The sequence below is a fragment of the Anomaloglossus baeobatrachus genome, chromosome 6 (genome assembly GCF_048569485.1).
Source record: "Anomaloglossus baeobatrachus isolate aAnoBae1 chromosome 6, aAnoBae1.hap1, whole genome shotgun sequence".
NCBI lineage: Eukaryota > Metazoa > Chordata > Amphibia > Anura > Aromobatidae > Anomaloglossus > Anomaloglossus baeobatrachus.
In genome coordinates this window covers 8,585,322-8,729,500 of record NC_134358.1, presented here as the reverse complement: position 1 = coordinate 8,729,500, position 144,179 = coordinate 8,585,322, and the positions used below count along the sequence as shown (strand labels likewise).

General features: G+C 50.5%; 1 protein-coding gene and 1 long non-coding RNA gene across 2 annotated transcripts in view; both read left to right on the top strand.

The window, feature by feature from the left end:
• The window catches only part of LOC142316926 (uncharacterized), a 215,223-nt gene extending 182,154 nt beyond the window's left edge, over nt 1-33,069 (top strand). The window contains exons 2-3 of the long non-coding RNA XR_012754640.1: nt 32,020-32,138; nt 32,943-33,069. This is a non-coding gene — a long non-coding RNA (uncharacterized LOC142316926). The remainder of the gene's footprint in view (nt 1-32,019; nt 32,139-32,942) is intronic.
• A 9,794-nt stretch (nt 33,070-42,863) lies between these two features.
• LOC142243775 (uncharacterized) lies at nt 42,864-112,577 on the top strand. The gene is made up of 3 exons (XM_075315974.1): nt 42,864-42,905; nt 69,177-69,288; nt 110,470-112,577. Exons 1-3 carry the CDS (start codon nt 42,864-42,866, stop codon nt 112,011-112,013), a joined length of 1,698 nt encoding a protein of 565 aa, XP_075172089.1. The 3' UTR covers nt 112,014-112,577.
• Nucleotides 112,578-144,179: the final 31,602 nt, after the last annotated feature.

Here is a 144,179-nt window from a genome sequence, read left to right as displayed (position 1 = left end):
TGACCAAAAACGGAATGAAAGTTGGAAATAAAATCGTAAATGAATCCTGCTGAATTCCATCTGTCCAGTTTTCTGGACCTTCAGTAACAAAGAAACTTTAGACAAAGACATCTATCACAGAGACTACACCCAGTGTTAGGCTGTGTGCCCACGTGTGCGTATTGCATGCAGTTACGCTGCGTTCTGCACCGCAGCGTAACTGCATGCGTCCTGAGTCCCCAGCACAATCTATGAAGATTGTGCATAATCCATGTGGACGTTGTGTTTTAGAAAGCAGCGATTTGCATGGTGCCAAATCGCTGCGTTCTAAAAAGCAACATGTCACTTCTTTTCTGCGCTTTGGATGCAGTCCCCGCTCTGTCTATGGGAGGGGCTGTATCCAGAGCGCATGAAATCGGCTTTTCAGTACGCAGTGTTTCTGCAGCGATTTGATGAGCACATGTGCTGTTCAAAACGCTGCAGAAATTTCTGCAGGGACAACGCAACGTGGGCACATAGCCTTAAGGGCCATTTACACGCTGCGACATCGCTAACGATATATCATCAGGGTCACGGTGTTTGTGACGCACATCCGGCATGCATCGTTAGCCACGTCGCAGCGTGTAACACGTATGAGCGACCTTAAACAATCGCAAAAGAGGCAAAAATCGTTGGTATGTGAGACATCGTTCACTTACCAAAAATCGTTGTCTCTTCAGAAGCAAGGTTTTTTGTCGTACCTGCGGCAGCACACATCGCTATGTGTGACACTGCAGGAACGAGCAACAACCTCGTACCTGCGGCCGGCCGCAATGAGGAAGGCGGGATGTTCGTCCCGCTCATCTCCGCTTCTATTGGACGGCTGCCGTGTGACGTCGCACGTACCACCCCCTTAGAAAGGAGGCGGATCGCCGGCCAGAGCGACGTCGCAGGGAAGGTAAGTAGTGTGACGGGTGTTAGCAATGTTGTGCGCCACGGGCAGCGATTTGCCCGTGACGCACAACCGACGGGGGTGGGTACGCTCACTAGCGATATCGGTACCGATATCGCAGTGTGTAAAGTGCCCTTTACTGCTTTTATGATTAACACTTATAAAGCTAATACAAAACTATCTAAATTATTTATATATTTAGATATATAAATTGCTTAAATAATAAAAATATATAAATTGCTTAACAAAAACAACAAAAGGTATAACATTTTTACCATAACATGCCTAATACAATGTAGTGCCTGTACATTATGCCCAGTTTGTACTTCTAGAGACATACAGACCATACATTAAGCGGGTTGTTACTTAATGAAACCTGTCACCACTTTTTTGCTCTATAAGCTGCGGCAACAACAACTGGGCTCTTATATAGAGCATTCTAACATGCTGTATATAAGAGCCCAGGCCGCTGTGAGAACATAAAAAAACACTTTATAATACTTACCTAATGGCCGCGCGGTTGGCCACATGGGCGTCTCCGTTCTCCGATGCCGCCTCTTTCGGCCATCTTGTGAAGCCGCGGTGCAAGACGCATCCGACGTCATCCACACTCGCCGGCATTCAGGTCCTGAGCAGGGCAGATCAAAGTATTGTAGTGCGCCTGCGCAGGACCGGCGAGTGTGTATGACTTAGATGCATCATGCACACAGGCTTCAGAAAGAGGACAAAGATGGCAGAAAGAGGATGCGCCGGCACCAGAGAACGGAGACGCCCATATGGCCAACCGCGCGACCCTTAGGTAATAGTGATGTGTCAGTCGCGAACGATCCAACACAAAGATCCGGCTCCCTGCTGTGAACAACAGGAGCCGGATCACCAGTGTGAGCCACTAAAATATCTAAACGGCTCTTTTCGCCGTCAAAACCCTGCCCAATTGCGGCTAAACTCCGCCTACTCAGCAATCTAATTGGCCACTTGTAAGTGGGCAGGGTTACTATAATCTTAAATGTGTTCACCTGGGGTGAACACATTTAATAAGGAGCCGAGAACGAGCTGAAAGATCCAGCTCTTTTTAGCGAACGGAGCCATAGGAACCGGATCACCAAAAAGAGTCAGACTGCCCATCACTATTAGGTAAGTATTCTAAAGTGTTTTTTTATGTTCTCACAACGGCCTGGGCTCTTATGTGCAGCATGTTAGAACGCTGTATATAAGAGCCCACTGTTGGTGGCCACAGCTTATACGCCAAAAAAGTGGTGATAGGTTCCCTTTCAAGAATGGCAAATGTGGATGTTAACTGTGGTTTAGGCACATTGTGGTACTCAAAAGGGAGGGGGCATTTGGATTTGTGAGCTTAGATTTTGCTGCATTTTTTTTGGGGCGGGGGGGGGGGGGGTAGGGGTGGACATAACACCTTTCTAGAGCCTTTATGGTAACATGGAAACCCCCTATATTTCCATTAATAGATTATTATTAAAGCGCCATTTAGTCCATGGAGCTTTACATGTGAATGGGGTGCACATAGTACGGACAAGTACGATAATCATAAACAAAATGTTGAGGATAAAGAATTGAGTATCCAAAAATACTTAATTCAGCCATTTCATAGACTCCGTTATATAGTTCAGTAGATGTGAACTAACACACATATTTGTGAATGCTTTTGTTTCTTACTAACATGTATATATGTATATTGTATATTCAGTGTATTTTCCTTAAACTCAGTGTATACTAGGATATATATATATGTATAGCTTGAAGATGGCCACCATTTCCTGTTCTCCACGCAAGACAGATCGACAAAGAAATTCCTGGATCCTAGACTGACCAATCAACGGAGAATATGGAGATCTCTCTACGTCATGAAGCCCTGACTTACGATACTTGATTGGACTAAAACTTTTGTTCACACCCCCTTACTGTTTGGTCTAGAGTTTCTTTCAAACAATAAAGAACACACTTGGTTAAGAGCCAGTCATGGAGATAGACATAACTGACTTTGCTGTGCAGTTATTCATTCTCGTGTGCACACATGACATTTTAATTAGAAGCAGCAGCCGGATATCAAGAGATCCTTTGAGTCTCATCATCATCGTCATTCTGACCTTGACAACTGGCGACCACGAAGGGACTACCGAGAAGGGTGAGTCAGAGCTTCCATTTTCCGGACGTCTGGGGGCTACTCCACAAGTATCCAGGTGTCGCTTGATAGGATTGATCACCCTTCATTTCGCAGGTAACCATCATATACATTGTGTGTGCTGTTTTACCTGTGGATCGAGAGACACCTGGCGAAAGTGGGTGGTCACTAGTCCGGAGAATGGTAGTGCACCGGAGACCTAACGGTGTGACTGTCACCCGCCGGTGGGCTAGAAGGACCCAGCTCCCATAGGGGCTAGGGGTAGGTTGTAAAGTATCCGGCTGTCTGTAATTAGAAATGGGGTGTTTTCTTGAGTAGCTGTTTTTATTTGTATATAGGTGTATAGTTAATCAGGCTTGTGGTTTCTCTGTTTGGTTCTCGGAGAGTTAACTGTCTGTTATTGTTCACGGAGGGAGAGAAAATGGAGGCTAAGGAGCTGTTGTCTTTGTTCTGTGTCTGCAGCCTCTTAGACAAAGAAAGCAGGGGGGGGGGTCTGTTAGAGCCCAGGGATATCCATGACAGTCTTTCTATTGAGAACAAAGAATGCGAGGGGGGAGCAGAAGCAGCTACATCTTTACATTCTTACACTCAGAGGAAGCAAAAAGGTGGGGGCCATATGTCCACCAGCTGCTTGAGACAGAGCGGAGATCATATTACACAGCTCGGTCTCTGCTGCCTTTTAGCTGACAAACAAGGGGGGTGGAGGAGTGAACAGGCAGAGACAAAACAGCGCAGCTCTTTGGAGCGAGGAGAGAGGAGGGGTCAGTGGGCTGCAGCCTTTGTATCGTAAAGCAAGCAGAGTTGTAATGATTTGAAAGAAAAACAAGTGTTATTTTAGTTTGGATTAGAGAGAAATTAACGGGTTCATGCATTTTTCAGTTTTTTTAACTTGTTTGTTTTTGAACAGAAGTATGAGAACTAGCGATTCCCCTGTGTTGCGGACACAGCCACTGTTTGTTAGATATTAAACATCAGATATTAAATATTGAATATTAAATATTAAATATTGAATATTGAATGTTGGATAAATAATAGACGAGGCGGGAAGGGTTCTGTTAACTTAAAGTGGATTTAGCGTATTCCTCTGCGTTTTAAACGTGAGCCACTGTTATGAGGGGGTAGGTCTTCATAACGAGGCAGGAAAGGAACTCACTTTAGTTGAGGTAAGGGTGCTGGAGTTAGCGGATTCTCATGCGTATTAGACGCGAGTCACTGTCAGCGTGTTACAAACGCGGACGAGACGAGAAAGGACTCCATTGGAACGGCCGATCCAATTAAGCACTGTATACTCTGTTCAAAAGATAAATATGTTGTTTTTAGTAGGAGCTGAGAACGCTGTCGCCCTAGTTACAAAAAACGGAAAAAATATAAAAGATTGCAAAAAGTTGTGTAATATCGTTGGACTACCACTAGATGGCAGGCTGCAACCCATGTATTGAAGTTCAGATTAATCTGTAGTGAGTTTATAATGAAGAACAAAGACCTCATTCACTGTCTGTTGCTGTTTGTAGAATCACTAAATGTGTTTCTCTAGCGGTGCCTCATTGTTCTGCTCTAGAAGTCATTATATCTGGTGCTAATCAAATCTCTCCTTTGTATGCTGGAATGCAAATTTACAGGCACTAAAGTATCCCTGGTTTACTACGTAGTTCCAGCCACTCCCAGTACACCCAGGGAGTCACAACATGGATGCTGCACCCGGAAGTCAGGTGCCTGGAACTTCCTGTGGCAGCCGTCTTGCTACACCCACTGATGGCAGTACACCTCATAAGCCACACCCCTCGCAATGGCTCTTTGTTCAAAGCTCTCCACCCATCCCCGGTGGGAGGTGTTCTCTGGTATATATGACTAACACATTTGAATAAGTATAAATTGTATATTTGTTTACTCAGTTATCCCATAAATGCAAGTCAAAGATAAGTAAGTGAAATTTTTACAGAAATGATGTGGAAATAGATCTGTTCACATAAAATTAATTGGTATTTTAAAAGTCCTGCAGCATTATATCATAAAATAAAATAGAGGAAGGTAAATATATATATATCTTTGTACTATGTTAGTTAATTTAAAACAAAAATCGTAAACGACTTACCCCTACTGATGTCAAAATGTATCAAATCCATTTGTAAAAAAGGAATTAGGAAAAATGTATAATGCATTCAATGTACATATGGGTAATGAATGTGTTCACTGCTACGTCTTTGTTATAACAAAGGATGAGTTTTTTTCTTCTTCCTGTCTCGCTTTTAAGAGACAGGGATGGAATGTGTCTTGATGGAATGTGTCTCTCTCCAATAGTAATGTAAGTTTGGTTTAACCCTTAGAGTTCAGGGTTTCCCATTTTTAGTTTGCTGTTTATACCTGAATAGGGAATATTAAATTTTATGGGATGTGCGATATAATTTGTGTTGTTTTGTGTTTAATGGCGATTTATTTGAACAATATATTTTTATTTTGTGACTCTATCACCTTTTCTGTTTTTACGATTATTTCTAAACAATTTATATATTTTTGCAGGTTAGTCGCCTAGTCACAGCTGTCATTTAATCATGTCTCAGTTGTTTCTACTATGAAAGGTTTTTCTTTTCTTTATGGATACAGTGTTGTTTATTGTAAAGTTTTGAAATTTCCCAGTAATGTATATTGTTGTGAGATGTACGTTATTTTCAGTGTTTGTTCATTTTAGTATGTGGCTAATTTATTACCTGCTGTTTTATCTTTTCTTTTAGGGAATACCAGTATACAAAATGCTGAATTTTGCCATATTGGTAAATAAACAATTAAACAAGGGGGGAATAAGGTATTAATTATATTCTCCAGTTTCTTGGAGGGCGCAGCAGGTATATTAGATAGGTTTTGAAGCTGACCTTTTTTCCCATAAGTTATGTTTATTAGATTACTATGAGGTATATCTGTTAACTGAAATAGGAAAGTCTTGTCTTATATGTTTATTTGTTTATTTATTTGTTTGTTTATTTATTAAGTATTTCCAGTCATGTGAGGTATAGATGACCACTAACTGTATTATGATCAGAGATGAAGTTATAAGAATGATCTAATGCATATTTTTTTAGTTTTTGTTTTTATAGATGAAACCAGATGGTGGTCGATTCTGCACTGGATATGCTGCTGTTTACACCACATGAGGTAGTCTAAATTCGACCACTCCCTCCAATCCTATTGATACAGGAGACAGTGATGCATTAAATGCCTCTCTTGATGGGTGGAACAGGAGTGGGTAAGAGTCTTTAGAGGTGTATGATGTAGGTTGTAGATTTTTTCCTGTTGTCAAATGAATTAGGTATGCCGAAAAGAAAGTCTAGATCTGAGCTGATGGATTCGGATGAAGATCCTTGCACAGGTGCAGCTGACCAAGAAGCAGTGAACGGGCCTAGAGTTGAGAGTCTTTCACCAATACCGACCATGCCTTGGTGACATTGGTCACGTCAGTGACTTCTGTTACTCCTTGTGTTCTTAAATCCCTACAAGAACAAGCGATACAACAAGGAATGGAGTGTGACATGCAGGGAGCCAGCTGACTGAGGAAGGTCTGTGGATAAAGGGTGGTAAGCTTTCTCTGTCATGAGAGCTCTTCTTAATGATGGCCCAGGTAACATCTGTGAAAGACAATTGTCAGTGTGTGCTTTGGTGACACCGGGTTCAGTACCCAGGTGGGCAGACTCACCCAGTCTTGTGAGACAAGTGCCTAGAACGAAGTGAGAAAAAACTGTAAAGAGTCCGTAGAAACACCCTGCACCTGCTCTACCCATTCTTAGAGACTGCAAACTGATTATAGATGTATATCATGAGCACGTTGTATGCAAGTCTGTGCGTGTTGTGTAAATTTCTTTCCAGGTTTGGTCAGAGGTATTCCAGTGCAGAAAACAACATTATTGTTGAGAAGCACATGAAGGTGATCTTAAATCAGAGCTATTAGCATATGGTCTCCAGTCAGGAGACTGATTAATCCTAAAGGACAAGCGAGAAAGAGCTATGAGTCAACACTAGAGGAGCTGATCCAACCACAGAAACATCTATGGATCCACACCTCGCATTGTAGAAGGGTTAATCAACCAGAGCTGCACTGAGCGTTCTGCTCATACTTATCCTTTCCAGAAAACCCTGTACAGTCTTAGACCAGCATTGCCAGAACAGTTAGAAGAGAGGACTTAGAGAACCTTGAGACATGGGAAAGTCCAACTACAAAGGGTGAGGACTCGCCTAGGAGTCCTTGGTCTCAAACCGGTGAAGAAAACCCCTTTCCCCTTTCCGCCCATGTTTCAACGTTCAGTTAGGCAGGTTTTTCAACAGATCTTCCTACCTCTCTTCCTAAGGGAACACAGTACCCTTAGAATTTAGAAATGGCAGAAGTAAGTCTTTAGGGGGGACTGTTGAGGATAAAGAATTGAGTATCCAAAAATACTTAATTCAGCCATTTCATAGACTCAGTTATATAGTTCAGTAGATGTGAACTAACACACATATTTGTGAATGCTTTTGTTTCTTACTAACATGTATATATGTATATTGTATATTCAGTGTATTTTCCTTAAACTCAGTGTATACTAGGATATATATATATGTATAGCTTGAAGATGGCCACCATTTCCTGTTCTCCACCCAAGACAGATCGACAAAGAAATTCCTGGATCCTAGACTGACCAATCAACGGAGAATATGGAGATCTCTCTACGTCATGAAGCCCTGACTTACGATACTTGATTGGACTAAAACTTTTGTTCACACCCCCTTACTGTTTGGTCTAGAGTTTCTTTCAAACAATAAAGAACACACTTGGTTAAGAGCCAGTCATGGAGATAGACATAACTGACTTTGCTGTGCAGTTATTCATTCTCGTGTGCACACATGACATTTTAATTAGAAGCAGCAGCCGGATATCAAGAGATCCTTTGAGTCTCATCATCATCGTCATTCTGACCTTGACAAAAACAAGGCACAGACTGGTAGAGGAGGAGAGAGGTCCCTGCCCGCGAGGGATCACAGTCTACATGGGATAGGCGAGGATACAGTAGGTAAGGGTGGAGCTGGTCTTAAGGCACTATAGCGGACTGATGGTTTCAGCAGGTTGTAGGCTTGTCAGAAGAGTTGGGTCTTCAGGTTCCCTTGAAGCTTGTCGGGGTAGGTGAGAGTCTGATATGATGTGGCAGAGCATTCCAGAGTATGGGGGAGGCACAGGAGAAACCTTGCATGCGGTGGTTGGAAGACATGAGAGGGGAGCAGAGAAGGAGATCTTGTGAGTATCGAAGATTACATGCAGGTAAGTACCGGGAGACTAGGTCACAGATGTAAAGAAACAGATTGTGGATAGCTTTGAACTGGAGTCGTTGGGCAATGGAAAGCCAGTGAACGGATTGGCAGAGAGGAGATGTTGCAGAGTAGCGGGGGGACAGGTGGATTAGTCGGACAGCATAATTTAGAATAGATTGTAGAGGTGCAAGTGTTAGAAAGGGAGGCCACAGAGCAGGAGGTTGCAATGGTTCAGGCAGGAGAAAAGAGCATGGCCTAGGGTTATTGCAGCTTCTTGAAAGTGAAGAGGGCTTGTATGTGTGGCTTGAACAAGAGAGCAGAGTCTAGAGTTAAGGGTGCTTTACACACTGCGACATCGCTAGCCATCTCGTTAGCGATGGGACACACCAGATTGCAGATGCGATCTGCCAAGATCGCACATGTGACCGGCGCTATGAAAACGACCTATGTGTGATCTTGGCAGATCGCATTCTGTGATCTGGCGTGTCACATCGCTAAAGAGATCGCTAGCGATGTCGCAGCGTGTAAAGCCCCCTTTACTCCCAGGCAGTGAGCACGTGGGACTAGGGAGAGTGAGATCTCTTTCTCTATGCTAGTAGATGCAGGGACAGTTAAGCAAGAATCGCTATTATGCGCCCAGGGCTGCCCGTGGTCCTCATTCTAAACTGTACCTGACAAGTTCTCTTTAACATGTGACATGGAGGAGGAGGTTTTTGCCGATGGAGAATTAGTTGGAATATTTAATAAAGTTTCAAAAATCAGTGCAGAAGCCATCAATCATCTGTGGGGGAAGGGGAAGGGTCAATATACAGGGATCAGGGTGGTAGAACAGGGGAAATGGCGCAGGGTCTGGGGCCACATATTGGTGCAACCACAGGAGGGCAGAAGAGGTCAGAGGCCACATCCAGCTCCAGAGCAGCTGGAGCCGCACATTGCGAGGAGACAATGGACTAACAAAGAGTCGTGTATTACACAGACGCCCCATACTATGTCCACCAGTATCTGAGCCAGGAAACCATGCTACTGGTGACTGACGCCATATTAACAGGGTGCGCGGTACCTCACTGCTGCACGGACATCGTGTGCAGCTCCATTTACTCCCCACACGCTGAATTGCGCTGATTTTTTTAGTCACGAGATAATAAAGGACATAAATGGGATGAAGAAAAACAAGAAATAACAGTCACCCCCGGCATCTGCTGACTAAACCGAGAAACAGCGCCACCACAGCTCCCGACTCTGCTGACTACACTGAGAGGCAGCTCCTCTACAGCTCCCGGCTCTGCTGACTACACTGAGAGGCGGCTCCTATACAGCTCCCGGCTCTGCTGACTACACTGAGAGGCGGCTCCTCTACAGCTCCCGCCCCTGCTGAATACACCGAGAGGCAGCTCCTCTACAGCTCCCGGCTCTGCTGACTACACTGAGAGGCGGCTCCTCTACAGCTCCCGGCTCTGCTGACTACACCGAGAGGCGGCTCCTCGACAGCTCCCGGCTCTGCTGACTACACCGAGAGGCGGCTTGACTACAGCTCCCGACTCTGCTGACTACACTGAGAGGCAGCTCCACTACAGCTCCCGGCTCTGCTGACTACACCAAGAGGCGGCTTCACTACAGCTCCCGGCTATGCTGACTATACTGAGAGGCGGCTCCTCTACAGCTCCCGGCTCTGCTGACTACACTGAGAGGCAGCTCCACTACAGCTCTCGGCTCTGCTGACTACACTGAGAGGCAGCTCCTCTACAGCTCCCGGCTCTGCTGACTACACTGAGAGGCAGCTCCACTACAGCTCTCGGCTCTGCTGACTACACTGAGAGGCAGCTCCTCTACAGCTCCCGGCCCTGCTGACTACACTGAGAGGCAGCTCCACTACAGCTCCCGGCTCTGCTGACTACACTGAGAGGCAGCTCCACTACAGCTCCCGGCTCTGCTGACTACACTGAGAGGCGGCTCCTCTACAGCTCCACGCTCTGCTGACTACACTGAGAGGCAGCTCCTCTACAGCTCCCGCCTCTGCTGACTACACTGAGAGGCAGCTCCTGGCTCTGCTGACTACACTGAGAGGCAGCTCCTGGCTCTGCTGACTACACTGAGAGGCAGCTCCACTACAGCTCCCGGCCCTGCTGACTACACTGAGAGGCTGCTCCTCTACAGCTCCCGGCTCTGCTGACTACACTGAGAGGCAGCTCCTCTACAGCTCCCGGCTCTGCTGACTACACTGAGAGGCAGCTCCTCTACAGCTCCCGGCTCTGCTGACTACACTGAGAGGCAGCTCCTCTACAGCTCCCGGCCCTGCTGACTACACTGAGAGGCGGCTCCTCTACAGCTCCACGCTCTGCTGACTACACTGAGAGGCGGCTCCTCTACAGCTCCCGCCTCTGCTGACTACACTGAGAGGCAGCTCCTGGCTCTGCTGACTACACTGAGAGGCAGCTCCTGGCTCTGCTGACTACACTGAGAGGCAGCTCCACTACAGCTCCCGGCCCTGCTGACTACACTGAGAGGCTGCTCCTCTACAGCTCCCGGCTCTGCTGACTACACTGAGAGGCAGCTCCTCTACAGCTCCCGGCGCTGCTGACTACACTGAGAGGCAGCTCCTCTACAGCTCCCGACTCTGCTGACTACACTGAGAGGCAGCTCCTCTACAGCTCCCGGCTCTGCTGATTACACTGAGAGGCTGCTCCTCTACAGCTCCCGGCTCTGCTGATTACACTGAGAGGCTGCTCCTCTACAGCTCCCGGCTCTGCTGACTACACTGAGAGGCAGATCCTCTACAGCTCCCGGCTCTGCTGATTACACTGAGAGGCTGCTCCTCTACAGCTCCCGGCTCTGCTGACTACACTGAGAGGCGGCTCCTCTACAGCTCCCGGCTCTGCTGACTACACTGAGAGGCGGCTCCTCTACAGCTCCCGCCTCTGCTGACTACACTGAGAGGCGGCTCCTCTACAGCTCCCGGCTCTGCTGACTACACTGAGAGGCGGCTCCACTACAGCTCCCGACTCTGCTGACTACACTGAGAGGCAGCTCCTCTACAGCTCCCGACTCTGCTGACTACACTGAGAGGCGGCTCCTCTACAGCTCCCTGCTCTGCTGACTACACTGAGAGGCGGCTCCTCTACAGCTCCCGGCTCTGCTGACTACACTGAGAGGCGGCTCCTCTACAGCTCCCGGCTCTGCTGACTACACTGAGAGGCGGCTCCTCTACAGCATCCTGCTCTGCTGACTACACTGAGAGGCGGCTCCTCTACAGCTCCCGACTCTGCTGACTACACTGAGAGGCAGCTCCTCTACAGCTCCCGGCTCTGCTGACTACACTGAGAGGCGGCTCCTATACAGCTCCCGGCTCTGCTGACTACACTGAGAGGCGGCTCCTCTACAGCTCCCGCCCCTGCTGAATACACCGAGAGGCAGCTCCTCTACAGCTCCCGGCTCTGCTGACTACACTGAGAGGCGGCTCCTCTACAGCTCCCGGCTCTGCTGACTACACCGAGAGGCGGCTCCTCGACAGCTCCCGGCTCTGCTGACTACACCGAGAGGCGGCTTGACTACAGCTCCCGACTCTGCTGACTACACTGAGAGGCAGCTCCACTACAGCTCCCGGCTCTGCTGACTACACCAAGAGGCGGCTTCACTACAGCTCCCGGCTATGCTGACTATACTGAGAGGCGGCTCCTCTACAGCTCCCGGCTCTGCTGACTACACTGAGAGGCAGCTCCACTACAGCTCTCGGCTCTGCTGACTACACTGAGAGGCAGCTCCTCTACAGCTCCCGGCTCTGCTGACTACACTGAGAGGCAGCTCCACTACAGCTCTCGGCTCTGCTTACTACACTGAGAGGCGGCTCCTCTACAGCTCCCGGCTCTGCTGACTACACTGAGAGGCAGCTCCACTACAGCTCCCGGCTCTGCTGACTACACTGAGAGGCGGCTCCTCTACAGCTCCACGCTCTGCTGACTACACTGAGAGGCAGCTCCTCTACAGCTCCCGCCTCTGCTGACTACACTGAGAGGCAGCTCCTGGCTCTGCTGACTACACTGAGAGGCAGCTCCTGGCTCTGCTGACTACACTGAGAGGCAGCTCCACTACAGCTCCCGGCCCTGCTGACTACACTGAGAGGCTGCTCCTCTACAGCTCCCGGCTCTGCTGACTACACTGAGAGGCAGCTCCTCTACAGCTCCCGGCTCTGCTGACTACACTGAGAGGCGGCTCCTCTACAGCTCCACGCTCTGCTGACTACACTGAGAGGCGGCTCCTCTACAGCTCCCGCCTCTGCTGACTACACTGAGAGGCAGCTCCTGGCTCTGCTGACTACACTGAGAGGCAGCTCCTGGCTCTGCTGACTACACTGAGAGGCAGCTCCACTACAGCTCCCGGCCCTGCTGACTACACTGAGAGGCTGCTCCTCTACAGCTCCCGGCCCTGCTGACTACACTGAGAGGCTGCTCCTCTACAGCTCCCGGCTCTGCTGATTACACTGAGAGGCTGCTCCTCTACAGCTCCCGGCTCTGCTGACTACACTGAGAGGCAGCACCTCTACAGCTCCCGCCTCTGCTGACTACACTGAGGCTGCTCCTCTACAACTCCCGGCTCTGCTGACTACACTGAGAGGCGGCTCCTCTACAGCTCCCGGCTCTGCTGACTACACTGAGAGGCAGATCCTCTACAGCTCCCGGCTCTGCTGACTACACTGAGAGGCAGCTCCTCTACAGCTCCCGGCTCTGCTGACTACACTGAGAGGCTGCTCCTCTACAGCTCCCGGCTCTGCTGACTACACTGAGAGGCGGCTCCTCTACAGCTCCCGGCTCTGCTGACTACACTGAGAGGCGGCTCCACTACAGCTCCCGACTCTGCTGACTACACTGAGAGGCAGCTCCTCTACAGCTCCCGACTCTGCTGACTACACTGAGAGGCGGCTCCTCTACAGCTCCCTGCTCTGCTGACTACACTGAGAGGCGGCTCCTCTACAGCTCCCGGCTCTGCTGACTACACTGAGAGGCGGCTCCTCTACAGCTCCCGGCTCTGCTGACTACACTGAGAGGCGGCTCCTCTACAGCATCCTGCTCTGCTGACTACACTGAGAGGCGGCTCCTCTACAGCTCCCGACTCTGCTGACTACACTGAGAGGCAGCTCCTCTACAGCTCCCGGCTCTGCTGACTACACTGAGAGGCGGCTCCTCTACAGCTCCCGGCTCTGCTGACTACACTGAGAGGCGGCTCCTCTACAGCTCCCGGCTCTGCTGACTACACTGAGAGGCGGCTCCTCTACAGCTCCCGGCTCTGCTGACTACACTGAGAGGCGGCTCCTCTACAGCTCCCGGCTCTGCTGACTACACTGAGAGGCGGCTCCTCTACAGCTCCCGGCTCTGCTGACTACACTGAGAGGCAGCTCCTGGCTCTGCTGACTACACTGAGAGGCGGCTCCTCTACAGCTCCCGACTCTGCTGACTACACTGAGAGGTGGCTCCTCTACAGCTCCCGGCTCTGCTGACTACACTGAGAGGCGGCTCCTCTACAGCTCCCGGCTCTGCTGACTACACTGAGAGGCAGCTCCTGGCTCTGCTGACTACACTGAGAGGCAGCTCCACTACAGCTCCCGGCCCTGCTGACTACACTGAGAGGCGGCTCCTCTACAGCTCCCGGCTCTGCTGACTACACTGAGAGGCAGCTCCTGGCTCTGCTGACTACACTGAGAGGCGGCTCCACTACAGCTCCCGGCTCTGCTGACTACACTGAGAGGCAGCTCCTCTACAGCTCCCGGCTCTGCTGACTACACTGAGAGGCGGCTCCACTACAGCTCCCGGCTCTGCTGACTACACTGAGAGGCGGCTCCTCTACAGCTCCCGGCTCTGCTGACTACACTGAGAGGCGGCTCCTCTACAGCTCCCGGCTCTGCTGACTACACTGAGAGGCGGCTCCTCTACAGCTCCCGGCTCTGCTGACTACACTGAGAGGCAGCTCCACTACAGCTCCCGGCCCTGCTGACTACACTGAGAGGCGGCTCCTCTACAGCTCCCGGCTCTGCTGACTACACTGAGAGGCGGCTCCACTACAGCTCCCGGCTCTGCTGACTACACTGAGAGGCAGCTCCACTACAGCTCCCGGCCCTGCTGACTACACTGAGAGGCGGCTCCTCTACAGCTCCCGGCTCTGCTGACTACACTGAGAGGCAGCTCCTGGCTCTGCTGACTACACTGAGAGGCGGCTCCACTACAGCTCCCGGCTCTGCTGACTACACTGAGAGGCAGCTCCTCTACAGCTCCCGGCTCTGCTGACTACACTGAGAGGCAGCTCCTGGCTCTGCTGACTACACTGAGAGGCGGCTCCACTACAGCTCCCGACTCTGCTGACTACACTGAGAGGCAGCTCCTGGCTCTGCTGACTACACTGAGAGGCAGCTCCTGGCTCTGCTGACTACACTGAGAGGCAGCTCCACTACAGCTCCCGGCTCTGCTGACTACACTGAAAGGCAGCTCCCGGCCCTGCTGACTACACTGAGAGGCAGTTCCTGGCTCTGCTGACTACACTGAGAGGCGGCTCCTCTACAGCTCCCGGCTCTGCTGACTACACTGAGGCGGCTCCTCTACAGCTCCCGGCTCTGCTGACTACACTGAGAGGCGGCTCCTCTACAGCTCCCGGCTCTGCTGACTACACTGAGAGGCAGCTCCTCTACAGCTCCCGACTCTGCTGACTACACTGAGAGGCGGCTCCTCTACAGCTCCCGGCTCTGCTGACTACACCGAGAGGCGGCTCCACTACAGCTCCCGGCTCTGCTGACTACACTGAGAGGCAGCTCCTGGCTCTGCTGACTACACTGAGAGGCAGTTCCTCTATAGCTCCCGGCTCTGCTGACTACACTGAGAGGCGGCTCCTCTACAGCTCCCTGCTCTGCTGACTACACTGAGAGGCGGCTCCTCTACAGCTCCCTGCTCTGCTGACTACACTGAGAGGCGGCTCCTCTACAGCTCCCTGCTCTGCTGACTACACTGAGAGGCGGCTCCTCTACAGCTCCCGACTCTGCTGACTACACTGAGAGGTGGCTCCTCTACAGCTCCCGGCTCTGCTGACTACACTGAGAGGCGGCTCCTCTACAGCTCCCGGCTCTGCTGACTACACTGAGAGGCGGCTCCTCTACAGCTCCCGGCTCTGCTGACTACACTGAGAGGCAGCTCCACTACAGCTCCCGGCCCTGCTGACTACACTGAGAGGCGGCTCCTCTACAGCTCCCGGCTCTGCTGACTACACTGAGAGGCAGCTCCTGGCTCTGCTGACTACACTGAGAGGCGGCTCCTCTACAGCTCCCGGCTCTGCTGACTACACCGAGAGGCGGCTCCACTACAGCTCCCGGCTCTGCTGACTACACTGAGAGGCAGCTCCACTACAGCTCCCGGCTCTGCTGACTACACTGAGAGGCGGCTCCACTACAGCTCCCGGCCCTGCTGACTACACTGAGAGGCGGCTCCTCTACAGCTCCCGGCTCTGCTGACTACACTGAGAGGCAGCTCCTGGCTCTGCTGACTACACTGAGAGGCGGCTCCACTACAGCTCCCGGCTCTGCTGACTACACTGAGAGGCAGCTCCCGGCTCTGCTGACTACACTGAGAGGCGGCTCCACTACAGCTCCCGGCTCTGCTGACTACACTGAGAGGCAGCTCCACTACAGCTCCCGGCCCTGCTGACTACACTGAGAGGCGGCTCCTCTACAGCTCCCGGCTCTGCTGACTACACTGAGAGGCAGCTCCTGGCTCTGCTGACTACACTGAGAGGCGGCTCCACTACAGCTCCCGGCTCTGCTGACTACACTGAGAGGCAGCTCCTCTACAGCTCCCGGCTCTGCTGACTACACTGAGAGGCAGCTCCTGGCTCTGCTGACTACACTGAGAGGCGGCTCCACTACAGCTCCCGGCTCTGCTGACTACACTGAGAGGCAGCTCCTGGCTCTGCTGACTACACTGAGAGGCAGCTCCTGGCTCTGCTGACTACACTGAGAGGCAGCTCCTGGCTCTGCTGACTACACTGAGAGGCAGCTCCACTACAGCTCCCGGCCCTGCTGACTACACTGAAAGGCAGCTCCCGGCCCTGCTGACTACACTGAGAGGCGGCTCCTCTACAGCTCCCGGCTCTGCTGACTACACTGAGAGGCGGCTCCTCTACAGCTCCTGGCTCTGCTGACTACACTGAGGCGGCTCCTCTACAGCTCCCGGCTCTGCTGACTACACTGAGAGGCGGCTCCTCTACAGCTCCCGGCTCTGCTGACTACACTGAGAGGCAGCTCCTCTACAGCTCCCGACTCTGCTGACTACACTGAGAGGCGGCTCCTCTACAGCTCCCGACTCTGCTGACTACACTGAGAGGCAGCTCCTCTACAGCTCCCGGCTCTGCTGACTACACTGAGAGGCGGCTCCACTACAGCTCCCGGCTCTGCTGACTACACTGAGAGGCAGCTCCTCTACAGCTCCCGGCTCTGCTGACTACACTGAGAGGCAGCTCCTCTACAGCTCCCGGCTCTGCTGACTACACTGAGAGGCAGCTCCTCTACAGCTCCCGACTCTGCTGACTACACTGAGAGGCAGCTCCTCTACAGCTCCCGGCTCTGCTGACTACACTGAGAGGCGGCTCCACTACAGCTCCCGGCTCTGCTGACTACACTGAGAGGCAGCTCCTCTACAGCTCCCGGCTCTGCTGACTACACTGAGAGGCAGCTCCTCTACAGCTCCCGGCTCTGCTGACTACACTGAGAGGCAGCTCCTCTACAGCTCCCGGCTCTGCTGACTACACTGAGAGGCAGCTCCTCTACAGCTCCCGGCTCTGCTGACTACACTGAGAGGCAGCTCCTCTACAGCTCCCGACTCTGCTGACTACACTGAGAGGCGGCTCCTCTACAGCTCCCGGCTCTGCTGACTACACTGAGAGGCGGCTCCACTACAGCTCCCGGCTCTGCTGACTAAACTGAGAGGCAGCTCCTCTACAGCTCCCGGCTCTGCTGACTAAACTGAGAGGCAGCTCCCCTACAGCTCCCAGCTCTGCTGACTACACTGAGAGGCGGCTCCTCTACAGCTCCCGGCTCTGCTGACTACAATGAGAGGCGGCTCCTCTACAGCTCCCGGCTCTGCTGACTACAATGAGAGGCGGCTCCTCTACAGCTCCCGGCTCTGCTGACTACACTGAGAGGCAGCTCCTCTACAGCTCCCGGCTCTGCTGACTACACTGAGAGGCAGCTCCTCTACAGCTCCCGGCTCTGCTGACTACACTGAGAGGCAGCTCCTCTACAGCTCCCGGCTCTGCTGACTACACTGAGAGGCAGCTCCTCTACAGCTCCCGGCTCTGCTGACTACACTGAGAGGCAGCTCCTCTACAGCTCCCGGCTCTGCTGACTACACTGAGAGGCAGCTCCTCTACAGCTCCCGGCTCTGCTGACTACACTGAGAGGCAGCTCCTCTACAGCTCCCGACTCTGCTGACTACACTGAGAGGCGGCTCCACTACAGCTCCCGGCTCTGCTGACTACACCGAGAGGCGGCTCCACTACAGCTCCCGGCTCTGCTGACTACACTGAGAGGCGGCTCCTCTACAGCTCCCGGCTCTGCTGACTACACTGAGAGGCGGCTCCTCTACAGCTCCCGGCTCTGCTGACTACACTGAGAGGCGGCTCCTCTACAGCTCCCAGCTCTGCTGACTACACTGAGAGGCGGCTCCTCTACAGCTCCCGGCTCTGCTGACTACACTGAGAGGCAGCTCCACTACAGCTCCCGGCTCTGCTGACTACACTGAGAGGCAGCTCCACTACAGCTCCCGGCTCTGCTGACTACACTGAGAGGCAGCTCCTCTACAGCTCCCGGCTCTGCTGACTACACTGAGAGGCAGCTCCACTACAGCTCCCGGCTCTGCTGACTACACTGAGAGGCGGCTCCTCTACAGCTCCCGGCTCTGCTGACTACACTGAGAGGCAGCTCCTCTACAGCTCCCGGCTCTGCTGACTACACTGAGAGGCGGCTCCTCTACAGCTCCCGGCTCTGCTGACTACACTGAGAGGCGGCTCCTCTACAGCTCCCGGCTCTGCTGACTACACTGAGAGGCAGCTCCACTACAGCTCCCGGCTCTGCTGACTACACTGAGAGGCGGCTCCTCTACAGCTCCCGGCTCTGCTGACTACACTGAGAGGCAGCTCCTCTACAGCTCCCGGCTCTGCTGACTACACTGAGAGGCGGCTCCTCTACAGCTCCCGGCTCTGCTGACTACACTGAGAGGCGGCTCCTCTACAGCTCCCGGCTCTGCTGACTACACTGAGAGGCGGCTCCACTACAGCTCCCGGCTCTGCTGACTACACTGAGAGGCGGCTCCTCTACAGCTCCCGGCTCTGCTGACTACACTGAGAGGCGGCTCCTCTACAGCTCCCGGCTCTGCTGACTACACTGAGAGGCGGCTCCACTACAGCTCCCGGCTCTGCTGACTACACTGAGAGGCAGCATCTCTACAGCTCTCGGCTCCGCTGACTACACTGAGAGGCGGCTCCACTACAGCTCCCGCCTCTGCTGACTACACTGAGAGGAAGCTCCTCTACAGCTCCCGGCTCTGCTGACTACACTGAGAGGCAGCTCCTCTACAGCTCCCGGCTCTGCTGACTACACTGAGAGGCGGCTCCACTACAGCTCCCGGCTCTGCTGACTACACTGAGAGGCAGCTCCTCTACAGCTCCCGGCTCTGCTGACTACACTGAGAGGCGGCTCCACTACAGCTCCCGGCTCTGCTGACTACACTGAGAGGCGGCTCCTCTACAGCTCCCGGCTCTGCTGACTACACTGAGAGGCGGCTCCACTACAGCTCCCGGCTCTGCTGACTACACTGAGAGGCGGCTCCACTACAGCTCCCGGCTCTGCTGACTACACTGAGAGGCAGCTCCTCTACAGCTCCCGGCTCTGCTGACTACACTGAGAGGCGGCTCCTCTACAGCTCCCGACTCTGCTGACTACACTGAGAGGCAGATCCTCTACAGCTCCCGGCTCTGCTGACTACACTGAGAGGCGGCTCCTCTACAGCTCCCGGCTCTGCTGACTACACTGAGAGGCAGCTCCTCTACAGCTCCCGGCTCTGCTGACTACACTGAGAGGCAGCTCCTCTACAGCTCCCGGCTCTGCTGACTACACTGAGAGGCGGCTCCTCTACAGCTCCCGGCTCTGCTGACTACACTGAGAGGCAGCTCCTCTACAGCTCCCGGCTCTGCTGACTACACTGAGAGGCGGCTCCTCTACAGCTCCCGGCTCTGCTGACTACACTGAGAGGCAGCTCCTCTACAGCTCCCGGCTCTGCTGACTACACTGAGAGGCAGCTCCTCTACAGCTCCCGGCTCTGCTGACTACACTGAGAGGCGGCTCCTCTACAGCTCCCGGCTCTGCTGACTACACTGAGAGGCAGCTCCTCTACAGCTCCCGGCTCTGCTGACTACACTGAGAGGCGGCTCCTCTACAGCTCCCGGCTCTGCTGACTACACTGAGAGGCGGCTCCTCTACAGCTCCCGGCTCTGCTGACTACACTGAGAGGCGGCTCCTCTACAGCTCCCGGCTCTGCTGACTACACTGAGAGGCGGCTCCTCTACAGCTCCCGGCTCTGCTGACTACACTGAGAGGCAGCTCCTCTACAGCTCCCGGCTCTGCTGACTACACTGAGATCCCCCGGCTCTCCACAGCTGCGTCCTCTCCTCAGGACGACTTCCTCAATCGCGCGTGTGTCGCCAGGGGTTAAGGGGATACCCAGAACCGGGCCAAGGGGTCGCTTCTGGAAAGGGGATCACGGTGTCGTGACCCGGTCTGTGCTCCCTGGTTCCACAATAAAAAGGGGGGTTGTGTTCGTGACGCCACCCGTGGAATGTGATCAGAGATGACCACCGCTGCTGCAGAACCTCCGGGGTGATGGAAGGCAGCTTGAGATGGGACGGCTCCCCACGGGTAGAGCCTTTTCCCCGGGGCAGTGTGTTAGTAGTCTATGGGGGAAGTGCAGGACACGAGCACAATAAACAGGCAGACTCACGGTTTTGCAGTTTCTTTGTCCTTTACTGATGATGGTATCCAGCAGAGTACTGTCCACGGAGTCTGTGAGGGGTTCAGGGCTTCTCCCACCCAGCCGGGCCGTTTTGGCTTCCTTGCCTGCACTGTGTGTCTGTGGCCCTGCTGATGTGTGAACTATGCAGCCGGCTCTGCTTCTGCTCTGCTCCTAGGTACCGACCTGACAGGCAACTCGAGTCCTTACTAGTATGTTCCTGAACTCTGCGTTTGTTGCTTGTGTCTGTGGTACAGATAGAGAATGTGGAATCCTCACTTCTCTGGTGTTCACTGTGCAGTATGTAACCTGCAGTCTCGGATCCAGCGTCCGTTCTGTGTGCTCCACTGGGATGAACTCAGCAATGCTCTGCCTCCCAGGAATGTTCCTCTGTGTACTCTGTCTCCTTCCCTCAGACCCTCAGCTAGGCCTGGAATTGGTCAGTGGATCCTGAGGTGAGCTAAAGCCAGCTTCCAACCTGCAGATCCTTTCTCCTCAGTGCTCTGCACTGAACTTCCAAAACGAAACTACTTCTGACCATTTCCTCCCCCCCAGCAGAATGTACAGGGAAGCAGCTTGGTCTCCCCCTTCTGGCCAGGAGGTCTTGGTGTTGTGTGTGGGGAGTTAACCCTTTGTGTTGTTACTGTGGCAACCCTGGGGTGCCACATTCCCCCTTAGTGAAGAACAGTACTCCGGGACTGTGAAACAAACAAACAAGTTATGAACAACAAGTGTATATATAAATACAGAGTCTCAAAAGGAAAAAATACAAAAACCTTAAAGCTCAAAAAGAGTCCAAAATGTTCAAAAATATATAAGTGTTCATACAGTATAGTCTCTGTAGGTACTGGGCTTTTGGTCTTAACGTTGCAATTAAATAAACATTTCAATCAACAAACACTTCTTAAAGGTGTCTCTACTCTGGTCATAAGTGCAGTAGGCCTCACGGCCCTCGGGCCACCATCAAGTTGTAACTCTCCGTGCTGCCACCTTACACCACTCTTCTCTCACCTTTTCTGTACACTAAACTGTTACGTTTTTTCATATAAACATTATAACATATGTACATTTTATATGCAATTTCACATTAGTCTTTATATCTTGCTGGTATCTGACCCTGAGTACTACGCTGTGACCTGCGTACTGCTGGTGTACTGGGTGTACTTAGCATAATGGTGTGGGTGGAAGTGTACCTATTTGGTGTTTCTTGTACTTGTGAGGATAGGGGACTGACTGTAGGACTGGCAAGCTCACTGGGACCAGGAATCTGTTCTTCCTCTACGGTTTCGACTTCCAGTTCTTCTTGTCTTGAGACTTCTTGTGGTACGAGTTCTGATGCTGGTTCCGCCACTTGAGGGAAGGCGATCATTGGGACTACTACTGCTCCATAGTAATTTGGCCATGTTTTTGGGAAATCTCCTAAGACTGTATGGAACACGTCTTCTTCCTTCTTGACAGGTTGTACCTGTATGGGTAAGGTGACTTCTGGTGTCTTCAGGGTTTCAGGACACGGTTTGAGTTGATCTCTTGAAACGACAGCTGATGTCCTTCCTTCATCCTTACTGATGAGACACACTTTGGGATTATCCATACTGGATGGTAAGACTGTATATGGGGTGGTTTCCCACTGATTATCCAATTTGTTTGTGCGCCGTTTCCTCTTGAGAACTTGGTCACCAGGTTGCAATGGGGTTGCTAGAGCATGCTGGTTGAAGGTTCTCTCCTGTCTTCCCCTAGCTTGTTGGAGACTTTTCTCTACGCACTTTTGTACTTGGCGATACTGCTGCTGACGTAGGGTATCCCAATTGGATTCTTGAACTTCTGCATCTGGCTTCAGAATTCCCATATCTAGATCAATTGGCAGTTTACCGGGCCTTGCACGCATGAGGTAAGCGGGGGTGCAGTTTGTAGAACTCACCGGGACATGATTGTACAAGTCCACTAGGTCTGGCAATTTCTCTGGCCATTGATTTCTTTCTGACTCTGGTAAGGTCTTCAACAGGTCAATCACAATATGGTTCATCTTCTCGCATAAGCCATTTGTTTGGGGATGGTATGCTGTTGTGCGGATCTTTTTACAGCCATACATGTTGCAGAATTCTTGGAAGATCTGTGATTCGAAAGCTGGACCTTGATCTGCAAGGACTTGTTCTGGGTAACCATGGGGTCTGCAAAAGTACGTCTGGAATGCTTTAGCTGCCGTTCTAGCTGTAAGGTCTTTCACGGGTACCACCACTAAGAAGCGTGAGTAATGGTCCACGATGGTTAAGGCATAGACATAGCCGGACCGGCTTGGTGACAACTTGACGTGGTCTAATGCGACTAGCTCGAGTGGTTGCTTGGTTACTATGGACTGGAGTGGAGCTCTCTGGTTCTGTTGATCCTTTCTTCTGAGGTTGCACGGTCCGCATTTTCTACACCAATCTTCAATTGATTTTCTCATGCCAACCCAGTAGAATCTTTCTCTTAAGAGCACTTCCAACTTTTTCCAACCAAAATGACCAGCACCGTCGTGGTAAGCTTCCAGAACCATCTTGACGTCTCTCTTGGGCACGATGATCTGCCAGACCAACTCATGTGTTTTGGGATTGGTGTGCCTTCTACAGAGCTTCCCTTGGTACAGGAACAATTTACCTCTCTCTTTCCAGAGATGTTGTGTCTCAGCTGGGGCATTCTGATTAGGGTATGCACCTTGTTGTGTAAGCAGTTCTTTCACTAGCTTCACAGCTGGATCGCTGTCTTGTGTGTCAGCCCATCCGTGGTGTGCCAATGGGTTGAGAGTTGCCTGCTGTTGTTTTTGGTAGACACTCGGTTGATACTGTCCCACCTTAGGACGGTGAAAGGCCGGCAGCTCAATTTCTTCCAGTCCCTCCGGTTCCTCTTCTACGTTCCCCGAGTGTGGCATCCGGGATAAGGCATCTGCATTCCCATTCTTGTGGCCTGCCCTGTACTTGATGACAAAGTTGTAGTTTGACAGTCGGGCTATCCATCGCTGTTCCAGCGCACCTAATTTTGCAGAGTCCAGGTGGGTCAACGGATTGTTGTCAGTGAAGATGGTAAATTCTGCAGCTGCCAGGTAGTGTTTGAAACGCTCTGTTACAGCCCAAACTACTGCCAGTAGTTCTAACTTGAAGGAGCTGTAATTCTCTGGGTTTCTTTCTGTAGGCCGGAGCTTCCTGCTTGCAAAAGCAATAACTTTCTCCTTGCCTTCCTGCTTTTGAGACAATACGGCTCCCAGTCCTACGTTGCTGGCATCCGTGTACAAAATGAAGGGTTGATGGTAATCTGGATATGCCAGGATCTCTTCTCCTGTCAGTGCCCACTTCAACTTCTTAAAGGACTCTTCTCTCTCATCACTCCACTGGAAAGGAGGATTTTGGGCTGCAGACTTCTTTGACTGTCCTACCAGGATGTCTTGTAGGGGAGCTGCTAGCTTCGTGAACCCTTTTATAAATCTTCTATAGTAGCCTACCAGTCCCAGGAATTGCCTCACCTCTTTCACGCTGGTGGGTCTCGGCCAATCTCTTATCACGGTAACTTTTTCAGGATCTGGTGCTACCCCTTCTGAGCTCACGACATGTCCCAGGTACTGTACCCTTGGCTTTAGAAGGTGACACTTGGATGGCTTGATTTTCATGCCGTATCCGGATAAGGCTTCAAACACTTCTGCCAGGTCTTGTAGATGCTGTTCATAGGTCTTGGAGTAGACTATGACGTCATCCAGGTACAAGAGGACAGTTTCGAAGTTCTTATGTCCTAGGCAGCACTCCATCAGTCGCTGGAAGGTACCAGGCGCGTTGCAGAGTCCAAACGGCATACAATTGAACTCACAGAGGCCCATCGGTGTGGTGAACGCTGTCTTCTCCTTATCAGCCTCTGCCACAGGAACTTGCCAATACCCACTAGTCAGATCTAGGGTGGAAAAGTAAGTAGCGGATTTTAATGCAGCCAATGACTCTTCTATCCTAGGTAATGGGTATGCATCCTTGTGTGTAATGCGATTGATCCGTCTGTAGTCTACACACATCCTCATGGTCCCATCTTTTTTCTTAACTAGCACTAGTGGGGCTGCCCAGGGGCTACAACTGTCTCTTATTACTCCTGCTTCTTTCATTTCTTTGAGCATGTCTTTGGCGCATTGGTAGTGAGCCGGTGGTACTGGTCTATACCTCTCCTTTATGGGTGGATGGTTACCTGTGGGTATAGTGTGCTCTACCCCTTTGATCTGCCCAAAGTCTAATGGGTGTTTGCTGAATATTTGTTCATATTCTTTCACTACCCTGTATACTCCATGCTTTTGATGGGAGGGTGTAGAATCGGTACCTACATGTAGCTTTTGGCACCAATCCTCCAGCTTTCCCTCTGAGCCATTGTCTTCCGCCTGACTTGACGGCTTCAAGGGCTCAACGGTGGTGATGGCGTTGTTATCAACCGTATATAGCTTAGCCATGGTAGCATACTTTGGTAGGGTGACCTCATCTTCCCCACAATTTAGAAGGCGTATTGGCACTCTTCCCCTGTGTACCTCAACTATTCCTCTGGCCGTCAGTACAGTGGGCCTACTGTCTGAGTACACGGGTTCTACCAGGGCCTGATAGTCTCGCCCTCTGATGCCTATTGCGGCTCTACACCAGACCAGCATTTCTGTTTTGGGAGGAATTACAATAGGTATTGGGTCACTTACCCTTGCACTGCCAATTTCACCTCCTGACATTTCTACCTGCTGCTTCAGCATCAAGGCTTTAATTTCCTTCTGCAGGAGTCTCTGTTGCCCAGGTTTGGCAGTCTCGACGATCTGCTGCAAGACAGTAATTACCTCTGCAAAACAATTTTCAATTACATTCATTCCTAGCAGCATAGTTGGTTCACGTTCTCGTCGGTCAACATCAACAATGATAATACCCTGATTCTGCAATTCTACTCTCCCAATCTTAATGGTCATTTCTCTGAAACCAACCTGTGGTACTAATTCACCATTGCTAGCCCATATATTCAATGCAACATTAGATGGACCACTGCTAACGTCTGAATCAGCCCAGTACCTCTTATAAAGGACATGCGGAATTGATGTTATTTGGGAACCAGTGTCCAGCAAGGCGTTGAGCGGAATGCCATCCAGCACTATGGGGATGACTGGACGTCCCCCCACATACTTGTCGTGCCAGGGTGAAGGACCTTGAGAGTTCATTCCTGAGGAGCGGCCCGCCTCCCCAGGGGATCCCCATTTAAAGCACATTCACGGGCAAAGTGACCTGGCTCATTGCAACGGCGGCAAATGGGCTGTCCATCCGGCTGGTAGCGGTCGCTGGGTCGTCCTCTCGTCGCTTGGTATCTCCTAGGCCTCATCCATGGGACATCCTCCTTGCTGGTCGCCAGCTCAATCTTGGGTGCAGACTTGGATCCACGCAGCTCCTGGACGATTCTAGCCATGGAAGCAACAGTGTCTGTAAGGGCTTCAAGCTTTTGATGGAGAGCCTCATTAGTGATCGGCTCCAGGTGGTTAGCAGCAGCCGCTGACATGGCCGATGTCACCGGCACTACTGGCTGCTGGGGTGCCACTGTAAGGTGTTGAACAGAGTCTATATCCTGCGGCTCCTCCACCTGCTGGAGGCGGATGGCTCTATCCTTTAGCTGGGCAAATGTTAGTCCTGGATCCTGGATCACCATCATGCTCAGTTGTCCCCGGTGGGAAGGGGATGAGAGTCCATCCAGGAATTGGTCTATCAGCAGCTTATCTGCTCCAGGGGCTAAGGCAGGTTCTGCTACTTTAAGTGCTCTGAGCGCCTCCTGCAAGTTTAAGGCAAAGTCTCTTGCGCTCTCTCTAGGTTTTTGCTTGCATCCAAAGAACCTCATTTTAGCCCGGCTGCCAGCAGTGGATTCAAAAGCTGCTTTTAGTCCAGCTATTATATGCTCTACAGTGTCCTTTGCATCGTCCAGCCAGGATGTAGCCTCCCGCTGGGCATTGCCAGTTAACTGTCCCATAAGCATACCAACACGCTGAGCTTCTGTCAGGGGGTACATGCTGTAGTAGATTTTTAGCTTTCCGATAAAGTCATTAAGTGTGTTGGGCGCACCTGAGTACTGCGGCAGCCACACTGCACCCGGGGTGTACGGCATCAGGAACGGCATGATAGGTGCCGCTGCACCGCCGGGTACAACAGCGTCTCCCTGCTGCGACATCTTTGCGCCCCCTTAGTTAATTTCACCAGTCTTCTTGACAGCAAGCCTGGGGCACTTTTCTGTGTTTTCGTTCGGGTCGCAGCACCGAGCGCACCTCCTCTGCAAGCGGTAGGCGGAGTCTTACTTTAGGCGCGCTGTTTTCCCGCGCGTAGCAGGTAATGGCGCGATTAAAGATGGCGCCTGGAAAATTTTACCAATGATGTTTTTGAATTTTTCCAGGTATCTTTGCGAAGTTTAAAGTCCGTTCTTTGTTGCAACAATTCACAGTGCAAGTCTTTTATGCGATGCAATAAGTCTTTACAGGCACACGTCACCCGGGTTGCAGCCGGGTCCAGTCCGCATCCTGTTCGTGACGCCAAAGTTGTGTCGCCAGGGGTTAAGGGGATACCCAGAACCGGGCCAAGGGGTCGCTTCTGGAAAGGGGATCACGGTGTCGTGACCCGGTCTGTGCTCCCTGGTTCCACAATAAAAAGGGGGGTTGTGTTCGTGACGCCACCCGTGGAATGTGATCAGAGATGACCACCGCTGCTGCAGAACCTCCGGGGTGATGGAAGGCAGCTTGAGATGGGACGGCTCCCCACGGGTAGAGCCTTTTCCCCGGGGCAGTGTGTTAGTAGTCTATGGGGGAAGTGCAGGACACGAGCACAATAAACAGGCAGACTCACGGTTTTGCAGTTTCTTTGTCCTTTACTGATGATGGTATCCAGCAGAGTACTGTCCACGGAGTCTGTGAGGGGTTCAGGGCTTCTCCCACCCAGCCGGGCCGTTTTGGCTTCCTTGCCTGCACTGTGTGTCTGTGGCCCTGCTGATGTGTGAACTATGCAGCCGGCTCTGCTTCTGCTCTGCTCCTAGGTACCGACCTGACAGGCAACTCGAGTCCTTACTAGTATGTTCCTGAACTCTGCGTTTGTTGCTTGTGTCTGTGGTACAGATAGAGAATGTGGAATCCTCACTTCTCTGGTGTTCACTGTGCAGTATGTAACCTGCAGTCTCGGATCCAGCGTCCGTTCTGTGTGCTCCACTGGGATGAACTCAGCAATGCTCTGCCTCCCAGGAATGTTCCTCTGTGTACTCTGTCTCCTTCCCTCAGACCCTCAGCTAGGCCTGGAATTGGTCAGTGGATCCTGAGGTGAGCTAAAGCCAGCTTCCAACCTGCAGATCCTTTCTCCTCAGTGCTCTGCACTGAACTTCCAAAACGAAACTACTTCTGACCATTTCCTCCCCCCCAGCAGAATGTACAGGGAAGCAGCTTGGTCTCCCCCTTCTGGCCAGGAGGTCTTGGTGTTGTGTGTGGGGAGTTAACCCTTTGTGTTGTTACTGTGGCAACCCTGGGGTGCCACACGCGCTCATTCCTCCTTATATACCAGACGTCACTGATAGCCCCGCCCCCTAACAACGTGTAATGTATGAGAGCATGACAACAGGTCGTTCACTCGGCGCTAATCCCTCCCACTACGCAGCTCCGCCCACTTACGTGACTGACCACATGGTACAAACACGCTCCTTTAGTAAACTCCGCCCCTTATGTCTGGTCACCTGTCTATGACGTCACCACAGGTCCTTCACTGTGTCACGTTACAAGGTGCAGATAAGACCGGAAATCTCCATAGAAAAGCGGTAATGGCGGCGGAATAGTGGTGGAGGGCACTGGTGATACATGGGGGCTGTGGGGTTAGTGGTGTGGGGGGGCACTGGGGATACATGGGGGGCTGTGGGGTGTTAGTGGTGTGGGGGGGCACTGGGGATACATGGGGGGCTGTGGGGTTAGTGGTGTGGGGGGCACTGGGGATACATGGGGGGCTGTGGGGTGTTAGTGGTGTGGAGGGCACTGGAGATACATGGGGGGCTGTGGGGTGTTAGTGGTGTGGAGGGCACTGGAGATACATGGGGGGGCTGTGGGGTGTTAGTGGTGTGAGGGGCACTGGGGATACATGGGGGGGGCTGTGGGGTGTTAGTGGTGTGGGGGGCACTGGGGATACATGGGGGGGGCTGTGGGGTGTTAGTGGTGTGGGGGGCACTGGGCATACATGGGGGGCTGTGGGGTGTTAGTGGTGTGGAGGGCACTGGAGATACATGGGGGGCTGTGGGGTGTTAGTGGTGTGGGGGGGCACTGGGGATACATGGGGGGGGGCTGTGGGGTGTTAGTGGTGTAGGGGGCACTGGGGATACATGGGGGGGGGCTGTGGGGTGTTAGTGGTGTGGGGGGCACTGGGGATACAGGGGGGCTGTGGGGTGTTAGTGGTGTGGGAGGCACTGGGGATACATGGGGGGGGGCTGTGGGGTGTTAGTGGTGTGGGGGGCACTGGGGATACATGGGGGGGGGGCTGTAGGGTGTTAGTGGTGTGGGGGGCACTGGGGATACATGGGGGGGGCTGTGGGGTGTTAGTGGTTTGGGGGGCACTGGGGATACATGGGGGGGGGCTGTGGGGGGTTAGTGGTGTGGAGGGCACTGGGGATACATGGGGGGGGGCTGTGGGGTGTTAGTGGTGTGGGGGGCACTGGGGATACATGGGGGGGGGCTGTGGGGTGTTAGTGGTGTGGGGGGCACTGGGGATACAGGGGGGCTGTGGGGTGTTAGTGGTGTGGGGGGCACTGGGGATACATGGGGGGCTGTGGGGTGTTAGTGGTGTGGGGGCACTGGGGATACATGGGGGGGGCTGTGGGGTGTTAGTGGTGTGGGGGGCACTGGGGATACATGGGGGGGGGGGCTGTGGGGTGTTAGTGGTGTGGGGGTGTAAAAACATTAATATTAATACATCTAGTTATCAAATATTTTATAGTAGGACATATATGTTCACAGTTCTGTTTATGTTGGAGATCATAGTTTATTGATAAAGTTCTTATAAGGAATAAATATTAAAATACCCATATTGAATATACATAAGTGCTGACATGGAAGGATATATATATATCATTTGGAAGCTTCTAGAGATTACACCATGTGACATGCGTCCAGCAGTAATTTCCCTATATGGTTTGAACAGTTGTCATATAACACACGATGGAGGGGGCTACTCCTGCTCCTGCACGTCGTCAGAACGCTTCCAGGCTGCAAGATGAACACATGCTGAGAGGCTACGGTATATCCCCTGCCTTGCCATTCAGAATCCAAGGAGAGATGGATGAAGATTTCCCATTGATCAGTATGGACTAACTGAACTCTTTTCCGTAAGCTAATGAAGTATATTATTTTTCCTTTCTGTAACTGAACCCTGGCAACCATTTTTAAATAGATAAAATACATTTATTTTTTACATTTTTGAAGTTCTTTCTTTCATGCGCTGTTACGTATTTGAAGAAAAATATATTTAAGAGTATATTTTTAACATGGGGGCACTGGGGATACATGGGGGGGGGGCTGTGGGGTTTTGGTGGTGTGGGGGGGCTGTGGGGTGTTGGTGGTGTGGGGGGGACACTGGGGATACATGGGGGGGTGTTAGTGGTGTGGGGGGCACTGGGGATACATGGGGGGCTGTGGGTGTTAGTAGTGTGGGAGGCACTGGATACATGGGGGGTACTGGGGATACATGGGGGCTGTGGGGTGTTAGTGGTGTGAGGAGCACTGGAGATACATGGGGGGGCTGTGGGGTGTTAGTGGTGTGGGGGGCACTGGAGATACATGGGGGGGACTGTGGGGTGTTAGTGGTGTGGGGGGCACTGGAGATACATGGGGGGGATGTGGGGTATTAGTGGTGTGGGGGGCACTGGGGATACATGGGGGGCTGTGGGGGTGTTAGTGGTGTGAGGAGCACTGGAGATACAATGGGGGGACTGTGGGGTGTTAGTGGTGTGGGGGGCACTGGAGATACATGGGGGGATGTGGGGTATTAGTGGTGTGGGGGGCACTGGAGATACATGGGGGGCTGTGGGGTGTTAGTGGTGTGGGGGGGCACTGGGGATCCATGGGGGGCTGTGGGGTGTTAGTGATGTGGGGGGCACTGGGAATACATGGGGGGCTGTGGGGTGTTAATGGTGTGGGGGGCATTGCAGATACATGGGGGCTGTGGGGGGCACTGGGGGATACATGGGGGGCTGTGGGATGTTAGTGGTGTGGGGGGCACTGGGGATACATGGGGGCTGTGGGGTGTTAGTGGTGTGGGAGGGCACTGGAGATACATGGGGGGCTGTGGGCTATTAGTGGTGTGGGGGGCACTGGGGATACATAGGGGGCTGTGGGGTCTTAAGTGGTGTGGGGGGCACTGGGGATACATGGGGGGGCTGTGGGATGTTAGTGGTGTGGAGGGCACTGGAGATACATGTGTGGCTATGGGGTGTTGGTGGTGTGGGGGGCACTGGAGATACATGGTGGGGTGTTAGTGGTGTGGAGAGCACTGGGGATGTGGGGTGTTAGTGGTGTTGGGGGCACTGGGGATACATGGGGGGCTGTGGGGTGTTAGTGGTGTGGAGGGCACTGGGGATGTGGGGGGCTGTGGGGGGCACTGGGGATACATGGGGGGCTGTAGGTTGTTAGTGGTGTGGAGGGCACTGGAGATACATGGGGGGCTGTGGGGTGTTAGTTGTGTGGAGAGCACTGAGGATACATGGGGGGCTGTGGGGTGTTAGTGGTGTGGGGGGCACTGGAGATACATGGGGGGGCTGTGGGGTGTTAGTGGTGTGGGGGACACTGGAGATACATGGGGCTGTGGGGTGTTAGTGGTGTGGGGGGCACTGGGGATACATGGGGGGCTGTGGGGTGTTAGTGGTGTGGGGGGCACTGGGGATACATGGGGGCTGTGGGGTGTTAGTGGTGTGGGGGGGCACTGGGGATACATGGGGGGGCTGTGGGGTGTTAGTGGTGTGGGGGGCACTGGGGATACGTGGGGGCTGTGGGGTGTTAGTGGTGTGGAGACACTGGGGATACATGGGGGGCTGTGGGGTGTTAGTGGTGTGGGGGGCACTGGGGATACATAGGGGGCTGTGGGGTGTTAGTGGTGTGGGGGGCACTGGGGATACATGGGGGGCTGTGGGGTGTTGGTGGTGTGGGGGGCTGTGGGGTGTTAGTGGTGTGGGGGGCACTGGGGATACATGGGGGGCTGTGGGGTGTTAGTGGTGTGGAGGCACTGGGGATACATGGGGGGGGCTGTGGGGTGTTAGTGGTGTGGAGGGCACTGGGGATTCATGGGGGGCTGTGGGGTGTTAGTGGTGTGGGGGGCACTGGGGATACATAGGGGGCTGTGGGGTGTTAGTGGTGTGGGGGGCACTGGGGATACATGGGGGGCTGTGGGGTGTTGGTGGTGTGGGGGGCTGTGGGGTGTTAGTGGTGTGGGGGGCACTGGGGATACATGGGGGGCTGTGGGGTGTTAGTGGTGTGGAGGCACTGGGGATACATGGGGGGGGCTGTGGGGTGTTCTATCTTTTGAGTTGTCCCCTTCTTCCTTTCCCCTTCCTTCTTCGCTTTTCTTTTCTCTCCCCCAGCTCTGAAATGCTGGGACATTATACAGGCCCGGCACTGGAGGATTCTGGGTAATGACGCTATCGTTGTGTGTTGTCAGGTTCCTGTAAGGTGTCAGGACGTCGCCATCTATTTCTCTGGAGTGGGAGTATCTGGAAGGACGGGAGGATCTGTATGAGGAGGAGATGATGGAGAGCGCCCCGTGTCCTTCATCGCAGGGTGAGAGGAGACTTGTATACAGGGACCGCGCTCGGGGCCGACGTCTCGTTATACGTTATTTATGGTGGAATTCGTTTGATCACACAGACATAATTCTCCAGGCGTTTCTGGGGGGCCCGGACGTCTCCAGGCGTTTCTGGGGGGCCCGGACGTCTCCAGGCGTTTCTGGGGGGCCCGGACATCTCCAGTCGTTTCTGGGGGGCCCGGACGTCTCCAGTCGTTTCTGGGGGGCCCGGACGTCTCCAGGCGTTTCTGGGGGGCCCGGACGTCTCCAGGCGTTTCTGGGGGGCCCGGACGTCTCCTTTAGTGGCAGATTATCCGGACATACAGGATAATCTGCCGTTTTCGTCCGGTTTGGATCTTTCTTAGGTTTCGGCCGTTATCTTACACCGGAGTCGCCGGTTTGTGCAGTGACATCTTTTAGTCGTTTTCCACAATGTGTCGGTCGATGTTCCTCGCGGGGGCAGTGGAGGAATCGGGCCTTTATCAGGTTGTTCTCCGCTGCCCCCAATGCAGATAACGCTGCCGGATTATCAGGATATGGAACAGGTAATATATTTAATGGTTGAAGATCAATGTCAATGTGAATCTTTTTATCACAAAACTAAGTAATGAGGGATCATTGGTCTCCTGATATGTGACGCCCTGTACAGTAATGGACGTTCTGAGGCCATCGTCAGATCTTCAGGGCGGGTGTGACTATATGAGGCTGGAGATAGCCCTGGATCAGGAGGTGATGAGACGCGTGTGATACATAGACAGGTCTCCAGCCGCTAAGGTTCTGTCACTATATGTCTCCCACAGATGGAGAAAGAAACCCCCCAGAGAGATGTCCCCGTCCTCTATCCCCAGGACCGTCCAGAGGAGAAGCACAGCGTCCCGGAGAATCACCAGGACCGTCCAGAGGAGAAGCACAGCGTCCCGGAGAATCACCAGGACCGTCCAGAGGAGAAGCACAGCGTCCCGGAGAATCCCCAGGACCGTCCAGAGGAGAAGCACAGCGTCCCGGAGAATCCCCAGGACCGTCCAGAGGAGAAGCACAGCGTCCCGGAGAATCCCCAGGACCGTCCAGAGGAGAAGCACAGCGTCCCGGAGAATCACCAGCACCGTCCAGAGGAGAAGCACAGCGTCCCGGAGAATCCCCAGGACCGTCCAGAGGAGAAGCACAGCGTCCCGGAGAATCACCAGCACCGTCCAGAGGAGAAGCACAGCGTCCCGGAGAATCACCAGGACCGTCCAGAGGAGAAGCACAGCGTCCCGGAGAATCACCAGCACCGTCCAGAGGAGAAGCACAGCGTCCCGGAGAATCACCAGGACCGTCCAGAGGAGAAGCACAGCGTCCCGGAGAATCCCCAGGACCGTCCAGAGGAGAAGCACAGCGTCCCGGAGAATCACCAGGACCGTCCAGAGGAGAAGCACAGCGTCCCGGAGAATCCCCAGGACCGTCCAGAGGAGAAGCACAGCGTCCCGGAGAATCACCAGGACCGTCCAGAGGAGAAGCACAGCGTCCCGGAGAATCACCAGGTAGATGGCGCTGAGCTCTACATAATGTGTGTACGGGGGGTTCTGGGGTCATACAGGTCGTCCTATATTATTGGGGGTTTCCAGCACATAAGGGGCTACACTGGGAAAGACGATGGATTAGACGCCTGGAGTTCAGTTTTATGCTTTAGTATGAAAGGAGCAAAATAACACAAAGAAAACAGACAGCAACATAAAGCGAGGAAAGTGCTAAAAGAAAAAGAGGGAAGAAGAGACTTATCTTATCATGTATCAGTAGAAATAATTAGTGATGAGCGATCTCTACAGTGCTCGATACTTGTAACTAGTAATGAGCGGCATTACAGTGCTCGATACTTGTAACTAGTAATGAGCGGGCACTACAGTGCTCGATACTTGTATCTAGTAATGAGCGGGCATTATAGTGCTCGATACTTGTAACTAGTAATGAGCGGGCACTACAGTGCTCGATACTTGTATCTAGTAATGAGCGGGCATTACAGTGCTCGATACTTGTATCTAGTAATGAGCGGGCATTACAGTGCTCGATACTTGTATCTAGTAATGAGCGGGCATTACAGTGCTCGATACTTGTATCTAGTAATGAGCGGGCATTACAGTGCTCGATACTTGTAACTAGTAATGAGCGGCATTACAGTGCTCGATACTTGTAACTAGTAATGAGCGGGCACTACAGTGCTCGATACTTGTATCTAGTAATGAGCGGGCATTACAGTGCTCGATACTTGTATCTAGTAATGAGCGGGCATTACAGTGCTCAATACTTGTATCTAGTAATGAGTGGGCATTACAGTGCTCGATACTTGTAACTAGTAATGAGCGGGCATTACAGTGCTCGATACTTGTAACTAGTAATGAGCGGGCATTACAGTGCTCGATACTTGTAACTAGTAATGAGCGGGCATTACAGTGCTCGATACTTGTATCTAGTAATGAGCGGGCATTACAGTGCTCGATACTTGTATCTAGTAATGAGTGGGCATTACAGTGCTCGGTACTTGTAACTAGTAATGAGCGGGCATTACAGTGCTCGATACTTGTAACTAGTAATGAGCGGGCATTACAGTGCTCGATACTTGTATCTAGTAATGAGCGGGCATTACAGTGCTCGATACTTGTAAGTAGTAATGAGCGGGCATTACAGTGCTCGATACTTGTAACTAGTAATGAGTGGGCATTACAGTGCTCGATACTTGTAACTAGTAATGAGCGGGCATTACAGTGCTCGATACTTGTAAGTAGTAATGAGCGGGCATTACAGTGCTCGATACTTGTAACTAGTAATGAGTGGGCATTACAGTGCTCGATACTTGTAACTAGTAATGAGTGGGCATTACAGTGCTCGATACTTGTAACTAGTAATGAGCAGGTGTGAAGCCCCACAGGTGTTGTGTCGGTGCATTACCTTCAGGGACTCCACTCAGCTGGATCTGTCACAGGTAGGAGATCTTCTTCTTGTCGTGACGCCACTCTCAGTATTGCGGCCAGTAGGGACCGCCACTGCAGGTTGAGGGACGCCTGGGGCTGATGGTGAGTGCAGTTAGTTGGAATAGCCTCCTGAGAGTGAGGCAAGCCCCAGGGCCCTGTGTAGGTGCGTAGTACCACAAGGCGCAGAATAACTCCACACAGGCAGAATGTCTTTCAGGGTTTTTACTCACTTCAGGTGGCAGGGTGAGTAACCCGGGCGTAGCTGGGATGAACCAGGTGGGAACCAGGTATCCTTCAGGCTGACTTCTGATGGTGACTACCAACTCGCCTTCCTTAGCCCTTGGTGGTTTGGGGTAACCCCGACTTTTAGTCCCTATGGGGGTCACCCAGGGAAGTTGCTGAAGCCTCACTCCCCTTCGTTTGCCGTGTGCTTGTTGCCTGGGCCAGATCACTCCAGCTTCTTGCCTCCTGTGAACTGTGGGCCCTAACTGTGGCTACGTGGCTGCGGCTTTTAGTTGTTGTGGTGTGGGCTTTGAGGGCCCCACACCGGCAGGTTTAGCAAGGAAAGTTGGATCTATCCCCGCTCCGGGATCTGCCGCCCGTTTGGGCCTGGTTCTCCCTAGCAGTCTCCTTACTTCCCACTCTGTGCTCTCTCTCTAGCTGGAGATGGGTTTCGGGTAGCACTCCTAGGTGACCGTTCTCCCCCGTCGGTAGCCATTGTGCGGACGCTGTCAGACTACAGCAGCCCAGGGGAAGGGGTCAGCTCTCCTCGGAGCTCCCTGGACTCTGCTCTGAACCGGCTCACATCTGGGACCTTCACTGCTGCTCCTGTCTGAGCTTCACTTTCCTGCTCCTCACTCCTCCACACTCTGCTGCAGACTGTTTACTCCTCCTCCTCTTTTCCCTTTTGTGCCTGCCTACGCCACCTAGCAACCAGACTCTCTTACCACACCCCTTGACAGGAGATGGAGGCTTTTGGCCCCCTCCACTATTCCAGTGGAGGTGAAGGCTTTTCCCCCTCCTGGGATCCCCAGGGGTCCTCTCATAGGTACATGTGTGAGACCTGATCACTATGCGCCTGTGTAGTCACACCTCGGTCAGCCTTCTGGATTACCTGTATTGCACTGTCCCCAGCATGGGTGCAGTACTCAGTGGTGCCTGACCAGGTCAGGGGCGCCACACAGGCATTACAGTGCTCGATACTTGTAACTAGTAATGAGCGGGCATTACAGTGCTCGATACTTGTATCTAGTAATGAGCGGGCATTACAGTGCTCGATACTTGTAACTAGTAATGAGTGGGCATTACAGTGCTCGATACTTGTAACTAGTAATGAGCGGGCATTACAGTGCTCGATACTTGTAACTAGTAATGAGTGGGCATTACAGTGCTCGATACTTGTAACTAGTAATGAGCGGGCATTACCGTGCTCGATACTTGTATCTAGTAATGAGTGGGCATTACAGTGCTCGATACTTGTAACTAGTAATGAGCGGGCATTACAGTGCTCGATACTTGTATCTAGTAATGAGCGGGCATTACAGTGCTCGATACTTGTAACTAGTAATGAGCGGGCATTACAGTGCTCGATACTTGTAACTAGTAATGAGCGGGCATTACAGTGCTCGATACTTGTAACTAGTAATGAGCAGGCATTACAGTGCTCGATACTTGTAATTAGTAATGAGCGGGCACTACAGTGCTCGATACTTGTAACTAGTAATGAGCGGGCATTACAGTGCTCGATACTTGTAACTAGTAATGAGCGGGCATTACAGTGCTCGATACTTGTAGCTACTAATGAGCGGGCATTACAGTGCTCGATACTTGTAACTAGTAATGAGCGGGCATTACAGTGCTCGATACTTGTATCTAGTAATGAGCGGGCATTACAGTGCTCGATACTTGTATCTAGTAATGAGCGGGCATTACAGTGCTCGATACTTGTATCTAGTAATGAGCGGGCATTACAGTGCTCGATACTTGTAACTAGTAATGAGCGGGCATTATAGTGCTCGATACTTGTAACTAGTAATGAGCGGGCATTACAGTGCTCGATACTTGTAACTAGTAATGAGCGGGCATTACAGTGCTCGATACTTGTATCTAGTAATGAGCGGGCATTACAGTGCTCGATACTTGTAACTAGTAATGAGCGGGCATTATAGTGCTCGATACTTGTAACTAGTAATGAGCGGGCATTACAGTGCTCGATACTTGTATCTAGTAATGAGCGGGCATTACAGTGCTCGATACTTGTATCTAGTAATGAGCGGGCATTACAGTGCTCGATACTTGTATCTAGTAATGAGCGGGCATTACAGTGCTCGATACTTGTATCTAGTAATGAGCGGGCATTACAGTGCTCGATACTTGTATCTAGTAATGAGCGGGCATTACAGTGCTCGATACTTGTATCTAGTAATGAGCGGGCATTACAGTGCTCGATACTTGTAGCTAGTAATGAGCGGGCACTACAGTGCTCGATACTTGTATCTATTAATGAGCGGGCATTACAGTGCTCGATACTTGTATCTAGTAATGAGCGGGCATTACAGTGCTCGATACTTGTAACTAGTAATGAGCGGGCATTACAGTGCTCGATACTTGTAACTAGTAATGAGCGGGCATTACAGTGCTCGATACTTGTATCTAGTAATGAGCGGGCATTACAGTGCTCGATACTTGTATCTAGTGATGAGCGATCTCTACAGTGCTCGATACTTGTAACTAGTAATGAGCGGGCACTACAGTGCTCGATACTTGTATCTAGTAATGAGCGGGCATTACAGTGCTCGATACTTGTAACTAGTAATGAGCGGGCATTACAGTGCTCGATACTTGTAACTAGTAATGAGCGGGCATTACAGTGCTCGATACTTGTAACTAGTAATGAGCGGGCATTACAGTGCTCGATACTTGTATCTAGTAATGAGCGGGCATTACAGTGCTCGATACTTGTAACTAGTAATGAGCGGGCATTATAGTGCTCGATACTTGTAACTAGTAATGAGTGGGCATTACAGTGATCGATACTTGTAACTAGTAATGAGCGGGCATTACAGTGCTCGATACTTGTAACTAGTAATGAGCGGGCATTACAGTGCTCGATACTTGTAACTAGTAATGAGCGGGCATTACAGTGCTCGATACTTGTATCTAGTAATGAGCGGGCATTACAGTGCTCGATACTTGTAACTAGTAATGAGCGGGCATTACAGTGCTCGATACTTGTATCTAGTAATGAGCGGGCATTACAGTGCTCGATACTTGTAGCTAGTAATGAGCGGGCACTACAGTGCTCGATACTTGTATCTATTAATGAGCGGGCATTACAGTGCTCGATACTTGTATCTAGTAATGAGCGGGCATTACAGTGCTCGATACTTGTAACTAGTAATGAGCGGGCATTACAGTGCTCGATACTTGTAACTAGTAATGAGCGGGCATTACAGTGCTCGATACTTGTATCTAGTAATGAGCGGGCATTACAGTGCTCGATACTTGTATCTAGTGATGAGCGATCTCTACAGTGCTCGATACTTGTAACTAGTAATGAGCGGGCACTACAGTGCTCGATACTTGTATCTAGTAATGAGCGGGCATTACAGTGCTCGATACTTGTAACTAGTAATGAGCGGGCATTACAGTGCTCGATACTTGTAACTAGTAATGAGCGGGCATTACTGTGCTCGATACTTGTAACTAGTAATGAGCGGGCACTACAGTGCTCGATACTTGTATCTAGTAATGAGCGGGCATTACAGTGCTCGATACTTGTATCTAGTAATGAGCGGGCATTACAGTGCTCGATACTTGTAAGTAGTAATGAGCGGGCATTACAGTGCTCGATACTTGTAACTAGTAATGAGTGGGCATTACAGTGCTCGATACTTGTAACTAGTAATGAGCGGGCATTACAGTGCTCGATACTTGTAACTAGTAATGAGCGGGCATTACAGTGCTCGATACTTGTAACTAGTAATGAGCGGGCATTACAGTGCTCGATACTTGTAACTAGTAATGAGCAGGCATTACAGTGCTCGATACTTGTAATTAGTAATGAGCGGGCACTACAGTGCTCGATACTTGTAACTAGTAATGAGCGGGCATTACAGTGCTCGATACTTGTAACTAGTAATGAGCGGGCATTACAGTGCTCGATACTTGTATCTAGTAATGAGCGGGCATTACAGTGCTCGATACTTGTAACTAGTAATGAGCGGGCATTATAGTGCTCGATACTTGTAACTAGTAATGAGCGGGCATTACAGTGCTCGATACTTGTAACTAGTAATGAGCGGGCATTACAGTGCTCGATACTTGTATCTAGTAATGAGCGGGCATTACAGTGCTCGATACTTGTAACTAGTAATGAGCGGGCATTACAGTGCTCGATACTTGTATCTAGTAATGAGCGGGCATTACAGTGCTCGATACTTGTAACTAGTAATGAGCGGGCATTATAGTGCTCGATACTTGTAACTAGTAATGAGCGGGCATTACAGTGCTCGATACTTGTATCTAGTAATGAGCGGGCATTACAGTGCTCGATACTTGTATCTAGTAATGAGCGGGCATTACAGTGCTCGATACTTGTATCTAGTAATGAGCGGGCATTACAGTGCTCGATACTTGTATCTAGTAATGAGCGGGCATTACAGTGCTCGATACTTGTAACTAGTAATGAGCGGGCATTATAGTGCTCGATACTTGTAACTAGTAATGAGCGGGCATTACAGTGCTCGATACTTGTAACTAGTAATGAGCGGGCATTACAGTGCTCGATACTTGTAACTAGTAATGAGCGGGCATTACAGTGCTCGATACTTGTATCTAGTAATGAGCGGGCATTACAGTGCTCGATACTTGTAACTAGTAATGAGCGGGCATTATAGTGCTCGATACTTGTAACTAGTAATGAGTGGGCATTACAGTGCTCGATACTTGTAACTAGTAATGAGCGGGCATTACAGTGCTCGATACTTGTAACTAGTAATGAGCGGGCATTACAGTGCTCGATACTTGTAACTAGTAATGAGCGGGCATTACAGTGCTCGATACTTGTATCTAGTAATGAGCGGGCATTACAGTGCTCGATACTTGTAACTAGTAATGAGCGGGCATTACAGTGCTCGATACTTGTATCTAGTAATGAGCGGGCATTACAGTGCTCGATACTTGTAGCTAGTAATGAGCGGGCACTACAGTGCTCGATACTTGTATCTATTAATGAGCGGGCATTACAGTGCTCGATACTTGTATCTAGTAATGAGCGGGCATTACAGTGCTCGATACTTGTAACTAGTAATGAGCGGGCATTACAGTGCTCGATACTTGTAGCTAGTAATGAGCGGGCATTACAGTGCTCGATACTTGTAACTAGTAATGAGCGGGCATTACAGTGCTCGATACTTGTATCTAGTAATGAGCGGGCATTACAGTGCTCGATACTTGTAACTAGTAATGAGCGGGCATTACAGTGCTCGATACTTGTAACTAGTAATGAGCGGGCATTACAGTGCTCGATACTTGTAACTAGTAATGAGCGGGCATTACAGTGCTCGATACTTGTAACTAGTAATGAGCGGGCATTACAGTGCTCGATACTTGTATCTAGTAATGAGCGGGCATTACAGTGCTCGATACTTGTAACTAGTAATGAGCGGGCATTACAGTGCTCGATACTTGTAACTAGTAATGAGCGGGCATTACTGTGCTCGATACTTGTATCTAGTAATGAGCGGGCATTACAGTGCTCGATACTTGTAACTAGTAATGAGCGGGCATTACAGTGCTCGATACTTGTAACTAGTAATGAGCGGGCATTACCGTGCTCGATACTTGTATCTAGTAATGAGTGGGCATTACAGTGCTCGATACTTGTATCTAGTAATGAGCGGGCATTACAGTGCTCGATACTTGTATCTAGTAATGAGCGGGCATTACAGTGCTCGATACTTGTAACTAGTAATGAGCGGGCATTATAGTGCTCGATACTTGTAACTAGTAATGAGCGGGCATTACAGTGCTCGATACTTGTAACTAGTAATGAGCGGGCATTACAGTGCTCGATACTTGTATCTAGTAATGAGCGGGCATTACAGTGCTCGATACTTGTAACTAGTAATGAGCGGGCATTATAGTGCTCGATACTTGTAACTAGTAATGAGCGGGCATTACAGTGCTCGATACTTGTAACTAGTAATGAGCGGGCATTACAGTGCTCGATACTTGTATCTAGTACTGAGCGGGCATTACAGTGCTCGATACTTGTAACTAGTAATGAGCGGGGCATTATAGTGCTCGATACTTGTATCTAGTAATGAGTGGGCATTACAGTGCTCGATACTTGTATCTAGTAATGAGCGGGCATTACAGTGCTCGATACTTGTAACTAGTAATGAGTGGGCATTACAGTGCTCGATACTTGTAACTAGTAATGAGCGGGCATTACCGTGCTCGATACTTGTAACTAGTAATGAGCGGGCATTACAGTGCTCGATACTTGTATCTAGTAATGAGCGGGCATTACAGTGCTCGATACTTGTATCTAGTAATGAGCGGGCATTACAGTGCTCGATACTTGTAACTAGTAAGGAGCGGGCACTACAGTGCTCGATACTTGTAACTAGTAATGAGCGGGCATTACAGTGCTCGATACTTGTAACTAGTAATGAGCGGGCATTACAGTGCTCGATACTTGTATCTAGTAATGAGCGGGCATTACAGTGCTCGATACTTGTAACTAGTAATGAGCGGGCATTACAGTGCTCGATACTTGTAACTAGTAATGAGCGGGCATTACAGTGCTCGATACTTGTAACTAGTAATGAGCGGGCATTACAGTGCTCGATACTTGTAACTAGTAATGAGCGGGCATTACAGTGCTCGATACTTGTATCTAGTAATGAGCGGGCATTACAGTGCTCGATACTTGTAACTAGTAATGAGCGGGCATTACAGTGCTCGATACTTGTAACTAGTAACGAGCGGGCATTACAGTGCTCGATACTTGTATCTTGTAATGAGCGGGCATTACAGTGCTCGATACTTGTAACTAGTAATGAGCGGGCATTACAGTGCTCGATACTTGTAACTAGTAATGAGCGGGCATTACAGTGCTCGATACTTGTAACTAGTAATGAGCGGGCATTACAGTGCTCGATACTTGTAACTAGTAATGAGCGGGCATTACAGTGCTCGATACTTGTAACTAGTAATGAGCGGGCATTACAGTGCTCGATACTTGTAACTAGTAATGAGCGGGCATTACAGTGCTCGATACTTGTAACTAGTAATGAGCGGGCATTACAGTGCTCGATACTTGTAACTAGTAATGAGCGGGCATTACAGTGCTCGATACTTGTAACTAGTAATGAGCGGGCATTACAGTGCTCGATACTTGTAACTAGTAATGAGCGGGCATTACAGTGCTCGGTACTTGTATCTAGTAATGAGCGGGCATTACAGTGCTCGGTACTTGTAACTAGTAATGAGCGGGCATTACAGTGCTCGGTACTTGTAACTAGTAATGAGCGGGCATTACAGTGCTCGATACTTGTAACTAGTAATGAGCGGGCATTACAGTGCTCGATACTTGTAACTAGTAATGAGCGGGCATTACAGTGCTCGGTACTTGTATCTAGTAATGAGCGGGCATTACAGTGCTCGATACTTGTAACTAGTAATGAGCGGGCATTATAGTGCTCGATAGCTGTAACTAGTAATGAGCGGGCACTACAGTGCTCGGGTGCTCTGTAGTTGTGACTAATGATGAGCGAGTTTGAAAACTCCGATTCGCGATACTCGTACCGAGTACTATCTAATAGTCGCATATGTATTCCGAATAGTGTGTGCAATGCAAGACAATGGTGAATACTCGCAAAGTAACGAGTATTCCAAATGTCGCGCTATTCGTGCGAGTAGCGAATAGTACGGTATTCGGGTTACTCGTTACTTTGAGAGTATTTCCCATTGACTTGCATTTCACACACTATTCGGAATGCATAAGTGACTATTAAATAGTACTGTGGAGACACGGGGGTCAGTGGGTGCTCCCCTGTGGAGACACGGGGGTCAGTGGGTGCTCCCCTGTGGAGACACGGGGGTCAGTGGGTGCTCCCCTGTGGAGACACGGGGGTCAGCGGGTGCTCCCCTGTGGAGACACGGGGATCAGTGGGTGCTCTCCTGTGGAGATACGGGGTTCAGTGGGTGCTCTCCTGTGGAGACACGGGGGTCAGCGGGTGCTCTCCTGTGGAGACACGGGGATCAGTGGGTGCTCTCCTGTGGAGACACGGGGGTCATTGGGTGCTCTCCTGTGGAGATACGGGGTTCAGTGGGTGCTCTCCTGTGGAGACACGGGGGGTCAGCGGGTGCTCTCCTGTGGAGACACGGGGATCAGTGGGTGCTCTCCTGTGGAGACACGGGGATCAGTGGGTGCTCTCCTGTGGAGATACGGGGGTCAGTGGGTGCTCTCCTGTGGAGATACGGGGGTCAGCGGGTACTCTCCTGTGGAGACACGGGGATCAGCGGGTGCTCTTCTGTGGAGACACGGGGGTCAGCGGGTGCTCTTCTGTGGAGACACGGGGGTCAGCGGGTGCTCTCCTGTGGAGACACGGGGGTCAGCGGGTGCTCTCCTGTGGAGACACGGGGGTCAGCGGGTGCTCTCCTGTGGAGACACGGGGGTCAGCGGGTGCTCTCGTCCGCTAAAACCCGCCACCTTTAGAAAGACATCGTGGCTCGGGGCTCATCCCACCTAAACGCCGGCCTCCTTAACCGTGGGGTAACACTACTCAGACAACACAGGGTGAGGGAACCACAATAATTAGACTTTATTGGATCCCCAAACAATTAACGGCACATAACACATAACCAGCAAAACACACAAATGTAACAGGCAACAGAGTCTCACCCTTCCGCTGCTCACCAGGGATTATAATGTCCGTGCCTCAGAGGTTCCAGGGCTATTTACTCCAATCCAGCAGCACCCCGCTTTTGGCGGGCACCCACCGAGACTGGAATAACGCCAGATGTAGGAAGCTGGCTGAGATCTGCAAAGTCTGTAACAGGTGACTGAACTGTCCCAACCTGAGTGTCCTCCTTAGGTAGTCTTGGTATGATGTTACAATCCTGGCAGCCGGAGTCGAAATCCCTAGGCTGTGGATATGGTCTCCAACCGGAAATGGAGCCCCTAGATTGAAGCCATAAGATATCCTGATCCTCTAGTCAGCTCCTAAAAGCTTAGACTGGATCCATCAGCATCCATCAACAACCCCCTGGTGGCTTAAAGAAATCCCTTTTATAGCTACAGCCTTCCACTTGGATACACTGCGTCCTCATCGATTGGTTGGACAAGATCGCCTCTCCCATTGGATGAATCTCAAGCTGCATGGACAATGTTCATCCAAATGATGTCTACAGAAAGACTGAGGGTATACAGGTAGTCTGGAAGTCACCGACTATACAATGGCTACTAAGTTAATCACATTAGCAATACACAACTACAATACAATGATTACTGGAAGGGTCTGGAGAAACAATAGCTAAGCAAACATGACCTAGCACACATAAGAACAATAGTCTGGCTGAATGTTAAGAAATTTTAACCTATGAGAGGCATTGGGTGTCCATGTCGTCACAAGTACTCGTCACGTGTATCTCGAATCAGAGTTTTTTGAAACTCGCTCATCATTAATTGTCACAAGTGATGAGCGGCACTACCATGCTCGGGTGCTCAGTACTGGTAACTAGTGATGAGCGGGCACTACCATGCTCGGGTGCTCTGTACTGGTAACTAGTGATGAGCAAGCACTACCATGCTCGGGTGCTGAGTACTGGTAACTAGTGATGAGCGGGCACTACCATGCTCGGGTGCTCTGTACTGGTAACTAGTGATGAGCAAGCACTACCATGCTCGGGTGCTGAGTACTGGTAACTAGTGATGAGCGGGCACTGCCATGCTCGGGTGCTCTGTACTGGTAACTAGTGATGAGCGAGCACTACCATGCTCGGGTGCTCAGTACTGGTAACTAGTGATGAGCGGGCACTACCATGCTCGGGTGCTCAGTACTGGTAACTAGTGATGAGCGAGCACTACCATGCTCAGGTGCTCAGTACTGGTAACTAGTGATGAGCGGGCACTACCATGCTCGGGTGCTCAGTACTGGTAACTAGTGATGAGTGGGCACTACTGTTACACCTCGTGGCTCTCCTGTGGCAAGGAATGAGACAGTCTCCTTGCCTGCCACGAGCACTCCTGCTCAGCAGCGCCGAAGGTCTGCCAGACTGCGCAGCGTGCAGGAGAAACCTCCTCAGAGAGGCAGCACAAGGGTGACACCTAGTGGTACTCCTGTTGCAAGAAATGAGGCGGTCTCCCATTCCTTGCCTGCCGCAGCTCCTCCTGCTCAGCAGCCTCGAAGGTCTGTGAGGTTGCGCAATGTGCAGAGGTTTGCTGCTCAGGGAAGCAGTGAGACTCCCGTTATCTCTACACATTGTGAGACCGAGGATCCCGCCTCTATTTCCCAGAGGCAGGAGGGTGAGCATGTGCTATGCTTGGTGGATCCTGATTCGCCCACTGACGTCACACGGCTTGATGACAAGGCTGGTGACGTGGTGAATCCTGACTGGCCAGGCTGGGATGTCGTGGATCCTGATTGGGTCAAGTCCGTCATCTCCGCCTCGCGCCCGCCCTTGGCTGGAGCTACACCTCCTTAAAAGCTCCTCCTGCCATCATGGCGGCGCGCGACCGTCCTTCTATGTTTGGATGTCTGGCAGCGTGCTGCCACGCCACTGCTCAGGCATTATCTTCCTCTGTGGGCTTGGCCCTTGCTGCTTAGGCAGCACCTGGTTTGCAGGCCGTGTCCCTGCCTTGCTGCTCCGGCAGTAGCTCCTTCTACAGGCCGTGTTCCTGTCCCAGGTGAGCTCCTCGAGTCTCCACTGGACTCACCTGGTTATTGAAAGCACACGTGCGTGGGCACCTCTGTGCTACCCTCGTGCCATATTCTCGTGACTTCCACTGGCACACGTGCGTGGGCACCTCTGTGCTTCCCCGTGCAACAGGTACATCGAGCCGTGTGATCCCTGCCATACAACCCACACGGGTTAGGGCAGACCGGTGTACATAGATCGTCTGTGACATTCCAGACGATCGCTAGCAGCAACCCGCTCACTCTTCACCCACCATAGCAGCGGTCCCTTACACCGCACAGTGGACCTTGACCGGCGGAAGCTGTCCATTCCCCATCTTGGCACGCTTCCCCGGGTCCCCCTCGTAACATTACGGTCGCGCCAAAGGTCTGGCTATGGCTGAAGAGCAGCAGCAGTTGCTGCGTTATGTGCAGCAGTTGGAATCACGTTTGGCAGCAGTGGAGCAGTCTTCCTCCGACAAGACTGCTCTGACAACAGTCGCCACCCAGGCGGCTACCCAGGCTCTGCTATTGGGCGGAAGGTCTCCTCGCCTTGCGCTTCCAGAGCGCTTTAGCGGGGACAGCTCCGAGTGCCGTGGGTTTATAAACCAAGTTACCACCTACTTAGAGCTGACCGCGACTCTTTACGCTACCGAGAAGGCGAAGGTAGCCTTCGTCCAGTCCCTGCTCACAGGGAGAGCGCTGAAGTGGTCTACGCCGTTGTGGGAGCGCGGAGATCGGGTGGTGACTAACTTAGCATCTTATCTTGGGGCCATGAGAATGGTGTTCCTCGGGCCTCAAGTCACCCACGACTCCGCGCTGCGCCTCCTACGACTTCGGCAAGGGTCCGCTTCAGTCGGGGACTTTGCCGTACACTTTAGGACACTTGCCGCAGAGCTGGACTGGCCCGATAAGGTCCTTGTCCCTGTGTTCTGGGAGGGCCTGGCAGGGTTCGTCAAAGACGCACTGGCCACGCGTGAGGTGCCTGTGTGGCGCCCCTGAGGCTTCCGCCGCCACAGGTCATTGCACCCCATCAGCGGTGTGATGCCCCATTCTGGGAGAGGAAGAGAGTGAACTCCGGTCCCCTGGTAAATCCACACTACACCCATTGCTGGGGACACACAGGACCAGGGAAAGTGGCAGGCAACCCTCCCATGCTGCATGCTGAGAGGGGCTGTAAGACCCATCCCTGCTCCCATAGGGTGGTAGCTTAGCAACTGGGGAGGTGGGAGGAGCCACCAGAGAGCAGATAGAGAAAGGAAGGTCAAGTTAGTTTCAGTTTACCTCAGGGAGTGAGAGAAGCAGCATGTAGTTGGAGGAGAAGAACGCGAGAAAGGAGGGAGGAGGAGGCCTGCTGGAGGCAGGCAAGGAAGAGAAAGAAAAGAAAGAAAGAAGGTAAGAAAGCTCCAAGTCAGCCAGGAGCAGAGGAACTGAAGGAGACGCTTCCTGGTGAAGACCCTGGGACCCAGAGGTCCAGGTGACACCACGTAGGAGACAGAAGGGGTCGCAGGGCCGCGGGTAGTCCTGACAGTTACTACGAGCAGTCCTAGGGGTACCAAGGACGCAGGGCCCTAGAACTGCCACGGGGGTGCAGGCTGCGGTGGCCTGGTCCACATTGACATCGGTGGAGGGATCCAGCTGCGACAGGGGACGGTCCCTAGAGACTGGAGGAGTGCAAAGACAATCTCCAAACAGTAAAAACCGAGGCCCAGGGACGTTGTAAGCTCCCAGGGCCAGAACCCATAGCAGACCTTCAGAAAAGGGGTAATCAGCCGACAGGTGACCCCCCAGCCTGGAGGCTGTAGTGGAGGCCAAGCCAGGTCCATCTTAACTAAGGCAAGGCTAGCGAAGACAGCAGAGAAGGAGACGCTAAGAGAAGGGTACCGGATTTCACGCTCTGAATCACCCAGAAGGCGGAGGTCCCTGACAGAGGTTCCAGCAGTCCAAGGGTCCTGCTACCCTGACAAGAACTGTGAGTAAAGAACTGGAACTGCTCCTTTGAAGTTGCCTCAGTTATTTCATCTGCATAGACATTTACAAGCACCAACAGTGCCCCGGGCATTGCTCCACCTGTGGGGAGCGGTACCACCATAGCTGCCATCACATCATCCCGGTGGCCTCACACAGCAGCGGCGGCTTATTAGCCGCATACCACAGGTGGCGTCACGAACACAACCATTAACAAGCAAGCCACATATTCAACTGACACCCACCACCACCAGGGCCACGGAGCCGGGCCCAGCCACCACTGACTACCACCGGACTAGTCCGGCCCGGCACCGGGTGTCCCACAGCCCTGGGGTGGGCGAGTCAACTTTTGGCGTCACGAACAGGATTTCGTGCCCGGTCTAACCGGGTACTGTGCGCCTGAAGAACCGTGTGACAGACTGTGTACTTTACTGAGAAACTGCCGCCATTAGCGCTGCTGAGAGCGGGAAGAAGGGGGGCATGCAAGAAGAAAGGGCGCAAAGAGAAGCCCCGCCTCCTTGTCCAAGAAAAGCGCGCGAAGCGGTGCCCGCCATAGAAGGCGGAGGAAGAAAAGATGGCGCGTGAAGAAGCTAAAAGGATGGACGCCGAGCAACGAGCGGCCAGAGGAGGAGTGGCCGAGCCGGGACACGCACCTCAGAACCGGGTTGTGTCCTGCGTCCTGGAGAGCGGAGAAGATCTAGCCGCCGCTGCAGAGCCGGGTAAAGAGAGTGACACCCCCAGCCGGCGGAGCCCGGATTGCCAGGTGGGGTTCCTGCCCGGTCCTCCTGCAGGCGCGCGTGCCACGACCGCAGCTCCGATACCAGCACCCTGCAGCAAGACAGCGACCACCAGAACACCGGAGATGCAACTGAGGGGTGAGTCATTTAATGCCCCTGCCGGCGCGAGAGCCCCAACCCCCGCTGCCATGCCCGCGGTCCCTGGAGAGACGCCCGACACGGCGACGCCGATCCGGGCCGCAGCTACGCCAGGTGCGGCCCGCCAAGATCTCACCGCAGCAGCGACTCCAACCCAGGCCGCCGCCATGCCAGGCGCGGCCCGCCAAGACAAGGAGGCAGCCCCAGAAGAGCCAGAGTGGCGCCGTATGGCTGGTAACCCCCTGCAAGCCAGCAGCCTCGCGCCAGCCAGTAACCCTATGCAAGCCAGCAGCACTACCTCAGAGCAGGCCCAGGCCGCAGCATCTTGCAGCAGGCCTGCTACAGCCACGCAGGAGACGCAGACTGTGCTGACCGCTGTCTACCTGCTGCCAGGTGGGGAGCCGGAGAAGAATCCCTACAAGTAAAGATGAAGAGATGCTGAACTGTAGATAGCCCCTGTCTGCCCCTGATTCTTTTCGAAGATGACACCCTTTCCTACTGTACTGCCCCTGATTCTTTTTGAAGACGTCACCCCAATGTTATGTGTTACCGGGCCACTGAACTGGAATGTGGGCCCCGGTGGAAGTGTATGTGTGATGTCCTACCAGGCCACTGGACTTAGTGGCTGGTATGTTGTTTATATGTCTTATGTAACCAGGCCATTGGACTTAATGGCTGGTTGATTATGTCATCTTGTTTGATTGAAAGAAACGAACTGCCGGGCTACTGGACTTGTAGTAGCCAAAAATGTAATTAGTTGCACCCGTTGTGCCCCCTACCAGAATTATGGGGGATTTGCCTGAACCGTGCAATGGACTGGAAGTGCACACTTAGAGTTTTCTTTATAAGAAGTTTGCAACGTTTATGATATGTGCCTCCTATAAAGGGAAGAAATGTTTTACTGTTTTATGTTATTGCATACAAAAATGTTTTTGCAGTTTCTCCACATGTTTTTGTTGTTTTTCAGCCCGAGGACGTGCTGGGATTTGCTGTGGGGGAGTGTGGCGCCCCTGAGGCTTCCGCCGCCACAGGTCATTGCACCCCATCAGCGGTGTGATGCCCCATTCTGGGAGAGGAAGAGAGTGAACTCCGGTCCCCTGGTAAATCCACACTACACCCATTGCTGGGGACACACAGGACCAGGGAAAGTGGCAGGCAACCCTCCCATGCTGCATGCTGAGAGGGGCTGTAAGACCCATCCCTGCTCCCATAGGGTGGTAGCTTAGCAACTGGGGAGGTGGGAGGAGCCACCAGAGAGCAGATAGAGAAAGGAAGGTCAAGTTAGTTTCAGTTTACCTCAGGGAGTGAGAGAAGCAGCATGTAGTTGGAGGAGAAGAACGCGAGAAAGGAGGGAGGAGGAGGCCTGCTGGAGGCAGGCAAGGAAGAGAAAGAAAAGAAAGAAAGAAGGTAAGAAAGCTCCAAGTCAGCCAGGAGCAGAGGAACTGAAGGAGACGCTTCCTGGTGAAGACCCTGGGACCCAGAGGTCCAGGTGACACCACGTAGGAGACAGAAGGGGTCGCAGGGCCGCGGGTAGTCCTGACAGTTACTACGAGCAGTCCTAGGGGTACCAAGGACGCAGGGCCCTAGAACTGCCACGGGGGTGCAGGCTGCGGTGGCCTGGTCCACATTGACATCGGTGGAGGGATCCAGCTGCGACAGGGGACGGTCCCTAGAGACTGGAGGAGTGCAAAGACAATCTCCAAACAGTAAAAACCGAGGCCCAGGGACGTTGTAAGCTCCCAGGGCCAGAACCCATAGCAGACCTTCAGAAAAGGGGTAATCAGCCGACAGGTGACCCCCCAGCCTGGAGGCTGTAGTGGAGGCCAAGCCAGGTCCATCTTAACTAAGGCAAGGCTAGCGAAGACAGCAGAGAAGGAGACGCTAAGAGAAGGGTACCGGATTTCACGCTCTGAATCACCCAGAAGGCGGAGGTCCCTGACAGAGGTTCCAGCAGTCCAAGGGTCCTGCTACCCTGACAAGAACTGTGAGTAAAGAACTGGAACTGCTCCTTTGAAGTTGCCTCAGTTATTTCATCTGCATAGACATTTACAAGCACCAACAGTGCCCCGGGCATTGCTCCACCTGTGGGGAGCGGTACCACCATAGCTGCCATCACATCATCCCGGTGGCCTCACACAGCAGCGGCGGCTTATTAGCCGCATACCACAGGTGGTGTCACGAACACAACCATTAACAAGCAAGCCACATATTCAACTGACACCCACCAGGGCCACGGAGCCGGGCCCAGCCACCACTGACTACCACCGGACTAGTCCGGCCCGGCACCGGGTGTCCCACAGCCCTGGGGTGGGCGAGTCACCTGCTACTTTAGAGTCCTTGATTGTGGTTGCCTCTCGCATAGACATCCGCCAGGCGGAGCGGAGGCTCGAGGTCTCTTCAGCACCCACGCCCTCACGGCCTAAAAAGCGTCTGGCTCCCGTCTTCCACCAGACAGGTCTCCCAGCCAGCTCTGTAGGCGACTCCGTGGAGTCAATGGAGGTGTCCAAAGCGGTCTCCTCTACCCCAGGTTCTCGGTCTGGTGTCATCTGCTTTTCCTGTGGGCAGAGGGGACACATAGCTACCCGATGTCCCAAACCGTCGGGAAAAGACAGCGTCTAGTTTCCATCAGAGGGGGGTTCCTAGACGCTGCTTCTCCCTCTAGGTTGACTATCAGCGCCCAGTTGCAGTTTGGCACTACTCTCTTCTCTGCTCTGGCCTGCCTGGACTCAGGCGCTGATGGCAATTTCATTTCGACCTCCCTGGCAACCCGATACTCAGTTCCCCTGGTTCTCTTGCCCAAGCCACTCAGGGTTCGGGTAGGCAACGGGTCCCTACTAGTCGATCCCATCACCCAGATCACCATCCCTCTCAGGATGGAAGTACCACCAGGAAACCATGAGCAGGTGTCCTTCCTGGTGCTTCCAGGGGGGACGGATGAGATCCTACTGGGCCTCCCCTGGTTGAGACAGCATGCTCCTATACTCAACTGGGCAACAGGGGAGATCTCATCATGGGCAGGATCCTGTAGGGAGCACCTCGTGACTACCGAACCACCCGCTACCATTAGGTCGGTTGGGTCCTCAGGGAATACAGGGGAGCCAGGTTTACCGACACCTTATGAGGCCTACAGGGACGTCTTCTCCAAGAGGGCCGCAGATACCCTTCCTCCCCACCGGCCATACGATTGCCGAATAGACCTGAAGCCAGGCTCCGAGCCCCCTAGGGGCAGAGTGTATCCCCTCTCTGCTCCAGAGACGGAGGCTATGTCCAAATATATTCAGGACAGCCTGGCAAAAGGGTTCATTCGCAAGTCTATTTCACCGGCCGGTGCGGGGTTCTTCTTCGTGCAAAAGAAGGAAGGGGATCTACGCCCCTGTATCGATTACAGGGGATTAAATGCAATCACGATCAAAAACAAATACCCTTTGCCCCTCATTACGGAGTTATTTGATCGATTCCGCGGGGCAAAGATCTTCACGAAGCTGGATCTACGCGGGGCGTATAATCTAGTGCGAGTCCGAGAGGGCGATGAGTGGAAGACCGCCTTCAACACCAGGGACGGTCACTACGAGTATCTAGTAATGCCCTTCGGACTCTGCAATGCCCCCGCCGTATTTCAAGACTTTGTGAATGACATTTTCCGGGATTTGTATCTTTCCGTGGTTGCATACCTGGATGACATTCTTATCTTCTCCCCCGATCTTACCACCCATCGGAGGGATGTCATCCGAGTACTTAAGAGGCTCCGCACCCATTCGCTATATGCTAAGCTAGAAAAGTGCGTTTTTGAACGTGAATCCTTGCCGTTCCTGGGGTATATCGTGTCCAGTCAGGGGTTAGCAATGGATCCGGGGAAGTTGGAGACAGTGATGAAATGGCCTGAGCCCCGCTCGCTGAAAGCGATCCAGCGATTCTTGGGGTTTATCAATTATTATCGCCAGTTCATTCCCAACTTCTCGACGGTGGCAGCACCCATCATTGCCCTTACCCGCAAGGGCGCTAATCCCAAAGCATGGACACGGGAAACGGTAGAGGCATTTCACACTCTCAAAACTTACTTCTCCAGAGCTCCCATACTTCATCGTCCAGACATCTCCAAACCCTTTCTACTAGAGGTAGACGCCTCTTCGGTCGGTGCTGGTGCAGTCCTGTACCAGAAAGACGAACGAGGAAGGAAGCATCCATGTTTCTTTTTCTCCAAAACCTTTTCTCCGGCCGAGAGGAACTACTCCATAGGGGATAGGGAGTTACTGGCGATGAAACTAGCATTCCAGGAATGGCGGCATCTCCTGGAGGGTGCGAAGCATCCATTTGAAGTATTTTCCGACCATAAAAATCTCACATACCTCCAGACAGCACAACGCCTGAACCCAAGGCAGGCCCGTTGGTCCTTGTTCTTCTCCCGGTTCCGCTTTATTATCCGCCACCTGGCCGGTGAGAAGAACGTACGGGCCGATGCCTTGTCACGTTGTATGGTTGTGTTGGAGGAGGACGAGGAGGAGCCTCGTCTTATACTACCCCCGGACAGCTTGAGGATGGTCACTCCCACTTCTTTGGACCAGGTGCCACCTGGCAAAACCCTCGTTCCCCCTGAACTACGGAATGAGGTGCTATCGTGGGCCCATGCCTCCAAGGTCGGGGGTCACTTTGGGGTCAAAAGGACCAGAGACCTTGTGACTAGGCACTATTGGTGGCCGAGACTACCCCAGGACATACAGGAGTATGTGGGAGCCTGTATGTCGTGTGCACAGAATAAGCCGTCCCGGCAGAGACCGGCAGGTCTTCTTCACCCACTGCCAGTGCCGGATCGTCCCTGGGAAGTGGTGGGAATGGACTTCCTGGGAGATCTGCCCAAGTCAGCAGGTCACAAGGTCGTATGGGTCATCACGGACCACTTCTCTAAAATGGTCCACTTGGTGCCTCTCCCACGACTCCCGACGTCACGTGCTCTCGCCACCTTATTCATTAGGCATGTATTTAGGCTGCATGGCATGCCTGACAAGGTGGTGAGCGACCGGGGTCCCCAGTTCGCGTCTCGCTTCTGGAGAGAGCTCTGTAAGCTCCTGCAGATAGAGCTGAACATCTCCTCCGCATACCATCCCGAAACCAATGGACTGGTAGAGAGGACCAATCAGACCTTGGTAACTTACCTCCGCCATTTTATCTCCGCGCACCACGACAACTGGGCTAACCTCCTTCCTTGGGCCGAATTTGCCATTAATAATTCGGTCCATGAATCCTCTGGTCAGACTCCGTTCCTGCTCAATAACGGACAACATCCCAGAATCCCGGTTCCTATGCCCATAACGTCACCCGATCCTAGAGTGGAGGATTGGGCGACCGAGGCCCGGGAGATCTGGGATAACACCCAAGAGGCCCTTAAGAGGGCTAAAGACCGGATGGTGACAACGGCTGATGAGCGCCGCCGCCCTGCACCATCCTTCGCCCCTGGTGACCTAGTGTGGCTGTCCTCTAAGAATGTTAACCTACGGGTACAGGCAGCCAAGTTCGCCCCTAGGTACCTGGGTCCGTTTAAAGTGCTAGAGCAGGTGAACCCGGTGGCATACCGACTCCAGCTCCCTCCACGCTGGGCTATAGCCAACACCTTTCACGTGTCCCTCCTGAAACCCGTACGACTTAATAAGTTCTCGGGGTCCCTGACGCCTCAAACTGACCCCCCGCCCGACGACTCTGAGGTGGCGAAGCTTGTGGAGACAAAAGTTATACGGGGCAGGAGGTACTACCTTGTGGAGTGGGTCGGCCGTGATCCGGAGCATAGATCCTGGGAATTGGAGGATCATATCCACGCCCCGGGTTTGATAGCGGCCTTCGAGCATGGGCAGGGGGGGGGCCTAGACGGGGGGGTAATGTTACACCTCGTGGCTCTCCTGTGGCAAGGAATGAGACAGTCTCCTTGCCTGCCACGAGCGCTCCTGCTCAGCAGCGCCGAAGGTCTGCCAGACTGCGCAGAGTGCAGGAGAAACCTCCTCAGAGAGGCAGCACAAGGGTGACACCTAGTGGTACTCCTGTTGCAAGAAATGAGGCGGTCTCCCATTCCTTGCCTGCCGCAGCTCCTCCTGCTCAGCAGCCTCGAAGGTCTGTGAGGTTGCGCAATGTGCAGAGGTTTGCTGCTCAGGGAAGCAGTGAGACTCCCGTTATCTCTACACATTGTGAGACCGAGGATCCCGCCTCTATTTCCCAGAGGCAGGAGGGTGAGCATGTGCTATGCTTGGTGGATCCTGATTCGCCCACTGACGTCACACGGCTTGATGACAAGGCTGGTGACGTGGTGAATCCTGACTGGCCAGGCTGGGATGTCGTGGATCCTGATTGGGTCAAGTCCGTCATCTCCGCCTCGCGCCCGCCCTTGGCTGGAGCTACACCTCCTTAAAAGCTCCTCCTGCCATCATGGCGGCGCGCGACCGTCCTTCTATGTTTGGATGTCTGGCAGCGTGCTGCCACGCCACTGCTCAGGCATTATCTTCCTCTGTGGGCTTGGCCCTTGCTGCTTAGGCAGCACCTGGTTTGCAGGCCGTGTCCCTGCCTTGCTGCTCCGGCAGTAGCTCCTTCTACAGGCCGTGTTCCTGTCCCAGGTGAGCTCCTCGAGTCTCCACTGGACTCACCTGGTTATTGAAAGCACACGTGCGTGGGCACCTCTGTGCTACCCTCGTGCCATATTCTCGTGACTTCCACTGGCACACGTGCGTGGGCACCTCTGTGCTTCCCCGTGCAACAGGTACACCGAGCCGTGTGATCCCTGCCATACAACCCACACGGGTTAGGGCAGACCGGTGTACATAGATCGTCTGTGACATTCCAGACGATCGCTAGCAGCAACCCGCTCACTCTTCACCCACCATAGCAGCGGTCCCTTACACCGCACAGTGGACCTTGACCGGCGGAAGCTGTCCATTCCCCATCTTGGCACGCTTCCCCGGGTCCCCCTCGTAACACACTACCATGCTCGGGTGCTCAGTACTGGTAACTAGTGATGAGTGGGCACTACCATGCTCGGGTGCTTGGTACTTGTAACGAGCCTTTTAAAACTCTGATAGACTTGACTTGTTAACTGATGATAATAATGGGAATCTATGGGGAGCTCGAACATTTTCCTAGAACATCTGTCTGGAAAATCCTCTAGTTCCCCATAGACTTCCATTATATTCGGATAATAGTCGCGCCCGTCCGAGCATCGAATACTCACTCTGAGCGCGGAGAATGATAGAGCTCGCTCGTTACTAGAGACAAGTTCATAACTGCGCGTTTATTAACCCCTGCTGGTGCGTAGCATTTACCTGTCACTGACCGGCGATAGGTTTTCCTGTGTCATTCATGTAATAGCGCGGTCGGCCTCTGTGATTGGACGGTCAGTCGCCCGTTGTTCTGTTCCCGGGGGCTGCGCTGATCTTGGCAGCGCAGTTTCTGGTTACACAGGACGAGGCGCTGATGAGGACTATGAGCCTTAAGGTGAACTAAGGCTAGTTTCACACTTGCGTTGGACGGGATCCGTAGCATTGCGTTGTGTGACGGATGCTAGGGATAGTACAAAATAACGCAATCCGTTATAGGTTTTTTCCTTGACTTTACACATCTGAGCATGCGCAGTTGTGTAAAAATGGATGTGTTAACGGAATCCATCAAGTGACGCATTCTAACGGAATCCGCCGCCATAGGCGTCCATTATAAAAACAACGGACACCAAACAGATTCCTGCAGGCTGCGTTTTTTTGACACTCCGCCAAGCGCAGAAAAACGTTACATGCAGCGTTCCATCCGCCCGACGCAGCGTCAAAATAACGATGCTGCGTCGTCCAGCGGATGCAACGCAGACACTTGCGTTACAGTGCGTCATCCATATAAGTCTATGGAGAATAGCGCAGTGCGTTTACGGACTGCGCTATTCTCCATAGTGACGGAATGCGCTGAACGCAAGTGTGAAAGTAGCTTTATACTTCTTTTCACCCGTTGAACAAGCATTTTTCTTTGTTGGATAATCAGCAGCCGGTCAGCGCCATATTTATATTTAGGAATGAGTGGATCCAAATCCGATCGAAGTGATCAGAAAACAAACCTTTAACCCCTTCAGCCCCCGGGCACTTTCCGTTTTTGTTTTTTGCTCCCCTTCTTCCGAGAGCCGTAACTTTTTTATTTTTCCGTCAGTCTTGCCATGTAAGGGCTTGGTTTTTGTGGGACGAGTTGTACTTTTAAATGAAGCCATAAATTTTACCATATCGTGCACTGGAAAACAGCAAACAAATTCCAAGTGCGAAAAAACTGCAAAAAAAAGTGTGATTGCACAATAGTTTTTGGGATGTTTTATTCATCGTGTTCACTGTATGGTAAAACTGATGTGTCGCTGTGATGCCTCAGGTCGGTGCGAGTTTGTAGACACCAAACATGAATAGGTTTACTTGTATCTAAGGGGTTAAAAAAAAATTCACAAGCTTGTCCAATAAAAGTGGTGTACGTTTTGCGCCATTTTCCAAAAACCGTAGAGTTCTCATTTTTTTGGGATCTATGGCTCAGTGATGGCTTATTTTGTGTCTCGAGCTGACATTTTTAATGGTACCATTTCTTCGGCGCTCCATTGGGAGACCCAGACGATTGGGTGTATAGCTACTGCCTCCGGAGGCCACACAAAGTATTACACTAAAAAGTGTAAGGCCCCTCCCCTTCTGGCTATACACCCCCAGTGGGATCACTGGCTCACCAGTTTTCTGCTTTGTGCGAAGGAGGTCAGACATCCACGCATAGCTCCACTGTTTAGTCAGCAGCAGCTGCTGACTATGTCGGATGGAAGAAAAGTGGGCCCATATGGGGTCCCCAGCATGCTCCCTTCTCACCCCACTTGCGGTTTGTAAGGTTGAGGTACCCATTGCGGGTACGGAGGCTGGAGCCCACATGCTGTTTTCCTTCCCCATCCCCCCTCAGGGCTCTGGGTGAAGTGGGATCTTACAGGTCTCCAGGCACTGAGACCGGGCTCCATCCACAGACCCAGAGAACCTGCTGGATATGGAGCTGAGTATCGTCAGGGACAGGCCCTGCTACATTAAGGTACTCTGTGTCCCCGGGCAAGCGCGCACACACGCACCAGCATTGCTGGGAGTGTTAGTGCGCCGGGGGCAACAGCGCAGAGCGCTCGTGCTATTAGTCACTACAGCTTTGCTGAGTGACTTTATGTATTGGGAACTGCCGCGCCGGCCGTTGCTGGGTGTTTTTTACACTGTGGCGCGGCTGGGACTTGTGGTGCGCCGGGGACTTCCGCGCTGGCCGTGCACATGGACGGCCGAGCTTATTACTCGAGTCCCCGGCTTTGCGGCCTAGTTTTCGTTTCGTTCCCGCCTCCAGCCCTGCCAGTCAGGGGAGAGGCGGGACGCTGTACAGACAGTCAGCGCCGAGGGCTGGAGTCTGCTTTGCATTCTCCAGCCCCCTTCACTGGACACAGTGGGACGCCAGTTTCCCGCTCTTGTCTGGGGCACGCCCACGGCCCGCCCCTCGTCACACGAGCTGGAGAAGGACGCCGGCAGCCATTCCTGCACGCCGTCCGAGCTGGGGAACGGAGACATGCTCTGGGCAACCAACGCAGGGCTCTGGCGACCACACACCCGCGTTATAGGCTGGCGGTAAGCAGCACCTGAAGTGCTGACCCCACTACTTACCGAAGTGTCCATTTGTATTTTATGCTTGTATGCTATACACTGCACTGTACGGTCGCTATCTTTGGCTATATGCCCTCCTAGATGGCGAGATAACAGCAGCAAAAAAGCAAGGGTGCCAAGGCACAGGCTTTCTATGCTGCTTGTATTGCATGTGCTGAAGTGTTCATTTGTACTTATGCTTGTATGCTATACTTTGCACTGTACGGTCGCTACTCTTGGCTTTATTCTCCTAGAGGGCTGGACAACAGCAGCAAAAAAGCAAGGGTGCCAAGGCACAGGCTTTATAGGCTGCTTGTATTGCATGTGCTGAAGTGTTCATTTGTACTTATGCTTGTATGCTATACATTGCACTGTACGGTCGCTACTCTGGGCTATATTCTCCTAGATGGCTGGACAACAGCAGCAAAAAAGCAAGGGTGCCAAGGCACAGGCTTCCCATGCTGCTTGTACTGCATGTGCTGAAGTGTTTATGCTTGTATGTTGTACATTGCATAGATGACTAGAATACAGCAGCAAAAAAGCAACACAGGCTTTCTATGCTGCTTTTCCTGCATGTGATACTGTTCCACCGGCAGGTTTCACTGACCCCCATTGTGGGCAATGCTCCCCTGTAGCACTTGGTCAGCCGGGGTCTCTACTAGAGGTGGCCAAAGAAACCACCTGTGAACCCTGTCCAGGGACAGGGACGGAGATTGTCATGGGATGGAGACTTTGCACTCCAGACAGGCCATGGGCAATCTTGATTAATGCTCCCTGGCCACCCTCATTTGGAACGTACTCAGTGCTCCGGGGGGGTCCCAGGCATTCCAGGGTGAAGGCTCTGACACGGACGGCAGTCCCAGACAGCCTAAGCTAGCTCGCTGGGTACGATGTGGCGCCCCTGACCTGGTCAGGCACCACTGAGTACTGCACCCATGCTGGGGACAGTACAATACAGGTAATCCAGAAGGCTGACAGGGGTGTGGAACACAGGCGCATAGTGATCAGGTCTCACACATGTACCCATGAGAGGACCCCTGGGGATCCCAGGAGGGGGCAAGCCTTCACCTTCACTGGAATAGTGGAGGGGGTAGAGCCTCCATCTCCTCTCAAGGGGTGTGGTGGAGAGTCTGGTTGCTAGGTGGCGTAGGCAAGAACAGGAGAGGAGGAGCAGTGAGCCAGTTCAGTGTAGAGTCCAGGGAGCTCAAGTGAGGAGCAGATCCCTGGAGCTGTGCAATCTGACAGCGTCCGCGCAGTGGCTACAGACGGGGGAGAACGGTCAACTAGGAGTGCTACCTGAAAGCCAGCTTCAGCTAGAGAGTGCAACGGAGTGGGAAGTAAGGAGACTGCTAGAGAGCACCAGGCCCAACCGGGCGGCAGATCCCGAAGCGAGGATAGATTCACCTTTCCCTGCTAAACCTGCCAGTGTGGGGCTCTTAAAGCCCACACCACAACACCACAAAAGCCGCAGCCACGTAACCGCAGTGAGGGCCCATAGGTCACAGGAGGCAAGAGGCTGGAGTGGCCTGGTCCGGGGAACAAGCACACGGCAAACAACAAGGGGAGAGAGGCTGCAGCATCTTCCCTGGGTGACCCCCATAGGGACTCAAAGTCGGGGTCACCCCAAACCACCGAGGGCTAAGGAAGGCGAGTCAGTAGTCACCCTCATAAAGTCAGCCTGAAGGATACCTGGTTCCTACCTGGTTCATCTCAGCTACGCCCGGGTTACTCACCCTGCCACCTGAAGTGAGTAAAAAAACCCTGAAAGACATCCTGCCTGTGTGGTCATTCTGCGACTTGTGGTACTACAAACCTACACAGGGCCCTGGGGCTTGCCTCACTCTCAGGAGGCTCCTACATCTAACTGCACACACCATCAGCCCCAGGCGACCCTCAACCTGCAGTGGCGGTCCCTACTGGCCGCAATACTGAGAGTGGCGTCACGATCAAAAACGGAAGAGTTCCTACCAGTGACGGAGATCCAGCAACGTGGAGTCCCTGAAGGTAACGCACCGACACCGACACAACACCTGTGGGGCTTCACATCTGGCGTCACGAACAGGATAAGGACTAGACCTGTTGAGACAGGTGACCATGTGCCTGGGCGGTCCGCTTGAAAAATTGGAAGCGCCGCCATATTGCCACCATGAAAAGCGCGCTGAAAAACAACAGCAGCCCGCGCTGGAAGAAGTTACCGCCCACGAAGAGGTGTGGCTACCCAGAGATCCCCTGCAGAGTTCTGACCTCGCTTGTGAAGAGAGCGGAAGCGTCCAGAGACGTCGGGACAGAAAGGGAGCCAGAAGCCTGCTGCTGGGAGAGGAGCTGCTGAAAGAGGCAGAGCAGAAACTGAACAGCTTGCTACTAGAGGCAACGACGAGTCCACTGCTGGGAAATCGTGCAGAAGACGGCGCAGAAGAAATGGCGTCTGACCGCAGAAACCCAGAACCGGGCTCCGCTGCCTGGTGGTATCGGGAGCTGGCCCAGTTCTGCGACCGACTGGAGACCCGGGTCGTGGAGCAGATCCGAGAAGAACGCATGGAACTTCTGGAGATGGCTGCCGCGGTTCAGGCCTATGAGAGGGGAACCGCACGACGAGTGCCAGACCGGACGGCGACGACTCAGACCCCGATGCTGCCACTGATGGGTGAGTCCAGTATTACCCCTGCCGGCCCGGATGCCCCGACCCCTGCTGCCACGCCCGCGGTCCCTGAAGAGGCGCCCGGCGCGGCGACGCTGAGCCAAGCCGCAGCCACGCCAGGTGCGGCCCGCCAAGCCCAGGCCGCCGCAGCGATGCCCTGCTCGGCCCGCCAAGCCCCGGCCGCCGCAGCGATGCCCTGCTCGGCCCGCCAAGCCCCGGCCGCCGCAGCGATGCCCTGCTCGGCCCGCCAAGCCCCGGCCGCCGCAGCGATGCCCTGCTCGGCCCGCCAAGACCCGGCCGCCGCAGCGATGCCCTGCTCGGCCCACCAAGACCCGGTCCCTGCAGCGACGCCCAGCCCAGCCTGCACAGATCCCATCGCAGCTGCGACGCCGATCCAGGCCGCCGCCATACAGGGCGCGGCCCGCCAAGACCAGGCCGCCGCCATACAGGGCGCGGCCCGCCAAGACCAGGCCGCCGCCATACAGGGCGCGGCCCGCCAAGACCAGGCCGCCGCCATACAGGGCGCGGCCCGCCAAGACCAGGCCGCCGCCATGCCGAGCGCGGCCCGCCAAGACCAGGCCGCCGCCATACAGGGCGCGGCCCGCCAAGAGATTGCATCACCACTTACCCCGGCCTGCAAGGCCAGAGCAGACACCGCTCCCCAGTCCAAAGAGGTCCCTGCTGGAAAGCCCACGCTGGGGGAGGACCCCGCATACTGGCAGCTGAAGGCTGACATGGAGGTCAAGTTTCCACAATGGTTGGTGGACCAGTACATGCTCCCTCCGCACACCCCCAAGAGGATTCCGGCAACCCCTGCAGCAACCACGCCAAAGAGTCCCCCGCCTGGGCCTGTTGAAGGAAGTTCATCCCCAGCACCGCCACCAAAGGAGTGCCAAGAAGAACTAAGGGGGAGAGGAGGCCAGGAAACTGAGGAGCTGACTCAGGAGCCACCAGCAGTGGATCCATGCCCCGAGCCAGAGATGCTGCCGTATTCCCGCTGGGACGAGGAAGACCTGACACCTTCTGCTGAGGAAGATCTGCCCCAAAGCCTCACCTGGGAGCTTGTAAGCTGTACTTCGCAGAATTCAGGCTGCAAGACACAGCGCCGCAGTAGAACCCAGTTTTCCCCTGCACCGCCATCCCCAGAGCAGAGAGAGGTCACAGCCAGAGACCTGCAGGAGAAAAGATTACTGAGAAGGTCTAGAGTCCAGGTCAGAGGACCCCTTTACAGAGGAGTAAAGTAAAGAAAGAAGTACCGAAAGTTTGACCAGTTTGACAAGTTGAAAAGTTTGCAACGTTATTGTTTAAGCATGTGCCCACAAAAACTATTGTGAGAAATAAACTCTAAGGCTATGAACTTGCTATAGCCACAAACTCTCGCAGTGTAAATAGTTACACCAGTGGCACCACCACCAGGGCCAGCCTGTTTAGGGGCTTGGCTCGTCTGCAACCAGGAGGAGTCCGTCCGTATATAGGGCCTTGGCTCACTTGCGACCAGAGAGCACGCCTGTTTATGGGGCCTTGGCTCACCACCACAAAGAGGGTACCTGGTCAGCACCAACTGTGGAGGCCGCCTCTGCATCCTGCCAGAAGAGGCTGACGGCGCGGATCCACCAGGCCAGGTATACCCTGAAAACCACCAGCCCATGTAAGCCGCCTCTACATCCTGCCAGAAGTGGCTGAAGTCGCGGCCAACGGGAGAGGAAGATTGGAGGAAAGGTCTGGGGAAACGGATGGCCCAGACCTGGTTACCAACAGGACCGGTGACCTGCCTCCTGAGAGGGTTTTGGGTGGGTTAACGGACTTGTGGGTGGAGGGTGGTGATGTCTGATACCTGGTGGTTTTAAAAATGTTTTACATGTTTTAATGTTTTATGCATTTTAAAATGTTGTCTTGCAGCCCGAGGACGTGCTGGTGATAACTAAGGGGGAATGTGGCGCCCCTGACCTGGTCAGGCACCACTGAGTACTGCACCCATGCTGGGGACAGTACAATACAGGTAATCCAGAAGGCTGACAGGGGTGTGGAACACAGGCGCATAGTGATCAGGTCTCACACATGTACCCATGAGAGGACCCCTGGGGATCCCAGGAGGGGGCAAGCCTTCACCTTCACTGGAATAGTGGAGGGGGTAGAGCCTCCATCTCCTCTCAAGGGGTGTGGTGGAGAGTCTGGTTGCTAGGTGGCGTAGGCAAGAACAGGAGAGGAGGAGCAGTGAGCCAGTTCAGTGTAGAGTCCAGGGAGCTCAAGTGAGGAGCAGATCCCTGGAGCTGTGCAATCTGACAGCGTCCGCGCAGTGGCTACAGACGGGGGAGAACGGTCAACTAGGAGTGCTACCTGAAAGCCAGCTTCAGCTAGAGAGTGCAACGGAGTGGGAAGTAAGGAGACTGCTAGAGAGCACCAGGCCCAACCGGGCGGCAGATCCCGAAGCGAGGATAGATTCACCTTTCCCTGCTAAACCTGCCAGTGTGGGGCTCTTAAAGCCCACACCACAACACCACAAAAGCCGCAGCCACGTAACCGCAGTGAGGGCCCATAGGTCACAGGAGGCAAGAGGCTGGAGTGGCCTGGTCCGGGGAACAAGCACACGGCAAACAACAAGGGGAGAGAGGCTGCAGCATCTTCCCTGGGTGACCCCCATAGGGACTCAAAGTCGGGGTCACCCCAAACCACCGAGGGCTAAGGAAGGCGAGTCAGTAGTCACCCTCATAAAGTCAGCCTGAAGGATACCTGGTTCCTACCTGGTTCATCTCAGCTACGCCCGGGTTACTCACCCTGCCACCTGAAGTGAGTAAAAAAACCCTGAAAGACATCCTGCCTGTGTGGTCATTCTGCGACTTGTGGTACTACAAACCTACACAGGGCCCTGGGGCTTGCCTCACTCTCAGGAGGCTCCTACATCTAACTGCACACACCATCAGCCCCAGGCGACCCTCAACCTGCAGTGGCGGTCCCTACTGGCCGCAATACTGAGAGTGGCGTCACGATCAAAAACGGAAGAGTTCCTACCAGTGACGGAGATCCAGCAACGTGGAGTCCCTGAAGGTAACGCACCGACACCGACACAACACCTGTGGGGCTTCACAACGACACTCGGCTTCATCACTGGTCAAGTTCCCAGCAGGACGACTCTCTGTATGATGAGGCAGACGTAGCTGATCAGGGCTTTGGTCCTGACACCGCTCTCAATCCGGATACACCGGATGGGGACGCCATAGTGAATGATCTTATAGCGTCCATCAATGGAATGTTGCATATTTCTCCCTCAGCTCCCCCAGTGGAGGAGTCAGCTTCACAGCAGGAGAAATCCTTTTTCAGTACTCATGCATAGATTGAGTACTTTTTCTGACCACGCTGACTTCAGAGACGCAGTTCAGAAACACCACGCTTACCAGATAAACGTTTTCTCCAAACGTATTAAGGATGCACGTTATCCCTTTACCCTGATGTGGTACAGCCCTGGACCCAGGGTCCAAAGGTGGATCCCCCAATCTCCAGGCTTGCGGCTAGATCCATAGTTGCAGTGGAGATGGGAATTCACTTAAAGATGCCATTGACAGACAGATAGACCTCTGGTTGAAATCTGTCTGTGAAGCTATCAGCGTGTCGGTTGCTCCGGCATTCGCAGCCGTATGGGCACTCTAAGCTATTTCAGCTGGTCTTGCGCAGCTGGTCTTGAGCACATGTACATCTGTGCCGCAGGTGGTGTCCTTAACCTCGCAATGTCTGCATTGCGACTTACCCTAGTAACGCTGTCCTGGGGGGACAGTCGAGGTTGGTCCTTCCCAGGCTCGGGCAAGTCCCAATTGTACTCGTCTAAAAGGGCTCAAAAGGCTCAGAGGGGCTCAGATTCCGGCCGGGCTCATTCACGCCCAAGGAAGGCAGCAGGAGGAACCGCTACCAAGGCGATCTCCTCATGTATTTCAGCTCTCTCTCCCCGCATCCGCGGTTGGTGGCAGAATCTCCCGCTTCTGGGTACATTTAGCTGCCACAGGTCACAGACCGGTGGGTGAGAGACATCGTGTCTCACGTGTACAGGATAGAGCTCTGTTCTCGTCCTCCGGCTCGATTCTTCAGAACTCCCCCCCCCCCCCCCCCCACCGAGCCGATGCTCTTCTGCAGGCAGAAGGAGTGGTAATCCCTGTTCCTCTTCAAGAACAAGACACGGTTTTTTCCTCCAATCTTATTGGGGTGCCAAAAAAGGGTGTTTTTTTCCGTTCCGTTCTGGACCTAAAACTGCTCACCAAGCACGTGAAGGCCAGGCGGTTCCGGATGTAACCCTCCGCTCCGTCATTACCTCAATGTCTCAAGGAGATTTTCCTAGCATCAATAGACATCAGGATGCTTATCTCCTCGTGCCGATTGCTCCAGAGCACCAGCGTTTGCTACGTTTCGTTATTGAAGACGAGCATCTTCAGTGCGTAGCCCTGCCCTTCGGTCTGGCGACAGCCCTACGGGTTTTCACCAAGTTCAGGGCAGCAGTGGGAGCAGTCCTGCACTCTCAGGGTCACTCTGTGATCCTTACTGGACGATCCACTTGTCAAGGCACCCTCTCAAGAGGCATGCCGACACAGCCTGAGCGTAGCGCTGGAGACTCTCCAGAGTTTCGGGTGGATCATCAACTTTTCAAGGTTACATCGGGCACCGACCCAATCGCTGACATATCTGGGCATGGAGTTTCACACTCCCTCAGCGATAGTGAAGCTTCCGCTGGACAAGCAGCGTTCACTACAGACGGGGGTGCAGTCTCTCCTTCAAGGCCAGTCACACCCCTTAAGACGCCTCATGCAGAGGCAGTCACTTTCGCGCAGTTTCACTGCGTCCACTTCAATGGGACATGCTTTGCCAATGGGTTGGGGAGTCGACGTCCCTAGAAAGGAACGTTTCCCTTCTCAGACGGTCAAGGACTCTCTCCAGAGGAGTCCATCCTTCAGATCAATGTTCTGGAAATCTGGGCAGTGCATCTTGCCCTGCAAGCCTTCCAGCAGTGGCTGGAAGGAAAACAGATCCGAATTCAGTCGGACAATTCCACAGCGGTGGCATACATCACCCACCAAGGCGGAACACGCAGTCGGCAAGCCTACCAGGCAATCCGGCGGATTCTGATGTGGGTGGGAGACAGAGCATCCACCATATCCGCAGTTCACATCCCGGGCGTAGAAAATTGGGAAGCAGACTTCCTCAGTCGCCTGGGCATGGACGCAGGGGAATGGCCTCTGCACCCAGTATGGTGTCAGGAAATCTGTAGCCGCTGGAGGATGCCGGACGTCGACCTAATGGCGTCTCGGCACAACAACAAGGTCCCGATTTTCATGGCGCGGTTTCACGAGCAAAGAGCTCTGGCGGCAGGCGCCCTAGTTCAGGATTGGTCGCAGTTCCAGCTACCCTATGTGTTTCCTACTCTGGCACTGTTGCCCAGAGTGCTACGCAAGCTCAGCTCCGCTTGCCGCCGCGCCATCCTCGTCGTCCCAGACTGACCGAGGAGGTCGTGGTCCCGGATCTGTGGCATCTCACGGTCGGCCAACCGTGGGCACTCTCAGACCGGCCAGACTTACTGTCCCAAGGGCCGTTCTTTCCACTGAATTCTACGGCCCTGATCCGGACTGTGTGGCCATCGAGTCCGAGATCCTAGCGTCTTCAGGATTATCTCAAGACGTCATTGCCACCATGAGACTGGCTAGGAAGCCGACGTCTGCCAAAATCTCCCACAAGACGTGGAAGTTATTCTTATCTTGGTGCTCTGCTTAGGGAGTGTCTCCCTGGCCATTTGCATTGTCTCCTTTTTCCCCCCTTCCTGCATCTGGATTGGGAAAAGGTTTGTCGCTCGGCTCCCTTAAAGGACAAGTCGCAGCGCTGTCGGTATTCTTTCAGAAGCGCCTAGTACGACTTCCTCAGGTACGCACGTTCCTGCAGGGGGATTATCACATTGCCCCTCCGTACAAGAGGCCGTCAGACCCATGGGATCTGCACAGGGTATTAATTGCTCTCTAGGAGCCGCCCTTCGAGCCTCTGAGGGTTGTTTTCACTTTCTCGACTTTCACAGAAAGTGGCCTTTCTGGTAGCGGTCACGTCTCTTCGGAGAGTGTCAGAACTAGCAGCGCGGTCATCCAGAGCTCCCTTCCTGGTGTTCACCAAGATAAGGTAGTGCTGCGTCCGATCCCAGAGTTTCTCCCTAAGGTGGTATCCCCTTTTTATCACAATCAGGATATCTCCTTACCTTCCTTTTATCCATTTCATCGATATGTAATGGCTTTGCATTGTTGGATCTGGTGTAGAGCACCCAGAATCTACATTCCCGCACGGCGCTCCTGCGCCGCTCGGATGCACTCTTTGTCCTTGTCACTGGTCAGCGCAAGGGATCGCAGGCTGCAACATCCACCCTGGCTCAATGGATCAAGGAACCAATCCTTGAAGCCTACCGTTCTACTGGGCTTCCGGTTTCATCAGGGCTGAAGGCCCATTCTACCAGAGCCGTGGGTGCGTCCTGGGCATTACGGCACCAGGCTACGGCTCAACAGGTGTGCCAGGCAGCTACCTGGTCGAGTCTGCACACTTTCACCAAACATTATCAGGTGCATACCTATGCTTCGGCGGACGCCAGCCTAGGTAGAAGAGTCCTGCAGGCGGCAGTTGCCTCCCCGTAGGGGAAGGCTGTCTTGCAGCTCTAACATGAGGTATTTCTTTACCCACCCAGGGACTGCTTTTGGACGTCCCAATCGTCTGGGTCTCCCAATGGAGCGCCGAAGAAGGGAATTTTGTTACTTACCGTAAATTCCTTTTCTTCTAGCTCCTATTGGGAGACCCAGCACCCGCCCTGTTGTCCTTCGGGATTTTTGGTTGTTTTCGGGTACACATGTTGTTCATGTTGAATGGTTTTCAGTTCTCCGATGTTACTTCGGAGTGAATTTGTTTAAACCAGTTATTGGCTTTCCTCCTTCTTGCTTTTGCACTAAAACTGGTGAGCCAGTGATCCCACTGGGGGTGTATAGCCAGAAGGGGAGGGGCCTTACACTTTTTAGTGTAATGCTTTGTGTGGCCTCCGGAGGCAGTAGCTATACACCCAATCGTCTGGGTCTCCCAATAGGAGCTAGAAGAAAAGGAATTTACGGTAAGTAACAAAATTCCCTTCTTTTGCGCAGATGCTACATTTTGATCGCCTGTTATTGCATTTTGCATAAAACTTGCGGCGACCAAAAGACGTAATTTTGGTGTTTGGAATTTTTTTGCCGCTACGCCGTTTACCAATCAGATTAATTGATTTTATATTTTGATAGATCGGGCATTTCTGAACACGGCGATACCAAATATGTGTGTGTGTGTATATATATATATATATATATATATATATATATATATATATAATTTTTTTTTAACCCTTTAATTTTCAATGGGGTGAAAGGGGGGTGATTTAAACTTGTAGGTTTCGGGGTTTTTTTTTAATTTTTAAAACTTTTTCCTTTTTTTTATGTTAATTTTAGTAGTTCCCCAAGGGGGCTATAAATATCAGCAATCCGATCGCTCTGCCCTATCTGCAGATCACAGCTATACAGCTGTAAACAGCAGATATGGTCACTTCCTGTTTCATTCAGCTCCGGGCCGAGTGAAAACGAAAGTGATTTGTCATAGCTACAGGCGTCATCACATGACCCTGTGCTACCATGGCAACCACCGAAAGTCATGTGATCATGCACATCACTTCCGGTGGGGGCGGTGGTAAGTAAAAATGATGGCCGCGCGCATATACATCTCGCAGCCAGACTTTGGCAGCGAGATGTAAGGGGTTAATGTTACGGGTGGAAGCGATTCCACTCGTAACATGTAGGCACACATGTCAGCTGTTGAAAACAGCTGATATGTGCGCCGATCGCCGCAACCTGCCCGCGGCAGGGGGCGGGGCGTAACAGCACACGCTCCATGACGGATATATCCGTCAAAGGTCGTGAAGGGGTTAAGGAGGAGAGGGTGACACAGTTGCAGACCTCTTCCATTACACTGATGTTGCTGCGTTTGATTTCTCCATCTTTCGGCCATATTGTCCTCATGTGTTACACTTGGTCTATCAGGGGGAAGATCTGACTATTAAAGTGGAGGTTAAAGAAGAATCTGAGGAGGTGACGATCGATCCACCGAGTCTGACCGGAGTGAAAAAGGAGATTAGTGCGGATGATTCCACAGGTGTGTAACGCTGCGGTTTGGTAAGGTGGGTTCCTACATGTGGAAAATTGCTGAACCCACAACTAATGGCCTAATAAAGCCCCAAGGCACGGAGTAATGCTGGAGCTACCGGAGCCGTGACCTGACAGAGCCAGGAATATATGAAGGCACGGAGTAATGCTGGAGCTACCGGAGCCGTGACCTGACAGAGTCAGGAATATATGAAGGCACGGAGTAATGCTGGAGCTCCCGGAGCCGTGACCTGACAGAGCCAGGAATATATGAAGGGCAGGATGGAAGGAGAGAGGTCAATGCCCATGACTAGCGGCTGGTAAGGCGGTAATCACACCTGCAGTATGGCCAAAGAAAGGATTCAGCAGGAATAGAAAGAGAAGCCTCGTCCTCCTCCTGCCGAATCCACTTCTGACCGGGGCGCTAAAAATGTATAAAATTGTGTTTCCAGCGTCAGCAGTGCAAGCCCCGGCTGGAGGAGGACGACGTGCTGTCATATATAGTGTATACAGCAGTGGGGCAGGCACAGGCGGTGGGGTCTCCGGCTATCTCTGACACCCATATCCTCCGCTCCTGCTCCCTCACTATACCCAGCGATCACCTGACTGCGGTGTATGGAGGAGGAGGACGTGCTGTCATATATAGTGTATACAGCAGTGGAGCAGGCACAGGCGGTGGGGTCTCCTGCTATCTCTGACACCCATATCCCCCGCTCCTGCTCCCTCACTATACCCAGCGATCACCTGACTGCGGTGTATGGAGGAGGAGGACGTGCTGTCATATATAGTGTATACAGCAGTGGAGCAGGCACAGGCGGTGGGGTCTCCGGCTATCTCTGACACACATACAGTTAGGTCCAGAAATCTTTGGCCAGTGACACAATTTTGGCGAGTTGGGCTCTGCATGCCACCACATTGGATTTGAAATGAAACCTCTACAACAGGATTCAAGTGCAGATTGTAACGTTTAATTTGAAGGTTTGAACAAAAATATCTGATAGAAATTGTAGGAATTGTCACATTTCTTTACAAACACTCCACATTTTAGGAAGTCAAAAGTAATTGGACAAATAAACCAAACCCAAACAAAATATTTTTATTTTCAATATTTTGTTGCGAATCCTTTGGAGGCAATCACTGCCTTAAGTCTGGAACCCATGGACATCACCAAACGCTGGGTTTCCTCCTTCTTAATGCTTTGCCAGGCCTTTACAGCCGCAGCCTTCAGGTCTTGCTTGTTTGTGGGTCTTTCCGTCTTAAGTCTGGATTTGAGCAAGTGAAATGCATGCTCAATTGGGTTAAGATCTGGTGATTGACTTGGCCTTTGCAGAATGTTCCACTTTTTTGCACTCATGAACTCCTGGGTAGCTTTGGCTGTATGCTTGGGGTCATTGTCCATCTGTACTATGAAGCGCCGTCCGATCAACTTTGCGGCATTTGGCTGAATCTGGGCTGAAAGTATATCCCGGTACACTTCAGAATTCATCCGGCTACTCTTGTCTGCTGTTATGTCATCAATAAACACAAGGGACCCAGTGCCATTGAAAGCCATGCATGCCCATGCCATCACGTTGCCTCCACCATGTTTTACAGAGGATGTGGTGTGCCTTGGATCATGTGCCGTTCCCTTTCTTCTCCACACTTTTTTCTTCCCATCATTCTGGTACAGATTGATCTTTGTCTCATCTGTCCACAGAATACTTTTCCAGAACTGAGCTGGCTTCATGAGGTGTTTTTCAGCAAATTTAACTCTGGCCTGTCTATTTTTGGAATTGATGAATGGTTTGCATCTAGATGTGAACCCTTTGTATTTACTTTCATGGAGTCTTCTCTTTACTGTTGACTTAGAGACAGATACACCTACTTCACTGAGAGTGTTCTGGACTTCAGTTGATGTTGTGAACGGGTTCTTCTTCACCAAAGAAAGTATGCGGCGATCATCCACCACTGTTGTCATCCGTGGACGCCCAGGCCTTTTTGAGTTCCCAAGCTCACCAGTCAATTCCTTTTTTCTCAGAATGTACCCAACTGTTGATTTTGCTACTCCAAGCATGTCTGCTATCTCTCTGATGGATTTTTTCTTTTTTTTCAGCCTCAGGATGCTCTGCTTCACCTCAATTGAGAGTTCTTTAGACCGCATGTTGTCTGGTCACAGCAACAGCTTCCAAATGCAAAACCACACACCTGTAATCAACCCCAGACCTTTTAACTACTTCATTGATTACAGGTTAACGAGGGAGATGCCTTCAGAGTTAATTGCAGCCCTTAGAGTCCCTTGTCCAATTACTTTTGGTCCCTTGAAAAAGAGGAGGCTATGCATTACAGAGCTATGATTCCTAAACCCTTTCTCCGATTTGGATGTGAAAACTCTCATATTGCAGCTGGGAGTGTGCACTTTCAGCCCATATTATATATAGAATTGTATTTCTGAACATGTTTTTGTAAACAGCTAAAATAACAAAACTTGTGTCACTGTCCAAATATTTCTGGACCTAACTGTATCCTCCGCTCCTGCTCCCTCACTATACCCAGCGATCACCTGACTGCGGTGTATGGAGGAGGAGGACGTGCCGTCATATATAGTGTATACAGCAGTGGAGCAGGCACAGGCGGTGGGGTCTCCTGCTATCTCTGACACCCATATCCTCCGCTCCTGCTCCCTCACTATACCCAGCGATCACCTGACTGCGGTGTATGGAGGAGGAGGACGTGCTGTCATATATAGTGTATACAGCAGTGGAGCAGGCACAGGCGGTGGGGTCTCCTGCTATCTCTGACACCCATATCCTCCGCTCCTGCTCCCTCACTATACCCAGCGATCACCTGACTGCGGTGTATGGAGGAGGAGGACGTGCTGTCATATATAGTGTATACAGCAGTGGAGCAGACACAGGCGGTGGGGTCTCCGGCTATCTCTGACACTCATATCCTCCACTCCTGCTCCCTCACTATACCCAGCGATCACCTGACTGCGGTGTATGGAGGAGGAGGACGTGCTGTCATATATAGTGTATACAGCAGTGGAGCAGGCACAGGCGGTGGGGTCTCCTGCTATCTCTGACACCCATATCCCCCGCTCCTGCTCCCTCACTATACCCAGCGATCACCTGACTGCGGTGTATGGAGGAGGAGGACGTGCTGTCATATATAGTGTATACAGCAGTGGAGCAGGCACAGGCGGTGGGGTCTCCTGCTATCTCTGACACCCATATCCCCCGCTCCTGCTCCCTCACTATACCCAGCGATCACCTGACTGCGGTGTATGGAGGAGGAGGACGTGCTGTCATATATAGTGTATACAGCAGTGGAGCAGGCACAGGCGGTGGGGTCTCCTGCTATCTCTGACACCCATATCCCCCGCTCCTGCTCCCTCACTATACCCAGCGATCACCTGACTGCGGTGTATGGAGGAGGAGGACGTGCTGTCATATATAGTGTATACAGCAGTGGAGCAGGCACAGGCGGTGGGGTCTCCGGCTATCTCTGACACCCATATCCCCCGCTCCTGCTCCCTCACTATACCCAGCGATCACCTGACTGCGGTGTATGGAGGAGGAGGACGTGCTGTCATATATAGTATATACAGCAGTGGAGCAGGCACAGGCGGTGGGGTCTCCTGCTATCTCTGACACCCATATCCCCCGCTCCTGCTCCCTCACTATACCCAGCGATCACCTGACTGCGGTGTATGGAGGAGGAGGACGTGCTGTCATATATAGTGTATACAGCAGTGGAGCAGGCACAGGCGGTGGGGTCTCCTGCTATCTCTGACACCCATATCCCCCGCTCCTGCTCCCTCACTATACCCAGCGATCACCTGACTGCGGTGTATGGAGGAGGAGGACGTGCTGTCATATATAGTGTATACAGCAGAGGAGCAGGCACAGGCGGTGGGGTCTCCTGCTATCTCTGACACCCATATCCTCCGCTCCTGCTCCCTCACTATACCCAGCGATCACCTGACTGCGGTGTATGGAGGAGGAGGACGTGCTGTCATATATAGTGTATACAGCAGTGGAGCAGGCACAGGCGGTGGGGTCTCCTGCTATCTCTGACACCCATATCCCCCGCTCCTGCTCCCTCACTATACCCAGCGATCACCTGACTGCGGTGTATGGAGGAGGAGGACGTGCTGTCATATATAGTGTATACAGCAGTGGAGCAGGCACAGGCGGTGGGGTCTCCTGCTATCTCTGACACCCATATCCCCCGCTCCTGCTCCCTCACTATACCCAGCGATCACCTGACTGCGGTGTATGGAGGAGGAGGACGTGCTGTTATATATAGTGTATACAGCAGTGGAGCAGGCACAGGCGGTGGGGTCTCCGGCTATCTCTGACACTCATATCCTCCACTCCTGCTCCCTCACTATACCCAGCGATCACCTGACTGCGCTGTATGGAGGAGGAGGACGTGCTGTCATATATAGTGTATATGTGAAGCCCCGCAAACGCTGTGTCGGTGCATTACCTTCAGGGACTCCACGTAGATGGATCTGTCTGGTCACAGGTAGGAAACCTTCTTTAGGATTTGTCGTGACGCCACTCTCAGTATTGCGGCCAGTAGGGACCGCCACTGCAGGTTGAGGGTCGCCTGGGGCTGATGGTGTGTGCAGTTAGTTGGAATAGCCTCCTGAGAGTGAGGCAAGCCCCAGGGCCCGGTGTAGGTGCGTAGTACCACAAGGCGCAGAATGACTCAACACAGGCAGGATGTCTTTCAGGGTTTTTACTCACAGTTGATGGCAGGGTGAGTGACCCGGGCGTAGCTGGGATGAACCAAGTGGGAACCAGGTGTCCTTCAGGCTGACTTGTGAGGGTGACTACTAACTCGCCTTCCTTAGCCCTTGGTGGTTTGGGGTAACCCCGACTTTGAGTCCCTATGGGGGTCACCCAGGGAAGATGCTGCAGCCTCTCTCCCCTTCGTTTGCCGTTTGCTTGTCGCCTGGACCAGGCCACTCCAGCTGCTTGCCTCCTGTGACCTATGGGCCCTAACTGTGGCTACGTGGCTGCGGCTTTTGTGGTGTTGTGGTGTGGGCTTTGAGAGCCCCACACCGGCAGGTTTAGCAAAAGAAAGCTGGATCTATCTCCGCTTCGGGATCTGCCGCCCGTTTGGGCCTGGTACTCTCTAGCAGTCTCCTTACTTCCCACTCCGTTGCTCTCTCTCTAGCTGAAGATGGATTTCGGGTAGCACTCCTAGTTGACCGTTCTCCCCCGTCGGTAGCCACTGCGCGGACGCTGTCAGACTACAGCAGCCCACGGGATCTGCTCCTCACTCGAGCTCCCTGGACTCTGCACTGCCTGGCTCACTGCCCCTCCTCTCCTGTTCTTGCCTACGCCACCTAGCAACCAGATTCTCTTACCACACCCCTTGAGAGGAGATGGAGGCTTTTGGCCCCCTCCACTATTCCAGTGAAGGTGAAGGCTTTTCCCCCTCCTGGGATCCCCAGGGGTCCTCTCAAAGGTACATGTGTGAGACCTGATCACTATGCGCCTGTGTTCCACACCCCGGTCAGCCTTCTGGATTACCTGTATTGTACTGTCCCCAGCATGGGTGCAGTACTCAGTGGTGCCTGACCAGGTCAGGGGCGCCACATATACAGCAGTGGAGCAGACACAGGCGGTGGGGTCTCCTGCTATCTCTGACACCCATATCCTCCGCTCCTGCTCCCTCACTATACCCAGCGATCACCTGACTGCAGTGTATGGAGGAGGAGGACGTGCTGTCATATATAGTGTATACAGCAGTGGAGCAGGCACAGGCGGTGGGGTCTCCGGCTATCTCTGACACCCATATCCTCCGCTCCTGCTCCCTCACTATACCCAGCGATCACCTGACTGCGGTGTATGGAGGAGGACGTGCTGTCATATATAGTGTATACAGCAGTGGAGCAGGCACAGGCGGTGGGGTCTCCGGCTATCTCTGACACCCATATCCCCCGCTCCTGCTCCCTCACTATACCCAGCGATCATCTGACTGCGGTGTATGGAGGAGGAGGACGTGCCGTCATATATAGTGTATACAGCAGTGGAGCAGGCACAGGCGGTGGGGTCTCCGGCTATCTCTGACACCCATATCCTCCACTCCTGCTCCCTCACTATACCCAGCGATCACCTGACTGCGGTGTATGGAGGAGGAGGACGTGCTGTCATATATAGTGTATACAGCAGTGGAGCAGGCACAGGCGGTGGGGTCTCCTGCTATCTCTGACACCCATATCCTCCGCTCCTGCTCCCTCACTATACCCAGCGATCACCTGACTGCGGTGTATGGAGGAGGAGGACGTGCTGTCATATATAGTGTATACAGCAGTGGAGCAGGCACAGGCGGTGGGGTCTCCTGCTATCTCTGACACCCCTATCCTCCGCTCCTGCTCCCTCACTATACCCAGCGATCACCTGACTGCGGTGTATGGAGGAGGAGGACGTGCTGTCATATATAGTGTATACAGCAGTGGAGCAGGCACAGGCGGTGGGGTCTCCTGCTATCTCTGACACCCATATCCTCCGCTCCTGCTCCCTCACTATACCCAGCGATCACCTGACTGCGGTGTATGGAGGAGGAGGACGTGCTGTCATATATACTGTATACAGCAGTGGAGCAGGCACAGGCGGTGGGGTCTCCTGCTATCTCTGACACCCATATCCCCCGCTCCTGCTCCCTCACTATACCCAGCGATCACCTGACTGCGGTGTATGGAGGAGGAGGACGTGCTGTCATATATAGTGTATACAGCAGTGGAGCAGGCACAGGCGGTGGGGTCTCCGGCTATCTCTGACACCCATATCCTCCCGCTCCTGCTCCCTCACTATACCCAGTGATCACCTGACTGCGGTGTATGGAGGAGGAGGACGTGCCGTCATATATAGTGTATACAGCAGTGGAGCAGGCACAGGCGGTGGGGTCTCCGGCTATCTCTGACACCCATATCCTCCGCTCCTGCTCCCTCACTATACCCAGCGATCACCTGACTGCGGTGTATGGAGGAGGAGGACGTGCTGTCATATATAGTGTATACAGCAGTGGAGCAGGCACAGGCGGTGGGGTCTCCTGCTATCTCTGACACCCATATCCTCCGCTCCTGCTCCCTCACTATACCCAGCGATCACCTGACTGCGGTGTATGGAGGAGGAGGACGTGCTGTCATATATAGTGTATACAGCAGTGGAGCAGGCACAGGCGGTGGGGTCTCCGGCTATCTCTGACACCCATATCCCCCGCTCCTGCTCCCTCACTATACCCAGCGATCACCTGACTGCGGTGTATGGAGGAGGAGGACGTGCTGTCATATATAGTGTATACAGCAGTGGAGCAGACACAGGCGGTGGGGTCTCCTGCTATCTCTGACACCCATATCCTCCGCTCCTGCTCCCTCACTATACCCAGCGATCACCTGACTGCAGTGTATGGAGGAGGAGGACGTGCTGTCATATATAGTGTATACAGCAGTGGAGCAGACACAGGCGGTGGGGTCTCCGGCTATCTCTGACACCCATATCCCCCGCTCCTGCTCCCTCACTATACCCAGCGATCACCTGACTGCGGTGTATGGAGGAGGAGGACGTGCTGTCATATATAGTGTATACAGCAGTGGAGCAGACACAGGCGGTGGGGTCTCCTGCTATCTCTGACACCCATATCCCCCGCTCCTGCTCCCTCACTATACCCAGCGATCACCTGACTGCGGTGTATGGAGGAGGAGGACGTGCTGTCATATATAGTGTATACAGCAGTGGAGCAGGCACAGGCGGTGGGGTCTCCTGCTATCTCTGACACCCATATCCTCCGCTCCTGCTCCCTCACTATACCCAGCGATCACCTGACTGCGGTGTATGGAGGAGGAGGACGTGCTGTCATATATAGTGTATACAGCAGTGGAGCAGGCACAGGCGGTGGGGTCTCCGGCTATCTCTGACACCCATATCCCCCGCTCCTGCTCCCTCACTATACCCAGCGATCACCTGACTGCGGTGTATGGAGGAGGAGGACGTGCTGTCATATATAGTGTATACAGCAGTGGAGCAGGCACAGGCGGTGGGGTCTCCTGCTATCTCTGACACCCATATCCCCCGCTCCTGCTCCCTCACTATACCCAGCGATCACCTGACTGCGGTGTATGGAGGAGGAGGACGTGCTGTCATATATAGTGTATACAGCAGTGGAGCAGGCACAGGCGGTGGGGTCTCCTGCTATCTCTGACACCCATATCCTCCGCTCCTGCTCCCTCACTATACCCAGCGATCACCTGACTGCGGTGTATGGAGGAGGAGGACGTGCTGTCATATATAGTGTATACAGCAGTGGAGCAGGCACAGGCGGTGGGGTCTCCGGCTATCTCTGACACCCATATCCCCCGCTCCTGCTCCCTCACTATACCCAGCGATCACCTGACTGCGGTGTATGGAGGAGGAGGACGTGCCGTCATATATAGTGTATACAGCAGTGGAGCAGGCACAGGCGGTGGGGTCTCCTGCTATCTCTGACACCCATATCCCCCGCTCCTGCTCCCTCACTATACCCAGCGATCACCTGACTGCGGTGTATGGAGGAGGAGGACGTGCTGTCATATATAGTGTATACAGCAGTGGAGCAGGCACAGGCGGTGGGGTCTCCGGCTATCTCTGACACCCATATCCTCCGCTCCTGCTCCCTCACTATACCCAGCGATCACCTGACTGCGGTGTATGGAGGAGGAGGACGTGCTGTCATATATACTGTATACAGCAGTGGAGCAGGCACAGGCGGTGGGGTCTCCGGCTATCTCTGACACCCATATCCTCCCGCTCCTGCTCCCTCACTATACCCAGTGATCACCTGACTGCGGTGTATGGAGGAGGAGGAGGACGTGCTGTCATATATAGTGTATACAGCAGTGGAGCAGGCACAGGCGGTGGGGTCTCCTGCTATCTCTGACACCCATATCCTCCGCTCCTGCTCCCTCACTATACCCAGCGATCACCTGACTGCGGTGTATGGAGGAGGAGGACGTGCTGTCATATATAGTGTATACAGCAGTGGAGCAGGCACAGGCGGTGGGGTCTCCTGCTATCTCTGACACCCCTATCCTCCGCTCCTGCTCCCTCACTATACCCAGCGATCACCTGACTGCGGTGTATGGAGGAGGAGGACGTGCTGTCATATATAGTGTATACAGCAGTGGAGCAGGCACAGGCGGTGGGGTCTCCGGCTATCTCTGACACCCATATCCCCCGCTCCTGCTCCCTCACTATACCCAGCGATCACCTGACTGCGGTGTATGGAGGAGGAGGACGTGCTGTCATATATAGTGTATACAGCAGTGGAGCAGGCACAGGCGGTGGGGTCTCCTGCTATCTCTGACACCCATATCCCCCGCTCCTGCTCCCTCACTATACCCAGCGATCACCTGACTGCGGTGTATGGAGGAGGAGGACGTGCTGTCATATATAGTGTATACAGCAGTGGAGCAGGCACAGGCGGTGGGGTCTCCGGCTATCTCTGACACCCATATCCTCCGCTCCTGCTCCCTCACTATACCCAGCGATCACCTGACTGCGGTGTATGGAGGAGGGGGACGTGCTGTCATATATAGTGTATACAGCAGTGGAGCAGGCACAGGCGGTGGGGTCTCCTGCTATCTCTGACACCCATATCCCCCGCTCCTGCTCCCTCACTATACCCAGCGATCACCTGACTGCGGTGTATGGAGGAGGACGTGCTGTCATATATAGTGTATACAGCAGTGGAGCAGGCACAGGCGGTGGGGTCTCCTGCTATCTCTGACACCCATATCCTCCGCTCCTGCTCCCTCACTATACCCAGCGATCACCTGACTGCGGTGTATGGAGGAGGAGGACGTGCTGTCATATATAGTGTATACAGCAGTGGAGCAGGCACAGGCGGTGGGGTCTCCTGCTATCTCTGACACCCATATCCCCCGCTCCTGCTCCCTCACTATACCCAGCGATCACCTGACTGCGGTGTATGGAGGAGGAGGACGTGCCGTCATATATAGTGTATACAGCAGTGGAGCAGGCACAGGCGGTGGGGTCTCCTGCTATCTCTGACACCCATATCCCCCGCTCCTGCTCCCTCACTATACCCAGCGATCACCTGACTGCGGTGTATGGAGGAGGAGGACGTGCTGTCATATATAGTGTATACAGCAGTGGAGCAGGCACAGGCGGTGGGGTCTCCTGCTATCTCTGACACCCATATCCCCTGCTCCTGCTCCCTCACTATACCCAGCGATCACCTGACTGCGGTGTATGGAGGAGGAGGACGTGCTGTCATATATAGTGTATACAGCAGTGGAGCAGGCACAGGCGGTGGGGTCTCCTGCTATCTCTGACACCCATATCCTCCGCTCCTGCTCCCTCACTATACCCAGCGATCACCTGACTGCGGTGTATGGAGGAGGAGGACGTGCTGTCATATATAGTGTATACAGCAGTGGAGCAGGCACAGGCGGTGGGGTCTCCTGCTATCTCTGACACCCATATCCCCCGCTCCTGCTCCCTCACTATACCCAGCGATCCCCTGACTGCGGTGTATGGAGGAGGAGGACGTGCTGTCATATATAGTGTATACAGCAGTGGAGCAGGCACAGGCGGTGGGGTCTCCGGCTATCTCTGACACCCATATCCTCCGCTCCTGCTCCCTCACTATACCCAGCGATCACCTGACTGCGGTGTATGGAGGAGGAGGACGTGCTGTCATATATAGTGTATACAGCAGTGGAGCAGGCACAGGCGGTGGGGTCTCCTGCTATCTCTGACACCCATATCCTCCGCTCCTGCTCCCTCACTATACCCAGCGATCACCTGACTGCGGTGTATGGAGGAGGAGGACGTGCTGTCATATATAGTGTATACAGCAGTGGAGCAGGCACAGGCGGTGGGGTCTCCTGCTATCTCTGACACCCATATCCTCCGCTCCTGCTCCCTCACTATACCCAGCGATCACCTGACTGCGGTGTATGGAGGAGGAGGACGTGCTGTCATATATAGTGTATACAGCAGTGGAGCAGGCACGGGCGGTGGGGTCTCCGGCTATCTCTGACACTCATATCCTCCGCTCCTGCTCCCTCACTATACCCAGCGATCACCTGACTGCGGTGTATGGAGGAGGAGGACGTGCTGTCATATATAGTGTATACAGCAGTGGAGCAGGCACAGGCGGTGGGGTCTCCTGCTATCTCTGACACCCATATCCCCCGCTCCTGCTCCCTCACTATACCCAGCGATCACCTGACTGCGGTGTATGGAGGAGGAGGACGTGCTGTCATATATAGTGTATACAGCAGTGGAGCAGGCACGGGCGGTGGGGTCTCCTGCTATCTCTGACACCCATATCCCCCGCTCCTGCTCCCTCACTATACCCAGCGATCACCTGACTGCGGTGTATGGAGGAGGACGTGCTGTCATATATAGTGTATACAGCAGAGGAGCAGGCACAGGCGGTGGGGTCTCCTGCTATCTCTGACACCCATATCCTCCGCTCCTGCTCCCTCACTATACCCAGCGATCACCTGACTGCGGTGTATGGAGGAGGAGGACGTGCTGTCATATATAGTGTATACAGCAGTGGAGCAGGCACAGGCGGTGGGGTCTCCTGCTATCTCTGACACCCATATCCTCCGCTCCTGCTCCCTCACTATACCCAGCGATCACCTGACTGCGGTGTATGGAGGAGGAGGACGTGCTGTCATATATAGTGTATACAGCAGTGGAGCAGGCACAGGCGGTGGGGTCTCCTGCTATCTCTGACACCCATATCCTCCGCTCCTGCTCCCTCACTATACCCAGCGATCACCTGACTGCGGTGTATGGAGGAGGACGTGCTGTCATATATAGTGTATACAGCAGTGGAGCAGGCACAGGCGGTGGGGTCTCCGGCTATCTCTGACACCCATATCCCCCGCTCCTGCTCCCTCACTATACCCAGCGATCACCTGACTGCGGTGTATGGAGGAGGAGGACGTGCTGTCATATATAGTGTATACAGCAGTGGAGCAGGCACAGGCGGTGGGGTCTCCGGCTATCTCTGACACCCATATCCTCCGCTCCTGCTCCCTCACTATACCCAGCGATCACCTGACTGCGGTGTATGGAGGAGGACGTGCTGTCATATATAGTGTATACAGCAGTGGAGCAGGCACAGGCGGTGGGGTCTCCGGCTATCTCTGACACCCATATCCTCCGCTCCTGCTCCCTCACTATACCCAGCGATCACCTGACTGCGGTGTATGGAGGAGGAGGACGTGCTGTCATATATAGTGTATACAGCAGTGGAGCAGGCACAGGCGGTGGGGTCTCCTGCTATCTCTGACACCCATATCCCCCGCTCCTGCTCCCTCACTATACCCAGCGATCCCCTGACTGCGGTGTATGGAGGAGGAGGACGTGCTGTCATATATAGTGTATACAGCAGTGGAGCAGGCACAGGCGGTGGGGTCTCCGGCTATCTCTGACACCCATATCCTCCGCTCCTGCTCCCTCACTATACCCAGCGATCACCTGACTGCGGTGTATGGAGGAGGAGGACGTGCTGTCATATATAGTGTATACAGCAGTGGAGCAGGCACAGGCGGTGGGGTCTCCTGCTATCTCTGACACCCATATCCCCCGCTCCTGCTCCCTCACTATACCCAGCGATCCCCTGACTGCGGTGTATGGAGGAGGAGGACGTGCTGTCATATATAGTGTATACAGCAGAGGAGCAGGCACGGGCGGTGGGGTCTCCGGCTATCTCTGACACCCATATCCTCCGCTCCTGCTCCCTCACTATACCCAGCGATCACCTGACTGCAGTGTATGGAGGAGGAGGACGTGCTGTCATATATAGTGTATACAGCAGTGGAGCAGGCACAGGCGGTGGGGTCTCCTGCTATCTCTGACACCCATATCCTCCGCTCCTGCTCCCTCACTATACCCAGCGATCACCTGACTGCGGTGTATGGAGGAGGAGGACGTGCTGTCATATATAGTGTATACAGCAGTGGAGCAGGCACAGGCGGTGGGGTCTCCGGCTATCTCTGACACCCATATCCTCCGCTCCTGCTCCCTCACTATACCCAGCGATCACCTGACTGCGGTGTATGGAGGAGGAGGACGTGCTGTCATATATAGTGTATACAGCAGTGGAGCAGGCACAGGCGGTGGGGTCTCCTGCTATCTCTGACACCCATATCCCCCGCTCCTGCTCCCTCACTATACCCAGCGATCACCTGACTGCGGTGTATGGAGGAGGAGGACGTGCTGTCATATATAGTGTATACAGCAGTGGAGCAGGCACAGGCGGTGGGGTCTCCTGCTATCTCTGACACCCATATCCTCCGCTCCTGCTCCCTCACTATACCCAGCGATCACCTGACTGCGGTGTATGGAGGAGGAGGACGTGCTGTCATATATAGTGTATACAGCAGTGGAGCAGGCACAGGCGGTGGAGTCTCCGGCTATCTCTGACACCCATATCCTCCGCTCCTGCTCCCTCACTATACCCAGCGATCACCTGACTGCGGTGTATGGAGGAGGAGGACGTGCTGTCATATATAGTGTATACAGCAGTGGAGCAGGCACAGGCGGTGGGGTCTCCTGCTATCTCTGACACCCATATCCCCCGCTCCTGCTCCCTCACTATACCCAGCGATCCCCTGACTGCGGTGTATGGAGGAGGAGGACGTGCTGTCATATATAGTGTATACAGCAGTGGAGCAGGCACAGGCGGTGGGGTCTCCTGCTATCTCTGACACCCATATCCCCCGCTCCTGCTCCCTCACTATACCCAGCGATCACCTGACTGCGGTGTATGGAGGAGGAGGACGTGCTGTCATATATAGTGTATACAGCAGTGGAGCAGGCACAGGCGGTGGGGTCTCCGGCTATCTCTGACACCCATATCCTCTGCTCCTGCTCCCTCACTATACCCAGCGATCACCTGACTGCGGTGTATGGAGGAGGAGGACGTGCCGTCATATATAGTGTATACAGCAGTGGAGCAGGTGTGAAGCCCCACGGGTGTTGTATCAGTGCATACCTTCAGGGACTCCACGTAGCTGGTGCTGGTCACAGGTAGGGAATCTTCAGTTTTGATCGTGACGCCACTCTCAGATTTGCGGTCAGAGGGGACCGCCACTGCAGATTAGGAGGCACCTGGGGCTGATGGTGGGTGCAGTCGGGTGTAGTAGCCTCCTGAGAGTGAGGCAAGCCCCAGGGCCCTTTGTAAAGCTGTAGTACCACAAGTCGCAGAATGACCACACACAGGCAGAGTGTCTTTCAGGGTTTTTACTCACTTCAGGTGGCAGGGTGAGTAACCCGGGCGTAGCTGGGATGAACCAGGTGGGAACCAGGTATCCTTCCGGCTGACTGTATGAGGGTGACTACAAACTCGCCTTCCTTAGCCCTTGGTGGTTTGGGGTGACCCCGACTTTGAGTCCCTATGGGGGGTCACCCAGGGAAGATGCTCCAAGCCTCTCTCCCCTTCTTGTTTTGCCGTGTGCTTGTTCCCCGGGCCAGGCCACTCCAGCCTCTTGCCTCCTGTGACCTATGGGCCCTACTTGCGGTTACGTGGCTGCGGCTTTTGGTTGTTGTGGTGTGGGCTGTAAGAGCCCCACACCGGCAGGTTTAGCAGGGAAAGGTGAATCTATCCTCGCTTCGGGATCTGCCGCCCGGTTGGGCCTGGTGCTCTCTAGAAGTCTCCTTACTTCCCACTCCGTGCACTCTCTAGCTGAAGCTGGCTTTCAGGCAGCACTTCTAGTTGACCGTTCTCCCCCGTCTGTAGTCACTGCGCGGGCGCTGTTAGACAGCATCAGCCCCACAGGTCTGCTCCTCACTGAGCCCTATGGAGTTCTCCTTCTAACTGACTCACTGCTCCTCCTCTCCTGTTCTTGCCTACGCCACCTAGCAACCAGACTCTCCACCACACCCCTTGAGAGGAGATGGAGGCTTTTTAACCCCCTGCCACTATTCCAGTGGAGGTATAGGCTTTGCCCCCTCCTGGGATCCCCAGGGGTCCTCTCAAAGGTACATGTGTGAGACCTGATCACTATGCGCCTGTGTTCCACACCCCTGTCAGCCTTCTGGATTACCTGTATTGTACTGTCCCCAGCATGGGTGCAGTACTCAGTGGTGCCTGACCAGGTCAGGGGCGCCACATTCCCCCTTAGTTATCACCAGCACGTCCTCGGGCTGCAAGACAACATTTTAAAATGCATAAAACATTAAAACATGTAAAACATTTTTAAAACCACCAGGTATCAGACATCACCACCCTCCACCCACAAGTCCGTTAACCCACCCAAAACCCTCTCACGTTGGCCGCGGCTTCAGCCACTTCTGGCAGGATGTAGAGGCGGCTTACATGGGCCGGTGGTTTCAGGGTATACCTGGCCTGGTGGATCCGCGCCGTCAGCCTCTTCTGGCAGGATGCAGAGGCGGCCTCCACAGTTGGAGCTGACCAGGTACCCTCTTTGTGGTGGTGAGCCAAGGCCCCATAAACAGGCGTGCTCTCTGGTCGCAGGTGAGCCAAGGCCCTTTTCTACGGACGGGCCCCCCTGGTTGCAGACGAGCCAAGCCCCTAAACAGGCTGGCCCTGGTGGTGGTGCCACTGGTGTAACTATTTACACTGCGAGAGTTTGTGGCTATAGCAAGTTCATAGCCTTAAGGTTTATGGTTTTTCTCACACAAGTTTATGTGGGCACATTTCTTAAACGTTGCAAACAAAACTTTCAAAACTTTAACTTCTGTACTTCTTTTCTGTACTTTACTTTACTCCTCTTTTTCACTAGGGCGAGGGCACGTTGGGCACTGGCACCTGTGACTTTCTTGCTCTTTGTCTCTTTCTTGTCTTTCTTGTCTTTCTTGTCTTTCTTGTCTTTCTTGTCTTTCTTGTCTTTCTTGTCTTTCTTGTCTTTCTTGTCTTTCTTGTGGCATGGGATGGCTGTAGGGTTTGCTGGTACGTAAGGCTACATCAAGTGCGTACAATCCCCTTTCACCTTGGTGCATGGTAAACTGTACCAAATCTCCCATTTTCAGATTTCTGCAAGGGTGTCCTCTTGGCAGATGAGCGTTCACATCTCTGCGGTTTACAAATATCCCTTCTTTTATTCCTGGTGCTACAATGAAGCCATAACCACTTTTCAAGTTGAAATCTTCCACTATGCCATAACACAGGGGTCCTCTAGCCTGGGCTTTGGACTCTCTCAACATACGCTTCTCCTTTAGGTCTCTGGCGGTGACTGCCCTCTGTTCAGGAGACTGTGGTGCTGGAGCAAACTGTGTTCTTCTGCGCCGTGTCTTGCGGGCTGGATCCATGCCTGTGGGCTCCCAGGTGAAGCTCTTAGGCAGCTCTTCTTCTGCAGAGGGGGTCAGGTCCTCCTCGTCCCAGCGGGAGTATGGCAGCATTTCCGGCTCTGAATACACATCTGCTGCTGGTGGCACTGGAGTCGGAGTCAACCCTTCTGCTTCCTGGCCTCCTCTCCCCCTTAGTTCTTCCTGGCACTCCAGCTGTGGCAGTGCCGGGGATGGCTGCTCTTCGGCCGGCCCAGGTGAGGGACTCCTTGGTGTAGCTGCTGCAGGAGTTAGCAGGAGACTCTTTGGGGTATGCGGAGGGGGTATGTACTGGCTCACCAACCATTGTGGAAATTTGGCCTCCAGGTCAGCCCTCATCTGCCAATATGCAGGGTCTTCACCCACCGTGGGCTGCCTATCAGGAACCTCTGTGGACCGGGGAGCGGTGTCTGCTCTGGCCTTACAGGCCGGGGTAAATGCTGAGGTAGCCTTTTCTTGGCGGGCCGCGCCTGGCATGGCGGCGGCCTGGTCTTGGCGGGCCGCGCCCTGTATGGCGGCGGCCTGGTCTTGGCGGGCCGCGCCCTGTATGGCGGCGGCCTGGTCTTGGCGGGCCGCGCCTGGCATGGCGGCGGCCTGGTCTTGGCGGGCCGCGCCTGGCATGGCGGCGGCCTGGTCTTGGCGGGCCGCGCCTGGCATGGCGGCGGCCTGGATCAGTGTCGCTGTTGCAGGGGGCTCTGTGCAGGCTGGGCTGGACGTCGCTGCAGCAGTCTGGGCTTGGCGGGCCGCGCCCTGTATGGCGGCGGCCTGGTCTTGGCGGGACGGGCAGGGCATCGCTGCAGGGACTGGGTCTTGGAGGGCCGCACCTGGCGTGGCTGCGGCCTGCTTCAGCGTCGCCGCACCGGACGCCTCTTCAGGGACCGCGGACGTGGCAGCAGGGGTCGGGGCACTTGCGCGGGCCGGGGCATCATTCGACTCACCCGTTGTTGGTAGCACTGGGGTCTGCGTCGTCGCCGTCCCGCCTGACACCCGGCGCGCAGCTCTCCCTTCATAGGCCCGAACCGCCGCGGTCAGCTCCTGCAGTTCCATCCGTTCCTCCCGAATCTGCTCCACGACCCGGGTCTCCAGCCGGTTGCAAAACTGGGCCAGCTCTCGGTACCACCAGGCAGCGGAGCCTGGTTCTGGGTTCCTGCGGTCAGACGCCATTTCTTCTGCGCCGTCTTCTGCACGGTCTCCCAGCAGTGGACTCTTCGCTGCCTCCTGTAACAAGCTGTCCAGTTTCTGCTCTGCCTCTTTCAGCAGCTCCTCTCCCAGCAGCAGGCTTGTGGCTTCCTTTCCTTCCCGCCGTCTCTCGACGCTTCCACTCTCATAGCTGGCAAGGTCAGAACTCCGCAGGGGATCTCTGGGTAGCCACACCTCTTCGTGGGCGGTAACTTCTCCCAGCGCGGGCTGCTGTTGTTTTTCAGCGCGCTTTTCATGGTGGCAATATGGCGGCGCTTCCAATTTTTCAAGCGGACCGCCTAGGCACATGGTCACCTGTCTGAACAGGTCTAGTCCTTATCCTGTTCGTGACGCCAGATGTGAAGCCCCACGGGTGTTGTATCAGTGCATACCTTCAGGGACTCCACGTAGCTGGTGCTGGTCACAGGTAGGGAATCTTCAGTTTTGATCGTGACGCCACTCTCAGATTTGCGGTCAGAGGGGACCGCCACTGCAGATTAGGAGGCACCTGGGGCTGATGGTGGGTGCAGTCGGGTGTAGTAGCCTCCTGAGAGTGAGGCAAGCCCCAGGGCCCTTTGTAAAGCTGTAGTACCACAAGTCGCAGAATGACCACACACAGGCAGAGTGTCTTTCAGGGTTTTTACTCACTTCAGGTGGCAGGGTGAGTAACCCGGGCGTAGCTGGGATGAACCAGGTGGGAACCAGGTATCCTTCCGGCTGACTGTATGAGGGTGACTACAAACTCGCCTTCCTTAGCCCTTGGTGGTTTGGGGTGACCCCGACTTTGAGTCCCTATGGGGGTCACCCAGGGAAGATGCTCCAAGCCTCTCTCCCCTTCTTGTTTTGCCGTGTGCTTGTTCCCCGGGCCAGGCCACTCCAGCCTCTTGCCTCCTGTGACCTATGGGCCCTACTTGCGGTTACGTGGCTGCGGCTTTTGGTTGTTGTGGTGTGGGCTGTAAGAGCCCCACACCGGCAGGTTTAGCAGGGAAAGGTGAATCTATCCTCGCTTCGGGATCTGCCGCCCGGTTGGGCCTGGTGCTCTCTAGAAGTCTCCTTACTTCCCACTCCGTGCACTCTCTAGCTGAAGCTGGCTTTCAGGCAGCACTTCTAGTTGACCGTTCTCCCCCGTCTGTAGTCACTGCGCGGGCGCTGTTAGACAGCATCAGCCCCACAGGTCTGCTCCTCACTGAGCCCTATGGAGTTCTCCTTCTAACTGACTCACTGCTCCTCCTCTCCTGTTCTTGCCTACGCCACCTAGCAACCAGACTCTCCACCACACCCCTTGAGAGGAGATGGAGGCTTTTTAACCCCCTGCCACTATTCCAGTGGAGGTATAGGCTTTGCCCCCTCCTGGGATCCCCAGGGGTCCTCTCAAAGGTACATGTGTGAGACCTGATCACTATGCGCCTGTGTTCCACACCCCTGTCAGCCTTCTGGATTACCTGTATTGTACTGTCCCCAGCATGGGTGCAGTACTCAGTGGTGCCTGACCAGGTCAGGGGCGCCACACAGGCACAGGCGGTGGGGTCTCCTGCTATCTCTGACACCCATATCCCCCGCTCCTGCTCCCTCACTATACCCAGCGATCACCTGACTGCGGTGTATGGAGGAGGAGGACGTGCCGTCATATATAGTGTATACAGCAGTGGAGCAGGCACAGGCGGTGGGGTCTCCTGCTATCTCTGACACCCATATCCTCCGCTCCTGCTCCCTCACTATACCCAGCGATCACCTGACTGCGGTGTATGGAGGAGGACGTGCTGTCATATATAGTGTATACAGCAGTGGAGCAGGCACAGGCGGTGGGGTCTCCTGCTATCTCTGACACCCATATCCTCCGCTCCTGCTCCCTCACTATATCCAGCGATCACCTGACTGTGGTGTATGGAGGAGGAGGACGTGCCGTCATATATAGTGTATACAGCAGTGGAGCAGGCACAGGCGGTGGAGTCTCCTGCTATCTCTGACACCCATATCCTCCGCTCCTGCTCCCTCACTATACCCAGCGATCACCTGACTGCGGTGTATGGAGGAGGAGGACGTGCTGTCATATATAGTGTATACAGCAGTGGAGCAGGCACGGGCGGTGGGGTCTCCGGCTATCTCTGACACCCATATCCTCCGCTCCTGCTCCCTCACTATACCCAGCGATCACCTGACTGCGGTGTATGGAGGAGGAGGAGGACGTGCTGTCATATATAGTGTATACAGCAGTGGAGCAGGCACAGGCGGTGGGGTCTCCTGCTATCTCTGACACCCATATCCTCCGCTCCTGCTCCCTCACTATACCCAGCGATCACCTGACTGCGGTGTATGGAGGAGGAGGACGTGCTGTCATATATAGTGTATACAGCAGTGGAGCAGGCACAGGCGGTGGGGTCTCCTGCTATCTCTGACACCCATATCCCCCGCTCCTGCTCCCTCACTATACCCAGCGATCACCTGACTGCGGTGTATGGAGGAGGAGGACGTGCTGTCATATATAGTGTATACAGCAGTGGAGCAGGCACAGGCGGTGGGGTCTCCGGCTATCTCTGACACTCATATCCTCCGCTCCTGCTCCCTCACTATACCCAGCGATCACCTGACTGCGGTGTATGGAGGAGGAGGACGTGCTGTCATATATAGTGTATACAGCAGTGGAGCAGGCACAGGCGGTGGGGTCTCCTGCTATCTCTGACACCCATATCCCCCGCTCCTGCTCCCTCACTATACCCAGCGATCACCTGACTGCGGTGTATGGAGGAGGAGGACGTGCTGTCATATATAGTGTATACAGCAGAGGAGCAGGCACAGGCGGTGGGGTCTCCGGCTATCTCTGACACTCATATCCTCCGCTCCTGCTCCCTCACTATACCCAGCGATCACCTGACTGCGGTGTATGGAGGAGGACGTGCTGTCATATATAGTGTATACAGCAGTGGAGCAGGCACAGGCGGTGGGGTCTCCTGCTATCTCTGACACCCATATCCTCCGCTCCTGCTCCCTCACTATACCCAGCGATCACCTGACTGCGGTGTATGGAGGAGGAGGACGTGCTGTCATATATAGTGTATACAGCAGTGGAGCAGGCACAGGCGGTGGGGTCTCCGGCTATCTCTGACACCCATATCCCCCGCTCCTGCTCCCTCACTATACCCAGCGATCACCTGACTGCGGTGTATGGAGGAGGACGTGCCGTCATATACAGTGTATACAGCAGTGGAGCAGGCACAGGCGGTGGGGTCTCCTGCTATCTCTGACACCCATATCCTCCGCTCCTGCTCCCTCACTATACCCAGCGATCACCTGACTGCGGTGTATGGAGGAGGAGGACGTGCTGTCATATATACTGTATACAGCAGTGGAGCAGGCACAGGCGGTGGGGTCTCCGGCTATCTCTGACACCCATATCCCCCGCTCCTGCTCCCTCACTATACCCAGCGATCACCTGACTGCGGTGTATGGAGGAGGAGGACGTGCTGTCATATATACTGTATACAGCAGTGGAGCAGGCACAGGCGGTGGGGTCTCCGGCTATCTCTGACACCCATATCCTCCGCTCCTGCTCCCTCACTATACCCAGCGATCACCTGACTGCGGTGTATGGAGGAGGGGGACGTGCTGTCATGGTCTCCTAATATACTGTATACAGCAGTGGAGCAGGCACGGGTGGTCGGCATCCAGACAAAATAAAATCATCAAAATATACTGAATGTCAATGTTACAAAACAATACATCCCGGTAGAAGGATTTTGCCAATGTTCCTCCTACCTAGGATCGCGGAGAACATCAAATACAGTCAGGGTCTCACCATGACGCTGTACCGGCCAAAACCAATCCCCCTATCGTCTCCTCTCTGTGGAAGACGCACTAGGATACAGTCAGGGTCTCTTACCGTAACTCTGTACCTAGCCTTCAGTCTTTATCAATTACTGACTATCAACCGGACACGTTACCCACACCCGTGTATACTCTATATACTCAGACAGCATACTTCAAAGTACATCTTCAGAGTTTTTTTTTTCCTTCACTCAAAGACAGCTCTCACTACATTACGTGACACTTCCTCTTTTTGCATAAACCAGTATATACGAACAAAGCACACAGGACTTCACGGTTCTCGTAACCAGCAAGTACTCCACCTGCTGCAAATAGACAGACATTTTTACACCGGTAGACACAGGTCAATACAATGACATAACAATAAGGACACTATATACACCATCCAGGTGGCTGATCTCACCTGCAGATATAACCATATATATCCATATATGCAGCGTATATAACAACTTCCTCTTTTTCCCTTGCAGTTGTCAGAGAAAAATAAAACACAGAACTTCTGCTTTTCTCCTAGAGCAGACAAAAACCACATTACATTTCATGTGATTTACAATTACATTACATAAATTACAGACAGCTTAAGGTGAACCTGACCACCTTGGTGTGAGATCTCTTAGGACGGCTTATCTCATGCGAGATGGCGGTCATTAGGTGTCTAGACTGGGACAGCCCAACCCCCCCTTCGAAATGCAAGTACACGCACGAGGTTTGCAAGGTGAGATCATACAAATTTTCTCACCTGCGTTTGGAGTGTGCACCTCCACCTCCCGTGTAGTTGCCTATCGACTGAAGGTGTCAGCACGGCTGTCCGCCATCCAGAGCTCCGTCCTAAGGTTCGTTGGGCGCCAAATGATAAGGCCGTAATTTAGGTTGATGCAATCTAATCATGCATCCCTCTTAAACTGTCTGCAGTCCAAATTATGAGTCACTCGTGGTAGCATGCATTACCCTCTCTTTCGCTCACACCAGAGAGACGTACTCAGATATGAATAGAAAGTAAGACTGATTTATTTCCGGAAGTTGTACAAATATATATAACCTTATTGGCTAGGTGCCAAGAATACGTAACACGTCTCCTATTGGATAAAGTAGAACAGCTTATTCTGTGATATACAATTTACTGTAATGTGCTTGGTTCCTCCTTTATATTAAGCAATGTCAGCATGATTCACTGGTCACAAGAATAGCCCAGACTGTCTGTCTGAGTCTTATGCCAAGAGATATGTGGGGTACAGTTCAAACACCATCTTAAATCCTGTTCTTTATGGATATCTCCATGTAACTCTTATATACTCATAATAATTCATAATCTTGTCCATAACACAGTGTCTGACCCGTTACTATCGCACATTGCGCTCTTAGTCATAGATGATACAGAATAACGAGGCTGACCTTCATTACTGGTGTAATTAATTCTAAAAGATCTATTGTGTTTTATACAATCAGTCACATCCCAAATTCCATGTCCATTCTCAATAGATGAGCGCGGAGTCCTCTCTACTCTGCATTCCCTTAGGATATTTCGTATTTAATTTGACATCTAATACACATCATACATAAATGTGGAGTTACTTATTCGTATAACTGATCAGGCTGGAGAATCTGTGTGACCTATAGATCTTCGCTCTCGCACCGCACCTAAAGCCTTCAGCCAAGACTCTACTAAAAAAAAACAGGGACATGCGATGATTTCTTTAATTTCAATGAACTGTAGACGTAAAAGGTGAAGTTAAAGTTTACAGGCGATGCTCTGGTGTCTGTCCTTATACGTGATTTTACATTAGTCTTGCCCTAAGGAATATTTTCTGTTCACGACTTCTTCACCATAACCTCCATCTTTTGTCCTCGTACAAACCTTGTCACATTCTAATGATCAAACATTCATTAAAGAACTTTCCGTTGTACTCGTTGTCACATTCTTTAATGTTTGATCATTAGAACATGTCCATTTTATTCTATAGGGGATTGAAGATCTAGTGTGAACAGGATGGCGGCTGTCAGCCCTCAATAAGGTGTAACCACTGACAGGTTTTCTAAAGATTGCAATCAGTTTTAGAAATGGTCGAGTCCTCTAAGGCGGGCTTTGCACGTTGTGACATCGCAAGCCGATGCTGCGATGTCGCACGCGATAGTCCCCACCCCCGTCGCAGGTACAATATCTTGTGATAGCTGGCGTAGTAAAAATCATCGCTACGCCAGCTTCACATGCACTCACCTGCCCTGCGACCGTCGCTCTGGCCGGCGACCCGCCTCCTTAATAAGGGGGTGGGTCATGCATCGTCATAGCGACATCACACGGCAGGTGGCCAATAGCGGCGGAGGGGCGGAGATGAGCAGGATGTAAACATCCCGCCCACCTCCTTCCTTCCGTATAGCCGGCGGCGGCAGGTAGGAGGCTAACATTGTGGTCATTCACAAGGAGGGGAGGGATCCCACCTGTTGTGCCAGCTACCGTCCAATTTCCCTGCTCAATGTGGATTTAAAATTGTTTTCTAAGATTCTGTCCGATCGTCTATCCCCTTTGCTCGGGGGGTATAGTCCACCCTGAACAGGCTGGCTTCATGTTGAGCAGGGAGGCGAGAGACAACACTACGAGGGCCATAAACCTAATTCACAAGGCTAATGAGACAGATGGTGGATCTCTTATGTTGCTGTCAACGGACGCCGACAAGGCGTTTGACCGAGTCCTTGCCTCGCTGGGGCTGGGGGGCAACATGTGTGAAGCCCCACAGGTGTTGTGTCGGTGCATTACCTTCAGGGACTCCACTCGGCTGGATCTGGTCACAGGTAGGAGATCTTCTTCTTGTCGTGACGCCACTCTCAGTATTGCGGCTAGTAGGGACCGCCACTGCAGGTTGAGGGACGCCTGGGGCTGATGGTGAGTGCAGTTAGTTGGAATAGCCTCCTGAGAGTGAGGCAAGCCCCAGGGCCCTGTGTAGGTGCGTAGAACCACAAGGCGCAGAATAACTCCACACAGGCAGAATGTCTTTCAGGGTTTTTACTCACTTCAGGTGGCAGGGTGAGTAACCCGGGCGTAGCTGGGATGAACCAGGCGGGAACCAGGTATCCTTCAGGCTGACTTCTGATGGTGACTACCAACTCGCCTTCCTTAGCCCTTGGTGGTTTGGGGTAACCCCGACTTTTAGTCCCTATGGGGGTCACCCAGGGAAGTTGCTGAAGCCTCACTCCCCTTCGTTTGCCGTGTGCTTGTTGCCTGGGCCAGATCACTCCAGCTTCTTGCCTCCTGTGAACTGTGGGCCCTAACTGTGGCTACGTGGCTGCGGCTTTTAGTTGTTGTGGTGTGGGCTTTGAGGGCCCCACACCGGCAGGTTTAGCAAGGAAAGGTGGATCTATCCCCGCTCCGGGATCTGCCGCCCGTTTGGGCCTGGTTCTCCCTAGCAGTCTCCTTACTTCCCACTCTGTGCTCTCTCTCTAGCTGGAGATGGGTTTCGGGTAGCACTCCTAGGTGACCGTTCTCCCCCGTCGGTAGCCACTGCGCGGACGCTGTCAGACTACAGCAGCCCAGGGGAAGGGGTCAGCTCTCCTCGGAGCTCCCTGGACTCTGCTCTGAACCGGCTCACATCTGGGACCTTCACTGCTGCTCCTCACTCCTCCACACTCTGCTGCAGACTCCTCTTTACTCCTCCCTCTCTTTTCCCTTTTGTGCCTGCCTACGCCACCTAGCAACCAGACTCTCTTACCACACCCCTTGAGAGGAGATGGAGGCTTTTGGCCCCCTCCACTATTCCAGTGAAGGTGAAGGCTTTTCCCCCTCCTGGGATCCCCAGGGGTCCTCTCAAAGGTACATGTGTGAGACCTGATCACTATGCGCCTGTGTAGTCACACCTCGGTCAGCCTTCTGGATTACCTGTATTGTACTGTCCCCAGCATGGGTGCAGTACTCAGTGGTGCCTGACCAGGTCAGGGGCGCCACACATGCGCAGATGGATAGGATCTCTCTATAGCTCACCATCGGCATGCATACGGGTTAATGGGGTGTTGTCGGAGAGTTTCCCTATCGCCAGTGGCACACGGCAAGGCTGCCCGCTTTCCCCACTAATTTTTATCCTCACATTAGAGCCCCTGCTGCGATACATTCGGCAGAACTCGAGCATCAGATGGCCTAAGATAGGAAGCACGACGCACAAGATAGCGGCCTTTGCGGACGATCTACTATTTTTTATTTTTTTTTATCACAGACCCACTTACTTTGCTCCCAGCGCTAATGCAGGAATTCAAACAATACTCTATAGCAGGGGTGGGCAATTAATTTTCCCATGGGGCCGCATGAGAAATTGGGATTGGTTTAGAGGGCCGGACTAATATAATTAACTCCGTTCTACCCAATATACTACATTACTACACCCCCTCCATATACTACACCTGTAATATACTACACCCCATATATACTAAACCTGTAATATACTACACCCCATATATACTAAACCTGTAAGAAACTACATCACTACACCCCCCCCATACTACACCTGTAATATACTACACCCCATATATACTAAACCTGTAATATACTACATCACTACACCCCTATATACTACACCTGTATTATACTACACCCCATATATACTAAACCTGTAAGAAACTACATCACTACACCCCCCCATACTACACCTGTAATATACTACACCCCATATATACTAAACCTGTAAGAAACTACATCACTACACCCCCCCATACTACACCTGTAATATACTACACCCCATATATACTAAACCTGTAATATACTACATCACTACACCCCCATATACACCCGTATTATACTACACCACTATATACTACATCTTACACCCCATATACTACACCTGTAATATACTACACCCCATATATACTAAACCTGTAAGAAACTACATCACTACACCCCCCCCATACTACACCTGTAATATACTACACCCCATATATACTAAACCTGTAATATACTACATCACTACACCCCTATATACTACACCTGTATTATACTACACCCCATATATACTAAACCTGTAAGAAACTACATCACTACACCCCCCCATACTACACCTGTAATATACTACACCCCATATATACTAAACCTGTAAGAAACTACATCACTACACCCCCCCATACTACACCTGTAATATACTACACCCCATATATACTAAACCTGTAATATACTACATCACTACACCCCCATATACACCCGTATTATACTACACCACTATATACTACATCTTACACCCCATATACTACACCTGTAATATACTACACCCCATATATACTAAACCTGTAATATACTACATCACTACACCCCTATATACACCTGTATTATACTACACCACTATATACTACACCTGTAATATACTACATATTACACCCCATATACTACACCTGTAATATACATCACTACACCCCTATATACTACACCCCCATATAGTACACCTGTAATATACTACACCCCTCATATAGTACACCAGTAATATACTACACCTCCATATAGTACACCTGTAATATACTACACCTCCATATAGTACACCTGTAATATACTACACCCCTCATATAGTACACCTGTAATATACTACACCCTCATATAGTACACCTGTAATATACTACACCTCCATATAGTACACCTGTAATATACTAAACCTCCATATAGTACACCTGTAATATACTACACCTCCATATAGTACACCTGTAATATACTACACCCTCATATAGTACACCTGTAATATACTACACCCTCATATAGTACACCTGTAATATACTACACCTGTAATATACTACACCCTCATATAGTACACCTGTAATATACTACACCTCCATATAGTACACCTGTAATATACTACACCTCCATATAGTACACCTGTAATATACTACACCTCCATATAGTACACCTGTAATATACTACACCTCCATATAGTACACCTGTAATATACTACACCTCCATATAGTACACCTGTAATATACTACACCTCCATATAGTACACCTGTAATATACACCTCCATATAGCACACCTGTAATATACTACACCTCCATATAGTACACCTGTAATATACTACACCTCCATATAGTACACCTGTAATATACTACACCTCCATATAGTACACCTGTAATATACTACACCTCCATATAGTACACCTGTAATATACTACACCCTCATATAGTACACCTGTAATATACTACACCTCCATATAGTACACCTGTAATATACTACACCTCCATATAGTACACCTGTAATATACTACACCTCCATATAGTACACCTGTAATATACTACACCTCCATATAGTACACCTGTAATATACTACACCCTCATATAGTACACCTGTAATATACTACACCCTCATATAGTACACCTGTAATATACTACACCCTCATATAGTACACCTGTAATATACTACACCCTCATATAGTACACCTGTAATATACTACACCCTCATATAGTACACCTGTAATATAGTACACCTGTAATATACTACACCCTCATATAGCACACCTGTAATATACTACACCCTCATATAGTACACCTGTAATATACTACACCTCCATATAGTACACCTGTAATATACTACACCTCCATATAGTACACCTGTAATATACTACACCTCCATATATGAAGTTTTGACATGACACTAGTCAGGTACAGAATATGTTTTTAACTTTAGTAGGTTAGGGACTGTCTCAGATGGGTACACCGTGACGAGGTGAGACAGCTTCTTACCTTTTTGCAAAAATGTATACACTAAGTACCCTGTTTATTAAGCACTTGCAATTCATTTATTTATAGTCAGGGTATTTTTCCTACAATTTTTCTCCTTGGTTTTTTTCTACACCTCCATATAGTACACCTGTAATATACTACACCTCCATATAGTACACCTGTAATATACTACACCCCTCATATAGTACACCTGTAATATACTACACCCTCATATAGTACACCTGTAATATACTACACCTCCATATAGTACACCTGTAATATACTACACCTCCATATAGTACACCTGTAATATACTACACCTCCATATAGTACACCTGTAATATACTACACCCCTCATATAGTACACCTGTAATATACTACACCCTCATATAGTACACCTGTAATATACTACACCTCCATATAGTACACCTGTAATATACTACACCTCCATATAGTACACCTGTAATATACTACACCTCCATATAGTACACCTGTAATATACTACACCCTCATATAGTACACCTGTAATATACTACACCTCCATATAGTACACCTGTAATATACTACACCTCCATATAGTACACCTGTAATATACTACACCTCCATATAGTACACCTGTAATATACTACACCCCTCATATAGTACACCTGTAATATACTACACCCTCATATAGTACACCTGTAATATACTACACCCTCATATAGTACACCTGTAATATACTACACCTCCATATAGTACACCTGTAATATACTACACCTCCATATAGTACACCTGTAATATACTACACCCTCATATAGCACACCTGTAATATACTACACCTCCATATAGTACACCTGTAATATACTACACCTCCATATAGTACACCTGTAATATACTACACCCCTCATATAGTGCACCTGTAATATACTACACCCCTCATATAGTACACCTGTAATATACTACACCCTCATATAGTACACCTGTAATATACTACACCTCCATATAGTACACCTGTAATATACAACACCCCTCATATAGTACACCTGTAATATACTACACCCTCATATAGTACACCTGTAATATACTACACCCTCATATAGTACACCTGTAATATACTATACCTCCATATAGTACACCTGTAATATACAACACCCCTCATATAGTACACCTGTAATATACTACACCCTCATATAGTACACCTGTAATATACTATACCTCCATATAGTACACCTGTAATATACTACACCTGTAATATACTACACCCCTCATATAGTACACCTGTAATATACTACACCTCCATATAGTACACCTGTAATATACTACACCCCTCATATAGTACACCTGTAATATACTACACCCCTCATAGTACACCTGTAATATACTACACCCTCATATAGTACACCTGTAATATACTACACCTCCATATAGTACACCTGTAATATACTACACCTCCATATAGTACACCTGTAATATACTACACCCTCATATAGTACACCTGTAATATACTACACCCTCATATAGTACACCTGTAATATACTAAATCACTATATACTACACTCCTATATACACCTGTAATAAAACTACATCACTACACCCCATGTACTACACCACTATATACTACATCACTATATACACAACACCATATACTACACCTGTAAAACTAAACCACTACACCCCCAGTATTAGTCACTAGTCCCCCCCATTGTCCCCTCCTCAGCTTATTAGTCACTACTTACCTCTCCCTTGTTATTGTCCCCGTCCTCAGGCACCTCCGTACAGGCCCCCCGCTGAGCTGCTCCTTCTTTTGTACGGGCCCTGGCTGCGCTGATGCTCTTCTCCGAGGTGCCACCATCGCTGCTTCTCTCTGTGAAGGCCCCTGCTGTGCCGCTCTTTTGCTGCCGGCTGGGCGGGAACTTTTTGAAATGACACACGCACGCAGTACTGATAACATCACAGCGCGTGCGTGCGTCACAGAAAAAGTGCCGGCAGGGAACAGAGGAGAGATTCCTGCGTTCCGCTGCCTGCACTGACTGTGCGGAGCTGCAGGATCTCTCCCTGCCCGGCACGCTGCAGCCCGACTCCACTGCAGCGGCTGAAGACGGGCAGGCCGGTCACAGAGCGTAGGCGGGCCGGATGTGGCCCGCGGGCCGCCCCTTGCCCAGGTCTGCTCTATACTGTCCAATTTTAAGATCAACTTGTCTAAGTCGGAGGCACTAAGCGCCAACCTCCCCTCGGGGGTAGTCTTGCAGCTGCGGGGAGCCTTTGATCTTCAATGGGCTTCGCATTACTTGCGATACCTGGGACTCAAATTGACAGCCAATGTGGGTTCTTATTCAAGTTGAACTTTACTCCTCTCCTTCAAAAACTTAAGATTGTACCTGGTCAAAAGGCACGTTTACGTGGTTTGGAAGGTGCGTGATCCTCAAGATGAATATTTTCCCAAAACTGTTGTACCTCCTCCAGACCTTGCCCATCAGGATCCCTATGTCCTTTTTTTTTTTGAGAAGTTTCTTCTATGCAAACTGGGTTTTTGTGGGCAAACAAGCCGGCGAGATTGGCGCGGTCACTGCTTTGTAGACCTAGGACCCGGGGCGGGCTGGGCCTCCCGGATCTCAAGGCATATTATGTAGCCACTCACTTAGCTAGAATGGTGGACTGGTGCAGGCACTCTGCTGCCAAACCCTGGGTGTCGGTGGAGCAGAGCTTCACGGATATTCCACTGGCGGCGCTCCCATGGGTGATCTCCTCAACGGGCACAGATCTCAAGGCCCATCCCACGATTAGCGCCACGCTATCTTGCTGTTCTCATGAGGTGGTCCGGAGATACCTAATTCCCATACCCTCTCCCCTTTCCCCAACCATCGGCTCCCCAGGCTCCCCCCCCCCCCCCGGGTCTTTCTGACCCGATGTTTCGTCTGGATTTTTCGAATTAGATTCCGAGCACACCAAATTGGAGTTGGGGAGCATTGGCTAACGACGGAGGAACTTCGGAATTTCCTGGTCCCCTGTTCTCTGGGCTTGTGGCGCTCTATGCAGCTTAGACACTTTATCTGTTCTCTTCCAGACTATAGTCAGTTCTCCAGACCCCTCACTGAATTCGAGAAGTTATGCATGGAAGGGGGGACCCTCAGATACTCTTTGGCTATCTCACATACTATGCTAGCTCTACAGATTTACCGCCTTCTAGATTCCTCTTGCAGTGGGAGTCGGACTTGGGCCTCTATCTTTTAGCCGTGCAGAGAAACAAGGTGCTCTCTCTTGCTCACAAATCGTCTATCAGTTCGAAACTTCAAGAAGCCAACTACAAATGCTTTTCCCGGTGGTTAAGGGTCCCAACAAAACTACACAAAATGTTTCCTGCAGTAGACTCTAGTTGTTGATGTGGTGCATATATTTTGGGCATGCCCCGTGTTGCAGCAGTTTTGGGAGGGTGTACGGGGAGGGATCAGGCATGTGACTGGATATACACAGACTTGGTCCCGGAACTGTTTCTGCTCCATCTGAGTCCTCTGTCCGTGCATACAAAGGGTCTCTGTTAAGCTTCTTGCTGATGGCCGCCAGGATGTGTATCCCTCTGGGGTGGAGATCCTCTTCCCCGCCGAAGTTATCAATGTGGGCAAACGGTGAACGAACTGATGTTCATGGAGGACTTGACGGCGTCTCTACACGACAGACATGAGGCCTTTCACCAAACATGGTGCTCTTGGATCAAGTTTAAATACTCTAACGGGGGTCTACTGCTGCCGTGGGACGGAAGTGATCTGAAAAGGTGGATCCCTGCTTTGTGTTCGATTTTCTCCCAGTGTCTCCTCTCCCCCCACCCCCTCTTTCCTTTTGAGTCTTCCTCCCTCATTCGTCACCAGTTTCATCTTTCTTGACGGACTCTCTTTTTTTCTTTCTTATTCTTAATTTACTCTGGTAATCCCGTTTTATTAAATAAATTTGGTAAACATGGAGGGGTCACGGTGTTGGAATTTTCATGTGTTACAGCCAGAATGTTATAAAAATGTTACCATACATTTCACAATTATTATATATCTAATCCAGTTTGGAATATTTCCATGTTTATGGTTAAATAAAGAATTTAAAAAAAAAAAAGTCATACTCGGTACAGGAAGTATTAAGTGAACGAGGGAAGGGAAACCTGTATCTAGGGAAGGGGAAGATGGTGATCCCCTGACCAAACCTACCGCTGGTCCCTGTGGTCTCCCGCCACTTTACATAGGTTCCGACCTATGCGCTGAGCCGGATACCTGGCCCTAGGTATCCCTAGTGCTAGACCCTAAATAGGGAACGGGTGGGATGAGCTTAGTCAACCCCACTAAACACTATAGAATACACAAGGAGGACACACAGGGGGAAAAGCATGAACTACTTATTACCGAACTCAGGTAGAAGTTCAGCACTGCTTCAGCAACGATACTGCATATGAGAGCAAGTCACCTGCTTTCAACCAGAGCTAGCATGAACTGAAAATATCACCAGCACCACTCCAGGGAAGATGGGAGTATTTAAACACCAAGAGCATGCTGATTATCAGCAGCATGGAAGGCGAGTGTCTGCTGGGTTCAAAAAGGGAAGTGATGAAAATCCAGCGGGAAAGCTGCCTATACCAATGAATTCTGACAGCAGGAACAATAGAAAGTCGGGGAGTAGTTTGCGCAGCCAGATGCTGTGATCTTCTATTTACAGGAACCACATGACTGTCTGTCACCCGTATACTAAAGGATAACTGAAGTGAGCACCAATATGTATATATGTATACAGAGTGCAAGCCAAAAAAATAGATAATCAATAAAGATGAAGGCTGCACATCCAATAATATGATAATGGTATAATGCTACAAGCATGCTGACAATTATAATGAAAAATGCAATTTGCTAACTGGAAAGTGAACATGTGAATCATGAAATGCATACCTGCCAAGACTATTGGGGAAAAAGAGATATTTAGCAATCGCACTGATCACTGTAACGGAGCCCCAATACTTCGCCAAGGTATATCTCTATTTTGGGGTCTTTAGCTCTGTGACCCTAACTCTGTGTCATCTCATTGCAATTAAAAACTGCTGTATGTAGAGAGGGATAACCAAGGACTGACTTATATAGGAAATGGAAAAACATGTCCGAAAGGGGCGGAGTTGTGTTCAACCCAATATAGAGATATACTTTGGCAAGGTATTGGGGCTCGGTTACATTGATCAGTGCAATTGCTAAATATCTTTTTTTTCCCTAATAGTCTTGGCAGGTATGCATTTCATGAGTCACATGTTCACTTTCCAGTTATAAATTTCATTTTTCAATATAATTGTCAGCATGCTTGTAGCATTATACCATTATCATATTATTGGATGTGCAGCCTTCATCTTTATTGTCTGTCACCCGATAATGTATAAAGTCTGGTATGACTGACATGTCCCCTGACCACACGAGGAGGATATCGTCTACATATCAGCCATACCAGACTATACGATCAAAAAACTGATTTCTCCTCTCACCATGCCACAGAAAGAATAGCCAAATTGAAGAAGAATCGGGACTTCATTGGAGCGCGTCTGGTTCTACAAAAAGAATCCATTAATTAGTTATTGGTGAGCAGGAATTCAATAGCTACCGTGTTTCCCCGAAAGTAAGACAGTGTCTTACATTCTTTTTACCCCCAAAAGTGCCACTATGTCTTACTTTTGGGGTATGTCTTATATTGGAAAAAAATCCCACAGCAATCGCAGCAAGTCTCCATGCAATGTACCGTATGGGGACTTGCCGCGATTGCGCCCTAAGTGTACCGCAAGTTAAGGAAACTTAACCACCAGCGGCTGCACATGAGGGCACTGAGGCTGCGTGATTTTGTATGTTGTCCATGGTCCTGATGGACCACGGACAACATTACTGCAACATTTCAACATTTCTCGGTAGCCGAGCGTTCAGCTGAGCGCCCGACCGCCGGCATGTGTCAGCTCTCAGCTGAGCGCTCAGCCGCCGGCATGTCAGGGCGTTCAGCTGAGCGCCAGACCGCCGGCATGTGTCAGCTCTCAGCTGAGCGCTAAGCCGCCGGCATGTCAGGGCGCTCAGCTGAGCGCCCGACCCCCGGCATGTGTCAGCTCTCAGCTGAGCGCTTTGCCGCCGGCAAGTCAGGGCGCTCAGCTGAGCGCTTTGCCGCCGGCAAGTCAGGGCGCTCAGCTGAGCGCTCGGCCGCTGTAACTGTACTGTAAAGAAGAAAAAAAAAAATAAATACATTTTTACTACGTCTTACATTAGCCGACCCCCCCAAAACCCCCACTACATCTTACTATCAGGGGTGTCTTACTATCGGGGAAACACGGTATCAGTATAAATTCCTTAAGCTCGGGTTTATAGGCACTATACGAATTAGGATGGGGAGCGACAGCAGCACAAGCCAAAGCATGAGGTCCGGACGAATATAAGTCAACAATATCACAAAATTCTCGTTTCTTTACTTTAATTCGTTAGGTGATTATATAGTAACAGCAGAGAAGGGGTGTCTTTAAGATGGCCTGGTCAGTGGGGAAGGAGTGGTTGGAGATGCTGGTCTTAAGCGGGTTTTACACGCTACGATATCGTTAATGAATTATATGAATTATCGTCAGGGTCACGTCGTTAGTGACGCACATCCGGCGTCATTACCAATATCGCAGTGTGTGACACTTATATGCGAACTAAAACGATCGCATAAGCGTCAAAAATCGTTTGCCGCGGAGAGGTCGTCCTAAAGCAAAAAATCGTTTTCTTCTAATTAGCGTTGTTGTTCCTCGTTCCTGCAGCAGCACACATCGCTGTATGACACCGCAGGAGCGAGCAACATCTCCTTACCTGCCTCCATCGCCAATGCGGAAGGAAGGAGGTGGGCGGGATGTTTACGTCCCACTCATCTCCGCTCCTCCACTTGTATTGGACGGCTGCCGTGTTACGCCGCACGACCCGCCCCCTTAGAAAGTAGGCGGTTTGCCGGCCAGAGCGACATCGCAGGACAGGTAACTGCGTGTGACGGGGGTAAGCGAGGTTGTGCGCGACGGGCAACGATTTGCCCGTCTCGCACAACCGACGGGGGCGGGTATGATCGCTTGCGATCTCGCTAGTGAGATCGCAGCATGTAAAGCCCGCTTTAGACCTTTACAGAGAGAGCCTATACTAGAAACTATAGGACATAAAGATGGGGGGGAAACCTCCTTATGTAGTTTTGGTGGGCCATGAAAAATCGCAAAAGAACAGTTTTATTGTCAAGAAAACCATAATCAATTCCAACCAATGTGCATTTCTATGCGAAGGAAAATGTCAGCTCTTCTGTAAGGGGAGAAGACGGCAGAGAAAACTATTTATGCGTGAAGCGAATTGGATTGTCAAATTAAATACGAAATATCCTAAGGGAATGAATCGTAGAAAGGACACTATGGTCATCTATTGAGGATCCTAAGGGTTAACCTCTCCATTGTATTTGGGAGGGTGAGTTGCAACTTGTCATGTGACTGATTTTTGCCTTATTTGTATAATTTAATTCTAAATGATCTATTGTGTCTTATACAATGTCAGCCTTGGTATTTTGTATTCTCTATGACTAAACTAAAAAAAAGAATTCTTTATATAGCGCTAACATGTTCCGCTGCGCTTTACATACATCCGGAACACTGTCCCCATTGGGGCTCACAATCTATATTCCCTATCTGTATGTGTTTGGAGTGTGGGAGGAAACCGGAGTACCTGAAGGAAACCCACGCAAACACGGGGAGAACATACAAACTCCTTGCAGATGGTGTTCTTGGTGGGATTCGAACCTAGGACCCCAGCACTGCAAGGCTGCAATGCTAACCCCTGAGCCACCGTGCCGTCCAAGAGTTCAACGTTGGTTCGAAATGCGTAATATACTGTTTCCACCGCGTTTTATTTTAGTTTTTTCTTCAGCGCTCTATTGGGAGACCCAGACGATTGGGGTATAGCTACTGCCCTCCGGAGGCCACACAAAGCACTACACTAAAAAGTGCAAGGCCCCTCCCCTTCTGGCTATACCCCCCCGTGGTATCACGGGTACTCCAGTTTTCAAGCTTTGTGCGAAGGAGGTCAGACATCCACGCATAGCTCCACAGATTTTAGTCAGCAGTAGCTGCTGACTATTTCGGATGGAATAAAAGAGGGCCCATATAGGGCCCCCAGCATGCTCCCTTCGCACCCGTTGATGGTGTTGTAAGGTTGAGGTACCTATTGCTGGTACAGAGGCTGGAGCCCCACATGCTGTTTTCCTTCCACATCCCCTTGTAGGGCTCTGTGGAAGTGGGATCCTGCCGGCCTCAAAGCTCTGACGCCGGGCTCCATCCACAGACCCATAGAACCTGGTGGATGCCGAGCAGGAGTACCATCAGGGACATGGCCCTGCATCATACAGGTACTCTGTGTCCCCGGCAGGCACAGACACACTCCGGGCTGGCTGGGTGTTGTAGTGCGCCGGGGACCGTAACGCTAGAGCTAGTGTCTCTACAGTTTACTGGGGGACTTTTTTCTGTGTGTGGGAACGCAGCGCTGACCCCCGCTGGACCGGCGGCGCTGCTGTGACTTTTAGTTCGCCGGGGACACGCCGACCGCGCTTTTACGGCGGTGGCGTTTATAAATCTAGTCCCCGGCTTTTGCGGCCTAGGACGCCGGCAGCTCCGATTCGTTCCCGCCCCCACCCTGTCAATCAGGGTAGGGGAGAGACGCTGTTTCACGGCAGCGACGAGGGCTGGAGCCTGATTTACATGCTCCAGCCCTCTCACTAGGCACAGAGGGAAGCAGGCTTCCCGCTCTTAGTCAGGAACGCCCAGGGCCCGCCCCCCCTCCTCTCTCAGGACGCCGGCAGCCATTACATGCATGTCTGGCTGGAGGAAGGACGCAAGGCTCTGGGAGACCTGGACTAGGGGGCTTTGGAGATCACACACCCGCTCTTAAGCGGGCGGTAAGCGGCTTTTCAGCTGGCCCCTCTAGTGCCTCAGTGTGTATTAGTGTACTGTGTCACTGGACATATATATATTTCCTTATTGCTTGCACTGTGAGGTCGCTTCCTGGCTGTATACCCAGATCACTCTGAGGAGGCAGCAACATGTCATCTGCAAAACGCAAGGCTGCCAAGGCTAGGGCTGTGTACACTGCGTGTGCTGCATGTGGGGCTGCTCTACCAGCAGGCTCCAAGGACCCCCATTGTGTGCAATGCTCAGATCCGGTGCTGCTTCGCCAGCCGGAGTCAGGAGAGATAGTGACCCAGGCTGAGACGCCTGTAAGTCCTGCCCCGGTGTCAGGGACAGACTTTGCAGTTTTTGCGGATAATATGTCTGTGACTATGGCAAAAATCCTTGCAACTTTGCAATCCATGCCTGGGGCTCAGTCTATGGACACGGCGAGGTCTCTGTCCTCTAATCCCCCTCAGTTGGATTTAATCCAGACTGCAAGGGGGTCCCCGGCTTCACAGGCTGAGTATTATGACTCAGATGATAGCCCCAGCCACCCTAAGCGAGCTCGCTGGGAAAGACCCTCAACGTCATCACACTGCTCAGGGTCTCAGCGCAATCAGTCTCCCTGTGATGCGTCTGATGAGAGTGATCAGGAGTCTTATCCTGGAACCCCTCTCAATCTGGATTCCCCGGATGGGGACGCCATGGTAAACGATCTTATCTCAGCCATCAATAGACTGTTAGATATTTCTCCCCCAGCCCCTTCAGCAGAGGAGGCAGCTGCAGAGCAGGAGAAGTTTCGTTTCCTCTATCCCAAGCGTAAATTAAGTGCTTTCTTGGATCACTCTGACTTCAGAGAGTCAATCCAGAAACACGACGCTCATCCAGAAAGGCGTTTCTCTAAACGTTCTAAGGATACACGTTTTCCTTTTCCCCCTGATGTGGTCAAGCGCTGGACCCAGTGTCCAAAAGTTGATCCCCCGATTTCCAAACTTGCAGCTAGATCCATAGTTGCAGTGGAGGATGGCGCTTCACTTAAGGATGCCAATGACAGACAGATGGACCTTTGGTTAAAATCTGTCTATGAAGCTATCGGCGCGTCGTTTGCTCCAGCATTCGCAGCCGTATGGGCACTCCAAGCTATTTCAGCTGGTTTAGCAAAAGTGGATGCTATCTTACATCCAGCGGTGCCGCAAGTGGCGTCCCTTACCTCGCAGATGTCCGCGTTCGCGTCTTACGCTAGCAATGCGGTCCTAGAATCTACCAGCCGCACCTCAATGGCGTCCGCCAATTCGGTAGTTTTGCGCAGAGCCTTGTGGTTAAAGGACTGGAAAGCAGATGCTGGTTCAAAAAAATGTTTAACCAGCCTGCCTTTATCTAGAGATAGACTGTTTGGCGAACCATTGGCTGACATCATTAAACAGTCCAAGGGTAAAGACTCTTCTTTACCCCAGCCCAGAACAAGCAAACCTCAGCAGAAAAAGTGGCAGCAGAGGTTTCAGTCCTTTCGAGGTTCGGGCAAGACACAATTCTCCTCGTCCAAAGGGACTCAGAGGACGCAAAGAAGCTCAGATTCCTGGCGGGCTCACGCGCGCCCCAAGAAAGCAAATGGAGGAACCGCTTCCAAAGCGGCCACCTCATGACTTCCAGCTCCCCCCCTCCGCATCTCCGGTCGGGGGCAGGCTCTCCCGCTTTTCCGTCATTTGGATGTCACAGGTCAAAGACCGGTGGGTGACAGACATTTTGTCGCGCGGGTACAGAATCGAGTTCAGTTCTCGTCCTCCAGCTCGGTTCTTCAGAACCTCCCCACATCCAGACCGAGCAGATGCACTGCTGCAGGCGGTGGACTCCCTAAGAGCGGAAGGAGTAGTGGTTCCTGTACCGCCTCAGGAACAAGGGCGAGGGTTTTACTCAATCTCTTTGTGGTTCCAAAAAAGGACGGCTCGTTCCGTCCTGTTCTGGATCTAAAGCTGCTCAACAAACATGTGCACGCCAGGCGGTTCCGGATGGAAACCCTCCGCTCTGTCGTGGCCTCAATGTCTCAAGGAGACTTCCTTGCCTCAATAGACATCAAAGATGCTTATCTCCACGTGCCAATTGCTACAGAACATCAACGTTTTCTACGTTTTGTGATAGGAAACGAACATCTTCAGTTCGTAGCTCTGCCATTCGGTCTGGCGACAGCCCCACGGGTTTTCACCAAGGTCATGGCGGCAGTGGTAGCAGTCTTGCACTCTCAGGGACACTCGGTGATCCCTTACCTAGACGATCTACTTGTCAAGGCACCCTCTCAAGAGGCATGCCAACTCAGTCTACATGCTACGCTAGAGACTCTACAGACTTTCGGATGGATCATCAACTTTCCAAAGTCAAATCTGTCACCGACACAGTCACCTTTCTTTCCTTCCTGCAATCGGGGTTGGAAAAGGGCTTGTCGCTCAGTTCCCTTAAAGGGCAAGTCTCGGCACTGTCTGTGTTTTTTCAGAAGCGTCTAGCACGTCTTCCTAAGGTGCGCACGTTCCTACAGGGGGTCTGTCATATTGTGCCCCCGTACAAGCGGCCGTTAGATCCATGGGATCTGAACAGAGTACTTGTTGCTCTGCAAAAGCCGCCCTTCGAGCCTCTAAAGGACGTTTCCTTTTCTCGACTGTCACAGAAAGTGGCGTTTCTTGTCGCGATCACATCGCTTCGGCGAGTGTCTGAGCTGGCAGCTTTGTCATCCAAGGCTCCTTTCCTGGTGTTCCACCAGGACAAGGTAGTGCTGCGCCCCATTCCGGAGTTTCTCCCTAAGGTCGTATCCTCGTTTCATCTTAATCAGGATATATCCTTGCCTTCCTTTTACCCTCATCCGGTTCACCGGTATGAAAAGGACTTACGTTTGCTAGATCTGGTGAGAGCACTCAGAATCTACATCTCCCGAACGGCGCCCATACGCCGTTCCGATGCACTTTTTGTCCTTGTCGCTGGTCCGCGCAAGGGATTGCAGGCTTCTAAAGCCACCCTGGCTCGATGGATCAAAGAACCAATTCTAGAGGCCTACCGCTCTGCGGGGCTTCCGGTTCCTTCAGGGCTAAAAGCCCACTCAACCAGAGCCGTGGGTGCGTCCTGGGCATTACGTCACCAGGCTTCGGCTCAACAGGTGTGCCAGGCAGCAACCTGGTCCAGTCTGCACACTTTCACCAAGCATTATCAGGTGCATACCTATGCTTCGGCGGATGCCAGCTTAGGTAGAAGAGTCCTGCAGGCGGCAGTGACATCCCCGTAGGGGAGGGCTGTTTTTTGCAGCTCTAACATGAGGTATTTCTTTACCCACCCAGGGACAGCTTTTGGACGTCCCAATCGTCTGGGTCTCCCAATAGAGCGCTGAAGAAGAAGGGAATTTTGTTACTTACCGTAAATTCCTTTTCTTCTAGCTCTTATTGGGAGACCCAGCACCCGCCCTGTTGTCCTTCGGGATTTTTTTGTTGTTTGCGGGTACACATGTTGTTCATGTTGAACGGTTTTTTCAGTTCTCCGATGTTTCTCGGAGTGAATTTGTTTAAACCAGTTATTGGCTTCCTCCTTCTTGCTTTGGCACTAAAACTGGAGTACCCGTGATACCACGGGGGGGTATAGCCAGAAGGGGAGGGGCCTTGCACTTTTTAGTGTAGTGCTTTGTGTGGCCTCCGGAGGGCAGTAGCTATACCCCAATCGTCTGGGTCTCCCAATAAGAGCTAGAAGAAAAGGAATTTACGGTAAGTAACAAAATTCCCTTCTTTTGTTTAACGTGGAATGAAATAATTTTGATTATATTTTGTTCGGATGCTGACCTGCTGTTTTCTACTTGCATGTACCTGTGGCTCAGCAGGTGGTTGATGTATGGATGTTATTACAGAGCAGCTTCAGTCGGATGCATAGCAGACTTTATCCTTGGATTTGCCTAATGCATAAAAGACAAATGTATGTGTACCCCCTAGATCATCACTACTACCCCACTCTGTGCCACGTGTCCCCTAACAATTTCACATTACCGCTGCAACTAATCAACAGCTGAAGCTTCACAATTATGTCTGAGCTGAAGAACAGTTTCTTTTCCTCAGACGTAATTGTAAAGGCTGTAACCGATTGTCAGCCTCTGATTGCTTGCAGCGGTCACGAGACTGGCAAGACATAACACTCCTCAAAGTGAAGGCGCAATCCTGATTCAGTAGATGAGGGAATTAATAAGTGGTTCTTCAATAGTAGGTTATCCCCTTTATTATGATTGCTTAGAACTTTGTTTATTTTATGGTTTAAACAGATTTGACAAATCTTTTATCCTAACAGAAAATCCCAGTAGAAATTCGAAGGAAATCATTGTGTTATCATTAAATTGCAAAGTAGAAGATGAAGATCTTATGCAGCGCTCCTCAGAAGCAAACCTTGTTACCCTTAATGTGCCCAGTACTGATAATTCCTCTAATTGTGAAGAACCTTCTCCTGCTCAATCACAGATTGTAAGAAAGCTTACAGTGGAGAAACCGTACACCTGCTCAAAATGTGGGAAATGCTTTACAGATAAATCACATCTTGCTACACATGAGAGAAGTCACAAAGGAGAGAAGCCATTCTCATGTTCTGAATGTGGAAAGTTTTTTACAACAAAATCAAATCTTGTTACTCATCAAAAGAGGCACACAGGAGAAAATCTGTTTTCATGTGCAGAATGTGGAAAGGGCTATACAAATAGATCAAATCTTGTTATACATGAGAGAAGCCACACAGGAGAGAAGCCGTATGCATGCTCTGAATGTGGAAAGTTTTTTACAACAAAATCAGGTCTTAAGACTCATCAGAAAATTCACACAGGCGAGAAGCCATTTCCGTGTTCAGTATGTGGGAAATGTTTTATAACTAAACCTAATCTTGTTAAGCATGAGAGAACTCACACAGGGGAGAAGCCGTATTCCTGTTCTGAATGCGGGAATTGTTTTACAAGTAAATTTATTCTGGTTGCACATCAGAAAATTCACACAGGGGAGAAGCCGTATTCATGTACAGAATGTGGTAAATGTTATATAAGTAAAGTCACTCTGGTTGCACATCAGAAAATTCACACAGGAGAGAAACCGTATTCATGTTCAGAATGTGGGAAGTGCTATAAAGATAAAGCAAGTCTTGTTTCACATGGAAGAATTCACACAGGAGAGAAGCCATTTTCATGTCCAGAATGTGGGAAATGCTTTAAAGATAGAATTAGTCTTGGTGTGCATGAGAGACGCCACGCAGGAGAAAAGACCTTTCCATGTTCAATATGTGGAAAACGTTTTAGCTATAATTCATACCTTGTTAAACATGAGAAAATGCACACAGGAGAAAGGCCAAATTCATGTACTGAATGTGGGAAATGCTTTACAACAAAATCAAGTCTTGTTGTACATGAGAAAATTCACACTGGAGAGAAGCCATATTCATGTCCCATATGTGGGAAATCTTTTTTAGGAAAGGCAAGTCTTGTTTATCACAATAGAGATCATACAGGAGAGAAGCCTTATTCATGTTTAGAATGTGGAAAATGCTTCAAAGGTAAATTAAATCTTATTTTACATAAGAGAACACACACAGGAAAGAAGCCATATTCCTGCTCAGAATGTGGGAAATGTTTTACAGATAAATCAAGCCTTGTTAGGCATGAGAGAATGCACACAGGAGAGAAGCCGTACTCCTGTTCATTATGTGGGAAATGCTTTGCTAGTAAACAAAGTCTTGGTAAGCATGAAAGAATTCACAGAGAGAAGCCATATATCTGTTCACTCTGTGGGAAGTGCTTTAGAGATAGCTCAGGTCTTAATAAACATCAAGAAAGTCACACAGTAAAGAAGCCTCTTTGAATTATTTGTGGAAATGTTTTACAAATAAATCATAACATTTCAGAGAATTCACATAGATAAACTATATTCTTTTTGGGATATGAGACAGGTGATGACTTTTGCTATTTAAGTAGTATTGGTCTCTATCTGCCAAATGCCCAACTTATTACCTGAGTTCAGCTGTGACCAGATTTCTTGGAGAAAATTATTTTAGCAATAAAGTTTCGAAGCAATGAGGCTGAAATTTCCCCACGGGGGCTCATAACTTTGCTAATTATTACTGTATTTATTTTACTACTATATAGCATCATTATTCCCATAGTGCTTTTAACATCATCCCTGTCCCTACTGAGACTCAATCTAAAGAAACATTCTCACAATCAGTTTTACACTTGATTTCGACAATGCTTATTTTCACTGCAATGTACAATACAAGCAAAGTGGATGGGATTAAGGCTATAAGCCCACGGGATAACGTACCCACGGATTTTGCCGCAGGTTTACCGCAGCTGCTGCCCGGAATCAGCAGCTATCCATTGCTGCGGGATTCAAGCATTTTTGTTGCGGTAAACCTGCGGAACAAGTGCGGGAAATACCTGCGGAAGTCCCGGCCTCTATCTCCATAGTGGAAAGGCGGGACATCTGCAGACATTTCTGCATGAATAATTGACATGCAGCTACGTGCGGCTGCGGGAAATCTGCAGCTGCACATACCACAGCATTGATACAGCACTCCCCGAATTCCATAGGATAACATGGGGAGTGTTTGTACCTGCGGATTTATCTGGAAAATCCAGATAAATCCGCAGGTTTTCCGCAGCAAAATCTGAGGGTATGTTGCCCCGTGGGCCCATAGCCTAATAGAAATCTCCTGTCCACTGTATTTCTTTTTTACACTGCATAAAGTGACCTGAGATGTGTTTTTCTATGCCGCAGCATGTCAATTTCTCTGGGACACTCAGTTTTCTGAGAGGATTTTGCCATATAGACTTGAACCAAAATGTGGAAAATCCGCAGTAAAAGACACACATGCGTTTTTGGTGCATTTATGTGATGGAAACTAATTTACTCATGTAATTCACACTTAATTATATATAATATATGTCAATACGGGGAAATCTCAAATAGAAGACTGCTTTACTTAAAGGATGACACCAAACGCAGACAAATAATGCAGCATCAAAACCATGATAAAAAGTAAACTAAGCTGCGGAGATGGTGCAGAAATTCTGCAGCAGCAGAAACTCCTGATCGTGGGAACGTGGTCTACATGTGTGAGAGGAAACCATGGGACCCATAGGAAATACACAGAACACGAGAACATATAGACTCTTTACAGATGGTGGCTTTGGTGTAATTTTTAACCCAGGATTCTTATGCTACATTGCTAACCACTGAGCCACCGTATTGTATTCACAAAATCATCTACACGGCAAGAGACTCGAGATACAGTGAAAAGTAAGGAAGTGGAAGAAAATACACTGACAAGTGATCAATAATTCCTGGTGTATTGAAAGGTGGAAGTTTGACAATGCATTTTGGATTTCACCAAACTCCTTTTTAAGGGTACAAATAACCGCAAACAACCATTGACCGTAATCCTAAACAGCGGAGACGTAATATTGCAGTCACATCCCCCTATTCAGCTGTATAGTAAAGCCTTCCATTGAAGTTCCCCTGAGCGATGCAGATACTGGCCCAAAAGATTCATATTCATAAAAAGCTTCTATTATATAGAAATATGTATCCCATATTAGTTATAAGAAGTTCAAGAAAATGCTTAATAATAAAGATAATCCTTAATGTGTAGAGGAGAGAAAACTGTTCAGTCTGACTATACATTAAACAGATATGAAACTGATGTGTGGAGAGACGGGCGATCATTTCATTCTACTCCTGACGTAGATTTATTTGATTTATTTTTTTATAATGACAAGATTCGCAGATTGAGTTGATTTTGGGATTATTTATAAGAAAACTATTAATAATAAGATCATCACAGGCAAACGTTAGCTTCAAATGAAAATATTACGTTCGATACTAACCCACCACAACGTGATAACGTTTAGGCTAAGTCGTCCTTTTATCTTTTACAATCACAAAGGTCGCGCTTTAACCCCTTCACCCCCGGCCTGTTTTCACCTTCATGGCCCGGCCATTTTATTTTCAATTCTGACCAGTGTCACTTTATGAGGTTATAACTCTGGAGCTTCAGTGGATCCCGGTGATTCTGAGATTTTTTTTTTCGTGACATATTGTACTTCATGTTGGTGGAGAATTTAGAATATTTTTTGCGTTTGTTAAAATATCAGAAATTTGTCAAATTTTTAACTTTTGAATTTTTATGCCCTTAGGCCCTGTGCGCACTTACCATTTTTTCCCACGGATTTCCTGCAGTTTTGCTGCATGTTTCGCCACAGAAAATGTTCATAACATCTCTGCAGTGATTCACCAGCAAAACCTATGGGGAAAAAAAATGCTGTGCGGAATTTGACAGCTGCATGTCACTTCTTTTCCGCAGGTCCCTGCGGGATTTCACTCCATTGACTGCAATGTAATCGTGAAATCCCGCAGGGAAGTGATGTCATTACAGGAAGAGGAAGCGGAGCAGAGAGTAAACACACACACATCACAGACATAGAAAACACACAGATCGCACTCACACACCGACACATAGAATACACTTACAAATCAAACGGAAATATAGAAAAAAAAAAACACGTGGGCTTTGCCGTATTTTTACCTTCCAGCCGAGGTAAGAACACAGCGGCGGCCCGGTATTCTCAGGCTGGGGAGGACGGGGGGCAGGGTTAATGTCCCCCCTCCACCTGCAGCCGAGAATATCAGCCGTAGCTGCTCCGGGACTGTCGCATGCATTATGCGGCAGTCCCGGAGTGTCCTCAGCTCTTCCAGATGCCGTGATGCGGTGGCTATCCAGGTAATAATGAGTTAATGGCAGCGCATCGCTGCCATTAACTCCAGGCTTGATCATTGCAGTGTCTATGAGACAGCTGACATGATCAACCCGTAAGTAAAGTGAAAAAACACACACCAAAAAATCCTTTATTTTAAATAAAACACAAAAAAGCCTCCTCTATAACCCCTTTATTAACCCCTCCCAAACACACAGCTCCGACGTAATCCACACAGCTCCGGCGTAATCCACGTCTTGCGCTGCTTGCATCCAGAAGCGAGTGACACAGGCTGAATGCAGCCTCGCAACGAGTCTGCAGAGGTAACCACAGGGCATTTCCCACGGCCGGTAATGTAAACTCACATTACCGCTCGGGAGAAATGCAGCGTGTGCTCACACGGACTCTATCTATCCCTCTATCTATTCTATCTATTCCTCTATTTATCTATATACTATCTATCTCAGAAGGAAATAACCTTTTTTTTTTCCAATGTGCTTTATTGCATTGAAGGCATTAAAGCACATGTACCAACCCGCACGCGGCAAAACCGCGGCAAACCGCATGCAGTTTTCGGGTGCGGTTTGCCGCGTTTTTTTTACCGCGGGTGCGGTAGTTTTTCAGACCCTGCGGAATTTTCCTAAGAAAATTCCGATTTCCAGTGCGCACAGGGCCTTAAACCAGACAAAATAGTTAATAATTAACATTTCCCACTTCTCTACTTTACATCAGTGCAATTTTTGAAAGATATTTTTTTTTTGTTAGCAAGTTAGAAGGGTTCAAAGTTTATCACCAATTTCTTAATTTCCCCAAAATATTTACAAAACCATTTATTTGGGGGACCACATCACATTTGAAGTGGTTTTCAGGACCCTATATGACAGAAAATACCCAAAAAGTGACACCACACCTCAAGATGCTCAAAACTACCTTCAAGAAGTTTATTAACTCTTTAGCTGATTCACAGAAACTAAAGAAATGTGGAAGGAAAAATTAGAATTTTAATTTTTCTCCTTAAAAATGTTATTTTAGTATCCAACTTTGCATTTTCACAAGGGTAACAAGCGAGATTGCACAATAAATTGTATGTTGCATTTTCTCCTGAGTACGCCGATACCCCATATATGGTGGAAAGCTACTGTTTGGGAGCACGGCAGGGCTCGGTAAGGAAGGAGCAATATATGACTTTTGGAGAGTAAAACTATTTTCTGTGTCGAGACTCCTAACAGAGGATCCATGGATTTTTTTGATTTGCATACTTCCTAGGGGGCAATGCACCTAGGATTTCACTGTGTTGAGCACCTTTGCTGGCTGCCGGCAGTGTTTTCTCTGACTGGTCTCCCCGAGATCAGTGATTGTTTCATCTTTAACAGATTTGTGAAATATGTGATGAGTTTTACATGATGCTGATAACACCAGGAAGAAAGCCGGCGGATTGATGACCGCAGTGATTCTGAATGGGCTAATGAACCGAGGACCTTTAAGTTTAATGTTTTTCGTGGACAACCACACCAGATCACCCACACACAGGTCTGGACCAGACACAAGTTAACAACCCCATGCTTATACTTAGAGCCCATGTTATGCAAATGTTGCTGAACCTTCTTCCATGTAGGCGATAGTGCTGAGACCAATTGGTCCTCTCCAGGTACCACAGATCAGGACCCATCCAGAAACGTACAGAACTGGGGATGATGACTATAACACAAAAGAATTAAGATACACCAGAGGATTCATGGAGGCGATTATTGATAGCAAAATCAGCATGAGGAAGGAACGAGGATCTGAAACAAAACAGCACAAATACTGCTCCAAGTTCTGACTCATGCGTTCTGTTTGCCCATTAGACTGTGGATGGAACTCCGATGAATGAGACAGTTTAATCCCTAACCGAGAGCAGAAAGCCTCCAAAAGTTGGCAATGAACTGAATTCCTCTATCAGAAACAATATTAGACTGCACTAGATAGAGTCTGATGGTCTGCCGTATAAACACCTGGGCTAAAGTTTTAGTAGTGGAAAACAACGGTAAAGCGATAAAATGTGTCATTTTGCCCTAAGTGTAAGAGTAGTGGAACTGATCTCCTTCACGGGTTGTGGTCCTGCCCCCATTTGAGTCCATTATGGTCACAGATCAAAAGTTGTATACAAAAGGTGTGGGGTCTTGAAGTTCGGCTCTCACCTGGGTTCGCTATTTTTCACCATTGGGAGGAGGGGAACGATACCAAAGGGAAGGTGACTAACCCACCCAGACTTATAGATGTGATACTTCTGGCAGCAAGAGAGCGATACTAAAAAATTGGTTGGAGTCTAGGGTCCCTGCGATTGAAGAGATCTTGGGTCAGCTCATGCATCTTCTTGAAATAGAAGGATTGGATGCAGAAAGGAGGGCAGATAGAATACGACAGCACTTTAACAAATGGAAGAAATTCATACTGGCCTATTGTACTCGGGAGGAGATAGTCAGGATTATGTCACCTTTCAAAGACACAGTCTGGTATCATACTGAAAAATTGAAGGATACATTGGATGGCTTGGAGATAAGGGAGGAAAGGCCAAAAGATGACTAAAAGGAGAGGGGGAAATAACCGATTTGAGTGGGACTTCTCTATTGTATGTCATTACCATGTTCACAAGGGTTCAATGGGGGGAATGATAAGAATGATGGGTTAAGGGGTCGCTGCTTTCCTTTGCTTTATCTTGCCATGTTACGGTTATTGATTTTAAAAACTGGTATGGAATTTGGGATGATCAAACAGGACAATGTAATGTTTTTGAATTGAATTTACAATGCTGAATTCGCTTATGCCAGTGTTATGTTATTGAAAAATTTGAATAAAAATATAGTTTTAAAAAAAAAAAAAAAAAGTGTCATTTTAGAAAACGTATCCACCACCACAAAAATGACCGTATTACAAGCAGGGGAAGGAAGATCCATAATGAAGTCCATGGAAATTTCCATCCAAGGTTGGCTAGGGACATTCAAAGGCTGCAGACAACCTGATGAATGGGAGTGAGATGCCTTTGAGTGTGCACAGGTGGCACATGAGACGCAAAAGACACCATATTGCTCTGGATTCTGGGCAACCAAAAGTGACGCAATATGAGATCCATAGTACCCTTTACCCCAGGGTGACCAGTAAGGACAGAATCATGATGCTCCCGCAGAACCCTAAGGAAAAGATTTAGGGGAACTAATGACTTGTTAGCTGGGACCCCAGATGGAACCTAACCTTGGGCCTCACCAATCTCAGATTCAACCTCAGTGCTGAGTGCCGACATCACTAGTCACTTTTGAAGGATGGGAACAGGTTCCTCACAAGGTTCCCCTGGAAAACTCCTGGACAATACATTGGCTTTAACAATAGAAAAAATGGAACCAGCACTCACCGATATTTGCTGTGTAGCACTCAGGTTTATTTCACGGTCGGAGGGTACATGCTTCGGCGTTACAGGGAGGGAAAAAGGATGGTCAGCACAAGATGACAATGGCCGTTTCGCCCCTGAAGGTGGGGCTTCAACGGGTCTTACAGGTTAGTGACCTCACTAGCAAGTTATAAAAAAGCAGCAAGCTCCAATCATAATGCAGATGAGTTAAGAACAATAAAAACAAAAACGCCCAAAATGGGCTTAGTATCACTAAATGGATCGCAATGACGGACACACTATTTTATTTTATATAATGGTATTATAAATGGTAATTTCTTCGGCGCTCTATTGGGAGACCCAGACGATTGGGTGTATAGCACTGCCTCCGGAGGCCACACAAAGCAATTACACTAAAAAGTGTAAGGCCCCTCCCCTTCTGGCTATACACCCCCAGTGGGATCACTGGCTCACCAGTTTTTCTGCTTTGTGCGAAGGAGGTCAGACATCCACGCATAGCTCCACTGTTTGTAGTCAGCAGTAGCTGCTGGCTATATCGGATGGAAGAAAAGAGGGCCCATATGGGGCCCCCAGCATGCTCCCTTCTCACCCGCGGTGGTGCTTGTAAGGTTGAGGTACCTATTGCTGGTACAGAGGCTGGAGCCCACATGCTGTTTTCCTTCCACATCCCCTGGAGGGCTCTGTGGAAGTGGGATCTTGCCGGCCCCCAAGCCCTGGGGCCGGGCTCCATCCACAGACCCAGAGAACCTGCTGGATTTGGAGCGGGAGTGCCGTTCAGGGACAAGGCCCTGCAACTTTCAGGTACTCTGTGTCCCCGGCAGGCACGGACACTCTCAAGGCTTGCTGAGCGTTATAGTGCGCCGGGGACAGTAGCGCTGTGCGCTGGGGTTAGGTCACTGCAGCTTTGCTGAGTGACGTTACAGGTTGGGAACTACTGCGCCGACCGCTCCTGGAGCGGCGGCGCAGCTGCGACTTGTGGTGCGCCGGGGACTTTGCGCCGACCGCGCTTTTACGGCGGCGGCGCTTCTAACTTTAGCCCCCGGCTTCTGCGGCCTAGCGCCGCTTCGTTCCCGCCCCCACCCTGTCAATCAGGGTAGGGGAGAGACGCTGCTCAATAGGCAGCGCCGAGGGCTGGAGCTTTATTTACATGCTCCACCCCTCTCACTAGGCACAGTGGGAAGCAGGCTTCCCGCTCTTCGTCTGTATACGCCCAGGGCCCGCCCCCCCTCTCCACAAGGACGCCGGCAGCCATTACACATGCGGTCTGGCTGGGGAAAGGCAGCAGGCTCTGGGAGACCCAGACTAAAGGGATTTCGGCGCCCACACACCCGCTCATAAGCGGGCGGTAAGCAGCACTTTAGTGCTGGCCCCACTAGTGCCTCAGTGTTATATTAGTGTACTTTTTTCTTGGTACCATATATATATATATATAGTTGCACTGTAAGGTCGCTTCTTGGCTGGACACCCTGTACTGCTCTGAGGAAGCAGCAACATGTCATCCGCAAAACGCAAGGGTGCCAAGGCACAGGCTGTGTACACTGTTTGTACTGCATGTGGGGCTGATCTACCGGCAGGCTCCAATGACTCACATTGTGTGCAATGTTCAGTCCCAGTGGCACTTCGTCAGCCAGAGCCTAATGTGGTGGTAGCCCAGGCAGAGACGCCTGTGAACCCTGCCCCGGTGACGGGGACAGACTTTGCAGTTTTTGCTGATAAAATGTCTGTGACTATGACAAAAATCCTGGAGACCTTGCAGTCCAGGCCAGTTACTCAGACCATGGACACTGCTGTGTCTATGCTCTCCGGTCCCCCTCAGTTGGAACTAATCCGTGCTCCAAGGGGGTCTCAAGCATCACAGGCTGAAGTCTCTGACTCAGATGACAGTCCCAGGCAGCCTAAGCGAGCTCGCTGGGAAAGACCCTCCACGTCATCACACTGCTCAGGGTCTCAACGAGAAGAGTCTCTCTGTGATGAGACTGAGGACGGGGATCAGGATTCTAATCCTGAGGCCCCTCTCAATCTGGATGCCCCTGATGGTGACGCCATGGTTAATGACCTTATATCGGCAATTAATAGACTGTTGGATATTTCTCCCCCAGCCCCTTCTGCAGAGGAGGCAGCTGCACAGCAGGAGAAGTTCCATTTCCTGTATCCCAAGCGTAAATTAAGTGCTTTTTTGGACCACTCTGACTTCAGAGAATCGATCCAGAAACACGACGCTCATCCAGACAAGCGTTTCTCTAAACGTTCTAAGGATACCCGTTATCCTTTTCCCTCTGAGGTGGCCAAACGCTGGACCCAGTGTCCAAAGGTGGATCCCCCAATTTCCAAGCTTGCGGCTAGATCCATAGTCGCAGTAGAGGATGGCGCTTCACTTAAAGATGCCAACGACAGACAGATGGACCTTTGGTTGAAATCTGTCTACGAAGCTATCGGCGCGTCGTTTGCTCCAGCATTCGCGGCCGTGTGGGCACTCCAAGCTATTTCAGCTGGTTTAGCACAGGTGGATGCTATCATACATCCAGCAGTACCGCAGGTGGCGTCCCTAACTTCGCAAATGTCTGCGTTTGCGACCTATGCTATCAATGCTGTCCTAGAATCTACGAGCCGTACCGCTATGGCGTCCGCCAATTCCGTGGTTTTGCGCAGAGCCTTGTGGTTAAAGGACTGGAAATCAGATGCTGGTTCCAAAAAATGCTTAACCAGCTTGCCATTATCTAGAGACAGACTGTTTGGTGAGCCATTGGCTGAAATCATAAAACAGTCCAAGGGTAAGGACTCTTCCTTACCACAGCCCAGAGCAAGTAAACCTCAACAGAAAAAGTGGCAGTCGAGGTTTCGGTCCTTTCGAGGCTCGGGCAAGCCCCAATTCTCCTCGTCCAAAAGGTCTCAGAAAGAACAAGGGAGCTCAGATTCCTGGCGGGCTCACTCACGCCTCAGGAAAGCAAATGGAGGAACCGCTTCCAAAGCGGCTACCTCATGACTTTCGGCCTCCTCCCTCCGCATCCTCGGTCGGTGGCAGGCTCTCCCGCTTTTGCGACATTTGGCTGTCACAGGTCAAAGACCGGTGGGTAACAGACATTTTGTCTCGCGGGTACAGAATCGAGTTCAGTTCTCGACCTCCACTTCGGTTCTTCAGAACCTCCCCACACCCCAACCGAGCAGATGCCCTGCTGCAGGCGGTGGACTCTCTAAGAGCAGAAGGAGTCGTGATCCCTGTCCCCCCTCAGGAACGGGGGCGAGGGTTTTACTCCAATCTCTTTGTGGTTCCAAAGAAGGACGGCTCCTTCCGTCCTGTTCTGGACCTAAAACTGCTCAACAAGCATGTGAACGCCAGGCGGTTCCGGATGGAATCCCTCCGCTCAGTCATTGCCTCAATGTCTCAAGGAGATTTCCTAGCATCAATAGACATCAAAGATGCTTATCTCCACGTGCCGATTGCTACAGAGCACCAACGCTTTCTACGCTTCGTGATAGGAGACGACCATCTTCAGTTCGTAGCTCTGCCATTTGGTCTGGCGACAGCCCCTCGGGTGTTCACCAAGATCATGGCGGCAGTGGTAGCAGTCTTGCACTCTCACGGACACTCTGTGATCCCTTACTTGGACGATCTACTGGTCAAGGCACCCTCTCAAGAGGCATGCCAACTCAGCCTGAATGTTGCACTGGAGACTCTCCAGGCGTTCGGGTGGATCATCAACTTCCCAAAGTCAAATCTGTCACCGACCCAATCACTAACGTATCTTGGCATGGAGTTTCATACTCTCTCAGCGATAGTGAAGCTTCCGCTGGACAAGCAGCGGTCTCTACAGACTGGGGTGCAGGCTCTCCTTCAAAGTCAGTCGCACTCCTTAAGACGCCTCATGCACTTCCTCGGGAAGATGGTGGCGGCAATAGAGGCGGTTCCGTTTGCGCAGTTTCATCTGCGTCCACTTCAATGGGACATTCTCCGCCAATGGGACGGGAAGTCAACATCCCTGGACAGGAAAGTCTCCCTTTCCCAGACGGCCAAGGACTCTCTGCAGTGGTGGCTCCTTTCCACCTCATTATCACAGGGAAGATCCTTCCTACCACCGTCCTGGGCGGTGGTCACGACAGACGCGAGTCTGTCAGGGTGGGGAGCAGTGTTTCTCCACCACAGGGCTCAGGGTACGTGGACTCAGCAAGAGTCCACCCTTCAGATCAATGTTCTGGAAATCAGAGCAGTGTATCTTGCCCTACTAGCCTTCCAACAGTGGCTGGAAGGGAAGCAGATCCGAATTCAATCGGACAACTCCACAGCGGTGGCATACATCAATCACCAAGGGGGGACACGCAGTCGGCAAGCCTTCCAGGAAGTCCGGCGGATTATGATGTGGGTGGAAGCCACGGCCTCCACCATATCCGCGGTTCACATCCCCGGCGTAGAAAACTGGGAGGCAGACTTCCTCAGTCGCCAGGGCATGGACGCAGGGGAATGGTCCCTTCACCCGGACGTGTTTCAGGAAATCTGTCGCCGATGGGGAAGGCCGGACGTCGACCTAATGGCGTCCCGGCACAACAACAAGGTCCCAACCTTCATGGCACGGTCTCGCGATCAAAGAGCTCTAGCAGCAGACGCCCTAGTGCAAGATTGGTCGCAGTTCCGGCTCCCTTATGTGTTTCCACCTCTGGCACTCTTGCCCAGAGTGCTACGCAAGATCAGATCCGACTGCAGCCGCGTCATACTCGTCGCTCCAGACTGGCCGAGGAGGGCGTGGTATCCGGATCTGTGGCATCTCACGGTCGGCCATCCGTGGGCACTACCAGACCGACCAGACTTACTGTCCCAAGGGCCTTTTTTCCATCGGAATTCTGCGGCCCTGAACCTGACTGTGTGGCCATTGAGTCCTGGATCCTAGCGTCTTCAGGCTTATTCCAAGGGGTCGTTGCCACCATGAGACAGGCTAGGAAGCCCACGTCTGCTAAGATCTACCACAGAACGTGGAGGATATTCTTATCCTGGTGCTCTGCTCAGGGAGTGTCTCCCTGGCCATTTGCATTGCCTACCTTTCTTTCTTTCCTGCAATCTGGGTTAGAAAAAGGTTTGTCGCTCGGCTCCCTTAAAGGACAAGTCTCGGCGCTATCCGTCTTTTTTCAGAAGCGTCTAGCACGACTTTCTAAGGTGCGCACGTTCCTACAGGGGGTTTGCCATATCGTTCCCCCGTACAAACGGCCGTTAGATCCATGGGATCTGAACAGGGTACTAGTTGCCCTCCAGAAGCCGCCCTTCGAGCCTCTGAGGGAGGTTTCACTTTCTAGACTATCACAGAAAGTGGCTTTTCTGGTAGCGATCACATCTCTTCGGAGAGTGTCTGAGCTGGCAGCGCTGTCTTCCAAGGCTCCCTTCCTGGTCTTCCACCTGGACAAGGTAGTGCTGCGCCCCATTCAGGAGTTTCTCCCGAAGGTGGTATCCTCTTTTCATCTTAATCAGGATATCTCTTTGCCTTCGTTTTGTCCTCATGCAGTTCATCGGTATGAGAAGGACTTACATTTGTTAGATCTGGTGAGAGCACTCAGAATCTACATTTCCCGCACGGCGCCCCTGCGCCGTTCGGATGCACTCTTTGTCCTTGTCGCTGGTAAGCGCAAAGGCTCGCAGGCTTCTAAGGCTACCCTGGCTCGATGGATCAAAGAACCAATTCTTGAAGCCTACCGTTCTGCTGGGCTTCCGGTTCCATCAGGGCTGAAGGCCCATTCTACCAGAGCCGTGGGTGCGTCCTGGGCATTACGACACCAGGCTACGGCTCAACAGGTGTGCCAGGCAGCTACCTGGTCGAGTCTGCACACTTTCACCAAACATTATCAGGTGCATACCTATGCTTCGGCGGACGCCAGCCTAGGTAGAAGAGTCCTGCAGGCGGCAGTTGCCTCCCCGTAGGGGAGGGCTGTCTTGCAGCTCTAACATGAGGTATTTCTTTACCCACCCAGGGACAGCTTTTGGACGTCCCAATCGTCTGGGTCTCCCAATAGAGCGCCGAAGAAGAAGGGAATTTTGTTACTTACCGTAAATTCCTTTTCTTCTAGCTCTTATTGGGAGACCCAGCACCCGCCCTGTTGTCCTTCGGGATTTTTGGTTTGTTTGCGGGTACACATGTTGTTCATGTTGAACGGTTTTCAGTTCTCCGATGTTACTTCGGAGTGAATTTGTTTAAACCAGTTATTGGCTTTCCTCCTTCTTGCTTTTGCACTAAAACTGGTGAGCCAGTGATCCCACTGGGGGTGTATAGCCAGAAGGGGAGGGGCCTTACACTTTTTAGTGTAATTGCTTTGTGTGGCCTCCGGAGGCAGTGCTATACACCCAATCGTCTGGGTCTCCCAATAAGAGCTAGAAGAAAAGGAATTTACGGTAAGTAACAAAATTCCCTTCTTTTCAACCCAAAAATACGACTAAGTCGTTTTTTTCATTAAAGCCTAATGGGCCCATTGCATTATATCTGATGATATATTCAGCTTCCTTTTGCAAAAGGACTTTGAGTATCGCCCCCTCTGGGTGATGGTTCAACTAATTCTAATCCAGCAAACATTAAAACGTTACAATTTGCCTCGTGAATTTTTCACATGCTGGATCATTTTAGTGGCACCCACTCCTGTGGATATGGAATTTTGATGTTCACGGAAACGCACAAAAAGTGGTCTAATCGTCTTCCCTATATAATAAAAGCCACAAGGGCAGAAGACGATATAAATTACCATTTTAGTTCTACAAGTGATGAGATGTTTGGTCGTGTGCCAGGCATTGCCCACTTTGAAAGATTTTCCGGTGAGATGGAATTGACAGAAAGAACAATTGCCGCACTTATGGTTGCCCACAGGACCAAGGTGATGCAGCCAGGTCGAGGTCGGTATGTAGCGTTTTTTTACTAACATATCTCCGATGTTTTTAGACCGTCTATATGTAATTAGTGGTCTATTTTTAGCTATGTCCGCTAAATCTCTATCTTTTTCTATTAGATGCCAGTTTTTATTTACAGTTAGGTCCAGAAATATTTGGACAGTGACACAAGTTTTGTTATTTTAGCTGTTTACAAAAACATGTTCAGAAATACAATTCTATATATAATATGGGCTGAAAGTGCACACTCCCAGCTGCAATATGAGAGTTTTCACATCCAAATCGGAGAAAGGGTTTAGGAATCATAGCTCTGTAATGCATAGCCTCCTCTTTTTCAAGGGACCAAAAGTAATTGGACAAGGGACTCTAAGGGCTGCAATTAATTCTGAAGGCGTCTCCCTCGTTAACCTGTAATCAATGAAGTAGTTAAAAGGTCTGGGGTTGATTACAGGTGTGTGGTTTTGCATTTGGAAGCTGTTGCTGTGACCAGACAACATGCGGTCTAAGGAACTCTCAATTGAGGTGAAGCAGAACATCCTGAGGCTGAAAAAAAAGAAAAAATCCATCAGAGAGATAGCAGACATGCTTGGAGTAGCAAAATCAACAGTCGGGTACATTCTGAGAAAAAAGGAATTGACTGGTGAGCTTGGGAACTCAAAAAGGCCTGGGCGTCCACGGATGACAACAGTGGTGGATGATCGCCGCATACTTTCTTTGGTGAAGAAGAACCCGTTCACAACATCAACTGAAGTCCAGAACACTCTCAGTGAAGTAGGTGTATCTGTCTCTAAGTCAACAGTAAAGAGAAGACTCCATGAAAGTAAATACAAAGGGTTCACATCTAGATGCAAACCATTCATCAATTCCAAAAATAGACAGGCCAGAGTTACATTTGCTGAAAAACACCTCATGAAGCCAGCTCAGTTCTGGAAAAGTATTCTATGGACAGATGAGACAAAGATCAACCTGTACCAGAATGATGGGAAGAAAAAAGTTTGGAGAAGAAAGGGAACGGCACATGATCCAAGGCACACCACATCCTCTGTAAAACATGGTGGAGGCAACGTGATGGCATGGGCATGCATGGCTTTCAATGGCACTGGGTCACTTGTGTTTATTGATGACATAACAGCAGACAAGAGTAGCCGGATGAATTCTGAAGTGTACCGGGATATACTTTCAGCCCAGATTCAGCCAAATGCCGCAAAGTTGATCGGACGGCGCTTCATAGTACAGATGGACAATGACCCCAAGCATACGGCCAAAGCTACCCAGGAGTTCATGAGTGCAAAAAAGTGGAACATTCTGCAATGGCCAAGTCAATCACCAGATCTTAACCCAATTGAGCATGCATTTCACTTGCTCAAATACAGACTTAAGACGGAAAGACCCACAAACAAGCAAGACCTGAAGGCTGCGGCTGTAAAGGCCTGGCAAAGCATTAAGAAGGAGGAAACCCAGCGTTTGGTGATGTCCATGGGTTCCAGACTTAAGGCAGTGATTGCCTCCAAAGGATTCGCAACAAAATATTGAAAATAAAAATATTTTGTTTGGGTTTGGTTTATTTGTCCAATTACTTTTGACCTCCTAAAATGTGGAGTGTTTGTAAAGAAATGTGACAATTCCTACAATTTCTATCAGATATTTTTGTTCAAACCTTCAAATTAAACGTTACAATCTGCACTTGAATTCTGTTGTAGAGGTTTCATTTCAAATCCAATGTGGTGGCATGCAGAGCCCAACTCGCCAAAATTGTGTCACTGTCCAAAGATTTCTGGACCTAACTGTATTATGGATCTGATGGTATTGTCCATTGGACTGAATTTAAAATTAAACATCAGACGTCTTTGTGAATTATTTTGATAATCATTATTGGCATCTATTTTTCTAGATGATTTTTTATTTTTTACTTTTTCCTCTGCTACCTTTTTATTAGCTCGTTCGTGTGCTGCAATTATCTCGGTTTGTGGGTAACCACGTTCTAAAAATCTCTTCTGAAGATCCTGAATTTGTTCATTTAATTAATCTCAACATTATTCGTAATTCTGTAAACACGTAAGAACTGGCTGTATGGGATGGATTTGAGGACGTGTCTCGGATGAGTGCTTTTATGGTGTAACAGAATATTCACTGCTATAGGTTTCCAAAGATCTCTCGTGTGATTTGCCCTTCTTTTATCACTAGTTTAACGTCTAGGAATTCAATCTCTCTTTCTCCAAATTGATGGGTGAACAGCATATTGTATTTATTTGTTATATTTAGGTGCTGAATAAAAGCTTTTAGGTCACTCTCTTCTCCATCCCATACAATCAGGACATGATAGGAGATATGCCCCAGAACAAATTAATTTAATTGAAGAAGCACTATGTTTTGTTCTTACACACAATGCTTTCAAATTCGGGAATGATTGGTTTGTGCAACACAGTGGCAGTGGGGTGGTGATGGGGACACCTGTGGCTTGCACGTTTGCAAATTTATATCTAGCCACAGTGGAAGGGGATCTGATATATAGTCTGAATAATCCTTTTATTAGACACATAAAAACATAAAACTGTATTTACGTTTTGTGGATGACGTCCTGATTGTATGGGATGGAGAAGAGAGTGACGTAAAAGCTTTTGTTCAGCACCTAAATATAACAAATAAATACAATATGCTGTTTACCCATTAATTTGGAGAAAAAGAGATTGAATTCCTAGAAGTTAAACTAGTGATAAAAGAAGGGCAAATCACACGAGAGATCTTTAGGAAACCTATAGCAGTGAATAATCTGTTACACCATAAAAGCGCTCACCCGAGACACGTCCTCAAATCCATCCCATACAGCCAGTTCTTACGTGTTTACAGAATTACGAAATTACGAAATAATGTTGAGAAATTAAATGAACAAATTCAGGATCTTCAGAAGAGATTTTTAGAACGTGGTTACCCACAAACCGAGATAATTGCAGCACAGGAACGAGCTAATAAAAAGGTAGCAGAGGAAAAAGTAAAAAATAAAAAATCATTTAGAAAAATAGATGCCAATAATGATTATCAAAATAATTCACAAAGACGTCTGATGTTTAATTTTAAATTCAGTCCAATGGACAATACCATCAGATCCATAATAAATAAAAACTGGCATCTAATAGAAAAAGATAGAAATTTAGCGGACATAGCTAATTACATATAGACGGTCTAAAAACATCGGAGATATGTTAGTAAAAAAAACGCTACATACCGACCTCGACCTGGCTGCACCATCTTGGTCCTGTGGGCAACCATAAATGCGGCAATTGTTCTTTCTGTCAATTCCATCTCACCGGAAAATCTTTCAAAGTGGGCAATGCCTGGCACACGACCAAACATCTCATCACTTGTAGAACTAAAATGGTAATTTATATCGTCTTCTGCCCTTGTGGCTTTTATTATATAGGGAAGACGATTAGACCACTTTTTTGTGCGTTTCCGTGAACATCAAAATTCCATATCCACAGGAGTGGGTGCCACTAAAATGATCCAGCATGTGAAAAATTCACAAGGCAAATTGTAACGTTTTAATGTTTGCTGGATTAGAATTAGTTGAACCATCACCCAGAGGAGGCGATACTCATAAAGTCCTTTTGCAAAAGGAAGCTGAATATATCATCAGATATAATGCAATGGGCCCATTAGGCTTTAATGAAAAAAACGACTTAGTCGTATTTTTGGGTTGAAAAATTACCATTTATAATACCATTACCGTATTTTTCGGACTATAAGACGCACCGGACTATAAGACGCACCCTGGTTTTAGAGGAGGAAAATGGGAAAATAAAACTTTAAGCAAAAAATGTGGTCATGACACACTGTTATGGGGCGAGGATCTGCTGCTGAAACTGTTATGGGGGTAATGTCCCCAAATTTTCTACTAAGGTACCCCATCCTGGTAATGATCCTCCTGCCTTGTATATGATCCTGCTATAAACCCCCATCCAGCCTGTTCACATACCCCCCCCATCCAGCCTGTTCACATACCCCCCCCCCATCCAGCCTGTTCACATACCCCCCCATCCAGCCTGTTCACATACCCCCCCCATCCAGCCTGTTCACATACCCCCCCCCCATCCAGCCTGTTCACATACCCCCCCCATCCAGCCTGTTCACATACCCCCCCCATCCAGCCTGTTCACATACCCCCCCCATCCAGCCTGTTCACATACCCCCCCCCCCATCCAGCCTGTTCAAATACCCCCCCATCCAGCCTGTTCACATACCCCCCCCATCCAGCCTGTTCACATACCTTCCCCATCCAGCCTGTTCACATACCCCCCCCATCCAGCCTGTTCACATACCCCCCCCCTCCAGCCTGTTCACATACCCCCCCCCTCCAGCCTGTTCACATACCCCCCCCATCCAGCCTGTTCACATACCCCCCCCCATCCAGCCTGTTCACATACCCCCCCATCCAGCCTGTTCACATACCCCCCCCATCCAGCCTGTTCACATCCCCCCCCCCATCCAGCCTGTTCACATCCCCCCCCCTCCATCCAGCCTGTTCACATCCCCCCCCCCATCCAGACTGTTCACATCCCCCCCCCCCCATCCAGCCTGTTCACATCCCCCCCCCATCCAGCCTGTTCACATCCCCCCCCCATCCAGCCTGTTCACATCCCCCCCCCCATCCAGCCTGTTCACATCCCCCCCCATCCAGCCTGTTCACATCCCCCCCCCCCATCCAGCCTGTTCACATCCCCCCCCCCATCCAGCCTGTTCACATCCCCCCCTCCATCCAGCCTGCTCATATACTCCCATCCTATATGCCCCCCATCGTGCTGATATACCATCCTGGTATATGGCCTGTATCCTATAGCACAGAGAAAAAAAAAATAAACGTTTATACTCACCTTTTCCTCACTCCCTGCAGCACCGATCACATCTTCCTCTCTGGCACGCTGATCTGTGTGTGTGGAGCCGTTCCCCTGCAACATCGCGATGTCCTGTCTGTGCCGATCAGCTGACCGGCTCAGCACAGATCAGCTGACCAGCACAGATCAGCTGACCGGCACAAACAGGAAGACATCGCGCGCTGCAGGGGGCGGCTCCACACACGGGGACGGGTGAGTGCACTGATTCACTGCACCCCGCGCTGGTAATGACGCGCGGGGGGGCAGTGAATACAGCCGCACATGATCACTCCAGGCTGTAATTGCCAGGGGTGATCATGCCGGCTCTTTACTATGCGCGCGTCCCCGCTCGTCCTCCCGCCCACCTGTCAGTGCCGGCTTCAGCGCTGAGAGATGCCGGGAGGATGGGCGTGCATATGTAATGAGCGGGCCCACGTGGTCACGGCAGGCGCTGCTGCTGCCTGCTCGTGTCCTCGATGACCCGCTCCACCACAGCACCCTCGTTCCCGGCCGCAGCCCTATAGTCAGACCATAAGACGCACCCCCAACTTTCCCCCAACATTTGGGGGAAAAAAAGTGCGTCTTATGGTCCGAAAAATACGGTATATAAAATAAAATAGTGTGTCCGTCATTGCGATCCATTTAGTGATACTAAGCCCATTTTGGGCGTTTTTGTTTTTATTGTTCTTAACTCACCTGCACTATGATTGGAGCTTGCTGCTTTTTTATAACTTGCTAGTGAGGTCACTAACCTGTAAGACCCGTCGAAGCCCCACCTTCAGGGGCGAAACGGCCGTCGTCATCTTGTGCTGACCATCCTTTTTCCCTCCCTGTAACGCCGAAGCATGTACCCTCCGACCGTGAAATAAACCTGAGTGCTACACAGCAAATATCGGTGAGTGCTGGTTCCATTTTTTCTATTGTTGAAGTTTCATCCTCTGATGCTTTTGGAATAAGCACCCCATAGCTGTAACTCTATTTAGTCCGTCCTGGAAGTTTTCACTTGCCACCGCAGAGATCAAAAGCACCGCGTGTGCCTCCTGCGATCAGCCGTCTATTGTTTGAACTGGTCAGTCCTCAGTGGGAGTAGTGCCCCGCTTATCCCTTTGGTGAATTAATACATTGGCTTTAGTATTCTTAGACACAGGATGACAAGTTCCGAAAAAGTTATGTTAAGCTTAGAGGGACGTCCTGGCCCCTTATTTTAACCCTGGCAGGTATTATACACTGAGACACCATGGTGGAGGAAATACGTAGTCCCATGTTGGAATCCCCCAACCCACCTGGGTCTAAAAATCTTGCAACTGATGATTATTTCTTGGGCACTGAGAGACCGGTACTACTAAAATGTCCCTTTTTACCACAACAAAAACAAACTCCTCCCCTTTTAAGAGTAGAGGAATTCCTCCTCTCATGGGACGTTCTACCAAGCTGCATGGGCTCAAGTGAGGCGTCGGGAGGTGAAGTAGGTACAGTAACCCCCTCCCAGCGAGTCTTGGTATTATGAGACCTCTGTTGGAAATGGTGATCAACACGGATTATAAGAGAAATGGCAAACTCAAGAAAAGGCGGAGCTTCATATGTTACCAACGGCTCTTTTACCTTCATGGACACATCCTGAAAAAAAACTGTTTTTGAGTGCAGAGTTGTTCCACTGAGTGTCCACAGAGCAGTGCCTGAATTCAGCGCAATAATTCTCTGCCTGCCGATTCTCCTGGTGCAGTGAACGGGTTTTAAACTGAAATAAAGATACCTTAATCAGCGTCACAATAGATAAGTCCAAGAGGAAAGGTCTTGGGATCCCAAGAACATCACTGACCTTCTCATTAAGAGATTCCTGGAAAGGGTGGGCGTAAAGGGGGGATTAAGGGGGGTACTGTAAAGCCCTCACCGGCGTCCCCGCATTTGTCTGCCCCCCTCCACAGCACACTCACGCTCCCAGCTGCTCTGTGGTGGCTGCTCCATCCTCAGTCCCCACCACCATCTCCCAAGACCTGCACACACTGCACAGGCCTCTTGCGAGTGCAAGTACGCTCTAACCTGGAAGTGCCTATCAGTCTATAGCTGAGAGGCATCAGGCATTTAAGGTACTTATAGATGCGTTGCTAGTTGTTTAGGTTCCCTTTAATAAGTGCTGCTGTATTATTTACACCTGTCTGTTTCGTAGTACCTACCACTGCTGCTGAATCTTACTACATTGGCCAAACCTGCTGCTGTACCGGCTGCTGCTGACGCATCATACCACATCGGCCAAGCCTGCTGTCCCGTCTGCTGCATCATAGCACTATGGCCGAATCTACCGCATCAGCCATCTCGGCTCCACCTGCCTACAGTCACTGTCAGGATCTATACCCATGTGTAGTGGTAGGAGCTGTGACCTGCCTTGTGATTGGCCGTGTTATACAGACATGCAGTTGATGTAAATCATCTTAAGAAACCTGACGGCTCATAATCAAGGTCAGGGCATTACAACTATGACTGGTGTACAGGACTCAGTGAAGAGGGGGGCCCGGCTGGGCCAGGGGTAAATACTTAGCTTTATTAAGAACAGGCGCTGGCCGTTACTCCCTCTTCACTGGGCTTCAGTCACAGTAGCAGCACACGGCTAAATTGCATGCTAAGCCCTTTTAGGGCATCACATGCAAATTAGTCATGTGACTGGAAGCAAGATGAGTGGAGCAGAGCAGCGTGATGAGGTCATCACTCTGCGACCTCATCACACTGCTGCAGGTAACGTGGAGGTGGCGAGGACGCACCATTCGGTGGGGAAAGGTAGGCGCACCGTGAGCTGAAGATCACTAAGGGTGATCCCCAGTCCCTGCCTTGCCTGCTCTCCGCCGCACATCCAGCTGAAATGCATCGCAGCTCAGAGAGGAAGGTGTGCCACTTAGGAGCCGGGGAGCGTGAGTAAAATGTTTTTTTTTTATTCTTTTTGCGGCAAATATATGAGGAGAGGCCCAGGAAGGGGACATATATAACAAGGAGGACATATATACCAGGAAGGGGACAAAAACCAGTATGGGGACATTATACCAGAATGTGCCCAGGAGAGGGATATATATATATACCCACACCAGGAGGGGCCCTGGGAGTAGATATATATACAAGAAGGAGGACATACAGTACAGACCAAAAGTTTGGACACACCTTCTCATTCAAAGAGTTTTCTTTATTTTCATGACTCTGAAAATTGTAGATTCACATTGAAGGCATCAAAACTATGAATTAAAACATGTGGAATGAAATTCTTAAAGTGTGAAACAACTGAAACTATGTCTTATATTTTAGGTTCTTCAAAGTAGCCACCTTTTGCTTTGATTAATGCTTTGCACACTCTTGGCATTCTCTTGATGAGCTTCAAGCAGTAGTCACGGGAAATGGACTTCCAACAGTCTTGAAGGAATTCCCACAGATGCTTAGCACTTGTTGGCCTTTTTGCCTTCACTCTGCAGTCCAGCTCACCCCAAACCATCTCGATTGGGTTCAGGTCTGGTGACTGTGGAGGTCAGGTCATCTGGTGTAGCATCCCATCAATCTCCTTCTTAATCAAATAGCCCTTACACAGCCTGGAGGTGTGGTTGGGGTCATTGTCCTGTTGAAAAATAAATGATGGTCCAACTAAATGCTAACCGGATGGAATAGCATGCCGCTGCAAGATGCTGTGGTAGCCATGCTGGTTTAGTATGCCTTCAATTTTGAATAAATCCCCGACAGTGTCACAAACAAAGCACCATCACACCTCCTCCTCCTTGCGTCACGGTGGGAACCAGCCATGTAGAGTCCATCCGTTCACCTTCTCTACAAAGACATGGTGGTTGGTTCCAAAGATCTCAAATTTGGACTCATCAGACCAAAGCACAGATTTCCACTGTCTAATGTCCATTCCTTGTTCTTTAGCCCAAACAAGTCTCTTCTGCTTGTTGCCTGTCCTTAGCAGTGGTTTCCTAGCAGCTATTTTACCATGAAGGCCTGCTGCACAAAGTCTCCTCTTAATAGTTGTTCTAGAGATGAGAAGGAGTGTCCAAACTTTTGGTCTGTATTATATATACCAGGAAGAGGATAAAAATCAGGATAGGAATATATATACCATAATGTGCCCAGGAGGGGAAGGAGGGGCCCAGGATGGGAGATATATAAACTACAGTTCAAAAGTTTGGGGTCACACACACAATTTTGTCTTTTCCATGATAGTCATACTTTTACTTATTATGTTTAATCTCTTTTTTATTGAAAAATTAAGGTTGGTTACAATAAGCAGGGCTGCAGACCAAGGCAAACCCCCAAATAGAGACAAAACAAAAAAAAACAAGAATGCAATGAAACATGAAAGGCTTTGCATGGTTGCAGCCATATACAGTTTGTTACAATAAAGAACATTTAAGAACATTTATATCATTCTGTCTTGAACCATTATAAAAGTATAAAATCCATAAACTATACCATAAACAGCAAAGATTTACCATTCATACCATAGAGGCACATAATGGTCAGTCAAAGGAAAAGAAATAAAGAGAGAAAGAAAGAGGGAAGTAGACAAAGTGAATGATGACGGGGAAAAGGATCATGGGGAAGGGCAAGAAAGGGCCAGGAATAACTAGCAGGGAAAATCTAGGTAGAGTCTCAACTCGCCCCAAAGAGGGACCTGAAGTCCGGAGAATCCAAAAACATGACCCAGGGACTCCAGATCCCAATACATTTTTCAGTAGCGTCCTGAATTTCAGCAGTGAGACTCTCCATTCTGTAAAGGGAGGCCATCTCCTCAAGCCACTCATCCAAGGCGGGGGCACGGGTTGACCTCCAGTGTCTGGGGATCACGGCTCGGGCAGCCGCTAGGCAAAACCGCAATAGTCCCATTTTCTGAGATTTCACAGACCCCGGTAGGATAGATAAGAGAGCGATTTGTGGAGAACCAGAGAGGGCCTCCCCACTAATGCTATTGTATGCCGAGAAGACCCCACTCCAAAAAGGCTTAATGAGGCTACAGCTCCACCATATATGCAACATATCCCCCCTCTCGTGATTACACCACCAACATCTGTCTGACACTGAAGGGAAGATTGCGTGTAGGGCATGAGGGCAGCGGTACCAGCGGGTGAGAATTTTATAACCCTTTTCCTGGACCGAACAAGCCCTAGAAAATTTGTGAGTGAAAAGAAAAGCAGTCCTCCATTCCTCAACCCGGATAGTCACGCCCAAGTCTCTACTCCATCCCCTAACAAATTTGAGCTCATCCACATCCCCCTTCTGGATCAAAAGGTTATAGATAAGGGACAGGGTATGTCCCGGAGCCTCTTCTAAAAGAAGGAGCTTTTCAAACAAGGAGGGGGGGCAGCATAAAGTGCCTCCCGGCCTGATCCGGTCAAGAAAGACCTGATCTGGAAGTATTCAAACCAGGGTATGGCCCCTCCCAAGGCAGAGGCAGAGAGCAAGTCGTATGTGGGCAATGGGGATCCCTGGAGTATGTGAAAGAAGCGCTCGTCCCCGCTCCTCCTCCGGCACAGGAAAACATCGGCCCCAACTGCTGGGGCAAAATCTGGGTTTGAAAAGATAGGGGAGAGGGGACCGCGCCCCCTGGACAGACGACCCCTTTTGGTTTCTAAATCCCACATCCTCAATGTCACCCTCAAGAGATCAGCCTCAGAGAGAGGCTGGCCCCTGGAGCCCGAGCTAATCCAAGGGAGGTAACGCAAGGGGATCTCGTGGTCCATTTCTTCTAGGCTTACCCACTGCTTTGTGGCCCCATGATATTGCCAATCTAGTAATCGCATCAGTAGAGCCGCTTTATGATAGAGTTTAAGGTTGGGCAATCCAGCCCCCCCCTGGCTTTTAAGTCTGCAAAGGGTAGTGAAGCCTATCCTCGGGCGCTTACCTCCCCACACGAAGCGCGTGATAACTGACTGCAGGCTGGAGAAAAAGGCCACAGGAGGAACCAAGGGGACCGTCTGGAACAAGTACAAAAAGCGAGGAAAAATGTCCATTTTGATAACATTTATTCGTCCAAACCAGGATAGTCTTTTACTATTGTATGAGGTAAGATCCTTTCTTGTTCTGTTGAGAAGGGGAAGGTAGTTAAGCTGATATAGTTTTGAGAGATCCATGGGGACTGTTATCCCTAAGTAAGTAATGGCGGAGTCCTGCCACTTGAAGGGGAAATTTTTCTTGATATGATCCACCTCAGCATCAGGGAGAGATATGTTTAATGCCTCGGATTTGGAGTAATTGACCTTAAAGTTGCTAAGGTGACTGAATTTTTCAAACTCTTGAATAAGTGAGGGGAAGGAAAGGCGAGGCTGTGAAATGAACAGAAGTAGATCATCTGCGTAAAGAGCTGCCTTGCATTCCCCACCCCCCACCCCTATCCCGTGGATACTGGAATTGTTTCTGATGGCCACGGCAAGGTGTTCCCTAACCAGGACATAAAGTAGGGGGGAAAGGGGGCACCCCAGACGTGTACCATTATGTATTGCAATTGGTGATGAGAGAAACCCATTGACTTTGGCCCTGGCAGAGGGATTCCTATAAAGGGAAGAGACCCTTTCAATGAATTTGTCTCCCAGTCCCACCTGCCGCAGAGAGGCCATCACAAACTCCCAGCTGACTCTATCAAAGGCCTTCTCTGCATCAATGGAGAGAAGGCACGTAGGGAGACCTCTGGCCTTAGCCCGCGCCATAAGAATAAGGGTTTTGTTGGTATTGTCCCTGGCCTCACAACCCAATACAAAGCCAACCTGATCAGTGTGAATAATACCGGGAAGAAGTGGAGCCAGTCTATTGGCGAGAGCCTTGGCAAAATACTTTTACTTATTAAATGAGTTGCGTAATGAATAGAGAATATCGTCCAGACAGTGATTAGGTTAGAAATGATTTTTACTTGAAATAATTTTCTCCTCACACTTGGCTTTTGGCACAGAATGCTCCTTTGCAGCAATTCCAGCTTTGCAGAGCTTTGGCATTCTAGCTGGTAATTTGCGGAGGTAATCTGGAGATATTTCCCCCCTTGCGTTCCCCCTCCACAAGTTGCTTTGGCTTGATGGGCACTTTTTGGCACCATACGGTCAAGCTGCTCCCACAACAGCTCTATAGGGTTGAGATCTGGTGACTGGGACACTCCATTACAGATAGATACCAGCTGCCGGCTTCTCCCCTAAATAGTTCATGCATAATTAGAAGGTGGCTTTGGGTCGTTGTCCTGTTGTTGGATAAAATTAGCTCCAATCAAGCGCTGTCCACAGGGTATGGCATGGCATTGCAAAATAGAGTGATATCCTTCCTTATTCAAATCCCCTTTATCTTGTACAAATCTCCCACTTTAACAGATGACTGCCTGAAGAGAACATGAAAAAAGTTTGTTTAAAAGAACTGAGAGTCCTTAGTAGTTGATACCTTTTAATGGCTAACTGAAAAGATGGTAATAATTGCAAGCTTTCGAGACTACTCAGGTCTCTTCATCAGGCATGGTATAACACAAAATCTGAAGAGTCACCTATTTATACACAACAGGACATAGAATAAAAAAACAAAAAAAAAACACAAGTTAAGTGAAGCAGAACTATCACTATGGCAAGGGGGCAAACTGTTGTGGCCATAAATATTGTTGTAGTTCATAGATAAGCAGTGTGAAAGTTTTATTGTCCTCTGATTGGGGTCTGGTCCGGGCTGTGATGCCCCCGGATGGTCTGAGGAACACATTTCTTAATTGATGTAAAAAGACATAAATCCATGTGACACATTCATTCCTGCTTTGAATGTGTCAAAGGTCATCATATGTTTGTACTCCCAGACTCTTCTGTCTAATTGGGACTTGAAATTTCCTTTCAATACCAGCAATTTCATGTCCATGATGCTGTGGTCTTTGTTACAGAAATGTTTGGCCCAGGTGTGGCGGTGAGAATTCATCCTTGTCCTGAGCTGTTGTCCGGTCTCTCCTATATACAGACCCCCAGTTGGACATTTGGTACATATAATTAATTACACCCCATTGGTTGTGGTGCATCTGAAGGTACCTGGGATCTTGTAGTCCTGATGTGATCTGGGGATCTTTATCTTGTCCGTTGTCAGTATAAATGGACAGGTCTTACATGTTTTCTGGTTGCAGGGAAATGTTCCTGTTGCTGTTGGAGAGGACAGGGAGCTTCTGACAATGATGCTTCTTAGATTCGGGGGCTGAATAAAACACAGAAGTGGGGGGTCTGGAAAAATAATTTTAACCGGGCATCTTTTTGCAGTAATGGTTGTAGTTTCCGTGCAGCTGCTCTTAACACCTCCAGATGTGGATTGTAGGTGATTACAAGAGGAGCCCGGTTGTTTTCTTCTTTAGTTTTATAATGTAGAAGATGGTTTCTTGATATTCTGATATTCTCTTGCAATCGGGTTTTCAATTGTTCTTGGGTGGTAGCCTTGATTCAAAAAGGTCTTTCTGAGGCCCTCAAGGTGATTGTCTCTATTTGTAGTGTTGAAACATATCCGATTGTACCTGATGGCCTGACTGTACACTATAGAGTTTTTTATATGTTTCGGATGAAAACTGTCCCATTTCAGGTATGTTGGACGGTCAATTGGCTTCTTGTACAGGGATGTCTCTTTTTTATTGTTCCGTAGTTTAATGATGGTGTCAAAGAAGTTAATTTCAGTGCAGTAGTAGTTGAGTGTTAGGTTGATGGTGGGATGAAACTGGTTGAAGTGTTCAACTGATACCGGTGAGTCCAAGAATAGGCATATTCTACATGCTTCCCAAAATTCACAAATCTGGAAATCCAGGAAGGCCCATCATTTCATGTGTGGGCACCCTCACTGAACAAGTCTCTGGATGGGTAGAGGGTATCCTTAAACCCTTGGTAAGGGATATAACCAGCTACATCCAGGACACTACTGACCTATTGAAAAAACTATCAGTAATAGGTCCTCTACCTGAGGGAACCATCCTTGCTCCTTGTACTCAAATATTCCACACCAGGATGTATTCAATGCCTGCAAAGTCTTCCTGGACAATACAGGAATTGATGCCGATTCTGTGGTAAAACTTGCAAAATTCATCCTCACCCATAATTACTTTGCATTTGACAATAACATATATCTACAGGAGACTGGGACTACAATGGGAAGCAAAATGGCTCCACAATATGCAAATCTCTTCATGGCAAAGCTTGAGAGTGACTTTTATCCTCTTGTCCTATCAGGCCTCTGGCCTACTACCGTTACTTGATGATATTTTAATCATCTGCACAGAGTCTGAGGAACAGCTGAAGACCTTCCATGAACACTTTAACCAGTTTCATCCCACCATCAACCTAACACTCAACTACTCCTGCACTGAAATCAAGTTTTTGGACACCATCATTAAACTACGGAACAATGAAATACAGACATCCCTGTACAAGAAGCCAATTGACCGTCCAACATACCTGAAATGAGACAGTTTTCATCCGAAACACATAAAAAAACTCTATAGTGTACAGTCAGGCCATCAGGAACAATCGGATATGTTCCAACACTACAAATAGAGACAATCACCTTGAGGGCCTCAGAAAGATATTTTTGAATCAAGGCTACCACCCAAGAACAATTGAAAACCAGATGACAAGAGCCACCAGAATATCAGACCATCTCCTACATTATAAAACTAAAGAAGAAAACACCCGGGTCCCTCTTGTAATCACCTACAATCCACATCTGGAGGTGTTTAGAGGAGCTGCACGGAAACTACAGCCATTACTGCAAAAAGATGCCCGGTTACAATCTATTTTTCCAGACACCCCACTTCTATGTTTTAGGAGCCCCCGAATCTAAGAAGCATCATTGTCAGAAGCTCCCTGTCCTCTCCAACAACAATAGGACCATTTCCCTGCAACCAGAAAAAATGTAAGACCTGTCCATTAATATTGACAACGGACAAGATAAAGATCCCCAGATCACATCAGGACTACAAGATCCCAGGTACCTTCAGCTGCACCACAACCAATGGGGTGTACTTCATTATATGTACCGAAAACTTAAAGGTGCTAGAGATGGGGAGACAGAAGGCGCAAATAGGGTCTTACCCGGTATAACTTTGGTTGGTGAAAGTAAAAATACACTCACCTGGTATGGTTGTGCCAGTCACAACTCCTGAAATCGCATGTGAGTGTTAGCTTGGTTTAAAAGCAGCGGCCCCGTGAATGGCAAATATATAAATATAGAAAAGGGAAAACGGGTTTTAGCCGCACTAAAAAACCACTGGTGCAGGATTAATGAAGAAGTTTCTTTTTTATTTCAGCATTTCCAACGCGTTTCAGAGACAAGGACCGTCTCCTTCCTCAGGGAAAAAGAAATCATGCAACTGCCTACAGTCTAGTGTTTTAAAGGAGGATAAAGACTGCCACGTTGACAGCCATGACGTCATCCACCCACTCTATTGCAGGGCAATGACTCATAGACACGTGGAGAAAATACAAAGGAAAAAAAATCACATTTAAATACATCAAATATTGTAAAAACACGAATGACAGCATGAAATACAAATAAAAATTGTTAAAAATGATTAAAAAAATCTTTTTGTGGTTCATTTTCGACATCTAAAATTTGCAGACATAATCTGGATAAAAAATAAAAAGAGATTGGAAAGGTGCGAACCTGTGAGCAATTGCTAGTATGCAAAGAGATTAACCACCATACCATTACTCCAAATACATCTAGAGAACTTGGTAGAAATGGGGATGGGATATTACATAGTGACTCAGGAAGATCAGTTTTTAAGGGCAAGAATGCCCTCAAAAAACATGAATATTTAATAAATATCTCTATATATATATAAATCTGCGTGGGCGCATTGACGTAATTGGTGCTGGTGTAAACATATTAAAATCCATTATGAGTATTAAACTTTTCTGCTAAAAAAATAAAAATTCGGAAATGAAAGGCAAAGTGGACGCTTAAAATGAATCAGAAAGGGGCTAGTGCAAAGGAGTCAAACATGAAATAGAAAGGAATCGCATATGTGAAAGAAAGAAGCAAGTGCCAGTGGTAACGGGGTGAAATGAGTTCAGACCGTGGGAAAAAGAAAGACTGCGCAAGCGCACAGAGAAAGTAAAACCCTGCTGGGGTAACGAAAGGTCAGACCGCAGGGAAATGTGTTCAGTAAAACAGAGTAGTGGGTGAATATACATATAAAGGTGCGCTGTACGGAGATGAAGGGTGTTCGGAACTAGTGGTTATACTAATAAAAATATATAAAAATATATCAGGATGATTATTGGATATCTAAAACAAGAAGGGAAAAAAAAACTTATTGTGGATTTACTCTGAAAGGGGCTATTAAGCCAAGAAGTATTACTATATAAAGGCGGGGTGCGCTGTGCGGAGATGAGGAGTGCACGGAACTAGTGATTATACCAACACTCCTCATCTCCGCACAGCGCACCCCGCCTTTATATAGTAATACTTCTTGGCTTAATAGCCCCTTTCAGAGTAAATCCACAATAAGTTTTTTTTTCCCTTCTTGTTTTAGATATCCAATAATCATCCTGATATATTTTTATATATTTTTATTAGTATAACCACTAGTTCCGAACACCCTTCATCTCCGCACAGCGCACCTTTATATGTATATTCACCCACTACTCTGTTTTACTGAACATTTCCCTGCGGTCTGACCTTTCTTTACCCCAGCAGGGTTTTACTTTCTCTGTGCGCTTGCGCAGTCTTTCTTTTTCCCACGGTCTGAACTCATTTCACCCCGTTACCACTGGCACTTGCTTCTTTCTTTCACATATGCGATTCCTTTCTATTTCATGTTTGACTCCTTTGCACTAGCCCCTTTCTGATTCATTTTAAGCGTCCACTTTGCCTTTCATTTCCGAATTTTTATTTTTTTAGCAGAAAAGTTTAATACTCATAATGGATTTTAATATGTTTACACCAGCACCAATTATGTCAATGCGCCCACGCAGATTTATATATATATATATATATATATATATATTTATTAAATATTCATGTTTTTTGAGGGCATTCTTGCCCTTAAAAACTGATCTTCCTGAGTCACTATGTAATATCCCATCCCCATTTCTACCAAGTTCTCTAGATGTATTTGGAGTAATGGTATGGTGGTTAATCTCTTTGCATACTAGCAATTGCTCACAGGTTCGCACCTTTCCAATCTCTTTTTATTTTTTATCCAGATTATGTCTGCAAATTTTAGATGTCGAAAATGAACCACAAAAAGATTTTTTTAATCATTTTTAACAATTTTTATTTGTATTTCATGCTGTCATTCGTGTTTTTACAATATTTGATGTATTTAAATGTGATTTTTTTTCCTTTGTATTTTCTCCACGTGTCTATGAGTCATTGCCCTGCAATAGAGTGGGTGGATGACGTCATGGCTGTCAACGTGGCAGTCTTTATCCTCCTTTAAAACACTAGACTGTAGGCAGTTGCATGATTTCTTTTTTCCCTGAGGAAGGAGACGGTCCTTGTCTCTGAAACGCGTTGGAAATGCTGAAATAAAAAAGAAACTTCTTCATTAATCCTGCACCAGTGGTTTTTTAGCGCGGCTAAAACCCGTTTTCCCTTTTCTATATTCATTATATGTACCAAATGTCCAACTGGGGGTCTGTATGTAGGGGAGACAGGACAACAGCTCAAGACAAGGATGAATTCTCACCGCCACACAATTAGAGAAAAAAGAATAGATCTACCTGTGGCCAAACATTTCTGTAACCCCGACCCCAGCATCATGGACATGAAATTGCTGGTATTGAAAGGAAACTTCAAGTCCCAAAGAGACAGAAGAGTCTGGGAGTACAAACTTATGATGACCTTTGACACATTCAAAGCAGGAATGAATGTGTCACATGGATTTATGTCTTTTTACATCAACCCCTTCAACCCCCGGGCACTTTCCATTTTTGTTTTTTGCTCCCCTTCTTCCGAGAGCCGTAACTTTTTTATTTTTCCGTCAATCTTGCCATGTAAGGGCTTGTTTTTTGCGGGACGAGTTGTACTTTTAAATGAAATCATAAGTTTTACCATATAGTTTACTGGAAAACGGCAAAAAAATTCCAAGTGCGGAAAAATTTCAAAAAAAGTGTGATCGTACAATAGTTTTTGGGATATTTTATTCACTGTGTTCACTATATGGTAAAACTGATGTATCTATGTGATGCCTTAGGTCAGTGCGAGTTTTTAAACACCAAACATGTATAGGTTTACTTGTGTCTAAGGGGTTAAAACAAATTCACAAGCTTGTCCAAAAAAAGTGGCGCACATTTTGCGCCATTTTCCAAAACCCGTAGCGTTCTCATTTTTCGAGATCTGAGGCTCAGTGATGGCTTAATTTTTGCGTCTCGACCTGACGTTTTTAACGATACCATTTTTGCGCAGATGCTACGTTTTGATCGCCTGTTATTGCATTTTGCGAAAAATTTGCGGCGACCAAAAAAGCGTTTGGAATTTTTTTGACGCTACGCCATTTACTGATCAGATTAATTGATTTTATATTTTGATAGATCGGGCATTTCTGAACGCGGTGATACCAAATGTGTATATTTTTTTAACACTTTAATTTTCAATGGGGTGAAAGGGGGGTGATTTGAACGTTTAGGTTTTTTTATTTTTTTTAAAACTTTTTTTTTACTTTTTTTTTATTATTTTACTAGTCCCCCTAGGGGGCTATAGCGATCAGCAATCCGATCGCTCTGCACTAACTGCAGATCTCAGCTACAGAGCTGAGAACTGCAGATTTGCTGCTTTACTTTCAATGCCGGCTGTATTCCAGCATTGAGAGGAAGTGAGTCGTGTTAGCTACAGGCATCATCACATGACCCTGTGCTACCATGGCAACCACCGAAAGTCACGTGATCATGTCACGTGACTTCCGGTGGGGGCGGGGTAAGTGACTATCATGGCGGAGCGCATATACATATCGCTGCCAGATTTTGTCAGCGATATGTAAGGGGTAATGGCCGCGGGTGGAAGCGATTCCACTCGCGGCTAGCAGGCACACATGTCAGCTGTTGAAAACAGCTGATATGTGCACGGATCGCCGCCTGCCCTCGGCAGGGGGCGGGGCTTAACGGCACACGATCCATGACGTACCCGGTACGTCATGGGTCGTTAAGGGGTTAAGAAATGTGTTCCTCAGAGCATCCGGGGGCATCACAGCCCGGACCAGACGCCAATCAGAGGACAATA

Coding starts and splice junctions, on each gene's coding strand:
- LOC142243775 (XM_075315974.1), top strand. CDS start 42,864: ATGAGCGAGTTTGAAAACTCCGATTCGCGATACTCGTACCGA. Junction 42,906..69,176: donor ATTCGCGATACTCGTACCGA/GTACTATCTAAT, acceptor TTGGTCTATCAG/GGGGAAGATCTGACTATTAA. Junction 69,289..110,469: donor TAGTGCGGATGATTCCACAG/GTGTGTAACGCT, acceptor TTATCCTAACAG/AAAATCCCAGTAGAAATTCG.